The following is a 144,179-nucleotide window of genomic DNA, read 5'->3' as shown; positions in this document are numbered from 1 at the left end:
TGCAGCTGCTCAGGGCACCAGTGGGGCTTGTATCTTATCAGCAATTAACAGAGTCACTACCAGATGGTACAAGCACCTTGGCACTCTGAGCAAGTGCTATATTTAAAATGTTGATACACAGTGCATACTTAAAGGGACAGTCTACACCAGAATTGTTATTGTTTTAAAAAGATAGATAATCCGTTTATTACCCATTCCCTAGATTTGCATAACCAACGCTGTTATATTAATATACTTTTTACCTCTGTGACTACCGTGTATCTAATAGAATAAAAAAAATGGAAAACAGCACACCAATTTACCTCTTCCAGTGGGGCACGGAGTAACAGACTTGCCAAGTCTCACCAAAGTCCAAAATTTCAAGAAACTCCAGCCACCAATTTCTTTTAAAAGACCTTTATTCTTTTGTCATGGGTCCCATTGATATACAACGTTTCAAGCCAGCATTAGGCTCTTAGTCATGTACACCATGACAAAAGAATAAAGGTCTTTTAAAAGAAATTGGTGGCTGGAGTACCGTGTATCTAAGCCTCTGCAGACTGCCCCCTTATTTTAGTTCTTTTGACAGACTTGCATTTTAGCCAATCAGTGCTGACTCCTAGGTAACTTCACATGAGCTCAATATTATCTATATGACACACATGAACTATTTCCCTCTAGTGGTGGAAACTGTCAAAATGCATTTAGATAAGAGGCGGCCTTTAAGGTCTAAGAAATTAGCATATGAGCCTACCTAGATTTAGCTTTCAACTAAAAATACCAAGTGAACAAAGCAAAATTGGTGATAAAAGTAAATTGAAAATTTGTTTAAAATGACATTTCCTATCTGAATCATGAAAGTTTATTTTAGACTAGACTGCCCCTTAGAACAGCTATATTTTTTATTAGAAGCATTTTTGCTAATACATGTGTATTATAAAAATGTTCCGTTTCAAAACTGAAATGCACCCATGTGGATTGCAATTTTGTCTGGAATGTCCCTTTAATGTAACTCAATGGAATAGTAATTATTAAAAAAATCCATATGTCTGAATATCAACCAATGGGAACGCTCTGACTTTGATTGACAGGTCAATCAACCAATCCGCAATCACAAGACTATATAAATTAGCGCAAGAGCATCCACTATTTACCCTTTGCAAAAGCCACAACGCAAGACCCATCAGTGGTGTTGCTGCTAGTTTTCTTTTACTTTTTTTTAACTTGCAATATGTGACTTTAATAATGTATCATTACTATTTAATGGGGGTAATTGACCAATGATTATCCTTAGCATTGACATAATTTCAATAATACCGTTAGCAGAATTTTGAAACATATGAATAATATGATACTGTACTAATCTTATACAGTAGTGCATGGAAGTGATACACAAATAATCGCTCTGTGCTGAGATTATTGTAAAGTAAAAATTTTATACAATCAAATAATAAACATACGGCTAGATTACGAGTTGTGCGTTAGGGTAAAAAAGCAGCATTAAGAGGTCCTAGCGCTGCTTTTTTTACGCCCACTGGTATTACGAGTCTTGAAGGTTTAGGGGCACTGCACACTTCTTTGGCCTTACTGCAAAACGACTTACTTATACTTTGTAAAGTCTTTTTTCTATGGGACTTCCATAGCGCCAGTATTATGAGTCTGTCCTGGGAGGCCAAAAAGTGAGCGGTACACCCTACCCCGTCAAGAGTCCTAACGCATTTAAAAGTCAGTAGTTATGAGTTTTATGGTACAATGCCGAAACATAAAACTCATAACTAAAATGCTACAAAGTACACTAACACCCATAAACTACCTATTAACCCCTAAACTGAGGCCCTCCCGCATTGCAAACACTATAATAACATTTTTAACCCCTAATCTGCTGCTCCGGACACCGCCGCCACCTACATTATATTTATGAACCCCTAATCTGCTGCCCCCAACATCGCCGAAACCTACATACTATTTATTAACCCCTAATCTGCCGCCCCCAACGTCGCCACAACCTATCTACTATTTATTAACCCCTAATCTGCCGCCCCCAACGTCGCCGCCACTATATTAAAGTTATTAACCCCTAAACCTAAGTCTAACCCTAACATCCCCTAACTTAAATATAATTTAAATAAATCTAAATAAATATTACTATCATTAACTAAATTATTCCTATTTAAAATTAAATACTTACCTGTAAAATAAATCCTAAAATAGCTACGATATAACTAATAGTTACATTGTAGCTATCTTAGGTTTTATTTTTATTTTACAGGCAAGTTTGTATTTATTTTAACTAGGTAGAATAGTTATTAAATAGTTATTAACTATTTAATAACTACCTAGCTAAAATAAATACAAAAGTACCTGTAAAATAAAACATAACCTAAGTTACACTAATGCCTAACACTACACTATAATTAAATAAATTAACTAAATTAAATACAATTACCTAAATTAAATTAAATTAGCTAGAGTACAACCCCCCCCACTAAATTACAGAAAATAATAAACAAATTACAGATATTTAAACTAATTACACCTAATCTAATAGCCCTATTAAAATAAAAAAGCCCCCCCAAAATTAAAAAAACCCCTAGTCTAAACTAAACTACCAACAGCCCTTAAAAGCCCTAACCTAAAAATAAAACCCACCAGGTACACCCTTAAAAAAACCTAACACTAACCCCCTGAAGATCGGCTTACCGGGAAAAGTCTTCATCCAAGCCGGGCGAAGTGGTCCTCCAGACGGGTAGAAGTCTTCATCCAGACGGCATCTTCTATCTTCATCCATCCGGCGTGGAGCGGGTCCATCTTCAAGACATACGACGCGGAGCATCCTCTTCATCTGACGACTAAAGCTGAATGAAGGTACCTTTAAGTGACATCATCCAAGATGGCATCCCTTAGATTCTGATTAGCTGATATAATTCTATCAACCAATCGGAATTAAGGTAGAAAAAATCCTATTGGCTGATGCAATCAGCCAATAGGATTGAAGTTCAATCCTATTGACTGATCCAATCAGCCAGTAGGATTGAGCTTGCATTCTATTGGCTGATTGGAACAGCCAATAGAATGCGAGCTCAATCCTATTGGCTGATTGGATCAGCCAATAGGATTGAACTTCAATCCTATTGGCTGATTGGATCAGCCAATAGGATTTTTTCTACCTTAATTCCGATTGGCTGATAGAATTATATCAGTAAATCTGAATCTAAGGGACGCCATCTTGGATGACATCACTTAAAGCAGTGTTTTTCAACCAGTGTGCCGTGGCACACTAGTGTGCCGTGAGAGATCCTCAGGTGTGCCGCGGCAGACTGACAACAGTGTGACATATTTTTTAAACTTTGCTTGTTTTTTACTCCCAGTGCAGGGGTAGTTTGTAGGAGGCATGGCATAACAGCACAATTCATACAGTATGTGTTTGTGTGTATGTATGTGTGTATATATACATATATTAGGCTACAATGTGTGATTTTTTAAAAATTTTAGGATGGTGGTGTGCCACAGGATTTTTTAATGTAAAAAAGTGTGCCACGGCAAAAAAAAGGTTAAAAATCACTGACTTAAAGGTACCTTCATTCAGCTTTAGTCGTCGGATGAAGAGGATGCTCCTCGTCAGATGTCTTGAATATGGACCTGCTCCGCGCCGGATGGATGAAGATAGAAGATGTTGTCTGGATGAAGACTTCTGCCCGTCTGGAGGACCACTTTGCCCGGCTTGGATGAAGACTTCTCCCGGTAAGTCGATCTTCAGGGGGTTAGTGTTAGGTTTTTTTTAAGGGTGTATTCGGTGGGTTTTATTTTTAGGTTAGAGACTTTGGGCTGCAATAGAGCTAACTGCCCTTTTAAGGGCAATGCCCATCCAAATGCCCTTTTCAGGGCAATGGAGAGCTTAGGTTTTTTTAGAAAGTATTTTATTTGGGGGGTTGTTTGTGTGGGTAGTGGGTTTTACTGTTGGGGGGGTTGTTTGTATTTTTTTTTACAGGTAAAAGAGCTGATTACTTTGGGGCAATGCCCCGCAAAAGGCCCTTTTAAGGGCTATTGATAGTTTAGTTTAGGCTAGTGTTTTTTTTTATTTTGGGTGGGCTTTTTTATTTAAATAGGGCTATTAGATTAGTTGTTATTAGTTTAATTATCTGTAATTTATTTATTATTTTCTGTAATTAAGTGTTTTTTTTTTGTACTTTAGCTAATTTAATTTAATTTAGGTAATTGTATTTAATTTAGTTAATTTATTTAATTATAGTGTAGTGTTAGTTGTTAGTGTAACTTAGGTTAGGTTTTATTTTACAGGTACTTTTGTATTTATTTTAGCTAGGTAGTTATTAAATAGTTAATAACTATTTACTAACTATTCTACCTAGTTAAAATAAATACAAACTTGCCTGTGAAATAAAAATAAACCCTAAACTAGCTACAATGTAACTATTAGTTATATTGTAGCTAGCTTAGGGTTTATTTTACAGTTAAGTATTTAGTTTTAAATAGGATTAATTTAGTTAATGATAGTAATATTTATTTAGATTTATTTAAATTATATTTAAGTTAGGAGGTGTTAGGGTTATACTTAGGTTTAGGGGTTAATAACTTTAATATAGTGGTGGCAACGTTGGGGACGGCAGATTAGGGGTTAATAAATAGTATGTAGGTTTCGGCGATGTTGGGGGCAGCAGATTAGGGGTTAATACATATAATGTAGGTGGCGGCGGTGTCCGGAGCGGCAGATTAGGGGTTAATAAATATAATGCAGGTGTCGGCGATGTCAGGGGCGGCAGATTAGGGGTTAATATGTGTAAGGTTAGGGGTGTTTAGACTCAGGGTTCATGTTAGGGTGTTAGGTGTAGACATATTTTATTTCCCCATAAGAATCAATGGGGCTGCGTTAAGGAGTTTTACGCTGCTTTTTTGCAGGTGTTAGACTTTTTTTCAGCCGGCTCTCCCCGTTGATTCCTATGGGGAAATCGTGCACGAGCACGAACGACCATCTGACTTAAGCAGCGCTGGTATTGGAGTGCGGTATTGAGCAAAATTTTGCTCAACGCTCACTTCTTGTCTTTTAATGACGAGTTTCTGAAAACTCGTAATACCAGCGCTCTAGGTAAGTGAGCGGTGAGGGAAAACTGCTTGTTAGCACCGCACAGCCTCTAATGCAAAACGCGTAATCTGGACCATAATCTGGAACATAATCCACCAAGTATTTTAATAAACAGGCAAATATCTTATGCCAGTAAAATCAGAGTCTTACCCTATTGCATGAAATATCTTAAGGCCATTATTGTGCTTTTAATTAAATTTCCTTCTACCCTTTTTCTTTTATATGATTTAAATAAACATAAAGTTTTAATGGCATCATGGTTACATTGCAAAATAAATAACAAACTATCGCCTAGATTTAGAGTTTGGCGTTAGCCGTCAAAACCAGCGTTAGGGGCTCCTAACGCTGGTTTTGGGCTACCGCTGGTATTTAGAGTCAGTCAGGAAAGGGTCTAACGCTCACTTTGCAGCCGCGACTTTTCCATACCTCAAATCCCCCTACGCCATTTGCGTATCCTATCTTTTCAATGGGATCTTTCTAACGCTGGTATTTAGAGTCTTGGCTGAAGTGAGCGTTAGAACTCTAACGACAAAACTCCAGCCGCAGCAAAAAGCCAGGAGTTAAGAGCTTTCTGGGCTAACGCCGGTTCATAAAGCTCTTAACTACTGTGCTCTAAAGTACACTAACACCCATAAACTACCTATGTACCCCTAAACCGAGGTCCCCCCACATCGCCGCCACTCTAATAATTTTTTTAACCCCTAATCTGCCGACCGCACACCGCCGCAACCTATTTTATCCCTATGTACCCCTAATCTGCTGCCCCTAACACTGCCGACACCTACATAATATTTATTAACCCCTAATCTGCTGGCCGCCACCTACCTACAATTATTAACCCCTAATCTGCCGACCGGACCTAATCCGCCTCACTCCCGCCTCAATAACCCTATAATAAATTTTATTAACCCCTAATCTGCCCTCCCTAACATCGCCGACACCTAACTTCAAGTATTAACCCCTAATCTGCCGACCGGACCTCACCGCTACTATAATAAATTTATTAACCCCTAAAGCTAAGTCTAACCCTAACACTAACACCCCCCTAACTTAAATATAATTTTTATCTAACGAAATAAATTAACTCTTATTAAATAAATTAATCCTATTTAATGCTAAATACTTACCTGTAAAATAAACCCTAATATAGCTACAATATAAATAATAATTATATTGTAGCTATTTTAGGATTTATATATATTTTACAGGCAACTTTGTATTTATTTTAACCAGGTACAATAGCTATTAAATAGTTAAGGACTATTTAATAGCTACCTAGTTAAAATAATTACAAAATTACCTGTAAAATAAATCCTAACCTAAGTTACAATTAAACCTAACACTACACTATCAATAAATTAATTAAATAAAATACCTACAATTATCTACAATTAAACCTAACACTACACTATCAATAAGTAAATTAAATACAAATAAATACACTAACTAAAGTACAAAAAAATAAAAAAGAACTAAGTTACAAAAAATAAAAAAATATTTACAAACATTATAAAAATATTACAACAATTTTAAGCTAATTACACCTACTCTAAGCCCCCTAATAAAATAACAAAGCCCCCCAAAATAAAAAAAATGCCCTACCCTATTCTAAAATAAAAATAGAAAAGCTCTTTTACCTTACCAGCCCTTAAAAGGGCCTTTTGCGGGGCATGCCCCAAAGAATTCTGCTCTTTTGCCTGGAAAAAAAAACATACAAAACCCCCCCACCAACATTACAACCCACCACCCACATACCCCTAATCTAACCCAAACCCCCTTAAATAAACCTAACACAAAGCCCCTGAAGATCTTCCTACCTTATCTTCACCACGCCGGGTATCACCGATCGGTCCAGAGGAAGCTCCGAAGTCTTCATCCAAGCCCAAGCGGGGGCTGAAGAGATCCATCATCGGGCTGAAGAGGTGCATCATCGGGCTGAAGTCTTGATCCAAGCGGCAGCTGAAGAAGTCCATCATCGGGCTGAAGTCTTGATCCAAGCGGCATCTTCAATCTTCTTTCTTCTGGATCCATCTTCATCCCGCCGACGCGGAACATCCATCCTGCCCGATGACTTCGCAACGAATGACGGTTCCTTTAAATGACGTCATCCAAGATGGCGTCCCTCGAATTCCGATTGGCTGATAGGATTCTATCAGCCAATCGGAATTAAGGTAGGAAAATTCTGATTGGCTGATGGAATCAGCCAATCAGATTGAGCTCGCATTCTATTGGCTGTTCCGATCAGCCAATAGAATGCGAGCTCAATCTGATTGGCTGATTGGATCAGCCAATCGGATTGAACTTGAATCTGATTGGCTGATTCCATCAGCCAATCAGAATTTTCCTACCTTAACTCCGATTGGCTGATAGAATCCTATCAGCCAATCGGAATTCGAGGGACACCATCTTGGATGACGTCATTTAAAGGAACCGTCATTCGTCGGGAAGTTGTCGAGCAGGATGGATGTTCCGCGTCGGCGGGATGAAGATGGATCCGGAAGAAAGAAGATTGAAGATGCCGCTTGGATCAAGACTTCAGCCCGATGATGGACTTCTTCAGCCGCCGCTTGGATCAAGACTTCAGCCCGATGATGGACTTCTTCAGCCGCCGCTTGGATCAAGACTTCAGCCCGATGATGGACCTCTTCAGCCCGATGATGGATCTCTTCAGCCCCCGCTTGGGCTTGGATTAAGACTTTGGAGCTTCCTCTGGACCGATCGGTGATACCCGGCGTGGTGAAGATAAGGTAGGAAGATCGTCAGGGGCTTAGTGTTAGGTTTATTTAAGGGGGGTTTGGGTTAGATTAGGGGTATGTGGGTTGTAATGTTGGTGGGGGGGTTTTGTATGTTTTTTTTCCAGGCAAAAGAGTAGAATTCTTTGGGGCATGCCCCGCAAAAGGCCCTTTTAAGGGCTGGTAAGGTAAAAGAGCTTTTCTATTTTATTTTAGAATAGGGTAGGGCATTTTTTTATTTTGGGGGGGCTTTGTTATTTTATTAGGGGGTTTAGAGTAGGTGTAATTAGCTTAAAATTTTTGTAATATTTTTATAATGTTTGTAAAAAATTTTTTTATTTTTTGTAACTTAGTTCTTTTTTTATTTTTTGTACTTTAGTTAGTTTATTTAATTGTATTTATTTGTAGGTATTGTATGTAATTAATTTATTGATAGTGTAGTGTTAGGTTTAATTGTAACTTAGGTTAGGATTTATTTTACAGGTAATTTTGTAATTATTTTAACTAGGTAGCTATTAAATAGTAAATAACTATTTAATAACTATTGTACCTGGTTAAAATAAATACAAAGTTACCTGTAAAATAAATATAAATCCTAAAATAGCTACAATATAATTATAATTTATATTGTAGCTATATTAGGGTTTATTTTACAGGTAAGTATTTAGCTTTAAATAGGATTAATTTATTTAATAAAAGTTAATTTATTTCGTTAGATTTAAATTATATTTAACTTAGGGGGGTGTTAGTGTTAGGGTTAGACTTAGCTTTAGGGGTTAATAAATTTATTAGAGTAGCGATGAGGTCCGGTCGGCAGATTAGGGGTTAATACTTGAAGTTAGGTGTCGGTGATGTTAGGGAGGGCAGATTAGGGGTTAATACTATTTATTATAGGGTTATTGAGGCGGGAGTGAGGCGGATTAGGGGTTAATAACTTTATTATAGTAGCGGTGAGGTCCGGTCGGCAGATTAGGGGTTAATAATTGTAGGTAGGTGGAGGCGACGTTGGGGGGGGCAGATTAGAGGTTAATAAATATAATATAGGGGTCAGCGGTGTTAGGGGCAGCAGATTAGGGGTACATAGGGATAACGTAGGTGGCGGCGGGGTACGGAGCAGCAGATTAGGGGTTAAAAAAATATGCAGGTGTCAGCGATAGTGGGGGCGGCAGATTAGGGGTTAATAAGTGTAAGGTTAGGGGTGTTTAGACTCGGGGTACATGTTAGGGTGTTAGGTGCAGACTTAGGAAGTGTTTCCTCATAGGAAACAATGGGGCTGCGTTACGAGCTGAACGCTGCTTTTTTGCAGGTGTTAGGTTTTTTTCAGCTCAAACGGCCCCATTGTTTCCTATGGGGGAATCGTGCACAAGCACGTTTTTGAAGCTGGCCGCGTCCGTAAGCACCGCTGGCATTGAGAGTTGCAGTGGCGGTAAATTATGCTCTACGCTCCCTTTTTGGAGCCTAACACAGCCCTTCTGTGAACTCTAAATACCAGCGGTATTTAAAAGGTGCGGGGGGAAAAAAGCCAGCGTTAGCTACGCGGGTCGTTACCGACAAAACTCTAAATCTAGCCGAATGTGACTAGTGCAATCAATTGTATTCTTTCTCTCTTTTCAGTTTTTACTTACATTCAGAATATAATAAATACTCTGCACCCCAACCCCAAAGATAAAACCTAATCTTTGCAGCTTCACTTTTGTAAGAGGGAGACGTGTACAACTATAGTAGTGCCACTGGTTCAATTGCATACACATCCCATGACCCTGCAAAACTCACAGCTATGGGTGTTCACTAGCACTCACAGACAGCTGCACAGCTTTCAGGGGCTCAGGCAGTTAACCCCACACAAGCATGTGTATGTATGTATGCATGTGTATGTATGTATGCATGTGTGTATATGTATGCATGTGTGTATATGTATGCATATGTATGTATGCATGTGTGTGTGTATGTATGTACATTGTATTTATGAATGTCTGTGTATGTATGTATATGTGTATGTATGCATGTGTGTATGTATGTATGTGTGTATGTATGCATGTGTATGTATGTATACATGTTTGTTTGTATGCATATGTGTGTGTATGTATGTATGCATGTGTGCATGTATGTATGTGTGTATGTATACATGTGTGTATCTATGCATGTGTGTATTTATGCATGTGTGTTTATGTATGCATGTGTGTATGTATGTATGCATGTGTGTGTATGTATGCATGCGTGTATGTATGCATGCGTGTATGTATGTATGCATGTATGTGTATATGTATGCATGTGTATGTATGTATGCATGTGTGTATGTATGTATTCATGTGTGTGTGTATGTATGTATATTGTATTTATGAATGTGTGTGTGTATGTATGTATATTGTATTTATGAATGTCTGTATGTATGTATGTATGTATATGTGTATGTATGCACGTGTGTGTATGTATGTGTGTGTATGTATACATGTGCATGTATGCATGTTTGTATGCATATGTGTGTATGCATGTATGCATGTGTATTTATGCATGTGTATGTATGCATGTGTGTATGTATGTGTGTATGTATGCATGTATGTATGTATGCATGTATGTATGTATGTATGTATGCATGTGTGTGTATGTATGTATATTGTATTTATGAATGTCTGTGTATGTATGTATATGTGTATGTATGCATGTGTGTGTATGTATGTATGCATGTGTATGTATGTATGTATGCATGTGTTTGTATGTGTGTGTATGTATGTATGTATGCATGTGTGTATGTATGCATGTGTTTGTGTATGTATGTATGTATGTATGTATGCGTGTGTGTGTGTATGCATGTATGCGTGTGTATGTATGTATGCATGTGTGCAGGTACTACTGTGTGTGTGAAAATATAAATATATATATATTTAAATATATGTGTATGTGTGTGAGTGTATATATATATATATATATATCCCGTGCTACACAGATAACACTTTTCCCAGTGTGTGTGTGTGTGTGTGTGGGGGGGGGGGGGGGCGTTGTCCCTTTTTCAAATTTTGAAATGTTGGTAGGTATGTGATACTGTGAGATATGCATTTGCAAAAAGAAATCTGTATCTGAGTATAATAGTGACACTGTGAGATGGGTATTGCAAAAAGAAATATCTATCTGTGTAAAATAGTGACACTGTGAGATGGGTATTGCAAAAATAAATATGTATCTGTGTAAAATAGTGATACTGTGAGATTAGTATTGCAAAAAGAAATCTGTATCTGTGTAAAATGTTGATACTGTGAGATGGGTATTGCAAAAATAAATATGTATCTGAGTAAAATAGTGATACTGTGAGATGGGTATTGCAAAAATAAATCTGTATTTGTGTAAAATAGTGATACTGTGAGATGGGTATTGCAAAAATAAATCTGTATTTGTGTAAAATAGTGATACTGTGAGATGGGTATTGCAAAAATAAATATGTATCTGTGTAAAATAGTGATACTGTGAGATTAGTATTGCAAAAAGAAATATGTATCTGTGTAAAATAGTGATACTGTTAGATGGGTATTGCAAAAATAAATCTGTATCTGTGTAAAATAGTGATACTGTGAGATGGATATTGCAAAAATAAATATTTATCTGTGTAAAATAGTGATACTGTGAGATTAGTATTGCAAAATGAAGTCTGTATCTGTGTAAAATAGTGATACTGTGAGATGGATATTGCAAAAATATTTATCTGTGTAAAATAGTGATACTGTGAGATGGGTATTGCAAAAAGAAAACTGTATCTGTGTAAAATAGTGATACTGTGAGATGGGTATTGCAAAAAGAAAACTGTATCTGTGTAAAATAGTGATACTGTGAGATTAGTATTGCAAAAAGAAATATGTATCTGTGTAAAATAGTGATACTGTGAGATGGGTATTGCAAAAAGAAAACTGTATCTGTGTAAAATAGTGATACTGTGAGATTAGTATTGCAAAAAGAAATATGTATCTGTGTAAAATAGTGATACTGTGAGATGGGTATTACAAAAAGAAATATGTATCTGTGTAAAATAGTGATACTGTGAGATGGGTATTGCAAAAATAAATATTTATCTGTGTAAAAAGTAAATTTATGCTTACCTGATAAATTAATTTCTTCTACGATATGACGAGTCCACGGATTTCATCCTTACTTGTGGGATTTATCCACCTGCTAACAGGAAGTGGCAAAGAGCACCACAGCAGAGCTGTATATATAGCTCCTCCCTCCTCTCCACCCCCAGTCATTTGACCGAAGTTAGGAAGAGAAAGGAAAAGTCAAAGGTGCAGAGGTGACTGAAGTTTACAAAAAATAAATATAACCTAAATCTGTCTTAAAATGACAGGGTGGGCCGTGGACTAGTCATATCATAGAAGAAATTAATTTATTAGGTAAGCATAAATTTACTTTTCTTCTACAAGATATGACGAGTCCACGGATTTCATCCTTACTTGTGGGATACAATACCAAAGCTACAGGACACGGATGAAAGGGAGGGAACAAGACAGGAACCTAAATGGAAGGCACCACTGCTTGAAAAACCTTTCTCCCAAAACCAGCCTCAGAAGAAGCAAAAGTATCAAATTTGTAGAATTTGGAAAAAGTGTGAAGAGACAACCAAGTCGCAGCCTTGCATCGTTTTAAAATGCCCATGAGGAAGCCACAGCCCTAGTAGAATGAGCCGTAATTCTTTCAGGAGGCTGCTGTCCAGCAGTCTCATATGCCAGACGGATTAAACTCTTCAGCCAAAAAGAAAGAGAGGTAGCCGTAGCTTTCTGACCACTACGCTTTCCAGAATAAACAATGAATAATGAAGATGATTGATGGAAATCCTTAGTCGCCTGCAAGTAAAACTTCAAGGCACGGACCACGTCCAGGTTATGCAACTTACGCTCCTTCTTAGAAGATGGATTAGGACATAATGAAGGAATAGCAATTTCCTGATTCTAAGGTTGTTTATTAGAAACAACCTTAGGAAGGAAACCAGGTTTGGTATGTAAAACCACCTTATCAGAATGGAAGATAAGATAAGACGAATCACATTGTAATGCTGAAAGCTCAGAAACTCTACGAGCAGAAGAAATAGCAACCAAAAACAAGACTTTCCAAGATAACAGCTTAAAGGGACACTGTACCCAAACATTTTCAGATTGAGCATGAAATTTTAAGCAACTTTCTAATTTACTCCTATTATCAAATGTTCTTCATTCTCTTGGTATCTTTATTTGAAATGCAAGAATGTAAGTTTAGATGCCGGCCCATTTTTGGTGAACAACCTGGGTTGTCCTTGCTGATTGGTGGATACATTCATCCACCAATAAAAAGTGCTGTCCAGAGTACTGAAACCAAAAAAAAGCTTAGATGCCTTCTTTTTCAAATAATGATAGCAAGAGAACGAAGAAAAATTGATAATAGGAGAAAATTAGAAAGTTGCTTAAAATTGCATGCTCTGTCTGAATCACAAAAGAAAATTTTTGGATTCAATGTCCCTTTAATATCTATGGAATGCATAGGTTCAAACAGAACCCCTTGAAGAACATTAAGAACTAAATTCAAACTCCAGGGCGGAGCAATTGGTGTAAACACAGGCTTAATTCTGGTTAAAGCCTGACAAAACATCTGCAAAACGTTTGTGAAGTAAAATTGACAAAGCAGAGATCTGTCCCTTTAAGGAACTCGCTGATAACCCTTTCTCCAATCCTTCTTGGAGAAAAGACAGAATCTTGGGAATCCTAACCTTACTCCATGAGTAGCCCTTGGATTCACACCAAAAAATATATTTACGCCATATCTTATGATATATCTTTCTAGTGACAGGCTTATGTGCCTGAATCAAAGTATCAATGACCGCATCAGAGAATCCCTGCTTAGATAAAATCAAGCTTTCAATCTCCAAGCAGTCAGCTGCAGAGAAATTAGATTTGGATGTTGGAAAGGACCCTGAATGAGAAAGTCCTGTCTCACTGGGAGTTTCCACGGAGGCAGAGAGGACATGTCTACTAGATCTGCATACCAAGTCCTGCGTGGCCACGCAGGTGCGATTAGAATTACCGAAGCTCTCTCCTGTTTGATCCGAGCAATCACCCGGGGAAGGAGAGGAAAAGGTGGAAACACATAAGCTAGGTTGAATGACCAAGGCACTGCAAAGGCATCTACTAGTTCGGCCTAAGGATCCCTCAACCTGGATCCGTATCTTGAGAGCTTGGCATTCTGTTGAGATGCCATCAGATCCAATTCCGGTCTGCCCCATTGGAGAATCAGTGAGGCAAATACCTCCGGATGGAGTTCCCACTCCCCCGGATGAAAAGCCTGGCGGCTTAAATAATCTGCTTCCCAGTTGTCCACTCCTGGGATGTAGATTGCTGACAGATAACAAGAGTGGGTCTCCGCCCATCAAATTATTTTGGATACCTCTATCATCGCTAAGGAACTCCTCGTTCCTCTCTGATGATTGATGTAAGCCACAGTCGTGATGTTGTCCGACTGGAATCTGATGAATTTGGCCGAAACCAACTGAGGCCACGACTGAAGCACATTGAATATTGCTCTCAATTCCAGAATATTAATTGGAAGTAGAGACTCCACCTAAGTCCATACACCCTGAGCCTTCAGGGAATTCCAGACTGCACCCCAGCCCAGTAGACTGGCGTCAGTTGTCACTATCACCCACGAGGGTCTGTGAAAACACGTACCAATGATCCGGCGACAACCACCAAAGAAGAGAGTCTCTGGTCTCTTGATCCAGATTTATCGGAGGAGATAAATTTGCATAGTCCCCATTCCACTGTCTGACATGCACAGTTGCAGTGGTCTGAGATGAAACCGAGCAAAATGGAATGATGTCCATTGCCACCACCATCAATCCGATTACCTCCATACAGTGAGCCACTGATGGCCAAGGATTGGACTGAAGGGCTCGGCATGTATTTCGAATTTTGGACTTTCTGACCTCCATCAGAAATATCTTCATGTCTATAGAATCTATCAGAGTTCCCAAGAAGGGAACCCTTGTCTGTGGAATTAATGAACTCTTTTCTAGATTCACCTTCCACCTGTGAGTTCTCAGAAAAGACAACACTGTGTCTGTATGAGACTTTGTCAGATGATAAGTTGACGCCTGAATCAAAATATCATCCAGATAAGGCGCCACTGCTATGCCCCGTGGCCTGAGAACCACCAGAAGGGACCCTAGAACTTTTGTGAAGATCCTGGGTGCTGTGGCCAACCTGAAGGGAAGGGCCACAAACTGAAAATGCTTGTCCAGGAAGGCAAACCTTAGGAACTGATGATGATCCTTGTGGATAGGAATATGAAGGTATGCATCCTTCAAGTCCACGGTAGTCATATATTGACCCTCCTGGATCATTGGTAAAATTGTTCGGATAGTCTCCATCTTGAACGATGGAACTCTGAAAAACTTGTTTAGACTCTTGAGATCTAAAATGGGTCTGAACGTTCCCTCTTTTCGGGAACCACGAAAAGATTTGAGTAAAATCCCTGTCTCTGTTCTAATCTTGGAATGGGACAAATTACTCCCATGGTAGAGAGGTCTTTTATACAATGTAAGAACGCCTCTCTTTTTATCTGGTCTACAGACAATCTTGAAAGAAGAAATCTCCCCCTTGGGAGAAATCCTTTGAATTCCAGTTGATACCCGTGGGTAACAATATCCAGTGCCCAGGGATCCTGAACATCTCTCGCCCAAGCCTGGGCAAAGAGAGAAAGTCTGCCCCCTACTAAATCCGGTCCCGGATTGGGGGCCGCCCCTTCATGCTGTCTTGGTAGCAGCAGCGGGCTTCTTGGTTTGTTTACCCTTGTTCCAAGCCTGGTTGGGTCTCCAGATGGACTTGGCCTGAGCAAAATTCTCTTCCTGCTTTGTGGAGGAAGAAGAAGAAGAGGGTACTCCTTTAAAGTTCCAAAAGGAATGAAAATTATTTTGTATACCTCTCATCTTAACAGACTTACCTGAGCATTACCTTTACCTCCAGTAATGTCAGAAATTATTTCCTTCAATTCAGGCCTGAATAGGGTCTTACCCTTGAAAGGAATTGCCAAGAGCTTTGACTTAGATGACATCAGCAGACCATGATTTTAACCATAATTCCCTATGAGCTAAAATGGCAAATCCTGCATTCTTAGCCACCAATTTAGCAATTTGAAAGGCAGCATCTGTGATAAAAGAATTAGCTAGCTTGAGAGCCTTAATTATATCTAAAATGTCCTCTAAAGGGGTCTCAACCTTCAGAGACTCTTCTAGAGCATCAAACCAGAAAGCCGCTGCAGTAGTCACTGGAACAATGCAGGCTGTTGGTTGTAAAAGGAAACCCTGATGAATAAATAACTTCTTTAGAAGACCCTCTAATTTTTTATCCATAGGGTCTTTGAAAGCACAACTGTCCTCAATAGGAATAGTAGTACGTTTAGCCAGGGTAGATATAGCTCCCTCCACCCTAGGGACAGTCTGCCAGGAGTCCCGAACGGTGTCTGAAATGGAATACATTTTCTTAAAATTAGGAGGGGGAGAAAACATCGGAAATAGCCAACAAAGCGTCAGAGGACTCAGTATTTACATTAATTCCTGTCCTACTGCGTTTACCCTGTAACACTGGTAACTTAGATAATACCTCTGTAAGGGTAGTTGACATAACTGCAGCCATATCCTGCAGAGTAAAAGAATTAGACGCGTTTGAGGAACTCGGCGTTGCTTGTGTGGGCGTTAATGGTTGTGACACTTGGGGAGAATTAGATGGCATATCCTGATTCTCTTCAGACTGAGAATTATCCTTAGGCACACTTTCTTTACATAAAATATGCTTTTTGCATTGTAAGGCCCTTTCAGTACAAGAGGTACACAAAGTAAGGGGGGTTCCACAATGGCTTCTAAACACATAGAACAAGGAGTTTCCTCAAGTTCAGACATGTTAATAGCTATAGCCACAATAGTCATAAATCACTTTATTTGATTAAAAAAAAATTTGCAAAAAAAAAAAAACGTACTGCGCAACAGTTTTTTCAAATTACCCTAAAAGCGTTCTTATCGCTAAACAATTGTAAATAACAGATTAATTGTTCCAAAAATGATTGCACCCTATGAGCAAAAGTGAAATCACCCTTTAAGGAGACATTTTTATTCAAAATATATACTTAAATTATGAAAACAGCCCCTGCACCTCGCAACAACTCTGCTCTGGCGCCTACCTGCCCTCAGGGTACTAAAATTAGACTCGACAACGATCTGGTGACTGGAAAATAACTTTAGGCCCCACCGGAGCTGATGTCTGCTGCCTTTCTAGTGAGAGGAAACTGCGCGTCTGAGCGTGCGAAATAGGCCCCGCCCATCATGGATGTCACATCTGCAAACTGACTAACCGCATGGGAAGTGGTTTAGAAATAAAGACATGTGGTCCCCTGTACATATGCACTCAAAACATAAAACTGCAGCCCTGAATAATAAAAATACAGACATCAAGCTGCCTCTCCCAGTGTCAAGCCCCAATATAAATATTGCCAAGTAAATACCAATATGTATAGAGACAAATAGGCCTTTCAGTAACACCCTCAGTTTCATATAGGTCTACTGCTTACCCCTTCCCTTGCAGGTAAACAATGTCAGCCAATTCTGATATAACAGGTCTCCTCAGAAATAAAAGACTGAACGTACCTCAATGTTGCTTAAAGCATGACACCGTTCTCCACACTGAAGATTTTTCTTGCACTACCTTCAGAAACTCTATGGGAACCAGAATGGATCTTAGTAACGTCTGCTAAGATCATCAACCTCAGGGCAGAAAATTTCTTCATTCCATATCCATTTCTCCCTGAGGAAAATAGTACTCGCCGGTACCATTTTAAAATAAAAAACTTCTTGATTGAAGTATCTAAAACTAACACCTCACTTTACCTCTTCCTATTACTAACACAGGCAAAGAGAATGACTGGGGGTGGAGAGGAGGTAGGAGCTATATATACAGCTCTGTTGTGGTGCTCTTTGCCACTTCCTGTTAGCAGGAGGATAAATCCCACAAGTAAGGATGAAATCCGTGGACTCATCATATCTTGTAGAAGAAATAGTGATACTGTGAGATGGATATTGCAAAAAAAAATATTTATCTGTGTAAAATAGTGATACTGTGAGATGGGTATTGCAAAAAGAAATATCTATCTGTGTAAAATAGTGATACTCTGAGATGGGTATTGCAAAAAGAAAACTGCATCTGTGTAAAATAGTGATACTGTGAGATGGGTATTGCAAAAATAAATATTTATCTGTGTAAAATGGTGATACTGAAATTAGAATCTCAATGTAAACATATTTTTAATATCTGATTACATAACACAAAAACAGTCAAAGTTAATTGTTAGTGTCTGTATGAGGATTCAATGCTCTCTGGCTGCATAAGACAAAATAAGTCAGTTCATTGTAAGCTCTCACAAAGACCCCGATGAGCGAAAGTGCCACGAAGCAGCAAGATATTCAAAAGGGATGTGTTGCGATGTTGAGAAAGCTGGCAAAATATTCCAAAGGGGTGACAGTACTGTTTAGGGCTTGATTTATCAAGCCATTTGCCCCCCACCACTGGCTCATACAAGTGAAGCAAGTGGTGGTTTGAAAAAAAGTGCAGCAAATACAGTGTTAATTTATTTTAAAAAGGTTTAGAATTGGCTTGTATGTCCTTCTATAGCAATACAACAGAAACGTTGTGCAGTTAACAACCTGTTAACTGTACTTTTTGGCTCTTTGCAAATAGCGACAAAATTCAGCATTAAGCTTTCACAAGGTCCATACTCAAATGTTATGGGTCACTGTCTGTGCTGTAGTAAAAGTTTTACTGAGCTGCAGTCACCACTGGAAGCAAATGGGTTGAAATGTATCAGGTTAAATAATACTTTTAGATGAAATGTCATATTGTTCTGCATTTTTGTAATCACCCTGACATTTTACATCAGTAATTATCAGATTGTTTTGTCTCTGTGGGGATTATGTTCTGTGAAATGACATCCAGATATTCCAAAACATATCCTTTTGCCCCACTGTTGTGATAAAGCGGAGAAGCTCCCCACAGTGACCTGGCTGGTGATAACAATTTGCATATCAATGCTACACTATAAAGCAGTCCTGAGTATGGTGTTTTATTATTATTATTATTATTATTATTATTATTATTATTATTATTATTAGGAGCAGCAGTATTGTAACATATGTTTAGAGAAATTGTCTGAGAAAAGAAACAAGGTTGATTAGAGAGCTGTACTGGGATGGGTGACAGGTAGAGTACTGTAGTACTAGAGAAGTATAGCACTGGGGTGCAGTGGCTAAGCTGTGTATTAGTGAGAAGTAGAATACTGTATTACTCAGTAGTACTAGAGTATTAGAGCATAAAGAGTGCAGTCACTGAGTTTTGTATTAGTGGAAGGTAGACTACTGAATTACTACAGTATTAGAGCATGAGGAGTGCGGTGACTAAGCTGTGTATTAGTGACATGTAGATTACTGTGATACTAGAGTATTAAAGCATGAGGAGTGTTGTGACTGAGCTGTGTATTAGTGGCAGGTAGAGTACTGTAGTACTAGAGTATTATAGCATGAGGAGTGATGTGACTGAGATGTGCATTAGTGGCAGGTAGAATACTGTAGTACTAGAGTATTATAGCATGAGGAGTGATGTGACTGAGATGTGCATTAGTGGCAGGTAGAATACTGTAGTTCTGTAGTATTAGAGCATGAGGAGTGCAGTTACTGAGCTGTTTATTAGTGGCAGGTAGAGTACTGTAGTACTAGAGTATTAGAGCACAGGGAGTGGGGTTACTGAGCTGTGTATTATTGGCAGGTAGAGTACTGTAGTACTAGAGTATTAGAGCATGAGGAGTGTGGTGACTGAGCTGTGTATTAGTTGCAGGTAGAGTTCTGTAGTACTAGAGTATTAGAGGACGAGGAGTGCTGTGACTGAGATGTGCATTAGTGGCAGGTAGAATACTGTAGTACTAGATTATTATAGCATGAGGAGTGCAGTTACTGAGCTGTTTATTAGTGGCAGGTAGAGTACTGTAGTACTAGAGTATTATAGCATGAGGAGTGATGTGACTGAGATGTGTATAAGTGGCAGGTAGAATACTGTAGTACTAGAGTATTATAGCATGAGGAGTGCGGTGACTGAGTTGTGTATTAGTGGTAGGTAGAGTATGGTAGTACTAGAGTATTACAGCATAAGAAGCGTGGTGAAGGAGCTGTGTATTAGTGGCAGGTAGAGTACTGTAGTACTAGAGTATTAGAGCATGAGGAGTGCTGTGACTGAGATGTGTATTAGTGACAAGTAGAATACTGTAGTTCTGTAGTAATAGAGCATGAGAAGTGCGGTGACTGAGATGTTTATTAGTGGCAGGTAGAGTACGGTAGTTCTAGAGTATTAGAACATGAGGAGTGTGGTGACTGAGATGTGTATTAGTGGCAAGTAGAGTACTGTAGTTCTAGAGTATTATAGCATGAGGGGTACAGTGACAGATGTGTATTAGTGGCAGGTAGAGTACGGTAGTACTAGAGTATTACAGCATAAGAAGTGTGGTGAAGGAGCTGTGTATTAGTGGCAGGTAGAATACTGTAGTACTAGAGTATTATAGAATGAGGAGCGCAGGGACTGAGATGTGTATTAGTTGCAGGTAGAGTACTGTAGTACTAGAGTATTATAGCATGAGGAGTGCGGTGACTGAGCTGTGTATTATTGGCAGGTAGAATACTGTAGTACTAGAGTATTATAGCATGAGTAGTGTGGTGACTGAGATGTGTATTAATGGCAGGTAGACTATGGTAGTACTAGAGTATTAGAGCATGAGGAGTGCTGTGACTGAGATGTTTATTAGTGGCAGGTAGAATACTGTAGTACTTGAGTATTAAAGCATCAGGAATGCAGTTACTGAGCTGTTTATTAGTGGCAGGTAGAGTACTGTAGTACTAGAGTATTAGAGCATGAGGAGTGCGGTGACTGAGCTGTGTATTAGTGGCAGGTAGATAGACTTTAGTATGTTAGTATTAGACTAACATGATGGATCAGTACAGGAATATTACTGGTGGGGGCACTCTAAGAGAGTTTAATAACCAGAGAACATGAATAGAGAAGCATGTGCCAAGCTCAGGGACGTCAGGAGGGGAAGTCAAATGTACTTCATCTAATGTTGCTTTATATGTCAAAGCTTAAGCACCTGAGTCATTCTCAGCTCATATGCAAACAACTGTCCCCTGCTGCACAAGTTGCCGCTTATTATATCTCCGAAATTTGATCTTTTCCCCAAAAAAACAAAACATTTTGAGACAGTACTGGTGAAGAAATACTGAAATAGCATGAGATAAATTGTATTGCAGAGCTGCACATAACTGCACATGTGCAGACTACATTAGCTTATTAGGTAGGCAGCAGATGGCTTTAGAGAATTTAGCCCATAGTATACAGCACACCTCTGAACTTGTAAACGTTTAGAAGTAGTTACACTGATAATACACTAGAGGGCACACAGTGCTTGTAAAACAAGGACCATAAGGAATAAATGCATCATGAGCTAGGGAGGAACTGCAGAGTGTTACTAAAAAAAGTATTTAAAAAAAAAGAGCAATAGCAGAAAATGGGTGAAACACATAGCAAGCTGTGGTCAGTAATGCAAAAACAATATGCATCAAAGAGGAATCATCTGCTCCTCTCTGTTCAGTATTTTGTTCCAGTGAATACAGAGTTAACAAGGATGGTTACTAGTTTTCCTTTTGAAGCTGAATTCATGTTATAGTATGTGGTATGTAGTATATAGTATGTAGTATGTAGCATGTATTATTTAATATATAGTGTGTAGTACAAAGTATGTAGTATGAAGTACGTAGTATGCATTATGCAGAATGTAGTAAGTAGTATGTAGTATATAGTATGTAGTACGTAGAATGTAGTATTTAGTAAATAGTATGTAGTATTTAATATATAGTGTGTAGTACAAAGTATGTAGTATGAAGTACGTAGTATGCATTATGCAGAATGTAGTAAGTAGTATGTAGTATATAGTATGTAGTACGTAGAATGTAGTATTTAGTAAATAGTATGTAGTATTTAATATATAGTGTGTAGTACAAAGTATGTAGAATGTAGTACATAGTATGCAGTATGTAGAATGTATTACATAATATGTAGCATGTAGTAAGTCGTACATAGCATGTAGTATGTAATGCATAATATGTAGTATGTAGTACGTAGCATGTTGTATGTAGTACATAATATGTAGTACGTAGTATGTAGTATGTAGTGCATAGCATGTAGTATGTAGTGAATAATATGTAGCATGTAGTACATAGCATGTAGTATGTAGTGCATACTATGTAGTATGTAGCATGTCATATGTAGTACATAATATGTAGTACATAGCATGCAGCATGTAGTGCATAATATGTAGTATGTAGTTCATAATATGTAGTATGTAGCATGTAGCATGTAGTACATAGTATATAGTATGTAGCATGTAGCATGTAGTGCATAATATGCAGTAAGTAGTGCACAATATGTAGTATGTAGCATGAAGTACGTAGTATGCAGTATGCAGAATGTAGTAAGTAGTATGTAGTATATAGTATGTAGTACGTAGCATGTAGTATTTAGTAAATAGTATGTAGTATTTAATATATAGTGTGTAGTACAAAGTATGTAGAATGTAGTACGTAGTATGCAGTATGTAGAATGTATTACATAATATGTAGCATGTAGTAAGTAGTACATAGCATGTAGTATGTAATGCATAATATGTAGTATGTAGTACGTAGCATGTCATATGTAGTACATAATATGTAGTACGTAGTATGTAGTGCATTGCATGTAGTATGTAGTGCATAATATGTAGCATGTAGTATGTAGTGCATACTATGTAGCATGTAGTATGTAGTACATAATATGTAGTGTGTAGTATGTAGTGCATAGCATGTAGCATGTAGTACATAATATGTAGCATGTAGTACATAGCATGTAGTGCATACTATTTAGTATGTAGTACGTAGCATGTCGTATGTAGTACATAATATGTAGTACATAGCATGCAGCATGTAGTGCATAATATGTAGTATGAAGTTCATAATATGTAGTACATAGTATATAGTATGTAGCATGTAGTGCATAATATGTAGTAAGTAGTGCATAATATGTAGTATGTAGCATGTAGTATGTAGTATGTAGTGCATAACATGTAGTATGTAGTGCATAATATGTAGTATGTAGTACGTAGCATGTAGTATGTAGTGGGATCTTCCTCATATCTGTTAACTGTGACTGTGCTGCTAATGACCCACACAGTGAAAATGATGAGTTAATGACGGAAATACATAACTGTCAGGAAAGTAAAAATTAAGCTCTCACTGATTAAATAGAGCTGCAATTTTAAGAGACTTTTCCAATGTTCTTCTGTTATAAAATTTGCTTTGTTCCCTTGGTTTCCATTGTTGAAAAATATACGTAGGTAGGCTCAGGAGCAGCAGTGCACTGCTGGGATCTAACTGCTTATTGGTGGCTGCACATACATAGTATTGGCTCTCTAGATGGGCTCAACTAGCTCCCAGTAGTGTACTGCTGCTCTGGAGCTGACTTTACCTATGTGTTTAACCTCTTTGTAAGCAATAGTCCAATAATAAAATGATCTAACACATTACAGCATTTTCTGTTTGTGTTTTTATGTCCTTTTAATTATAGTTGTTTCATTAAACTTCAGACTGGGAATGTGATGGGTACAGACAAACACCGCTCCAGTAATAACAGTGAGCAGAACTCCGAAATAAATTGTTACAAAGTTTAAAATTTATAAATATAAGTTTTAACCCCAAGAGGCAGCCTAAGGGACTTGAGTGTCACTAATTATTTATAGCCACATGTGACGTGACATTGCTAATGTACCATAGTGATTGTGAGCCTGAGCACGTGCTTAACCTCATATACGTTTTGCTAAAATGGACAATAAACGTGCACATGCTTTATATACACATCAGGAATGAATCAGTACATTGCAATAGATGTGTATACAAAATAACACCTAACTCAGGCTACATCACAACTTGTAAGCTGAGCATTGGCGGATCTAGAGGGGAGCAAGCCGCTTTAAAGCAGCCACAATCTTCTAGTTTGCACCCCCATTGGTCTGAAGAGGAGGGACCAAAATGACTGCTCCTTACCCCTGTGCTTTTAGGCAGCTGACGTCCCACACCTCTAGACCACGTGGCCCAGCCCTCAAAACATATTTAGCTCCCCCTGCTGTGACCCTGCCATTGAACACCTGTAATTAGATGTCTACCCACCCTGGTCACATCTGTAAAACACTTAATGCTAAACCAGGAGTGTTTGCCCACCCCATAAAAACCTTTTCAGAACAGCCACTAAAGCTGAGAACCATCAGATGTACAAGCTCCTTGTACCGTAACAATACAAAGGGTTAAATGGTTTGTTTTTAACATATGTCTGGGATCTTCTGGTGTAATCATCAAAGACAATGCAATGTCCCTCATCAAACGGTAATATACACAGTGCTTCTTATTTTGTAATAACGGTAATATACACAGTGCTTCTTATTTTATAGTAACGGTAATATACACAGTGCTTCTTATTTTATAGTAACGGTACTATACTCAGTGCTTCTTATTTTATATTAACGGTTATATACACAGTGCTTCTTATTTTATAGTAACGGTAATATGCACAGTGCTTCTTATTTTATAATAACGGTAATATACACAGTGCTTCTTATTAGTAATGGTAATATACACAGTGCTTCTTATTTTATAATAACGGTAATATACAGAGTGCTTCTTATTTTATAGTAACGGTAATATACACAGTGCTTCTTATTTTATAATAACGGTAATATACACAGTGCTTCTTATTAGTAATGGTAATATACACAGTGCTTCTTATTTTATAATAACGGTAATATACAGAGTGCTTCTTATTTTATAGTAACGGTAATATACACAGTGCTTCTTATTTTATAGTAACGGTAATATACACAGTGCTTCTTATTTTATAGTAACGGTAATATACAGAGTGCTTCTCACTTTATAGTAACAGTAATATACACAGTGCTTCTTATTTTATAATAACGGTAATATACACAGTGCTTCTTATTTTATAGTAACGGTAATATACACAGTGCTTCTTATTTTATAGTAATGGTAATATACACAGTGCTTCTCATTTTATAGTAACAGTTATATGCACAGTACATCTCACTTTATAGTAACAGTAATATGCACAGTACTTCTCACTTTATAGTAGCAGTAATATGCACAGTACTTCTCACTTTATAGTAACGGTAATATGCACAGTACTTCTCACTTTATAGTAACAGTTATATGCACAGTACTTCTCACTTTATAGTAACGGTAATATACACAGTACTTCTCACTTTATAGTAACGGTAATATGCACAGTGCTTCTCACTTTATAGTAACAGTACTTCTCACTTTATAGTAACAGTAATATGCACAGTGCTTCTTATTTTATAGTAACCGTAATATACACAGTGCTTCTCATTTTATAGTAATGGTAATATGCACAGTACTTCTCACTTTATAGTAATGGTAATATGCACAGTACTTCTCACTTTATAATAATGGTAATATGCACAGTACGTCTTACTTTATAGTAACGGTAATATGCACAGTACTTCTCACTTTATAGTAACGGTAATATGCACAGTACTTCTCACTTTATAGTAATGGTAATATGCACAGTAATTCTCACTTTATAGTTACTGTAATATGCACAGTACTTCTCACTTTATAGTAATGGTAATATGCACAGTACTTCTCACTTTATAGTAATGGTAATATGCACAGTACTTCTCACTTTATAGTAATGGTAATATGCACAGTACTTCTCACTTTATAGTAACGGTAATATGCACAGTACGTCTCACTTTATAGTAATAGTAATATGCACAGTGCTTCTCACTTTATAGTAACAGTTATATGCACAGTACGTCTCACTTTATAGTAACAGTAATATGCACTGTATTTCTCCCTTTATAGTAACAGTTATATGCACAGTTCGTCTATAGTAACAGTATAAACACTTTATAGTAGCAGTAATATGCACAGTGCTTCTCACTTAGTAACCTAGTAACATAGTAACCCTTTATAGTAACGGCAATATACACAGTACTTCTCAAAATAAAAAAATATATATATTTTTGGATTTCATTTAGTTACAGAAAAAGTATACACCGATATGGCTGTAATGTAATGCTAGAGATTTCTGACTTTGTCAGTGCTAATCAAAACCCTGCTCTTCTGAAAATCAGACAATCCATGAAACTGTTTCAAAACAGGAGACTGCAGAGCATTACATCTAGTCAATCCAGATAAGACTCAAGTCCACTTGAGTAAAATCAATTTCCAGACAGTGTCTGAACATCAGCAATTACAAAGTGACACCCAGGTGGTGGGGGAGACCGTAAAAATAACAAAATCCCCTCAGCACAACCTCAGCAGGATCTCCTGGTGCATCTCATCTGTGTATTCACATTGGGACAACAAGACAGGAGCTTGGTGCTATAAAGTGAGACGTCAGTGAGTCACAGCAAGACAATTAGGCACCTGAGCACTGTGATCTGATAAAGGGGTCACTGTGATCTGATACAGGGGTCACTGCTGAGACATTAAGGGAATCAGTAGCTGTAAGTACATTAGATATAGCTGACATAACTCTACAATAAGGCACCTGAGCACTGTGATCTGATACAGGGGTCACTGCTGAGACAGTAAGGGAATCAGTAGCTGTTAGTACATTAGATATAGCTACTGCTGAGACAGTAAGGGAATCAGTAGCTGTTAGTACATTAGATATAGCTGACATAGCTCTGCAACAAGGCACCTGGGCACTGCAATGTGATACAGGGGTCACTGCTGAGACAGTAAGGGAATCAGTAGCTGTTAGTACATTAGATATAGCTGACATAACTCTGCAATAAGGCACCTGGGCACTGCAATGTGATACAGGTGTCACTGCTGAGACAGTAAGGGAATCAGTAGCTGTTACTACATTAGATATAGCTGACATAGCTCTGCAACAAGGCACCTGGGCACTGTGATCTGATACAGGGGTCACTGCTGAGACAGTAAGGGAATCAGTAGTTGTTAGTACATTAGATATAGCTGACATAGCTCTGCAACAAGGCACCTGGGCACTGCTATATGATACAGGGGTCACTGCTGAGACAGTAAGGGAATCAGTAGCTGTTAGTACATTAGATATAGCTGACATAGCTCTGCAACAAGGCACCTGGGCACTGCAATGTGATACAGGGGTCACTGCTGAGACAGTAAGGGAATCAGTAGCTGTTACTACATTAGATATAGCTGACATAGCTCTGCAACAAGGCACCTGGGCACTGTGATCTGATACAGGGGTCACTGCTGAGACAGTGAGGGCATCAGTAGCTGTTACTACATTAGATATAGCTGACATAGCTCTGCAACAAGGCACCTGGGCACTGCGATCTGATACAGGGGTCACTGCTGAGACAGTAAGGAAATCAGTAGCTGTTAGTACACTAGATATAGCTGACATAACTCTGCAACAAGGCACCTGGGCACTGCAATGTGATACAGGGGTCACTGCTGAGACAGTGAGGGAATCAGTATCTGTTAGTACATTAGATATAGCTGACATAGCTCTGCAACAAGGCACCTGGGCACTGTGATCTGATACAGGGGTCACTGCTGAGACAGTGAGGGAATCAGTAGCTGTTACTACATTAGATATAGCTGACATAGCTTTGCAATAAGGCACCTGAGCACTGTGATCTGATACAGGGGTCACTGCTGAGACAGTGAGGGAATAAGTAGCTGTTAGTACACTAGATATAGCTGACATAGCTCTGCAACAAGGCACCTGGGCACTGTGATCTGATACAGGGGTCACTGCTGAGACAGTGAGGGAATCAGTAGCTATTAGTACACTAGATATAGCTGACATAGCTCTGCAACAAGGCACCTGAGCACTAAGATCTGATACAGGGGTCACTGCTGAGACAGTGAGGGAATCAGTAGCTGTTAGTACATTAGATATAGCTGACATAGCTCTGCAACAAGGCACCTGGGCACTGCGATCTGATACAGGGGTCACTGCTGAGACAGTGAGGGAATCAGTAGTTGTTAGTACATTAGATATAGCTGACATAGCTTTGCAATAAGGCACCTGAGACAGGGCCGTCTATAATATTAACTGGACCCTGGGCAAACATTTTCTTGCCCCCTGCATGCAATTTCGCTCTCCACCCCAACATTCCATAAAACAAGTAAATCTATTTATGTTATATATTTTTTTTAAAATATTAGCCCAGCAGTGGATCATCCACTGCTGGGCTAATCATTTTAAGAAAAATAAAATAAATTGCAATATCTGAAACTGGACCTAAGCAGTACTAATAAGTAAATAAATATATAAATTCCTCTACTGTGGATTAATTTAATATGCTTTTGAATATGATTCTGGTGTGAGGTTAGCTGGTTAAAGAGATTTAGGGCAGCCAACAGGAGCAAAGCAAGGTAAAGACTGAGGAGGAAGCATGGAGGTACAGACAAATATAAGTTTACTGACTGGAACAGCAGAACTACTATGGGAAGCTGTAAAATCTGAGACAGAGAAAAAAAAAAACCTATAAAAATAAACCTTACCTTAATGTGTGAAGAATCAGCATGATACTATACATCAGCCACAGCAGCACATGTCACTTCTTTGCTAGGAACAAGTTCCCTCTCACCTTACACTAGACAATGCTGCATGGGGAAGGGGCATGTGTGCACTCACTTATTCTTCCCACTGACACCTTTCTACAAAGCACTGTTCCCCTAACAAACTTCAGTTAGTTGATCTTAGGGCCACAGCAGAAAGAACAGGGCTAAGGGGACAAGCAGACTGGATGCTGTCTGTCCAAGGCTGCATGGATACAGTGTGAGACGAGTCACAGAGCCTCAAGACTGAAGAGAGCAGTGTATGCAGCTGCACAGATGCTCAAAACCTCATGTGCTTTCCACTCCAGCTTTCTGCTGCATGCACCTACAGTCAGCCTTACCCTGAACAATCCCCACCACCAGAGCAGTTACCTGGTAACGGTGGTAACTAGGTTTACCACCTCAGCCATGTTTTCCTGGACACTTATGAGTTACACATGCTGCAGGGTGTGCAGGGAGGAACATGTATTGTGTTTCTGGACAGCACTATTCATATTCCTCCCGGCGCACCCTGCAGCATGTGTAACTTATAAGTGTTCTGTATTTTAAGGGACGAATGGCAAACCTAGTGGTTGTCAAGCCGTGCCGCTCTAGCCATTGCTAGGGGCGCGGCATCTCCTTCCCTGCTCGTTGTCAGGGGCAGTGTCGGCTCCGGATGTGTGCGGCGCTGACGTCATCGCCACACGCTCCGGATGCCGGGCGGACCTCAGTGGCATGAATCTGCAGATATTTAAATCTTTGAAGAACGATCTGTCACTGCCCAAGTATTGGTGTTACTTTGTGTGCTCCTGGGTGTGACAGATCGTTCTTTCTTGTGCTCATATCGTTACTGAACCTGCCTGCCTGACTACTCTACCTGCCTTAACCCTTAAACTGCTGGATTAATTGCTGTTGCTGAACCTGCCTGTCTGACTACTCTACCTGCCTTAACCCATACTCTGCTGGACTACTGTTGCCATACCCTGCCTGTCTGACTATTCTAGTGGTTTATCCTTGGACTGCTTTACTGTTGCCAAAACCTGCCTGCCTGACCATTCTAGTGGTTTATCCTTGGACTGCTTTGCTGTTGCCAGACCCTGCCTGCCTGACCATTCTAGTGGTTCATCCTTGGACTGCTCTGCTGTTGTCGCTGGGGACTGTCCTGCCTGTGGTGAGTGCCGCCTTCCTCATCTCATTAACTTTCTCTGCTCTGGGATATTCCCTATCATTCTGGCTCAACGCCTGGATAACAAGACTACTAGCCGAGTTTGGTCTGATAGAGGAGTATCCCACAAGCATTACATTATGCTTGGGCCATGCAGCCAGATGAGGTGGCACAAGCTGTTTATCTTCAGGGACAGATGTTGGAAACCCATACCACACAGTTGCAGAATATGGATTCCAAGCTAGAGGCTATTACCGCTCAACTCTCCTTACTAGTTGAAGTGAGGGATGCCGCTCCTGTTGCTACACCACCAGCCCCTACTCCTAGTCCTATGACTTCTTCCTCTGCTTCTGGAAGTATACCCCGGATACCCTTGCCTGACAAGTATGAAGGTACTACTGACTGCAGGGGCTTTCTAAACCAATGCAGGCTGCACTTCCGCAATGATCCTCACACCTTCTAGTCTCATCAGTCAAGGGTCACCTTTATCATTTCCTTGCTAAAGGAAAAAGCTCTAGCCTGGGGCTCTCCCCTTCCTTTTGGAACAGAATGCTACACTCCTGCATGATGCTGATGAGTTCATTTCTGCTTTGTCTTCTGTGTTTGGGACTGTTGGCCGTACCTCTGCTGCGTAATATTCTCTCCTGGATCTCCGCCAAGGCAATAAAACTGTGGCACAATTTGGAAACCACTTGGGATGGCAGTGCTCTCAAGGCAGCCTTTAGGATGGGTCTCCATGAACGCATGAAAGATGAACTCACTTATCATGATATTCCTTCTTCTTTGGAAGACTTTATAGTGCTTTGTATCAATCTGGACTCTCGCTTTCAGGAAAGGCAAGCCAAGAGAGATAGAACTAGGAGGGTCCTTCCCTCCCGTCCTCCTGATCGCCCAGTTTCGGCAGCAATTGCTGCCCCTTCAGCTACTCCAGTTACCTCAGTAGAGGAACCCATGGATCTCTCCTCCTTCAAACCTAAAGAGTCTGAAAGACAGAGAAGAAGGAGACTGAGACTATGTTTTTATTGTTTTATTGTGGATCTAACACCCACCAACTAAAGGACTGTGACATTCGGCTGGGAAAAGCCAATGCTTAGGGGATAACACTGGGGTACCTCTAAGCATGGTCTCAACAAAATCCCCTTACTCCTCTCGAATCCTGGTACCTGTTACCTTTACCTTCCTTCAGAATGCTGTCCACACTCAAACCTTCATTGATTCAGGGCCCAGGGCAGCTGGAAACTTTCTGGATCACGTTTTATGATTCAAACTGGTTTGCCTCTTCTGCAGAAAAGACATTGTCTCAAAATAACCACCCTGGATGGCACCTCCCTTGGTTCGGGCATAATCCATTTTAAGTCAGCACCCCTGAACCTGACTGTGGGAGTCCTCCACTCTGAAAAGCTGCACTTTGAGGTCATTCATTCCCCAGCACAGCCTGTCATCCTTGGTCTTTCTTGGCTTCGGGTACACAATCCACAGTTCGACTGGGCTGAGGGACAACTGGCCTCCTGGAGTACCTCCTGTTTCCACTCCTTCCTTGCTAAAGTCATTCCTCTGTCCCATATTCCCATAGCCAGTATACAGACTCCTTTAAACCTTCCTTCAGTATACGCGGACTTTGCGGATGTGTTCGAGAAAAAAGCAGCCGACATGCTGCCACCCCATCGTCCTTATGACTGCAAGATCTACCTCTTTCCCGGAGCCCCACTTCCTAAAGGGAGGACTTATCCACTCTCCAAGGCTGAAACCAAATCCATGGAGGAGTACATCCAAGAGAACCTAGCTAAAGGGTTCATTCGCCCTTCCTCTTCTCCTGCTGAGGCTGGCTTGTTTTTTGTCAGTAAGAAGGATGGTGGGCTCAGACCCTGCATTGACTACAGGGCCTTGAACAACATAGCCATCAAGAATCGCTATCCCATACCATTGATCCCCGAACTGTATGACTCACTCCAGGATGCTCGCTTTTTCACCAAATTGGACTTACGTGGGGCATACAATCTGATTCGCATCTTTCCAGGCCACGAATGGAAAACTGCCTTTAACACAAGATCTGGGCATTATGAATACCTTGTAATGCCCTTTGGGCTGTGTAACGCCCCTGCAGTCTTCCAGGCATTTGTCAACAATGTCTTCCGTGACCTCCTCAACCGCACTGTCTTCGTCTATCTGGATGATATCCTTGGCACGTGAGACAGGTGCTTCTTCGCCTCAGAGAGAATTCCTTGGTAGCCAAGCTAGAAAAGTGTGAGTTTAATCAAGAGCAAATCCAATTCCTTGGTTATGTCATCTCGAAGGAGGGTTTTGCCATGGATCCTGCTAAACTCACCGCAGTACTAGAATGGCCTCAACCTACCTCTTTAAAGGAAATGCAGAGGTTCTTGAGATTCTCCAATTATTACCGCAAGTTTATAAAGAACTTTTCTCAAACAGTAGCTCCTCTCACTGAATCGACAAAATGGAGCAAAGACTGTAAATATTGGCCTCCTGAGGCCATAAACGCCTTCTATTGTCTGAAAAAGGCTTTTGTTCAGCTCCTGTGCTTCGCCATCCTGATCCTGACCTACAGTTCATTCAAGAGGTTGATGCCTCTGAAATAGGGGCTGGAGCAGTTCTTACCCAGAGGAACCCTTTGACTTCCAAGTCACACCCTATAGCTTTTTTCTCTAAATGCTTTACTCCTGTTGAGAGGAACTACAATGTCCTTGACTGAATGGCGTAACTGGTTAGAGGGCACTGCCAATCCTATTCAGATTCTCACTGACCACAAGAATCTGACTTACCTAGAGACTGCTTATCGACTCAATCTTCGACAGGCCAGGTGGGCCTTATTCTTTTCCCATTTTAACTTTGTGGTCTCTTATCTTCCTGGGACCAAGAACAAGAAGGCAAACACCCTTTCCCATCAGTTCCCTCACTCAAATGATTCCTCAGAAGCTCCTATCGAACACATCATACCCCCCTCCTGTGTGGTTGCTCAACTCAATACTACCCTTCTTCAAAGATTGCAATGTGCTCAGTCTAGTAAACTCCTGGTGCCCCCATGGCCTCCAATATCCTCTTTGTACCTATGAACCTACGCATCCCTGTGCTAGCCTGGGCTCATGATAGCAAACTCTCAGGACATCCTGGTTGGATTAAGATTTTCAAGTGTCTTTCCCAACATGTATGATGGGCTACTATGAAGTCTGACGCTCAGGATTATGTGAAAGCCTGCACAATTTGTGCGGTCAACAAGACTGCCCGATCCTTGCCTCCTGGCTTGCTCCAATTATTGTCCATTCCCAAACGACCCTGGACACACATAACAATGGACTTCATTGTGGACCTTTCTTCTTCCAACCACCATACAGTTATCTGGGTTGTGGTGGACCGCTTTTCCAGACTGACTCCGTACCCTTAACCAAACTACCTTCTGCTCAGGAATTGTCGTCCTTTTTTCTCTTGCATGTGGTGCGACTTCATGGCATTCCTGTAAATATTGTTTCCGACAGAGGTTCACAGTTCATCTCTGCCTTCTGGAGAGCCTTTTGTAAGTTGATTGGAACCACTGTTTCCTTGTCATCCGGCTACCATCCTCAGACCAATGGACTAACAGAGAACAAACCAGGATCTTGAAGCCTACCTTAGAGCCTTTGTCAATGCTCGCCATACCAACTGGTCTGAATTGCTACCACTAGCTGAGCTGGCAAGAAACACTCATTGGTATTCTTCTCTTTGATTTTCTCCATTTCAAGCTGCAGCAGGGTAGCAACCTTGTATCTTCCCTCTTTCAGCTCAGTCCACTGGTGCCGCAGACCGACATGTCACTGATCGTCATAGGGCTTCTGTACGTGCCATCCCAGTGGGTGAACGTGTTTGGATCTCTACTCGAAACATTCGTCTATGTCGACCCTGTCACAAATTGGGGCCTAGGTTTATCGGCCCTTACAAGGTCCTGAAAACCCTACGCATACATCCAGTCTTCCAAATCTCACTACTTTAACCTTACATCAAGAATAGATATACCCGGCTCCGAGCTCCTCCTCCTCCTCCGCTCTTGGTTCATGGTGACCCTGAATATGAAGTAGCTAAGATTCTGGACTCCAGATACAGGTGCAGACAACTGGAAGGGTTACTCTGTGGCTGATCGTTCCTGGGTTCCTGCCCGTGATGTGCATGCTCCATCTCTGGTCTCCAGATTCCATGCTGCTCATCCTTTGAGGCCGACTCTGGTTTCTGGAGGGAACCCTTGAGAGGGGGGCTATGTCACGCCGCGCCGCTCTAGCCATTGCTAGGGGCGTGGCATCTCCTTCCCTGCTCGTTGTCAGGGGCAGTGTCGGCTCTGGATGCGTGCGGCGCTGACGTCAATGCCACATGCTCCAGATGCCTGGCAGACCTCAGTGGCGCGAATTTGAAGAATGATCTGTCACTGCCCAAGTATAGGTGTTACTTTGTGTGCTCCTGAGTGTGACAGATCGTTCTTTCTTGTGCCTCATATCGTTACTGAACCTGCCTGCCTGACTACTCTACCTGCCTTAACCCTTAAACTGCTGGATTAATTGCTGTTGCTGAACCTGCCTGTCTGACTATTGTACCTGCCTTAACCCTTACTCTGCTGGACTGCTCTACTGTTGCCAAACCCTGCCTGCCTGACCATTCTAGTGGTGTGCCCTTGGATTGCTTTACTGTTGCCAAACCCTGCCTGCCTGACTATTCTAGTGGTTTATCCTTGGACTGCTTTGCTGTTGCCAGACCCTGCCTGCATGACCATTCTAGTGGTTCATCCTTGGACTGCTCTGCTGTTGCCGCTGGGGACTGTCCTGCCTGTGGTGAGTGCTGCCTTCCTCATCTCATTTACTTTCTCTGCTCTGGGATATTCCCTATTATTCCGGCTCGACACCGGGATAACAAGACTACTGGCCGAGTTTGGTCTGATAGAGGAGTATCCCACGAGCGTTACAGTGGTAACCCCAGCAGGACCTTTTCTGATGCAATGGGATTGGCTGGATGCCGAGTTAGGGCTTAACATTCAGTGCTGCATAGTGCACACCTAAAACAACACATGGCACTGTCAGGGTTTTTTCCCTGTTGTTTTGTTTGCCATGTGCTGCTGGCAGCCATTTTACTCACCTCTCTTCCTGACTATGGTGCATTGTGGGGGATGCTGCTCATTTCCTACACTTCCTTTTATGGCCAGACTGGTTTGCATCATCCGTGTGAGACAGGATGCAGTCTCAGAATTGTGATGTCATCACTTATTATTTAAAGGGCCTCTGTTCAGTATGCTTTGCCTTTGCGTTGTCTCAGACCTGTTTGTGAGAGTTCCTGTGTATTACCTGGCTGCCTGACGTCCTTCCTGGTTCCTGATCCCTGGCTTGTTCCTGACTCTGCTGTTTTCCTTGTTCCTGATTCCGGATCATCTGACTATTTGCTTTGGCTCCTGACTTGGCTCGTCTGACTACCAGCTCTGGTTTTGACTCCTGGCTTGTTATTTGACTTGTGGACTTTTTATTATTTTTTCCTATTAATAAAGGTGTGATTATTTTTGCACTTCTCATCTCAGTCTGATTCCTGGCACCCTGACATTACGCAAAGGCCATGAATCCTGATGGTGCTAATTATCCACCTTTACCTGCCATCATTTCCAGGATGGATGTACAGGATCACCGCTTGGATCAATTTGCACTAGCCCTTCAAACCCTGCTGACTTGCACTGCACATTTGGACCAAAGTGTCCCGCAAATTATGGCTGCTCCTGTTTTCGCTGCTGCACCTATGCCTACCAGGAGCATGTCCGGTTCTGCACCACTACCTCAGCGTTATGGAGGCGATCCTATTCAGTGCAGAGGGTTTTTGAACCAGATGAGCATTTACTTTGTGATGTTACCTCAGGCGTTTCCCTCTGACAGAGCTAAGGTGGGATTTCTCATCTCGTTACTCTCTGACACAGCTCTTGCCTGGGCTATTCCCTTGTGGAAGACTAATAAACCTGTAATTTGAAATTACCCTGAATTTGTGGCCTCCTTTCAAAGGGTATTTGATGTCCCGGCTCACTCCTCCTCTGCTGCTAAACGACTCATGTTCATTCAGCAAGGTACAAGATCTGTTGCTCAGTATGCTATTGAGTTCCGTACGCTTGCCGCAGAGGTAGGTTGAAAGAATGAAGTCCTTGTTGCCGCCTTCTTTCATGGGCTCTCTGATGCGATTAAAGACGAAGTTGCTGCCAGAGATTTACCAGAGGATATCGAGGTATTGGTGTCTTTTTTGATCCTAATTGACATCAGACTCAGAGAGGCCCTCTTTCAAGGAGCGCTTGCGGAAGCCTCCTGTTCCGTTGTCTCCTACGTGTTCATTCCCACCCATGCCTCCCTCTCCTCCCATTCTTCCTGGTCCTGAGTCACCAGGTACTGCTGAGCCAATACAGTTGGGATTCATAAATTACATAGGTCACCAGAGGGCGCTCACTATACACAACATATGGAATAGAGTGAACAATTGGCAACATAAACTTAAACAATTGTGTCTTAAATGCTACTATATGACCAAACAATTTGTACAATGACAATTATTAATAATGAAAAGGGGAACCTCATTAAATGGGGTTAGATTCAATGTCCATAAGTGGTTGGCATGATTTTGAAATGTAGAATCCTTGAAATCTTAAAGCTCCCAATCGGTCCCAAGACTAGGAACACTTTCCCACGGCTGCACTCTCCACAACGATCCCAGGATGGAAAACGTGTTTGCTGAAAAGATGGTGAGAAAAGAAGAGAGGCGCACAAATGTGTGTATCAATCGTTAAAACTCGGCATACACTCCAAATATTGTGTGCACAGGGTACTCACACTTTGGCACAGCACACCAGTGTGCTTGTGGAAGCGGGCTGGCACTCAGAGCTGACCAGCTGGCTCTCTCCGGCTCTTTCCTGGAAATGGCGGCTTTCCTGTATGATAGACTGTCTGGTAGTGGTGTGCTTGTATTGAAACTCCAGGCTCAAGTTATATTAAAACAAATGTAAAACTTTTATTGCACAGGGTTGACAAGCACATAAAAAATGGTACATATAAAATATTGCTACGCGTTTCTCGGCCCTCCTGGCCGTTTCATCAGGCATCAGAGCCAGCTGGTCAGCTCTGAGTGCCAGCCCGCTTCCACAAGCACACTGGTGTGCTGTGCCAAAGTGTGAGTACCCTGTGCACACAATATTTGGAGTGTATGCTGAGTTTTAACGATTGATACACACATTTGTGTGCCTCTCTTCTTTTCTCACCATCTTTTCAGTTGGGATTCATGCATTTCTCCGCAGCGCAGAGGGCCTTTAGGAGGAGGGAGGGGCTCTGCCTCTATTGTGGGTTACAGGGCCACCTTTTGAAGTCTTGTCCTACACGGCCAGGAAACGCTCACACCTAAGGTCCTGTCGGGGGTAGACCTTGGGTGGTTTATCCTCGTCCCCGGAACCGCTTAAGGAGAAACCTTTGGTAATGGTTGTCCTTTCCTGGGTGGACTCCTCCATAGTCACTCAGGCTCTTGTTGACTTGGTGGTGCAGGCTATTTCATTGACAGTGCTGTTGTATCAAAGCACTCCATTCTTGTTTTGCCTCAGTCCATTCCACTTGCTACTGAGGCCATTGATGCCAGGCCCCTTCAGCCCACGCTCGTTACTCACAAAACTGCTCCATTGTCCATGGCTGTTGGGGCCCTCCATTTTGAAAACCCTCCAGTTCCAGTTGATAAACTCTCCGCATTTTCCGGTTGTTCTGGGTTATCCCTGGCTCCAAAAGCACAATCCCAGTCTTGACTGGCGCAGGTCGCAATTTTGTCGTGGTCCCCGCAATGTATTTCCACTTGTCTTTGGAAACCAGTTAAAGTCTTGTGCACTTCTTCGGTATCTCAATTGCCAGAGGAGAACCAAGACTTCCTAGACGTTTTTGACAAGGTGCGTGCTGGTACGTTGCATCCTCACCGGTCTTATGATTGTGCCATAGACCTGCAACCCGGAGCCATTCCTCCTTGGGGCTGGGTGTACCCTCTGTCTGTTGCAGAGAATTGTGCTATGGAGGAGTATGTTGTCGATGCTCTGTTGCGGGGGATCATCCACAAATCCTGCTCTCCTGCAGGGGCTGGCTTCTTTGTGAAGAAAAAGGGTGGCGAGTTAAGACCATGTATCAATTATAGGGGTCTTAATCATCTTACCATTAAGAATGCTTACCCTATTCCGCTCATTACGGAACTCTTTGCCCGCCTCAAGGGAGCTACGGTCTTTACTAAACTTGATTTGAGAGGAGTGTACAATCTCGTTAGGATTAAGGAGGGCCACGAATGGAAAACAGCATTTAACACCAGGAGCGGGCATTATGAGTATCTTGTAATGCCCTTTGGTGTATGTAATGCTCCTGCTGTTTTTCAGGAATTTATTAATGATGTCCTACGAGATATGTTCCAACAGTGTGTTGTGGTGTACTTAGACGACATCCTCATACACTCACCCACACTTGAGGCTCATCGTTCTGATGTTACACGGGTTCTTCAGAGACTACGTGAGAACGGCCTGTTTTGTAAACTCGAGAAATGTGAGTTCCATCAGACTCAAGTAACCTTCTTAGGTTATGTTATCTCCATTCCAGGGTTCTCCATGGATCCTGACAAGTTATCTGCTGTTCTGCAGTGGCCTCGCCCAGTTGGTCTTCGGTCTATTCAACGTTTTTTGGGGTTCGCCAATTACTATAGAAAGTTTATTAAAAACTTTTCTTCCTTGGTCAAACCTATCACAGACATGACCCGTAAAGAGAATGATCCACTCCATTGGTCACCTACTTCCATTAAGGCCTTTGATAGTCTTAAGACTGCCTTTGCTGCCGCTCCAGTTCTGGCTCATCCTAACCCTGTCCTACCTTTCGTTCTTGAGGTTGATGCGTCTGAGACTGGAGTAGGTGCCCTCTTGTCTCAACGTCCTATGCCTGACGGTTCCTTGCATCCGTGTGGTTTCTTCTCTAAGAAATTGTCTCCAGCGGAGTGCAATTATGAAATTGGCGACAGGGAATTACTGGCCATAATTTTGGCACTCAAGGAATGGAGGCATCTTCTCGAGGGTACTAGCGTGCCAGTGCTCATTCTTACTGACCACATGAATTTAATTTATCTATCTGAAGCAAAACGTTTGTCGCCCCGACAGGCCAGATGGGCACTATTTTTGTCTTGGTTTAATTATGTGGTCTCCTACCTGCCTGGTAGTAAGAATGTTAGGGCTGATGCCCTCTCTCGACAATTTTCACCTCTGTCCAAAGAGGAGTCTGTACCTACTCCTGTTATACCTCCTGTCTATATTTTGGCTGCCATACGTACTAATTTGACTTCTTCCTTGGGGGAGGAGATCCTGGCTGCAGAAACCAATGCACCTCCTGAGAAACCTCAACAAAAAGTATGCTTGGTGACAACAATCGTCACCAGGGTACTTGTAAGAGGCGCCAAGGAGCACATAAAAAAAAAACAAAAAAACAAAAAAAACATAGCAGTATGTTTAAGATAACTAAATAATTTGATGAAGTATCAATAGGGCAACAGTATTATAAAGCTCAAATAATATACCCAAATATAGGGCTAACTTTTGCTATACAGGTCCATCTACCATCCCACTCTGGGCATCTTTGGACTCTCCCTGGTGAGACGAGGATCTCCATTGTTGACTTCTTCCTCTGGTCTACTGGACAACGTGTGGTTCCGGACTGCTGGTATTGCACTTCAGTGCTTTACATTGTGTGAGTAGGATTCTTTAGCTCCTATCGCTACCTATTCCAAGTTGTTTATGATCTGCACTATGTGGTGCCCTCTATTCTGTTCTCCCTAGATTCCTGAGAAACCTAGTGGTAAGCGTTTTGTTCCTGAGAATCTTCAAACCCAGGCAAGAACCAAATGATTTGGTCTGTCACTCGACAATTCTGGTGGCCAGGTCTTCGTTCTGATGTTGCTGCGTATGTTGCCTCCTGCTCAGTTTGTGCACAGAATAAGACTCCTCGACGTCTTCCTGTGGGTCTTCTTCAACCTATTGCTAATGGTGAGCGTCCTTGGACACATCATTCCATGGACTTCATTGTCGAGCTCCCTGTTTCCAATGGCAATACTGTTATCCTTATGGTGGTTGACCATTTTTCTAAAATGTCACATTGCATTCCCTTGATGAAGCTGCCTACCGCGCAGGAGCTTGCTTCAATATTTGCCCGGGAGGTCTTCCATTTACATGGGTTACTCAAGGAGATAGTGTCGGACTGGGGTAGCCAGTTTGTCTCCAGATTTTGGCGTTCCTTTTTTGCTCAAATGGGGATCCACCTTTCCTTCTCCTCGGCATATCACCCTCAATCCAATGGGGCTGCAGAACGGTCTAATCAAGCTCTGGAACAGTTCCTCCATTGCTATGTCTCAGATCACCTTAATAATTGGTCTGAACTGTTACCTTGGGCAGAGTTTGCTCGTAATAGTGCTATTAATGCTTCTTCAAAGTTATCCCCCTTCATGGCGAATTATGGGTTTCAACCATCCTTGTTGCCCAATTCATTCATGTCTCAGGGTATTCTGGCTTTGGAGGAGCATCTCCGGCAACTCCGTTCCACGTGGGTGCAGATTCAGGATTGCCTTCATTGTTCTATGCAGCACCATAAGTTCCAGGCTGATTGTAGGCGTCTGCCCGCACCTTCCTACCAGGTTGGTGAGAGAGTTTGACTGTCCTCCTGCAACTTGAACCTCCGTGTGCCTTTCAATAAATTGGCTCCCCGTTATGTTGGTCCTTTCGAATACTACGACGGGTTAATCCTGTGGCCTACGCTCTAGACCTTCCTCCTGCTATGCGCATCTCAAATGTTTTTCATGTCTCCCTCTTGAAACCATTGGTTTGTAATCAGTTTACCATTGTGTTGCCTCGTCCCTGTCCTATCTTTGTTGACAACCATGAGGAGTATGAGGTCAGCAGCTTTATTGACTCTTGTATGTCCAGGGGCCGAGTACAGTATTTGGTTCACTGGAGGGGCTACGGTCCGGAGGAGTGTTCTTGGGTTCCCTCCTCTGATGTTCATGCTCCCGCCCTCCTCCGTGCCTTCCATGCCCATTTCCCCAATAAGCCTTTTGTCCTCCCACGGGGGAGGGGTCGTTGAGGGGGAGGGTACTGTCAGGGTTTTTTCTCTGTTGTTTTGTTTGCCATGTGCTGCTGGCAGCCATTTTACTCACCTCTCTTCCTGACTATGGTGCATTGTGGGGGATGCTGCTCATTTCCTGCACTTCCTTTTATGGCCAGATTGGTGTGCTTCATCCGTGTGAGACAGGATGCAGTCTCAGAATTGTGATACAGGGGTCACTGCTGAGACAGTGAGGGAATCAGTAGCTGTTAGCACATAGCTCTGCATTAAGGTACCCAGCATTCAAGTTGCATGACAGTTAAATGTCTGAGTCCATCTCTCTCCCATGTAAAACCTCTCATACCTAGGCTGTAAGCTTGTGAAACTCCCATGTAAAACCTCTTTTACTTAGGCTGTAAGCTTGTGAATCTCTCTCCCATATAAAAGCTCTTTTACTTAGGCTGTAAGCTTGTGAAACTCTCTCCCATGTAAAACCTCTTGTACTTAGGCTGTAACCTCTTGTACTTGGGCTGTAAGCTTGTGAAACTCTCTCTCATGCTAGATGTGTCCAGCTAGCTTCCAGTATAGTGCATTTCTGCTCCTTCAACAAAGGATAACCAGAGAATAAAGCATAATTTATAAAAGTAAATAGGAAAGTTGTTAAATATTGTATGTTCTATCTGAATCATAAATGTTTTTTTGTTTTGTTTCATGCACCTTTAAAGCACATTATTCTAGCATTGGTGACAATCACTAACTGTTTACTGAGCAACACTTCCATTTCAAATTGTATTCCAGACCTATATGGTACAAATTGTATTCTAGACCTACATGGTACAAATTGTATTCCATACATATGTGATGCAAATTGTATTCCAGACTTATATGGTGCAAATTGTATTCTAGACCTATATGGTGCAAATTGTATTCCAGACCTACATGGTGCAAATTGTTTTCCAGACCTATATGGTGTAAATTGTATTCCAGACCTATATGGTACAAATTGTATTCCAGAATCCAGACCTATATGGTACAAATTGTATTCCAGACCTATATGGTACAAATTGTATTCCAGACCTATATGGTACAAATTGTATTCCAGACCTATATGGTGCAAATTGTATTCCAGACCTATATGGTACAAATTGTATTCCAAACCTATATGGTACAAATTGTATTCCAGGCCTATATGGTACAAATTGTATTCCAGACCTATATGGTACAAATTGCATTCCAGACCTATAAGTTACAAATTGTATTCTAGACCTAAATGGTGCAAATTGTATTCCAAACCTATATGGTACAAATTGTATTCCAGACCTATATGGTACAAATTGTATTCCAGACCTACAGTATATGGTACAAATTGCATTCTAGAGTTATATGGTACAAATTGTATTCCAGACCTATATGGTACAAATTGTATTCTAGACCTATATGGTGCAAATTGTATTCCAGACCTACATGGTGCAAATTGTATTCCAGACCTACATGGTGCAAATTGTTTTCCAGACCTATATGGTGTAAATTGTATTCCAGACCTATATGGTACAAATTGTATTCCAGAATCCAGACCTATATGGTACAAATTGTATTCCAGACCTATATGGTACAAATTGTATTCTAGACCTATATGGTGCAAATTGTATTCCAGACCTACATGGTGCAAATTGTTTTCCAGACCTATATGGTGTAAATTGTATTCCAGACCTATATGGTACAAATTGTATTCCAGAATCCAGACCTATATGGTACAAATTGTATTCCAGACCTATATGGTACAAATTGTTTTCCATACATATGTGATGCAAATTGTATTCCAGACTTATATGGTGCAAATTGTATTCTAGACCTATATGGTGCAAATTGTATTCCAGACCTACATGGTGCAAATTGTTTTCCAGACCTATATGGTGTAAATTGTATTCCAGACCTATATGGTACAAATTGTATTCCAGAATCCAGACCTATATGGTACAAATTGTATTCCAGACCTATATGGTACAAATTGTATTCCAGACCTATATGGTACAAATTGTATTCCAGACCTATATGGTGCAAATTGTATTCCAGACCTATATGGTACAAATTGTATTCCAAACCTATATGGTACAAATTGTATTCCAGGCCTATATGGTACAAATTGTATTCCAGACCTATATGGTACAAATTGCATTCCAGACCTATAAGTTACAAATTGTATTCTAGACCTAAATGGTGCAAATTGTATTCCAAACCTATATGGTACAAATTGTATTCCAGACCTATATGGTACAAATTGTATTCCAGACCTACAGTATATGGTACAAATTGCATTCTAGAGTTATATGGTACAAATTGTATCCCAGACCTATATGGTACAAATTGTATTCCAGACCTATATGGTACAAATTGTATTCCAGACCAATATGGTACAAATTGTATTCCAGACCTATATGGTGCAAATTGTATTCCAGACCTATATGGTACAAATTGCATTCCAGACCTATAAGGTACAAATTGTATTCTAGACCTATATGGTGCAAATTGTATTCCAGACCTATATGGTACAAATTTTATTCCAGACCTATATGGTAGAAAATGTATTCTAGACCTTTATGGTACAAATTGTATTCCAGACTTATATGGTGCAAATTGTATTCCAGACCTATATGGTACAAATTGTATTCCAGACCCATATGGTATAAATTGTATTCCAGACCTACATGGTGCAAATTATATTCCAGACCTACATGGTACAAATTGTATTCTAGACCTATATGGTGCAAATTGTATTCCAGACCTATATGGTGCAAATTGTATTCCAGACCTACATGGTGCAAATTGTATTCCAGACCTACATGGTACAAATTGTATTCTAGACCTATATGGTACAAATTGTATTCCAGACCTATATGGTACAAATTGTATTCCAGACCTACATGGTACAAATTGTATTCTAGACCTATATGGTACAAATTGTATTCCAGACCTATATGGTGCAAATTGTATTCCAGACCTATATGGTACAAATTGCATTCCAGGGGGGGTAGTTATCAACGCGTCTACTTTCCTGCCTTCGCCGGCCCAATACGCCCACCTAAGCTCGCCTACCTTCGCCACCGCCGACCTGAAAAATTTCGCCTAAGTTATCAAATAAAGCTGTCAAAAAGTCGCGCACCAAGTACGGGGCGATGAGCAGCGGACTGTGAGAGTTATCACTCATCCGATCTCGCTGCTCTTCGGCTTTTTCCCAGCTTTATTGCTAGCCTGTCACTAAGCACTCACACTAAACTGCACTGTTCTACCCCTATACCGGCGCCCCCGGAGCCCCCCGCAACTAAATAAAGTTACTAACCCCTAAACCGCCGCTCCTAGACCCTGCCGCAACTCTGATAAATGTATTAACCCCTAAACTGCCGCTCCCGGACACCGCTGCCACCTACATTATACCTAGTAACCCCTATACTGCCCCCCCCCATACCGTCGCCCTCTATAATAAAATTATTAACCCCTATCCTGCTGATCCCGCACCTCGCCGCAACTAAATAAATAGTTTAACCCCTAAAACGCCGCTCCCTGAACCCGCCGCAACCTATATTAAATTTATTAACCCCTATCCTGCCCCCCTACACCGTCGCCACCTATATTAAATTTATTAACCCCTATCCTGCCCCCCTTACAACGTCGCCACCTATAATAAATTTATTAACCCCTATCCTGCCCCCCACTACACCGCCGCCACTGTAATAAAATTATTAACCCCTAAACCTAAGTCTAACACTTACCCTAACACCCCCCTAACTTAAATATCAATTAAATAAATCTAAATAATATTTCTCTTATTAACTAAGTTAATCCTATTTAAAACTAAATACTTACCTGTAAAATAAACCCTAATATAGCTACAATATAAATAATAATTATATTGTAGCTATCTTAGGATTTATTTTTATTTTACAGGTAACTTTCAATTTATTTTAACTAGGTACAATAGCTATTAAATAGTTATTAACTATTTAATAGCTTACCTAGCTAAAATAAAGAGAAATGTACCTGTAAACTAAAAACTAAACTAAGTTACAATTACACCTAACACTACACTATACTTTAATAAATTATTTAAATTATTTAAAACTAAATACTTACCTGTAAAATAAACCCTAAGATAGCTACAATATAATTAATAATTACATTGTAGCTATCTTAGGATTTATATTTATTTTACAGGTAACTTTGTATTTATTTTAGCTAGGTAGAATAGTTATTAAATAGTTATTAACTATTTAATAACTACCTAGCTAAAAGAAATACAAAATTACCTGTAAAATAAATCCTAACCTAAGTTACAATTAAACCTAACGCTACACTATCATTAAATACATTAAATAAACTACCTACAAATAACTACAATTAAATACAATTACATAAATTAACTAAAGTACAAAAAAATAAAAAAAGCTAAGTTACAAAAAATAAAAAAAATAAGTTACAAACATTTTAAAATTATTACAACAATTTTTTTTTTTTTATATCACTTTTTTTACATCCAGCAATGAGTACAATTCCATAATCACATGAAAACATAATATTGAAATTTACTAGAACAAAGTAACAACAAGAAAATAATAAGAAAAAGAAGACAGTAACAGTCAATCAAAAGTAAAGTATATGTTACATATCATATACCCAATTGGCTGTACTAAGCAGTCTGTCTATCTTTCAATAACTCATTGTTGGAATATAGGTTTTTTCTATATTTTTTTCCCTTCCCCCCTTTCTTTTGAACCAAGGCAAAACAACCAAAAAAAAAAAAAAAAAAAAAAAAAAAAACCCCGGGGGAGGGGGGGGGGGGAGAAGAAAAGAAGGAGGGGGAAAGGTAGGGATTGGACAAGAAGGGAGAAGAGAAGAAAGGAAGGGGAGGAATCCCTAAGTTACTCTAACCCTCCGCGGGTCACCAAATATCTAGTAATACTAATTCCGAGTTCTTAAATGGAGCGATCAAATAATCGATTTCTCTTTCAGGGAAAATCTTAATAAATGGCGCCCATTTATGGAAAAATTTCTTTACATCAAGTTCATTGTCTATATTAGTGTTTTTTTGTTCTAAGACACATTGTTTCTTTAAGTGATTCCTAATTTCTGAAATGGTTGGTATTGCCCTCTGTTTCCATTTCATACATATCAGATATCTGGTAGCTAAGATAGATAAATTTACTAATTTTTCATTAGGCTGACGTCCCTCTTGAGGTTTTAGACAGAATATAATCTGAAATAATGAGAGGGCTATCAGCTCAATTTTCCAGCTTACTCCATACATTCCTCAATCTAGGGCAATACCAAAACATGTGTATTAGGTCCTCAGCTAAGTAAGAACATTTAGGACATTTATTAAATTCAGGGTTTCGGACTCTGAGGCCTCTTTCCGGAGTGAAGTATGCCCTGTGCAAAAGTTTCAGGTGAGCATCTCGCCAATTAGAAGAAAGAGTTGTTTTTATTACTTTGTTCAGTGAAAGTTGAATAATTTTAGGTTCTATGTTACTATGTGGAATTAAATTATTCCAGATCAGAGCCAGGTTCTCCACTAGCGGGCCAGCCTTACTGAAGCTCAGCATATAATAACACGGAGCGATGGACATAGAGGAATTTTTAGTTATTGTTAACCACGTTTCTAAGGTGCCCAAAGTCCAACTCCAGCCAATCTTCTGTATAAGATCAGCTGTATAATGTCTTATCTGTAGGTATGCGAAAAAATCTTTATTTAGCAAATTAAATTCGTTCTTCAACTCTTCAAAGGATTTGATACACTTTCTGTACCGATCAATTAGATATATAACTCTATCCAGACCATTGTTGTGCCATCTGTTAAAAACAGTTGAGTCTAAGCCTGGTTGGAAATTCGGGTTTCTGATTATGGGAAGGTATTTTGATGCTTTAGGACATATTGAGAGAAGTTTAGTTAGTCTAGACCATGCTTTGAGCAGATTCAAAATAAATTTAAATTCCTTAATACTTGTTGGGAGATCCCTAGGTTCCAAATGTGCCAAGGCTAATAATGAATACGGAACGCAAATATTGGACTCAAGATCATTATTTAGGACATAGTTCTTGTTGTAAAACCAATCTGCTACTACGCGGACTAAGAAGCAAAGATTATAAAATCTTAAATTTGGTAATGCTAAGCCTCCCATCTCTCTTGGTGATGTTAATTTAGAGAGGGCTATCTTAGATCTTTTTCCCTGCCAAATAAATTGTCGAATTGATGAATTTAACAATCGTATATCTTTCTCAAATAGAATTAATGGGACGTTCTGTAAAATGTATAGCAATTTTGGAAGGAGAACCATTTTAAATAGTGCTATGCGGCCGGATATTGAGAGAGATAGGCTTTGCCAAGTTTTAAGCCTTCCTTTGATATATGCTAAAATTGGGGTTATGTTTTCTTTATAAAGGTCTTTTAAATTAATTGGAATTTTAATTCCTAGGTATTTCATTGATTCCGTTACTACTTTATAAGATACATTTGCAATACTGGTCCTATTTTTCCTGAGCCAAATTAGTTCAGATTTCATAGCATTTACTTTGTATCCTGAGAATGCCCCATAATGATCAGTAATCTGCTGGAGTTTAGGGATGTTTTCTGCTGTGTTGGAAAGATATATAAGCAGGTCATCCGCATATAATCCAATTTTTATTTCATGGTTTCGAATTTTTATACCTTCCAGCGAGCGCCTAATTTCCATTGCTAAGGGTTCAATGGCCAAATCGAAAAGGAGCGGGGAGAGAGGACAGTCCTGGCGAGTGCCCCTCTTCAATATAATTGGAGGAGAAATATCATTGTTAATAATCAGGCATGTAGAAGAATGATTGTATAAGTTCTCCACAAACTTAGGGAAATTACCCTCAATCCCAAACCTTGATAAAGAAAAAATTATGTGTTTATGGATTACTAAATCGAAAGCTTTTTCCGCATCAATTGATAAAATGGCCATATCAGGGAAGTCCTCCCTCCCCACCCCTTGAGCAGATGTTCCTTGAATATATTCCATAGTAACCAGCAATTCTCTAATTTTTGCTGAGGAGTTACGATTATTGATAAAGCCGGCTTGGTCCGAATGGATTACCGTAGATAAGATAGACTGAAGCCTTCTTGCTAAAATTGAGGAAAGTATTTTATAGTCTGAATTTAACAATGCAATAGGTCTATAAGACTCTTTGCTTGCAGGATCCTTCCCCTCTTTTAAGATCAGAGCGGTAAGTGAAGATGCGAAGGAAGACGAAGTCTGTTTATGATTGATAAAAATATCATTGTAAAGATTGCCCAGGTAGGGAGCTATCTCTGATGATAAGATTTTATAAAACTCGTTAGGCAATCCATCCGGGCCAGCCGCCTTATTTAGAGGAAGTTTGGTAATTATTATTCCAATTTCTTCCTGTGTAATAGGTGCATTAAGTCCGGCAATCTCCTCAGGGGTAGCCGTGGGAAAAATAATTTTACTACAAAATTCTAACGCTTTATCTATATCGAACTCCTTACTAGTGTAGAGTTGTTGGAAATACTGATGGAACACACTTGAGATTTCTTCCGATTTAGTTAAAAGTTTCCCATTCTGCTGGATTTTATCAATATTAGGTTTTTTATTCTCATGCTTAATTAGTTTAGTTAACATTTTGCCAGATTTGTTGCCAAATTTGTGCAGTTTGGCTTGCAGTCTAACGGCTAGATTTGGAGTTTGGCGGTAAAAGGGCTGTTAACGCTCCGCGGGTTTTTTTCTGGCCGCACCATAAATTTAACTCTGGTATCGAGAGTTCAAACAAATGCTGCGTTAGGCTCCAAAAAAGGAGCGTAGAGCATTTTTACCGCAAATACAACTCTCGATACCAGAGTTGCTTACGGACGCGGCCGGCCTCAAAAACGTGCTCGTGCACGATTCTCCCATAGGAAACAATGGGGCTGTTTGAGCTGAAAAAAAACCTAACACCTGCAAAAAAGCAGCGTTCAGCTCCTAACGCAGCCCCATTGTTTCCTATGGGGAAACACTTCCTACGTCTGCACCTAACACTCTAACATGTACCCCGAGTCTAAACACCCCTAGCCTTACACTTATTAACCCCTAATCTGCCGCCCCCGCTATCGCTGACCCCTGCATTACACTTTTAACCCCTAATCTGCCGCTCCGTAAACCGCCGCCACCTACGTTATCCCTATGTACCCCTAATCTGCTGCCCTAACATCGCCGACCCCTAGGTTATATTTATTAACCCCTAATCTGCCCCCCACAACGTCGCCGACACCTACCTACACTTATTAACCCCTAATCTGCCGACCGGACCTGAGCGCTACTATAATAAAGTTATTAACCCCTAATCCGCCTCACTAACCCTATCATAAATAGTATTAACCCCTAATCTGCCCTCCCTAACATCGCCGACACCTACCTTCAATTATTAACCCCTAATCTGCCGACCGGAGCTCACCGCTATTCTAATAAATGTATTAACCCCTAAAGCTAAGTCTAACCCTAACACTAACACCCCCCTAAGTTAAATATAATTTTTATCTAACGAAATAAATTAACTCTTATTAAATAAATGATTCCTATTTAAAGCTAAATACTTACCTGTAAAATAAATCCTAATATAGCTACAATATAAATTACATTTATATTATAGCTATTTTAGGATTAATATTTATTTTACAGGTAACTTTGTATTTATTTTAACCAGGTACAATAGCTATTAAATAGTTAAGAACTATTTAATAGTTACCTAGTTAAAATAATTACAAATTTACCTGTAAAATAAATCCTAACCTAAGTTGTAATTAAACCTAACACTACCCTATCAATAAAATAATTAAATAAACTACCTACAATTACCTACAATTAACCTAACACTACACTATCAATAAATTAATTAAACACAATTGCTACAAATAAATACAATTAAATAAACTATCTAAAGTACAAAAAATAAAAAAGAACTAAGTTACAGAAATCAATCAGAAAATTCCTACCTTAATTCCGATTGGCTGATAGAATCCTATCAGCCAATCGGAATTCGAGGGACGCCATCTTGGATGACGTCCCTTAAAGGAACCGTCATTCGTCGTCTAGTCGTCGGAAGAAGAGGATGGATCCGCGCTGGAGGTCTTCAAGATGGAGCCGGTCGTCATCGGATGGAAGAACATAGAAGATGCCGCTTGGAGAAGATGTTTGCCGGTCCGGATGTCCTCTTCTTGCCGGATAGGAGGAAGACTTTGGACCCTCTTCTGGACTTCTTCAGTGGATGTCTAGCCCCCGCTTGGGTTGGATGAAGATCTTGGAGCCAGGACGGATCGGTGAACCTGGCATGGTGAAGACAAGGTAGGAAGATCATCAGGGGCTTAGTGTTAGGTTTATTTAAGGGGGGTTTGGGTTAGATTAGGGGTATGTGGGTGGTGGGTTGTAATGTTGGGGGGGGGGGTATTGTATGTTTTCTTTTACAGGCAAAAGAGCTGAACTTCTTGGGGCATGCCCCGCAAAGGGCCCTGTTCAGGGCTGGTAAGGTAAAAGAGCTTGTAACTTTTTAAATTTAGAATAGGGTAGGGAATTTTTTATTTTGGGGGTCTTTGTTATTTTATTAGGGGGCTTAGAGTAGGTGTAATTAGTTTAAAATTGTTGTAATATTTTTCTTATGTTTGTAAATATTTTTTTATTTTCTGTAACTTAGTTCTTTTTTATTTTTTGTACTTTAGATAGTTTATTTAATTGTATTTATTTGTAGCAATTGTGTTTAATTAATTTATTGATAGTGTAGTGTTAGGTTAATTGTAGGTAATTGTAGGTAGTTTATTTAATTATTTTATTGATAGGGTAGTGTTAGGTTTAATTATATCTTAGGTTAGGATTTATTTTACAGGTAAATTTGTAATTATTTTAACTAGGTAACTATTAAATAGTTCTTAACTATTTAATAGCTATTGTACCTGGTTAAAATAAATACAAAGTTACCTGTAAAATAAATATTAATCCTAAAATAGCTATAATATAAATGTAATTTATATTGTAGCTATATTAGGATTTATTTTACAGGTAAGTATTTAGCTTTAAATAGGAATAATTTATTTAATAAGAGTTAATTTATTTCGTTAGATAAAAATTATATTTAACTTAGGGGGGTGTTAGTGTTAGGGTTAGACTTAGCTTTAGGGGTTAATACATTTATTAGAATAGCGGTGAGCTCCGGTCGTCAGATTAGGGGTTAATAATTGAAGGTAGGTGTCGGCGATGTTAGGGAGGGCAGATTAGGGGTTAATACTATTTATGATAGGGTTAGTGAGGCGGATTAGGGGTTAATAACTTTATTATAGTAGCGCTCAGGTCCGCTCAGCAGATTAGGGGTTAATAAGTGTAGGTAGGTGTCGGCGACGTTGTGGGGGGCAGATTAGGGGTTAATAAATATAACATAGGGGTCGGCGATGTTAGGGGCAGAAGATTAGGGGTACATAGGGATAACGTAGGTGGCGGCGATTTGCGGTCGGAAGATTAGGGGTTAATTATTTTAAGTAGCTTGCGGCGACGTTGTGTGGGGCAAGTTAGGGGTTAATAAATATAATATAGGGGTCGGCGGGGTTAGGGGCAGCAGATTAGGGGTACATAAGTATAACGTAGGTGGCGGTCGGCAGATTAGGGGTTAAAAATTTTAATCGAGTGGCGGCGATGTGGGGGGACCTCGGTTTAGGGGTACATAGGTAGTTTATGGGTGTTAGTGTAGTTTAGGGTACAGTAGTTAAGAGCTTTATAAACCGGCGTTAGCCAGAAAGCTCTTAACTCCTGCTTTTTTCAGGCGGCTGGAATCTTGTCGTTAGAGCTCTAACGCTCACTGCAGAAACGACTCTAAATACCAGCGTTAGAAAGATCCCATTGAAAAGATAGGCTACGCAAATGGCGTAGGGGGATCTGCGGTATGGAAAAGTCGCGGCTGTAAAGTGAGCGTTAGACCCTTTAATCACTGACTCCAAATACCAGCGGGCGGCCAAAACCAGCGTTAGGAGCCTCTAACGCTGGTTTTGACGGCTACCGCCGAACTCTAAATCTAGGCCTAAGCGCGCTATATGTTTCCTGCGTTAAGTAAAAAGTATCTCTCGCTGCCTTAGCTCGCATGTATTTTGCCCAATTGAGGGGTGTTCTTTCCAGTAAATAAAGATTATAGGAATTAATCAATGAATTGCTCACTTCCTTTTCTCTTGCCTTTCTTCTCTTATTTTGAATGGCGGAATATGCCATAATTTCCCCTCTGAGGACTGCCTTAGCAGTTTCCCAGAAGATATCTGTATGTTCCACATAATTACTGCTAAATGGGCCCGTGGTCCGAGAGAAAAATAGGCATTATCTCAGCTCTAACCATTGTAGAGCTTAAATGATCCCCAATTAAAAACAAGTCGATCCTAGATAATGTTTTGTGGGCCTTAGATAAACAAGTGAAATCCTGAATATCAGGATTCTGATGTCTCCAGATGTCACGCACCGAGAGGATCTGTTTAATGTTATTAATTATTTTAGAGTCAAGATTATCTTTTTTCTGTTTCAGACGCTTATTATTTCTTCTGAGTCTATCTATAGGACATTGGGGGGTCATATTAAAATCCCCCCCCCAAAATTAAATGTCCTTCAGTACTTAGAAGGAGCTTTGCTTGTAGTGCGTCCCAAAATTCAGGATCGTTTTTATTTGGACCATAGACATTGCAGATTGTGTATTTTGTCTGACCTATTTTCAATTTAACCAGGACATACCTCCCTCCGGGGTCAGCCTCAGAGTCTAGAATCTCCACTTGAAGTCTCTTTCCTATAAGTATTGCAACTCCCCTTTTCTTCCCTACACTCGGGGCTACAAGAACTTCCTTTACCCAGGATGATTTCAGTTTTAATGATTCCTCTAAATTTAAATGGGTTTCCTGTATTAAACCAATATCGGTCTGGGCTTTCCGTAGATGTGATAGAATTGCTTTACGTTTAATAGGAGAAGAAATTCCCCCCACATTCCATGATACAATTTTAAATTTTTCAGATTTATATGTCATATTTCTCTAAAATGTAAAGGAAAAAGAAAGAGAATTAGAGAAATGTAGGGGGGGGGGGGAAAGCCAGGAAGATATTGGAGGGAGGGCAGGAGAGGGGAGAGGGAGAAAAAAAAAAAAAAAAAATTTCCCCACAGGGAAGGGGGAGGGAGGGGAGGGGGTTACATTTTCCCCCATAACTGCCATCGTCATACATTTGCCTTCATAATTGACGCAATAAGAAAGAAACAAAAATACAAGATAGATCCACATAATTAAAGTCATTAGCCATAAAATTATCATCAATGTTTATGTATCTAGAGTCTTATAAAGATTTTCAGCAGTTTGGACATCTTCAGTAATATGTGTTATTCCATTTAGAACCACTTTCAGTTTTGAGGGATAGATCAGAACCGCCCTATACCCTTGTTGTATGAATTTGGAGCAAATCGGGGCTAATTCCCGTCTCTTTAAGGCAGTATCCGCCGAAAAGTCCTGAAAAATCATAATTTTATTACCCTCTATCATGATTGGCTGGTTCTTTCGAGAGTACTGTAACAGTAGTTCTTTATCCTTATAATTGAGTAGCCTAGCAATTACTGGTCTATTTCTGCTGCTACTGTTACCCTCTAGACGTGGGGGGCCTATCCTATGGGCTCTCTCAACTATAATCGGAGGATATGTGGAAGGGATTTTTAACGCTTTAGTGAGAGTGTCGGATATAAAAAAAGTCAAGTTTTTCAAATTGTTTACTTTCAGGGAGGCCAATTATTCTTAAATTATTCCATCTTGAACGGTTTTCAAGGTCCTCTAACCTGTCCATGATTTTTTGTACCCTTTTTGCTGAGATCTCAATCTTAGTGCTATGTGTACCTGCTTGATCTTCTAGGTCCGAGACCCTCTGTTCTACTTCTTGCAGTCTATTTGAAAACTGCCTCACTTCTTGAGTTAAAGAGGAAATATCATGTTTAATGTCAGTTTTAAGTGTTTCAAATTTAGGGGCTAATGCCTCCGCGATATTGGTCACTAATGTCTGCATATTAAGATTTTCTGGTATTGCTGGTACTTGTTCAACGACTGGTTCTAATGTATTCTTGAGTTTCCTATCTCTGTGCCTTGAAAGGTATTTATCCATGTACCACGTGAATGTGAATTACAAAAGTGCCGCAAGAAAGGGAAGAAAAAAAAAAAAAAAAAAAGGGAGGGGAGGGAGGGGAATTTGTGTGTGGTATAAGTGGTGATATGTTTATACAATTAAGAAAAAGTGAGGTTGTGCCAGTGAGAAGAGGTGAAAGCTTAGTGTCTAGGGGCTACAGGAGCCCTGGGGATAAAAAGTCAAAAAATTCAAAATTAATGTGTTTTCTAGTGAGTGAAGGGTAGTTAACCAATTAGATAGTGTATGCAAGAAAATTAGAAATTTATTGTGAGTGGTGATAAAGTGAGATTATTGCGGTAACAAGGAAATATTCCTCCCAACTCCTTAAATTTAATTTCCTCCCAATTTAGTTTGCGTTAAAATTCATCCTCTATTGAAGTTAACTAATTGTCTGATTATTTATTTTATTTTTAAGAGTAGGCAAAACTATAGGATACTATCTTTCCCCCCTTGGAGACTCGATATTTCTATTCTTAAGGATTTAGCAGAAAAGTTGTGTTTTCATTAATGAGTGACCTTCCAGACATTAAAGTTTCTGTCTGAGCCAGCCTTGTTATAAGTCTCACTTTTATATTTTCTTCCCTTCTCTCCTTTATTATTACAACAAAGTGAAGAATTAAAGCTTGATATGTGTTAGTTTGAGATTATATACAAATGCAGAGCTTAAAGAAATAAGTCAAAAAACAGATAATATCAGTAAATACAGAGAGTTGTATAACTCAAATATCAACAGAGCAGTCTAGACTTTTCCCACCTGTTCATAAAATTTTATAGGCAAACTACATTTGTAAGTGTGGGAAATAAAGGTATGTAGATTCAGCTCAGGTCTCTTCAATAATCTTATATGTGTATAATGCCCTCTCTCCTCTCTTTTCAGAGTGAAAGAAAGAAAAAAAACTCCAATAAATTGAGTAAATCACTTAAGCGTGAGTACTCAGAGCTTTGATATCTAAGTATGCTTCCTTTATAGAAAAGATTCTTGTAAAGTGCAAGGATTTTAATATTAATAATGGAGAGCCATAACCGGTTAGAGTTTGGCCCCCAGTACCAATAGTTATTATTGCTGTTTTTAAATCACTTTAACAGTTTTACTTTACTAAATCAGTAAACAAGAGTACATAAAGTACTAAGCAAAAGAGAACTTAAGCTTAAAATACCATTTGTAATTTAGTTAAACCACAAAGAACAAAAAACAAAGAAAGAGAAGCTCTTTGAGTAAATGTCCCTCTGAATCATAAGACCTTTAGCATTTCAAGGATAGGAAGAGGGCTTAATTTGTCTCAGGTCCCAATTTTTCAGTATATGTCCCTTGAGAAAAGCAGCCTGAATGTTGCACTGCAGGTTTATTTCACTCTCCACTGTATTCGTTTAGTAAGGAAAAAAGGGGAGATATTCAGTCAAAGGGAAAAAAACAGAGAAAGTCTTTTCCTCCCTTTCCCCTCTTCTTCCTCACTATCCTTCTCCCTTACTTCTATATGTCCCAGTCTAGAGTTATGTGGGCTGAAGAGTAATTACTTCTCAATTATTTTTGTTTCTCCTCTGTTTCCAGTCTAAAATCACCTTTCCTTGTTCCGCTTATTTTCGTTTTTAGGAATGCGATACTTTTCTTCCTCAACCTGTCTATTTGTCCCAGGTATCCTCTTTTCAATTGAGGTATCGAGACCTCTACCCAAAAAGACTCACCTTCTCCTCCGCTACCCGATCTTCCTACTTGTCTGAAAGTGCCTAGTGGGCCAAGGCGAGTGCCGTAGCTGCGGCAGAGAGAGAGCCGTGAATAGGTCGCCTGTCAGAGAGTTCGGTGTCTGAAGATTCTTTGGCCGATAGGCAGATCCCTCACCCCCTCTCACGCAGCACCGGTGGGAGAGGGGGGGGGGAGTACAAACAGGAGACCCTCTGTAACAAGTTTCCAGATCACACTGCTCGCGGCGTCCAGCAAGATTCTCAATGTCTCCTCCCACGCAGCATCGGTGGGGGGGGGGGAGAGCGTGAGCACAGTTGATCCCGTGGGAGCAGCGGTATCTTTTCCGGCAGTCTCTCTCTTCTTCCCGGAGTCCAGGTAAGTATATCCAGTACAGTTTGATCACGAAGCGGGAGCGGAGGAACAGGGAGTTTCAGATTGCGGCCAAATAGCACAATGTAGTTTAGACTGGAGCCAGGAGGATTTCAAGCGTATAAGTCCATTATTCTCGGTATGTTTCTTATTTTTTCATAGCAACCCCAAAGGGAGTATGACTACTTATAATGATATTGAAAGTTTGTTTTAATGTAGTCTGAGAGCAAGTTATGGGTTCTTTTCTGCAGCTAAGCAGTGGGTTGGATTTCCACTGCACGGCACCAGGGAAGTTGTCTCAAAGTGTCCAGGTAGCAGCCCCAGGTAGTGGGGAGGCGCGAAATTCCTACCGCCAGGTGCTGTAGGACTGGAGGGGAGAGCTCAGCAATCAAAACCTTGCTATTACAACAATTTTAAGCTACTTACACCTAATCTAAGCCCCCTAATAAAATAACAAACCCCCCCAAAATAAAAAAAATGCCCTACCCTATTCTAAATTAAAAAAGTTCAAAGCTCTTTTACCTTACCAGCCCTTAAAAGGACCTTTTGTGGGGCATGCCCCAAAGAAAACTGCTCTTTTGCCTGTAAAAGAAAAATACAACCCCCCCAACATTAAAACCCACCACCCACATACCCCTAATCTAACCCAAACCCCCCTTAAAATAACCTAACACTAATTCCCTGAAGATCATCCTACCTTGAGTCGTCTTCACTCAGCCGAGCAGCAATGGAACCGAAGTGGACATCCGGAGCGGAAGAAGTTATCCTCCAAGCGGCGCTGAAGAAATCTTCCATCCGATGAAGTGATCCTCCAAGCGGCGCTGAAGAAGTCTTCGATCCGGGTGATGTCATCTTCCAAGAGGCGCTGAAGAAGTCTTCTATCCGGGCGATGTCATCTTCCAAGCCGGGTCTTGAATCTTCATCCCGCTGATGCGGAACATCCTTCTTTACCGACGGACTACCGACGAATGAAGGCTCCTTTAAGGGACGTCATCCAAGATGGCGTCCCTTCAATTCCGATTGGCTGATAGGATTCTATCAGCCAATCGGAATTAAGGTAGGAAAAATCTGATTGGCTGATTGAATCAGCCAATCAGATTCAAGTTCAATCCGATTGGCTGATCCAATCAGCTAATCAGATTGAGCTCGCATTCTATTGGCTGTTCCGATCAGCCAATAGAATGCGAGCTCAATCTGATTGGCTGATTGGATCAGCCAATCGGATTGAACTTGAATCTGATTGGCTGATTCAATCAGCCAATCAAATTTTTCCTACCTTAATATCGATTGGCTGATAGAATCCTATCAGCCAATCGGAATTGAAGGGACGCCATCTTGGATGACGTCCCTTAAAGGAGCCTTCATTCGTCGGTAGTCCGTCGGTAAAGAAGGATGTTCCGCGTCGGCGGGATGAAGATTCAAGACCCGGCTTGGAAGATGACATCGCCCGGATAGAAGACTTCTTCAGCGCCTCTTGGAAGATGACATCGCACGGATCGAAGACTTCTTCAGCGCCGCTTGGAGGATCACTTCATCGGATGGAAGATTTCTTCAGCGCCGCTTAGAGGATAACTTCTTCCGCTCCGGATGTCCACTTTGGTTCCATCGCTGCTCGGCTGAGTGAAGACGACTCAAGGTAGGATGATCTTCAGGGGATTAGTGTTAAGTTATTTTAAGGGGGGTTTGGGTTAGATTAGGGGTATGTGGGTGGTGGGTTTTAATGTTGGGGGGGTTGTATTTTTCTTTTACAGGCAAAAGAGCTGAATTCTTTGGGGCATGCCCCACAAAAGGTCCTTTTAAGGGCTGGTAAGGTAAAAGAGCTTTGAACTTTTTAATTTAGAATAGGGTAGGGCATTTTTTTTATTTTGGGGGGGTTTGTTATTTTATTAGGGGGCTTAGATTAGGTGTAAGTAGCTTAAAATTGTTGTAATATTTTTAAAATGTTTGTAACTTATTTTTTTATTTTTTGTAACTTAGCTTTTTTTTATTTTTTGTACTTTAGTTAGTTTATGTAATTGTATTTAATTGTAGTTATTTGTAGGTAGTTTATTTAATTTATTTAATGATAGTGTAGTGTTAGGTTTAATTGTAACTTAGGTTATGATTTATTTTACAGGTAATTTTGTATTTCTTTTAGCTAGGTATTTATTAAATAGTTAATAACTATTTAATAACTATTCTAACTAGCTAAAATAAATACAAAGTTACCTGTAAAATAAATATAAATCCTAAGATAGCTACAATGTAATTATTAGGTAAGTATTTAGTTTTAAATAGGAATAATTTTAATAATTTATTAAAGTATAGTGTAGTGTTAGGTGTAATTGTAACTTAGGTTAGTTTTTAGTTTACAGGTACATTTCTCTTTATTTTGCTAGGTAAGCTATTAAATAGTTAATAAATATTTAATAGCTATTGTACCTAGTTAAAATAAATTGAAAGTTACCTGTAAAATAAAAATAAATCCTAAGATAGCTACAATATAATTATTATTTATATTGTAGCTATATTAGGGTTTATTTTAAAGGTAAGTATTTAGTTTTAAATAGGATTAATTTAGTTCATAATAGAAATATTATTTAGATTTATTTAATTAATATTTAAGTTAGGGGGGTGTTAGGGTTAGTGTTAGACTTAGGTTTAGGGGTTAATAAATTTATTACAGTGGCGGCAGTGTAGTGGGGGGCAGGATAGGGGTTAATAAATTTATTATAGGTGGCGACGGTGTAGGGGGGGCAGATTAGGGGTTAATAAATTTAATATAGGTTGCGGCAGGGTCAGGGAGCGGCGGTTTAGGGGTTAAACTATTTATTTAGTTGCGGCGAGGTGCGGGATCGGCAGGATAGGGGTTAATAACTTTATTACAGAGGGCAGCGGTATAGGGGGGGCAGGATAGGGGTTACTAGGTATAATGTAGGTGGCAGCGGGCTCCGGGAGCGGCGGTTTAGTGGTTAATACATATATTATAGTTGCGGTGGGCTCCGGGAGCGGCGGTTTAGGGGTTAATATGTATAGAGTAGCTTGCGGTGGGCTCCGGGAGCGGCGGTTTAGGGGTTAATATGTATAGAGTAGCTTGCGGTGGGCTCCGGGAGCGGCGGTTTAGGGGTTAATATGTATAGAGTAGCTTGCGGTGGGCTCCGGGAGCGGCGGTTTAGGGGGTTAGTAACTTTATTTAGTTGCGGCCGTGTAGGGGGGACAGATTAGTGGTGTTTAGACTCGGGGTACATGTTAGGGTGTTAGGTGTAGAAATCTCCCATAGAAATCAATGGGATGTCTGGCAGCAGCGAACTTGTACTTCGCTATGGTCAGACTCCTATTGATTCCTATGGGATCCGCCGCCTCCAGGGGTGGCGGTTTGAAAACCAGGTACGCTGGGCCGTAAAAGTGCCGAGCGTACCTGCTAGTTATTTGATAACTAGCAAAAGTAGTCAGATTGTGCCGCACTTGTGTGCGGAACATCTGGAGTGACGTAAGAATCGATCTGTGTCGGACTGAGTCCGGCGGATCGAAGTTTACGTCACAAAATTCTACTTTTGCCGGTCTCTAGCCTTTGATAACTAAGGCGAATCAGCCTCGCCACAAATACGCTGCGGAATTCCAGCGTATTTGAGGTTGACGGCTTGATAACTAGAGGCCCAGACCTATAAGGTACAAATTGTATTCTAGACCTATATGGTGCAAATTGTATTCCAGACCTATATGGTACAAATTGTATTCTAGACCTACAGTATATGGTACAAATTGTATTCTAGAGTTATATGGTGCAAATTGTATTCCAGATCTATATGGTACAAATTGTATTCCAGACCTATATGGTACAAATTGTATTCCATACATATATGATGCAAATTGTATTCTAGACCTATATGGTGCAAATTGTATTCCAGACCTATATGGTACAAATTTTATTCCAGACCTATATGGTACAAATTGTATTCTAGACCTACAGTATATGGTACAAATTGTATTCTAGAGTTATATGTTACAAATTGTATTCCAGACCTATATGGTACAAATTGTATTCCAGACCTATATGGTACAAATTGTATTCTAGACCTTTATAGTACAAATTGTATTCCAGACTTATATGGTGCAAATTGTATTCCAGACCTATATGGTACAAATTGTATTCCAGACCCATATGGTACAAATTGTATTCTAGACCTATATGGTACAAATTGTATTCTAGACCTATATGGTGCAAATTGTATTCTAGATCTATATGGTACAAATTGTATTCCAGACCTATATGGTACAAATTGTATTGCAGACCTATTTGGTGCAAATTGTATTCTAGACCTATATGGTGCAAATTGTATTTTAGACCTATATAGTGTAAATTGTATTCCATACATATATGATGGAAATTGTATTCTAGACCTATATGATGCAAATTGTATTCCAGACCTATATGGTGCAAATTGTATTCTAGACCTATATGGTACAAATTGTATTCCAGACCTACATGGTACAAATTGTATTCTGGACCTATATGGTACAAATTGTATTCTAGACCTATATGGTGCAAATTGTATTCTAGACCTATATGGTACAAATTTGATTCCAGACCTATATGGTGCAAATTGTATTTTAGACCTATATAGTGCAAATTGTATTCCATACATATATGATGGAAATTGTATTCTAGACCTATATGGTGCAAATTGTATTCCAGACCTACATGGTGCAAATTGTATTCCAGACCTACATGGTACAAATTGTATTCTAGACCTATATGGTACAAATTGTATTCCAGACCTATATGGTACAAATTGCATTCCAGACCTATATGGTACAAATTGTATTCCAGACCTATATGGTACAAATTGTATTCCAGACCTATATGGTGCAAATTGTATTCCAGACCTATATGGTACAAATTGCATTCCAGACCTATAAGGTACAAATTGTATTCTAGATCTATATGCTGCAAATTGTATTCCAGACCTATATGGTACAAATTTTATTCCAGACCTATATGGTACAAATTGTATTCTAAACCTACAGTATATGGTACAAATTGTATTCTAGAGTTATATGGTACAAATTGTATTCCAGACCTATATTTTACAAATTGTATTCCTGACCTATATGGTACAAATTGTATTCCAGACCTATATGGTACAAATTGTATTCTGGACCTATATGGTACAAATTGTATTCTAGACCTATATGGTGCAAATTGTATTCTAGACCTATATGGTACAAATTTTATTCCAGACCTATATGGTGCAAATTGTATTTTAGACCTATATAGTGCAAATTGTATTCCATACATATATGATGGAAATTGTATTCTAGACCTATATGGTGCAAATTGTATTCCAGACCTACATGGTGCAAATTGTATTCCAGACCTACATGGTACAAATTGTATTCCAGACCTATAAGGTACAAATTGCATTCCAGACCTATATGGTACAAATTGTATTCCAGACCTATATGGTACAAATTGTATTCCAAACCTATATGGTGCAAATTGTATTCCAGACCTATATGGTACAAATTGCATTCCAGACCTATAAGGTACAAATTGTATTCTAGATCTATATGCTGCAAATTGTATTCTAGACCTATATGGTACAAATTTTATTCCAGACCTATATGGTACAAATTGTATTCTAAACCTACAGTATATGGTACAAATTGTATTCTAGAGTTATATGGTACAAATTGTATTCCAGACCTATATTTTACAAATTGTATTCCTGACCTATATGGTACAAATTGTATGCCAGACCTATATGGTACAAATTGTATTACATACATATATGATGCAAATTGTATTCTAGACCTACATGGTGCAAATTGTATTCCAGACCTATATGGTACAAATTTTATTCCAGACCTATATGGTACAAATTGTATTCCAGACCTTTATGGTACAAATTGTATTCCAGACCTATATGGTGCAAATTGTATTCCAGACCTATATGGTACAAATTGCATTCCAGACCTATAAGGTACAAATTGTTTTCTAGACCTATATGGTGCAAATTGTATTCCAGACCTATATGGTACACATTTTATTCCAGACCTATATGGTACAAATTGTATTCCAGACCTATATGGTACAAATTGTATTCTAGACCTATATGGTACAAATTGTATTCTAGACCTATATGGTACAAATTGTATTCCAGACTTATATGGTGCAAATTGGATTCCAGACCTATATGGTACAAATTGTATTCCAGACCCATATGGTACAAATTGTATTCTAGACCCATATGGTACAAATTGTATTCTAGACCTATATGGTGCAAATTGTATTCTAGACCTATATGGTACAAATTGTATTCCAGACCTATATGGTACAAATTGTATTCTGGACCTATTTGGTGCAAATTGTATTCCAGACCTACATGGTGCAAATTGTATTCCAGACCTATATGGTACAAATTGTATTCTAGACCTATATGGTGCAAATTGTATTCTAGACCTATATGGTACAAATTGAATTCCAGACCTATATAGTGCAAATTGTATTCCATACATATATGATGGAAATTGTATTCTAGACCTATATGGTGCAAATTGTATTCCAGACCTATATGGTGTAAATTGTATTCCAGACCTACATGGCGCAAATTGTATTCCAGACCTATATGGTACAAATTGTATTCTAGACCTATATGGTACAAATTGTATTCCAGACCTATATGGTACAAATTGCATTCCAGACCTATATGGTACAAATTGTATTCCAGACCTATATGGTGCAAATTGTATTTTAGACCTATATGGTGCAATGTGTATTCCATACATGTATGATGCAAATTGTATTCTAGACCTATATGGTGCAAATTGTATTGTATTGGCCTGTAAGCTTGTGAAACTCTCTCCCATGTAAAACCTCTTGTACTTAGGCTGTAAGCTTGTGAAACTCTCTCCCATGTTAATCCTCTTGTACTTAGGCTGTAAGCTTGTGAAACGCTCAAACATGTATAATGTTCTGTAAATAATAATAATCACACATGTAAGAGAAATGGTTTACGCAATAAGGCACTCAGTAACTAGATCCCCATGATATGTTATTGCAAGCAAGTAGCATGTTGCTGTATACAGGGATGGCTACACATGAACCGATATATATATCAATCATCTCCACACTTACCCCCCCCCCCTCCCCATTAATATAGCAAACCAGTTTAAAGGGACATAAACCTTAAAATTTTGACACATAATGTTTCAGACAAATCATGCAATTTTAACTTTCAAAAATACATCTATGATAAAATTTGCTTCAGTCTTGTGTTATTCTTTGTTGAAAGAGCAGCAATGCACTACTAGGAGCTAGCTGAAAATATCTGGTAAGCAAATTACAAGAAATATATATAGCCACCATTCACCAAAATGGTAGATGAGCCTATGACAAGGGGCATATATGTGCAGCCACCTTCAGCAGCTAGCTCCCAGTATTGAATTGCAGCACAAGAGCCTACCTATTATTTTTAACAAAGGATAACAAGAGTACAAAGTAAAATGCAAGGTTGTTTAAAATTGAATGCTTTGTCTGATCATTAGCTTAATTTTAACTGTACTATCCTTCTACGGTTATGGATAGGGTATTATATTAATGAATGGGGTGCTACAGTAATTGCTGAGGCGCTATGTTAATTAATAGGGTGCTCAAAAACTGATATTTATTTTTGAGGAAATTTTATTAACGTAAAGTGATGTTTGTAAACAAATAATTAGTACATTCATTAAAGGGACAGTAAATTAAAAAATAAACTGTTATGATTTAGATAGAACATACCATTTTAAACAACTTTCCAATTTACTTCTGTTATCTATTTAGCTTTGTTTTCTTTGTTTCCTTTGTTGCAAAGCATTGTTAGGTAGGCTCAGGAGCAGCATTGCATTACTGCTGATTGGTAGCTGCACATATATGCCTCTTGTCATTGGGTCACCAGATGTGTCCAGCTAGCTTCTAGTATAGCGCATTTCTGCTCCTTCAACAAAGGATAACCAGAGAATAAAGCATAATTTATAGAAGTAAATAGGAAAGTTGTTTAATATTGTATGTTCTATCTGAATCATAAATGGTTTTTTTTTTGTTTCATGCACCTTTAAAGCGCATTATTCTAGCATTGGTGACAATCACTAACTGTTTACTGAGCAACACTTCCATTTCAAATTGTATTCCAGACCTATATGGTACAAATTGTATTCCAGACCCATATGGTACAAATTGTATTCCAGACCTATATGGTACAAATTGTATTCTAGACCCATATGGTACAAATTGTATTCCAGACTTATATGGTGCAAATTGGATTCCAGACCTATATGGTACAAATTGTATTCCAGACCCATATGGTACAAATTGTATTCTAGACCCATATGGTACAAATTGTATTCTAGACCTATATGGTGCAAATTGTATTCTAGACCTATATGGTACAAATTGTATTCCAGACCTATATGGTACAAATTGTATTCTGGACCTATTTGGTGCAAATTGTATTCTAGACCTATATGGTGCAAATTGTATTCCAGACCTATATGGTACAAATTGTATTCTAGACCTATATGGTGCAAATTGTATTCTAGACCTATATGGTACAAATTGTATTCCAGACCTATATGGTACAAATTGTATTCTAGACCTATATGGTACAAATTGTATTCTAGACCTATATGGTACAAATTGTATTCCAGACCTATATGGTACAAATTGTATTCCAGACCCATATGGTACAAATTGTATTCTAGACCTATATGGTACAAATTGTATTCTAGACCTATATGGTGCAAATTGTATTCTAGATCTATATGGTACAAATTGTATTCCAGACCTATATGGTACAAATTGTATTCCAGACCTATATGGTACAAATTGTATTCCAGACCTATATGGTACAAATTGTATTCTAGACCTATATGGTACAAATTGTATTCCAGACCTATATGGTACAAATTGTATTCCAGACCTATATGGTACAAATTGTATTCTAGACCTATATGGTACAAATTGTATTCCAGACCTATATGGTGCAAGTTGTATTCCAGACCTATATGGTGCAAATTGTATTCCAGACCTATATGGTGCAAATTGTATTCCAGACCTATATGGTACAAATTGTATTCTAGACCTATATGGTGCAAATTGTATTCTAGACCTATATGGTGCAAATTGTATTCTAGACCTATATGGTGCAAATTGTATTCCAGACCTAAATGGTGCAAATTGTATTCCAGACCTATATGGTACAAATTGTATTCTAGACCTATATGGTGCAAATTGTATTCTAGACCTATATGGTACAAATTGTATTCCAGACCTATATGGTGCAAATTGTATTCCATACATATATGTTGCAAATTGTATTCTAGACCTATATGGTGCAAATTGTATTCCAGACCTATATGGTGCAAATTGTATTCCATACATATATGATGCAAATTGTATTCTAGACCTATATGGTGCAAATTGTATTCTAGACCTATATGGTGCAAATTGTATTCCAGACCTACATGGTGCAAATTGTATTCCAGACCCATATGGTGCAAATTGTATTCCAGACCTACATGGTGCAAATTGTATTCTAGACCTATATGGTGCTAATTGTATTCCAGACCTACATGGTGCAAATTGTATTCCAGACCTATATGGTGCTAATTGTATTCCAGACATATATGATGCAAATGGGAAAGCTATTGGCATAAAAGGATTTCAAGAGTTAAATGTGCAAAGGATTTTCTCTTTTTCTGTGCCCTTCGGCACGTAAACTTTGCAGATAGAGAGGTACTTGGGATCAGAAGGCTACAGAATGACAAGGTACAGAGGGGTCATATGTGTATGTGACATCCAGTGACAACGATAATGTTACACCAGACCAGGGGGCAGGACACGCTACCTCAGGCAGTTTGTGTGCCGGATGCTCAGATGTCCTTGCTTATAATGACACATAGCAGGGACAGGTACTGAAACCACTTAACTGCAGACAAGAGAACAGCCTGGGGCACACAGCAGAGATAGAGAAGGATAAAAAAGCGCTTTAAAGCTAAAATTATCCTTTCAAATGAGCTTATTTAACTGTATTACTGCTGGAAATCTTTGTAACTACAGAAATCTAAAGTAATATTGAGACAGACTATGGTGTTTGACTGTCGTGTAAACTGAGCATCAACGGTTCTAAAGTTAGTGAAACCGCTATCACTATTCCGTACATTTCTCCATGTCAGTGCTTACTGCGTACATTAGCAGACGATAGGAAAGTAAAAATTAAACTTGCGTGATTCAGATAGAGCATGTCATTTTAATACACTTTTAAATTCACTTCTATTTACAAATTTGCTTTGTTTCTTGGTATTGCTTGTTCAAAAAGAATACGCACATATCCTACACTAGTGTGAGCTAGCTGTTGATTGGTGCCTAGACACACTTGTCTCTTGTGATTGGCTAACTAGTAGCTACCAGTAATGCAATACTGTTCCTCCAGCATCGGATAACAAGAGAATGAAGCAAATTTGATAATACAGTATAAGTAAACTGGAAAGTTGTTTAACCCCTTAATGCCGTTAGGATGATCCATGCCGTCCTAAAAGCGCTGGGCTGTGACACCGTTAGGACGGCATGGAACGTCCTACCATATAAGGCGTCTTGCAGCTTCCCCCTTTGAGGAAGGCAAGGATTGGCCTGGGGGGGCGTGCCTAGTGATACATCTTATTCTCAGACTTCTCTTTTCTTTGAATGCATCATTCTACTTAGCATTTATTCAGTGTTTGAAGGGATATGAAACCCACATTGTTTCTTTCATGATTCAGATAGAGCACTGGTTTTTTAAACATACCCACCAATCAGCAAGTGCTACCCAGGGTCTGAACCAAAAATTGTTCGGCTCCTAAGCTTTACATTCCTGTAGATACCAAGAAGATAAATTAACAATAGGAGTAAATTAGAAAGTTGCTTAAAATTGTTGTTCTATCTGAATCATGAAATAAAAAAATGTGGGTTTAATATCCTTTTAATGTTCCTTTAAGGATAATCAGTGTCTGTACAGGCTTTCCTGGGTCTTGCCATGATTTATATATTTTGTGACAGTCTGCTCTATACAGAAAGTTCAATTATGTTGATTTGCTATGAAACTGTTGTGGAATTCTGCAATTATGTTGTCTGTTTAATTATATCTTGACAAATGATAACACTTCTACATGGTTATGCCAGACCAATTCATTATTTATATGTATGGTTAATTGTGCTAATTTATCAGCATATTGCTTTATATCGCTCTGAACTTGAGATGATCAATGTTTTCTATGATAAATGCAAGCATCCCTGATCATGAACGTTACTACCGATATTCACCAGTTTGTATCCTATGGCGCATGGGACCCTAAGTGTTTCTGAATCTGTGGATACTGTTCCGGAACAGGGAATCAGTCAGGAAGGCTGCAAACGCGCATGGTCAGTATTGTTTTTTGTGCTTACACTTCTGACATATTTGTTTGGTGGTTACAAGAGTTAGACGTATTGCACCAAGGAAGGGCCCGGGCACTTTCTATCTTATTGTTTTACAATTCTGACTTTGTTACATACATGGGGACTAATTCCTGTGAATGGAGAAGCTGTTTGGAAGCAAATGGGAAGAATGACTTGTTTGGGACCTTAATACATTGCTTTTGTACTATTCTTTTATACCGTTTGGTTTTCCCAATGTGCACAACCTTCCCAAACCCACTGCCATTAAAAGGGATATAAAACCTAAAAGTTGTTTTTGTGATCCAGACAAAGCCTACAATTTCAAAAAAGTTTCCAATTTACTTATGCAAAACCACCATGCAGGGTCTTCCCCATCTAAAGTGCAGCTCTTGCAAGAGTGCTGAGAGCTCTGACCAATATCTCTTTACCAGGGATCAAGTCCAGCGGTACTGCATGGGAACGGAGTTCCTGCACTATTTTTGCAGGTGGAACTAAGTTCCCCCTGGACAGAGAACAGGAACGCTTCAGTAAACACTGCTGTTGCTGGTGGGAGGAGCTGGAGCACAGTCTGGTTAGAGGGATAGTGAGATCCTCTAGTAATTGGTAGTAACTCTTCCTACAATACACTAAATTCAAACCTGTCAGTGGTCCTGCTGTGTTATTACCCTGCACTATGTGGAACACGTGTGGCTTGCTCTGGGGCTATTTAGCTCCCCTCAGCAGAAATAGGACTATTGCACCTCAAGTGGTTGAGACTCTGTGACAGAGGTCTCAGCTTGCCCTGGAAAGGAAGGAAAGGGGAGGAAGGAGGGTGTGAGGAACTGAAGCTAAGTTGGCTATGCTCCAGGTGAGTTAAAAACAAAGTATGGACACCCTGGATCTTTACATTCACACATGGGCAGAAGCTGTCAATCTCCCTGGTCGGAAGAGACTGGGGAGATTGAAATTCTCCCCCTAAGAGGTGGAGAACAGGGCAGGGAAGCAGCTGTCTGATGACCGCTTGTTGATAAATCCTGACTGCAGGTTTGTTTGTTTCACAAAAACCTTTAATTACATTTAATTTGCCTTACATATTACTGGACATTGAGCACCCCCCACAACTATTTATACTACCTATATTATTTATATCAGTGGGGGTATTGATGGATTTTTTCCCCCTACTTTACATTTTTTTATTTAATTACAAGGACTATATAGAGAGTTCCCACACTTTTATTGTAGGACTTGACCCCCTGCTCTTCACCCAAATCATCTTATAAACACCCTAAATGAACCCAAACCGCTTATGAATACCCTGAATGGGGAGAATTCCAGCTGGCTTCACATGCGAAGTGTACAAAGCAGTGACCAACAATTTATACACCAAAAATCAACACCCAGGTACCAGAACTACACAGAGGTCCAAGCTTCCCCTCCACAGAGGTCCAAGCTTCCCCTCCACAGAGGTCCAAGCTTCCCCTCCATAGAGGTCCAAGCTTCCCCTCCACAGAGGTCCAAGCTTCCCCTCCACAGAGGTCCAAGATTCCCCTCCACAGAGGTCCAAGCTTCCCCTCCACAGAGGTCCAAGCTTCCCCTCCACAGAGGTCCAAGCTTCCCCTCCACAGAGGTCCAAGATTCCCCTCCACAGAGGTCCAAGCTTCCCCTCCACAGAGGTCCAAGCTTCCCCTCCACAGAGGTCCAAGCTTCCCCTCCACAGAGGTCCAAGCTTCCCCTCCACAGAGGTCCAAGCTTCCCCTCCACAGAGGCCCAAGCTTCCCCTCCACAGAGGCCCAAGCTTCCCCTCCACAGAGGTCCAAGCTTCCCCTCCACAGAGGTCCAAGCTTCCCCTCCACAGAGGTCCAAGCTTCCCCTCCACAGAGGTCCAAGCTTCCCCTCCACAGAGGTCCAAGATTCCCCTCCACAGAGGTCCAAGCTTCCCCTCCACAGAGGTCCAAGCTTCCCCTCCACAGAGGTCCAAGTTTCCCCTCCACAGAGGTCCAAGCTTCCCCTCCACAGAGGTCCAAGCTTCCCCTCCACAGAGGTCCAAGCTTCCCCTCCACAGAGGTCCAAGCTTCTTTCAGCTTGATCACATGCTCTTAAAGGGACATACAACCCAAAATGTTTCTATCATTACTTAGATAGATCATACAATTTTAAACAACTATCCAATTAATGTCTACTAAAATGTTTGCTTTATTCTATTGGTATCCTTTATTGAAGGAGCAGCACTGCCCTAATGGGAGGTATCTGAACACATCGGTCAACCAAAAACAAGAGGCATATATGTGCAGCCAACAATCAACAGCTAGCTCCGTGCTCCTAAGCCTACCTAGGTATCATTTTCAACAAAGGATACCAAAGAGAATAAAGCAAAATAGATAATAGAAGTAAATTGAAAGCTGTTTAAAATTGTATGCTGTACCTAAATCATGAAAGAAAAGTTTTGGGTTTCATGTCCCTTTAAGCTATTTTTGACGGAGTAAATAACTCTCCAAACCTTTGAGCCCAATAAAATATTAGGTGAAAATACAGCCCTAAAAAATGAAACTTTACATAGCGATAAGGAAACATATTATAAGCATGCAGGAGGCAGATCAGTTCCCTGAGGTAAGTTTTCTAAACTCTCTCCCAAACCAACCAACTAACCACCAACCAAAACAAAAACATTATGGAGGGGTCTGGTTAACACGTTTATCAACAACAAAGATTTATTTCCATAGTTCCAAAGCTAACATCAGATGCCAGCTTGTGTTTGAATTCTATGTTCTTCCAGGCTTCTAAAACACAAAAAGAGCAAACTCTGAACAGTGAAAGTCCGTAAATACAGACTAGACAATAAACGGAGTGTAGGCCCATACACAGATAGTCACTATAGATAAGGGCATCCCACGGCTGTTAAATACACCCCACTCACTCTGCAGCCTAATCTTACCGGACTCTTACAGCGGGCATCGATATCTCCTTGTACCTGTAGAAATGCTTTTGCTTCTTCACCGGTTAGGCTTAGCGTCCTCATAGGGGAAACCACGCCGCTCCAGGTCACGCCCAGTGACGTCCTCAATTCCTCTGATCCAATGACAGCGCCACTCCTGCTCACACCTCCTCCAGCACCAAAGTCAGTGATGAATAAACCGGCATAAGCAGGTATATATACAGATGAACGATTCACCACGGAATGGGTAAAATAAAATCCAAACTTTATTACGTCTTCAAATAAGACAGCATTACGATAAAATCCAAAATCTTGGTAATGGCAAAAAACATCAAACTTTAATACAGCAAATGGTGTGGCACTAATGGCTTACGCGTTTCAGCCCGAAAGCCGTAATCATAGCCTTCCAGGCTTCTACCCTATGCCTAGTGTCACCCCAATCCATATAAACATTACCTGATTGGGCCAACGCTCTAGATACCACAAGGCAAGCACCTGAAAACACTCCCCTCATATGTATCTGCCCACTTTACTCTCTAAATGCCTGTACCATTCTCAGCCATCCACTTAAAGGATACTAAACCCATATTTCTTTTTTTCATGAGATAGAACAGCAATTTTAAGCAACTTTCTAATTTACTCTTATTATTAATTTTCCTTCATTCTATTTGTATTTTTATTTGAAAAAGCAAGAATGGAAGCTTAGGAGCCGGCCCATTTTTAGTTCAGCACCTGGGTAGCGCTTGCTGATTGGTGGCTTTATTTAGTAAGTAAATTTGCTTAGAGGATATTAACAAAGAGGATCTCAGATTCTCTTGCAGACTGAAAATCTATAAGCAAAACAAGAATTAACCCCTTCCCGCTTAGACTTCTCTGTCTACATTGGAACAAGAGTGCTAAAACCCAATTAGGATGTCATTGAACGTCCATGGTGGGAAAGGGTTAAGCAAGTATACTTCACGGAATAAAATAAATAATAAACAAAATAACTGACAAAAAGGTGCAACTTCAGAACACCACTTGGGTTGGAGGGGTATGCAACTGACTTGCTATTACATGGCTTGTGCACAGTATATGATTTGAGATGCACTGAGGTAAGTGTCCTTGTCTAATCTATGTAAAATAGGGTGAGGATGTGTACCTAGTCTAATCTGCATTAGCTAGGGTACGAGTTATGAGTTTTCTTTTACTGTCAGCTGACTTGCTATTACAAGGCTTGTGCACAGTATTGAGCTGCACTGAGAGGTGTGAGCTTATTTTACTGTCGACTGACTTGCTATTACAAGACTTGTGCACAGTACTGATCTGCACTGTGAGGTTATATTACTGTCAGCTGACTTGCTATTACATGGCTTGTGCACAGTATTGAGCTGCACTGAGAGGTGTGAGGTTATATTACTGTCGATTGAATTGCTATTACATGGCTTGTGCACAGTATTGAGCTGCACTTAGAGGTGTGAGTGTATTTTACTGTCGGCTTACTTGCTATTACATTGCTTGTGCACAATATTGAGCTGCACTGAAAAGTGTGAGTGTATTTTACTGTCGGCTTACTTGCTATTACATTGCTTGTGCACAATATTGAGCTGCACTGAAAAATGTGAGTTTATTTTACTGTCGGCTGACTTGCTATTACATGGCTTGTGCACAGTATTGAGCTGCACTGAAAGGTGTAAGTTTATTTTACTTGGCTGGTTTGCTATTACATGGCTTGTGTCACGGATGCCAGGCTGCCAGGCCAACCCCTTCCCCTAATTGAATTGTTTTGCTTTCCACCCGTTCCCCTTTGTTTGTTACAATGATTGAACTTTGCCCTGAATGAGCTGATCGCTACCCTGCTTTGCCCCTTTCCGGCCTTGCTGAGTCCCATCCGGATGCTTATGGAACTCTTTGCTGGTTGGGATCGCTAGAAATTCCCGCTGGACTTTAACCTAGGTCGCTCCAGAAACCCTTTGCCCCAGTGTATGTATATATGTGTGTATGGGGGACGAAGGTATGACAAGTCTGGGGACTTGTCATACCTTCATCCCCACCGACTCAACCCCGTTCTTCTGGCTCCATTCCACCCCGGAGGGCGGGAATCCGGTTCTTCGGGTGTGATCAGGTGGGCCATGTACGGAAAAATACAGGTGTTTTAGTGTAGCGCTAGTTGAAACCCTTGCTACATATACTTCCCTGTTCTAACAACAGAAAAAAAAGTGATTTTTTTGGATGGAAAATAGTGTATATGTGCGCTAGAAGAAAGCTATAGGGTTAATTGTAATTTCAAATATTTGATGTATATCAAATGATCATAAGTGAAATTAAAATGTTTGCAAAAATGTGTGCAAAGTGTGTTTGCAAATTATTTGCTGATACAAAATAGATAATAAAATAGAAAATAATTTAAAAATGTATTATTTGTGCTTGCATGTAACAAAATCATCAACAAAGAATAACTATGTTATCAAAAAATTGCATTTTCAACAAAGGATAACTATGATATCAAAAAATAGTTGAAAAAAAAAGGTGTTATTTGTGGTTTCATAAAACAAAATCTTCAACAAAGGATAACTATAATTTGTTATTTTGTGCTTGCATGAAAAAAATCTTTAACAAAGGATAACTATGAAAAATATTAGAATTTTCAACAAAGGATGACTATAATATCAAAAAAATAAAAAAAATAGTTGAATTAAAATGTGCTCTATGTACTTACATAAAACAAAATCTTCAACAAAGGATATAGAAATACCAAAAAAAACAGTTTAATAAATATTTATAACAATCTTATGATTGTATTGCTCATAAAAATTATCTTTAAAATTTACATAATATGACCAGTCATTTCTTTAGTTTGATTGTACTATTCAATCAAATAAAAAAAAAAATATATATAAAAATACGAAATATTGCAAATACAATCAGTCTCAAAGCGCTTGAAAAGTCTCCTTTTGCAAAATGGAACCACCTGTATCAGTTAAATCGTTGGAATAGTAACTGAATAACAATGTTTTTAATTAAAAAGTCCAGCACTTAGGATTTTATCCTTTTTCATAGAAAGTTTAAAAGTGTCCCTTTAGTAATTGTGGTACTTTTAACTCTTTAAAGGGACACTGAACCCAAATTTTTTTCTTTTGTACTTCAGAAAGAGCATGCAATTTTAAGCAACTTTCTAATTTACTACTATTATCAATTTTTCTTCTTGAAAAAGAAGGCATCTAAGTTTTTTTTGGTTTCAGTACTCTGGACGTCAGGCCCAAGGGTTATGGGACAGCGGGGCCACCATTACTCTTGTCCAACCACACCTGGTCACCAATTCGGACTAGACAGGAAAGTCAGTTGCGGTTCGTGTGGCTGAGGGTAAGGTGCTCTGGATCCCCACAGCACAGGTCCACTTGGATTGGGGTACCGGTTCCCGTGCTGTGGAGGTGGGTGTCATGGGCCATTTGCTGGCTGAAGTTCTCCTAGGGAATGACTTGGGTCATCTTGCATCCTCCTTCCTGCAACTGTTTCAGTTTCCTCCTGGCTTTTTCATCCAGTTTGGAGCAACGTCCTGATCCTGGCCGCTCCTAACCCATCCAAACACTTTTGTGTCCATACAGTTGCCTCCATGTTTGGGTTCGGAACAGTGCTGAGCCAGGTGGATGAGGAGTGCCGGAAGCTACTGTCTACTGTGCCGGAAGCTACTGTCTACTGTGGGCTCTCAAGAAACTACAACCTTATTTGTACGGGAGATTGTTTACAGTGCTCACGGACCACAACCCTCTGATAAGGCTTAATATGGTTGCCTGGGACGATTGACGCCTGCTGTGGTGGAGCCATGCAGCCATTTAACTTCACCATTTAGTTTCGTCCAGGTAAGAGTAATGACAAATCAGATGGCCTCTCCCAGGCAAACTTAATTGGAATAACATCCCCGGACAGCTCCAAGCCGACCCGTCAGGATCTAGCCGGGTCTGCCGGACTATGAGGGGGGGAGCAATGTCACGGATAGCAGGCTTGTGCACAGTATTGAAAGGTGTGAATTTATTTGAAAGGTGTGAATTTATTTTACTGTCGGCTGACTTGATATTACAAGGCTTGTGCACAGTATCGAGCTGCATTTAGAGGTGTGAGTTTATTTTACTGTCTGCTGACTTGCTATTACATGGCTTGTGCACAGTATTAAGCAGCACTTAGAGGTGTTGGCTGACTTGCTATCACATGGCTTGTGCACAGTACTGACCTGCACTTAGAGGTGTGCGCGCTGATGACCATGCAGGAGAGGATGTTTTGCATGTGTCACTCAGGCAGATGGAGGTAATGACAGAGCTGGTGACACAAGATAATTGGCGGCTGATTGCTTGGCTGTTGTTAAGAGCCCGGATGACTAAGAGCAATTAAAAGATGAGCAAAACAAGAAAGCAGCAGCGGAGAGGGGGGCAATGGGCATGTGTTTTATATAGAGGGGACAGATAGCTGCCTAGTGCTATATGACTGGTATGTGTTTTATATAGAGGGGGCAGATAGCTGCCTGGTGCTATATGACTGGTATGTGTTTTATATAGAGGGGGCAGATAGCTGCCTGGTGCTATATGATTGGTATGTGTTTTATATAGAGGGGACAGATAGCTGCCTGGTGCTATATGATTGGTATGTGTTTTATATAGAGGGGGCAGAGGGCTGCCTGGTGCTATATGATTGGTATGTGTTTTATATAGAGGGGACAGATAGCTGCCTGGTGCTATATGACTGGTATGTGTTTTATATAGAGGGGGCAGATAGCTGCCTGGTGCTATATGATTGGTATGTGTTTTATATAGAGGGGGCAGAGGGCTGCCTGGTGCTATATGACTGGTATGTGTTTTACATAGAGGGGGCAGATAGCTGCCTGGTGCTATATGATTGGTATGTGTTTTATATAGAGGGGACAGATAGCTGCCTGGTGCTATATGACTGGTATGTGTTTTATATAGAGGGGACAGATAGCTGCCTGGTGCTATATGATTGGTATGTGTTTTATATAGAGGGGACAGATAGCTGCCTGGTGCTATATGATTGGTATGTGTTTTATATAGAGGGGACAGATAGCTGCCTGGTGCTATATGACTGGTATGTGTTTTATATAGAGGGGACAGATAGCTGCCTGGTGCTATATGACTGGTATGTGTTTTATATAGAGGGGACAGAGGGCTGCCTGGTGCTATATGATTGGTATGTGTTTTATATAGAGGGGGCAGATAGCTGCCTGGTGCTATATGATTGGTATGTGTTTTATATAGAGGGGACAGATAGCTGCCTGGTGCTATATGATTGGTATGTGTTTTATATAGAGGGGGGCAGATAGCTGTCTGGTGCTATATGACTGGTATGTGTTTTATATAGAGGGGACAGATAGCTGCCTGGTGCTATATGACTGGTATGTGTTTTATATAGAGGGGGCAGATAGCTGCCTGGTGCTATATGATTGGTATGTGTTTTATATAGAGGGGACAGATAGCTGCCTGGTGCTATATGATTGGTATGTGTTTTATATAGAGGGGGGCAGATAGCTGCCTGGTGCTATATGATTGGTATGTGTTTTATATAGAGGGGACAGATAGCTGCCTGGTGCTATATGATTGGTATGTGTTTTATATAGAGGGGACAGATAGCTGCCTGGTGCTATATGATTGGTATGTGTTTTATATAGAGGGGACAGATAGCTGCCTGGTGCTATATGACTGGTATGTGTTTTATATAGAGGGGGCAGATAGCTGCCTGGTGCTATATGACTGGTATGTGTTTTATATAGAGGGGGGCAGATAGCTGCCTGGTGCTATATGACTGGTATGTGTTTTATATAGAGGGGACAGATAGCTGTCTGGTGCTATATGATTGGTATGTGTTTTATATAGAGGGGACAGAGGGCTGCCTGGTGCTATATGACTGGTATGTGTTTTATATAGAGAGGGTACAGATAGCAGCCTGGTGCTATATGATTGGTGTGTGTTTTATATAGAGGGGGCAGAGGGCTGCCTGGTGCTATATGACTGTTATGTGTTTTATATAGAGGGGGGCAGATAGCTGCCTGGTGCTATGTGACTGGTATGTGTTTTATATACCAATATCATGTGTGAATACAGCACCACTGAAATGTGCACGGTGTAGAGGAAAAACTGCAACTCCTCTCAGTCACTGGAAAAATCATGTATATCACCAGCACTTATGGGTATAAAAAGTTAATCTTTTATTGAAGGATAAAGTTAACAATAAGCAACGTTTCGTGACCTTATGTCACTTAATCATGCTTCGCAGAAGTGCTGGTGATATACATGATTTTTCCATGTGTTTTATATAGAGGGGACAGATAGCTGCCTGGTGCTATATGACTGGTATGTGTTGTATATAGAGGGGACAGATAGCTGCCTGGTGTTATATGACTGGTATGTGTTTTATATAGAGGGGACAGAGGGCTGCCTGGTGCTATATGACTGATATGTGTTGTATATAGAGGGGGCAGATAGCTGTCTGGTGCTATATGATTGGTATGTGTTTTTTATAGAGGGGACAGAGGCTGGCTGGTGCTATATGACTGGTATGTGTTTTATATAGAGGGGACAGAGGGCTGCCTGGTGCTTTATGACTGGTATGTGTTGTATAGAGAGGGGACAGAGGCTGTCTGGTGCTATATGACTGGTATGTGTTGTATATAGAGGGGACAGATAGCTGCCTGGTGCTATATGACTGGTATGTGTTGTATATAGAGGGGACAGATAGCTGCCTGGTGTTATATGACTGGTATGTGTTTTATATAGAGGGGACAGAGGGCTGCCTGGTGCTATATGACTGATATGTGTTGTATATAGAGGGGGCAGATAGCTGTCTGGTGCTATATGATTGGTATGTGTTTTTTATAGAGGGGACAGAGGCTGGCTGGTGCTATATGACTGGTATGTGTTTTATATAGAGGGGACAGAGGGCTGCCTGGTGCTTTATGACTGGTATGTGTTCTATAGAGAGGGGACAGAGGCTGTCTGGTGCTATATGACTGGTATGTGTTGTATATAGAGGGGACAGATAGCTGCCTGGTGCTATATGACTGGTATGTGTTTTATATAGAGGGGACAGATAGCTGCCTGGTGCTATATGACTGGTATGTGTTTTATATAGAGGGGACAGAGGGCTGCCTGGTGCTTTATGACTGGTATGTGTTTTATATAGAGGGGACAGATAGCTGCCTGGTGCTATATGACTGGTATGTGTTTTATATAGAGGGGACAGAGGGCTGCCTGGTGCTTTATGACTGGTATGTGTTGTATATAGAGGGGGCAGATAGCTGTCTGGTGCTATATGACTGGTATGTGTTTTATATAGAGGGGACAGAGGGCTGCCGGGTGCTATATGACTGGTATGTGTTGTATAGAGAGGTAGCAGTCGCAATAGACGCAATAGACGCTGGAGAAATAGTAGACAGGTTACATTCAGTGATAGTGAGGGAGATTCAGGAGGCGATGACTCTCAGACATACAATAGAGACACTGCTCAACACACTGCTCCTATAGTTCCCCAAGGTATTCTGAAACAACCAAATAATACGCAAGTATCTTCATACAGAAGTATCAATGACATACCTAATGACAATCAAACTAGACTTAGACCTTATGATGATCGTGCACACATGACAATGCCCTCAGGTACTACATCTTTTCAACAGCCAGGACCATCACAATACGATTACATACAACAAAATACAGCATCAAACACTTATCACAGTGGACAGTCATATCAAAACTACCATATTCCTCCACCTATTGTCAATACACATATGGGTATGGGCTCCATGAGTTCAGACAATAGGACAGTACAGGATTCCAGAGCTATTGAACAGGTTTTTTCAATCCCTCCACAAGTCCTAGGGAGGGGAAGAGGGGCAACAGGTACCTCAGAACCCAGGTACCCTCAGAGAGCAAACAGATCCCAACGGAGACGTTAAATTTTCAAGTTATTAATCTATCAGATGTTGCATTAACCCCTATACAAATTAAAGTCTTGAGCCACGGTTTAGGTTTTGCTCCAACTAATGACTTCAACCTTTTTAATACCATCTTAGATCTCAATAAACTAATAAGGAATTTAACTCTGCGCAAGCACTTCCAGGACTCTGACAATTCTACTCCATCATCAGATGGGAGAGTGGATGATCAGAGTCAGCCCCTATCTTTCTCAGAACAATGTGATGTTATCAATCTCAATAGTCTTTTGAATGAGGGCTCTCTGTCCCCCAGTCAAATAGTGGATAAACAAGTCAGATTTAGAAACAAGTCTAAATTTTATCCAATTCATTCACGTGGCAATGTCTTAGAAACCTTTTATAAAAGGGTAGAGCAGGATCTTGTTAGCTTGAAAAATACGCATATATGTACTACTAACAATTTGACTAAACAGGAGAAAACAGCCCTAAAATCTATTCAGAACAACAAAGCGTTGGTGGTGAAAGGAGCTGACAAAGGTGGCTCGGTGGTTGTCATGAATAGGTCTGATTACATACTGGAAGCCAACAGGCAACTGTTAGACACAGAGAGTTATATAAAACTTGACCACAACCCCATATGGTTTTTCCAAAAGGAACTCAATGATCTTTTGGATGATGGCCTGGAGAGTGGCTTCCTAGACAGAAACACCTATGACTATCTTTTGGTCGACCACCCTGTCACTCCTATCTTTCATCACCTTCCGAAGGTTCATAAATCTTTGGAGGGTGTGAAGGGTAGACCCATTGTCAGCGGGATTGGGTCATACACGGAAAATGTATCCCAATGGTTGGATGCGATATTACAGCCATTGGTCACCCAGTTACCCAGTCATTTGAAAGACACCACACATGTGTTACAATTACTTGAGTCTGAGAAATGGAGTACTGACAGCATGTGGGTCACAGTGGATGTAACATCGTTATATTCCATGATCCCACATGATAAGGGGATACAAGCTTTGAGATATTTTTTGGCAGAACAAACCAATTTTTCCATACCATATCAGGATTTTATATTGAGGGTCACTCTATTTTTGTTGACCCACAATTATTTCGAATTTGAGGGTGAGTTTTTCTTGCAGAGACGTGGGACAGCTATGGGTGCCAAATTTGCACCTTCATACGCCAACCTATACTTAGGTTGGTGGGAGCTGTCCCACGTCTATACACAAATCAACCCATACATCAATGAAATTGCTTTTTATAAGCGTTTCATTGATGACCTTCTATTTATTTGGAAGGGGGACAGGTGCAGCATCACTGAGTTTATGACTTGGATCAATGATAATGATCTCAATCTTGGGTTCACTTTTGAGATAGAACCCTATGAAATAAACTTCCTTGATATCACGATGAGGGGCATGTCTGATGGCAGGATTGTAACTAGTAGTTACAGGAAACCGATCTCGGGCAATACTTTGTTACATGGCCGGAGCTGCCATCCTAAGCATGTCCCTTATGCGATAGCAAAGGGACAGCTGATTAGACTTAAACGAAACTGTTCTGATCCACAAACATATGAAAAACAGTCGGAAGATCTAGTGAGTCGCCTCAAAGAGAGGGGCTACAAAAATTCAGACATAACCAAGGCTATAAATGAGGTTAAACACCTAGATAGAAGATCTTTGCTCACCCCTAAAAGTGGTGATATCGCCTCATCCGAACATAAGGGAGTCACATTTGTTACCACATTTAGTGCTCAATACCAACAAATTTGTGGTATAGTTCGGAAACATTATGGCATGTTAAGGGCGGATGATAAATTAATTGACACTGTTGATAATGGTCTGAGATGCTCATACAGAAGGGCCTGTACACTTGGCAACATACTCTCCCCTTCCAAACTAAAACCTACTAAACAACCAACTAGTTCATGGCTACAACATAGGGGCATGTTTAGATGTGGACACACCAGGTGTAAACCATGTGATTATATGGATATAACAACTACCTTTTCCTCTACAGTCACAGGCAAAACATATGACATTGAAAGATGTCTTAACTGTTCATCTAGCAATGTCATTTATATCTTGGAGTGTACACAATGTCAGGTCCAATATATAGGACTTACGACTAGAGACGTAAGATCCCGTATGCGGGAACATTTTAGTACCATCAAAGTGGGTAAAGCAACCACTCCAATTGTGCAGCACTTTGTCACAAAACATCGCAATAGTATTGCTTCACTAAGATGGAAGGCCATTGAACAAGTGATTACCCCCCAGAGGGGGGGTGACAAAGAAAAACTGTTAGAAAAACGAGAAATGTTCTGGATTTTCCAGCTGGAAACCAGATACCCCAAAGGCTTAAATTCCCAATATGATCTAATTAATTATTGGGAATAATTCAGACAGATATCCCTTAGCTCTTTTGGATTCAAAGGAGTATATTAAAATTAAATTAAAATTTCATTCTGATTTATGTATTTGTTCCATCCTTAGGCATTAAGTCATACTCATTGACATATGTATTTTGATACACCTAACAACATTTAATCCATAGATTTATAGATTGGGTTTGCTGTACACTTATTGACATTTTTTCACTTACAGCTTTAGGATAGTCATTTATATATACATAGAGTATTACATATTTGAGACTGGTATAACTTTTATTAGTAACAGGTCAGTTTCAATTTATAAACACTGCAATATGATACATTAGGATAACTCTAAAGGTTAGGTTTTACATTAGAGAAAGCCGATATACAGTGTTTGCAGTTCTATTCTTTTATATATATTTGTCTGTGAAATGCCTTATAATCATTGCTTTATTATGCTGGTTTGACTTGTAGTTGACACTTGTTAAGTTTCACAGGAAACTAATCAAAGTTCAAACACGCCTATTGTTTTTGAACCAATCACAGCCCAGGGGGGCCTTTTTTAAACTGAATTGATTAGCAATGTGATATTGGCTATGAGTAAGGCTACGGCCGAAACACGTAAGCCACAGTTCTAGGTGTTTTGGACTTTCTGTGTTCTGTCCCCATGTTTGGATTTTAAATTGTTACAATAAAGTTTTTGATTTTTTAAATCTGACCCCGGACCTGTTCTATCATTTTTGGATTCATTTTGCCGTTTCACCGAGGATCGGATTAAAGGAGTGAGTGCTGGTACTTATTGTCCAATGGGAGGAAGGAAGGTGTGCAACGGTTAACCAATCAGGATTGTTAACGTCAGCAGTGAGTCACGCCAAGGCCTGTGTGTGTTTGGATCTACCTGTTGGAGAGGAGTTTGTTTGGCGAGCGGTGTTAGGCATATCCGCAAGTAAACCCAGAGGAAGGAACCGCGAGACAGCCCAGGATCACCGGAGTCGCCAGTCTCCCTCAGAATTGACTGTGAGTACACGGATAACACTGTGGCAGGGCGGTGATTGCTATATATTGCTGTATAATTGGCTAAGTAATTCACTACACAATATTAAGCTCTGTTACCCAGTGTCTTACACGGATTGTACCGTATGAAGCGGTGTATGCATCAACTCACTATTCAACAACTATATTGCTCTAAACACACAGGCTGAACTGTATCAAGGAATTAATTGACAACAACTTTGTTGTGTATCACATACGTGTTTTATCACATGTGCCATTACACTCCCTAAGTACCAGCACCTTTTCCCAACATAGTATACATAATTTTGGGGACTGTATGAATAGGTGATCTTGTCAGCCAAATTGTTTTTTCTTGGTTGTATAGAGAGGGGACAGATAGCTGTCTGGTGCTATATGACTGGTATGTGTTGTATATAGCGGGGACAGATAGCTGCCTGGTGCTATATGACTGGTATGTGTTTTATAAAGAGGGGACAGAGGGCTGCCTGGTGCTAAATGACTGGTATGTGTTTTATATAGAGGGGACAGATAGCTGTCTGGTGCTATATGACTGGTATGTGTTTTATATAGAGGGGACAGAGGGCTGCCTGGTACTATATGACTCGTATGTGTTTTATATAGAGGGTACAGATAGCTGCCTGGTGCTATATGACTGGTATGTGTTTTATATAGAGGGGACAAAGGGCTGCCTGGTGCTATATGATTGGTATGTGTTTTATATAGAGGGTACATATACCTGCCTGGTGCTATATGACTGGTATGTGTTTTATATAGAGGGGGCAGAGGGCTGCCTGGTGCTATATGACTGGTATGTGTTTTATATAGAGGGGGCAGAGGGCTGCCTGGTGCTATATGACTGGTATGTGTTGTATATAGAGGGTACAGATAGCTGTCTGGTGCTATATGACTGGTATGTGTTTTATATAGAGGGGGCAGATAGCTGCCTGGTGCTATATGACTGCTATGTGTTTTATATAGAGGGGGCAGAGGGCTGCCTGGTGCTATATGACTGGTATGTGTTGTATATAGAGGGTACAGAGGGCTGTCTGGTGCTATATTACTGGTATGTGTTTTATATAGAGGGGGCAGATAGCTGCCTAGTGCTATATGACTGGTATGTGTTTTATATAGAGGGGGCAGATAGCTGTCTGGTGCTATATGACTGGTATGTGTTTTATATAGAGAGGACAGATAGCTGTCTGGTGCTATATGACTGGTATGTGTTTTATATAGAGGGGACAGATAGCTGCCTGGTGCTATATGACTGTTATGTGTTTTATATAGAGGGGACAGATGGCTGCCTGGTGCTTTTTGACTGGTATGTGTTTTATATAGAGGGGTCAGAGGGCTGCCTGGTGCTATATGATTGGTATGTGTTTTATATAGAGGGGACAGATAGCTGCCTGGTGCTATATGACTGGTATGTGTTGTATATAGAGGGGACAGATAGCTGCCTGGTGCTATATGACTGGAATGTGTTTTATATAGAGGGAACAGATAGCTGTGTTATAAGCTGCTTATTCTATTTTCATTATTTTATATGTTTAACCAAACTTTTCCTTTTCTTTTACTGAACTCTTCTCTGAAACTGCAGATATATTACTTCTGTATTTTCCAGCAATTCACTCCTGACCTAATAAGTGATGTATCTTTAACAACTTACTTTTAGCATAAAAAGTATATATCAGTACATATTAAAGTTATGGCTTCTCCCATACAAAGTTTTCTAAATATCTGAAACTCAAGGTAAAATCCAAGGCTTCTCTGTACAGTATCAACTTCTCAATCCAATTAGCCAACTAGCCTCTGTAGCCTACTGTAATAGTATAAAAATGCATGTATATGAAAATGTGTTAGTTTTTGCGTTGCTTTTTTATGTTCTGGGACACTGTTGCAACAGTGTAATAAAGATTACCTCTCCTGAGGTGAGCCCTTGTTTGATAAATATCTGGTCTGGACCTCTTTATTACTGCACCTGAGACGAGCTCACTCACGACAGTAACTTGGCGACCCAGATGGGACATGCTTCAGGTCGACCTTTCCGTGCCTCCCTGGCTGGGAACCAACATCTGCGCGCACCCATCTGATTCAGGTCTATAGCTTACCTGTGGGAGGTTTTGTCTTGTTGGCCAGGAAGTCCCGGGGGGCGATAAGGGAGTACGTCCTGAGGAACAGACCACAAACAACGGACACAATCTACCCCTTGGACCAGTCTGTGAGTGTCTTCTTGTCTTTTGTGTTCATGTACGTGTAATATATGTTGTGGGTCTTTTACCCTGTTTTTTTTTTATATACTGGATCACTAATAAATTCAGTGGGACATCTGTCTGGCAGTTAAACACCATTAGGGTGCCAGCCCACTATAAAATAAAGTTTCAGGTGATAGGGATTTTACAGAGGCAGAAATAGTGATCCAAGACATATTGTGACTTGAGACTATAGTGCTAATCTCTCCCGCTAAGCAGGGACGTTGAGGAAGTGTCCGTCCGGTAACTGCAGGGACTTGATTGACTATAGTGCTAATCTCTCCCGCTAGGCAGGGACGTTGAGGAAGTGTCCGTCCGGTAACTGCAGGGACTTGATTAGGGATTAAAGTGAGGTGTGGATTTTGAGGAGTTAAAGTGCCCCTGTTTTTGGTCTAATTTTTGTAGACTGGGCACTTTGTCATCAAAATTTACATTCACTTTAAGGAACAGGGATATAATAATGGGATCCCGGTTGTCTAAAGTAGACAAAGACTCTCCCCTTGTTAAAGTATATGCAAATTAGGGAAAACTCAGTACTGCTTGGTTATAAAAAAAATAGAATTTATACTTTGTGCACAGAGCTCTGAGTTTCCTATACTCTCAGCCTTGATCCTGAATTAAGGTGGCCGAGATTTGGGTCCTTTGAGCTCCCTAAATTAATTGCCCTCCGCAATCTTCTGGTTGATATATGCCCTGACCAGATGGACTACTATTATCTGTTTGAGAATAGTAGGATTGCGGACGTCAAAACCCAAATGAAAATGTGTTTTCTGTATTACTAAAAGTTTCATGTATGTTAACATTGCTTTAGAATAAATGCTGGGAGTGAAATATTTGAGGTATGCGAGTTGATAAGAATTTTTGTGTACAATCGCTGCAAAAGAAAGCTGGCCTTGATGTTTGATGCAGGCTGGAGCTGTGTGTGTGTATCAGGGATTCTTAGCTAAGAAATTTGATGACGTAATGATTTGCTTGTAATTGCTGTAACTTGGTTTTAAAGTCATATGTATGTTCTTAATTTTGTGCGCCAATAATAGCATTTTTTTTTAGTTTTAAGTGATATTTGTTTTATGTATGGGCTGATAAGAGATTTAATGTGTTTATATCTGTTTGAGGCATATAAAATATATTCAAGTGAAGTAACTAAGAACTTTGAAAGTGCGATGGTGTGTGTGATTTTTGTCACGCTCTAGTAAATATGAGAGTTTTACTGGTATATGATAAATGGGTTAAGTATGTTTGTGGAAAAGATAAAATAAGGTAAAAAAACTTGTCTTGTTTGCCATTGGAGTTCTGCTTCTTTGCTGTATTATGGACTGTGTGTCATTAGATGTATGTATTTGGGTCTGTTTCTTTTGCAATAAATATTTAAGTATATGCAGGTTGCGATGCAGTGGGGAGGTGGAGTTTTGATGGTAAATAAGACAATAAGGTTGAATATGTAATACACATGATAAATGATCAGCCCTTATGGGGACAGTACACTGTAAAATTGTTTTTATATTAATGTATTTTCAATGACTTGTTATACAAGCTGCATAGTATAAAAAATAATCGGCAGCTAACAATATAAATTTAAATATCACTCCCCACACTTTACATTTAAAGGGACACTCAGGTTTTATAAAATTTTCATGATTCAGATACAGCATGTAATTTTAAATAACTTTCCAATTTACTTCCATTAAAAATAATGTGCACAGTCTTTTATATTTACACTTTTTTTTGAGTCACCAGCTCCTACTGAGCATGTGCAAGAACTCAGACTATACTTATATGCATTTGTGATTGGCTGATTGCTATCACATAGTACAGGGGGAGTGGAAATATACATAACTTAGAAATGTGTTAGAAAAGAATCTACTACCCATTTGAAATTCAGACTAAATGCTATTGTATTGTCTTGTTATCTTGCATTTGTTGATTATGCAAATCTGCTGTGTTTACTGGTCCTGTCTCTGAGAGCATAATAATTGCATAAGACCTGGATGATTTTCTATATTTTTACTTTAGTTTGTTTTACAATAGTTTGCTTACATAATCACCTTGTGCAGACCTTTCCTTGTATATATATTCAGTATAATATAAAATCCGTGAGACTAGCAGTGAAAAAAAAGAGTTACATTTGCTTTCCAGCTGATTGAGGCTTCATGCCGATGTGGATTTGACTTCTGAGTTGAATACATACAGGTCTGTGTAAAAGTCTGTTCTAATACAGGAGTGGAATTGCATGTTGCAAACGTTTTCTTTTTCTCTTCAAATACGTTGCAAACTGAGAGATATCACTGACCTGAATGTATTCAAGCTCTAAAAAAAACTGCTCACTGCTCAACACGGAGTCAGGGGGTGGAGCAAGTGCTATGCACAGAAGGCAGGAAAAAAAAATATTTAAAGGGGTATAGGCAAACTGATATAAAATCTGAGATTTCAAAAAATATTTACAGAGAAAGAAAATGAAGTTTATTGTATGCTCAGCACTAGTATATTTAACTATGTCAAGCAGTTTCAATTAAAAATTATTCTTAATTTGGGTAAACTGTCCCTTTAACTATCCTGCACCCCTGTGAGTGTGGTTTCTTATTACTGGCTTGTTTACTTAGGCTGATTGATAGATGAGACTCCAGTATAAAACTTTTACTATAGGTGGGTATACCACAGACTAAATCAGCTATTTCAAATGCCAAAATAGAGGAAAGGAGCTTGTACAGGGACATTCTTTACACATTTATGTGCCACACGCAGTACACCTCTTACTCAGTCAGACAAATACACAACATTTTTTTTAAAACCAACGTCTCACTAGGTATGAGACATTGCTTCTTGTACCTTCTAATATCACTATCATCTACTGTACCTCTCTCAACCCAGCAACTTTGTTACCTCTACCTGATGATGGTACCCCACACTATGACTGTTTATCTGTATCTCTCTTTTAATCCAAACCAAGGGATGACCTCTCTGATGTGCCTCTACCTAACCTGGATTGGACACTGTTCTCTGATGGAAGTTTGAGGATGGTGAATGTTTCTGCTGTAGTCATGACAGATTCTGTTATAGAGGCCGAGCCCCTCCCATCTCACTACAGTGCCCAAGCGGCTGAGCTACATGCACTCACACTTGCTTGTCAGCTCTCAAAGGACAGGTCAGTAAACATTTACACTGATAGTAAATATGCTTTAGGGATTGTATATGCCACTGGTCAATTATGGAAATTAAGGGGTTTTCTAACTTCTGCTGGTACCCAAATTGCCAATGCACCACAAGCTTCTGCATTCCTTGACTCAATCCATTTACCCACTTCCATCTCTGTCATGCATTGCAAAGCACACACCCACTCACAGGAACCCATTTCACTTTGTAATAGTTATGCTGATCAAATTGCTTAGCATGCAGCTTCTCTGCCATTTACACTACATTGTCTCTCTTTACACTTCTCTTCCTGAACAAACTGTTCACCTCTGGACTATTCTTGGTGTTACCTGTGACTTTTGGTATCTGGTCCACTCCAGATGGATGCCCTGCTCTACCTCAACCACACCTCTCTCTTATGCTATCCTTTCTGCATAACCAAACACACTGAGGTACCACACAACTTTGCCCCCCCCCCATCAAGCTGCAAAATGGGTTGTATTGAATTGTGAGACATGCTCAATTCAATCCAAGGGGGGAACCTAAAGGCCCACCAGGCGGATGCCCATGGGCATTTGAAACTTTTGAATGTTTACAAATTGACTTTTCTGACATACCTCCCTGTAGGGGTTTCAAACATTTACTTGTGATAGTGGACCAACTTACTGGATGGGTCGAGGCCTTTCCTACAAGAACTGTGAAAGTCCAAGAAGTTGCCAAGTGAATGCTAAAAGAACTCATACCCAGGTTTGGCCTCCCAGAGTAATTGAATCTAACAGAGGAACACATTTCACAAGTAATATTATTCAGCAACTGACATTAGCCTTAGGCTTTCCTTGGCATCTCCATACCCCTTGGCATCCAGAAAAGCTCAGGCCAAGTGGAAAGAAAGAACCAGACCCTAAAACAGACTATTGCAAACATTTGTTCTCAAGTAAGCCTTAAATGGGTAGATGCTTTGCCCCAGCACTGTTTGGGACTCACACAAACCATAGGGGGACCCTCAAGCTCTCACCATATGAACTATTGTTTGGTAGGCCACCTCCTTTGTATAGTGCCAACACCTTACACCTGCCTGACCTTGCAGTAGGTGATGTATAACTAACTGCTTATCTTTTGCAACTGCAGACATTCTCTCCACAGACATGTCTCTCTCTCTCAGTCTTTGCCATTGGACATGACTGCACATCCCTTCCAGTCAGGTGACTTCATTTTAGTCCAGACCTATCAAAAAAAGCCACTGCAGCCTCTCTGGAAAGGTCCCTTCCTGGTTTTGGTGACTACTCCAACAGCTATTAAAGTTGCTGAGGTCGACTCTTGGATCCACTACTCCATGTGTAAAAGATACAGCCCAGACAAAGAAGCAGCCTGCAACAAGCCAAAGAAAGAAGAAGCTGGGGCAACCAAGGCCTCTGAAGAAGGGGTAACCAAGACCCCTGACGACGATTGGTTAATTCAGACCCTTCTGGGTTTGAAACTCAGACTAACCAGAAATAGTGAAATCTCACTAGCTGAATGAGTGAAACTGAAAGATCTGTCTTTCTCTTATTTTCATTGTCTCACTCCTCTGTTGATATCTTGAGTAACATCCCTCAATATGTCTCCTTTGTTTTGTGTCACACTTTTGACCATGCTCTCTTCCCAATATGTGTCTTCTGGTCAGTGTGTTTGTCCTAACCCCTTTACTAAATACTCTTGTTCTGGTAACCTTGTATCTGTGGCAGTTTTTCCTCCTACTACTAGCTGCACTCAACAAGTAATTATACTCAAAGTTCGTATTTAAAGGCCCTAAGGGGTTTGTTATCCAGTCTATTTGCATAGCCCCACTAGTGAATGTGGTTTGAAAATTATGAAGTGGGTAGCTGAGAAATGAAAGTCACCCCTTCTTGCTTGACGTTCCCCTGTAACTGCAATTGCCACAACCCCTATTTACCCCCACAATTCTTTCCCCCATAATGTTAATTTACCTAATGCCCAATTGTCCACAGAGAACTATTTTTTAGGTGAATGGGGACTAAACTCACACGTTGTCCTACTCCAAACTATAGCCAATCACACAGAGGGCAATTGTTATATTTGTGCTCGCATTCCCACTCATCATAAGAGGGGTATTCCTCTTATGGGTATTAATGTTGATTTGTTTACCTTTGATTTGTCTACTTTTATTCCTCCAGGTACACCATTGTTCAACCCATCAGGTAATTTTATCTCTTTGGGAGGCACCTCATATGGTACTATCTGCAGGGAAATTGGCCAAGGTACGGTGCGGTTGGGTGCCTCCCTATGTGAGTATGTAATCTCCAGTAATGGCACTCATTTCCAGCTGGTAAATTTCTCTGGAATGATCCTGACTGTGAATCAAAATCTCACTGCACTTTTTTTGTTTCCTCCAGGGCCCCAATTGTACTTTTGTTTCCCCATCCCTTTTACAATCTTTCCTCAGCAGACCACCCCCTGGGTTGTATTGATATGTGGACAGACAGCGGTGTCAGTCCTCCCTGGTAACTCTACAGCCATCTGCTTCCTGGGTGTGGTAACCCCAGCCATCCGTGTTGTCCCCACGCTGCCCTTGGGCCCAATTCGCAATAAACGTGAATCTGAAAGCTTGCTGCCCCCCCTTGTCCAACAGTATGCTGGAGATTCAACTGGTCGAGCTATCCTCCCGGCCGTTGGTGTCTACCTGAATCATCAGGACATCATCATGTTATCTGTGACACTACAGACCTTCATGAATGAGAGTGCAGGAGTTGTTCAGAGTGTGGCCCAAGAGTTGAAGCAGCTTAGACAACTAGCATTGCAGAATAGGATGGCCCTTGATTACCTCCTGGCATCCCAAGGAGGGGAGGGGGGTGTAGTCTTGTGAGCAAAGAATGTTGTACCTATGTTACTGATCAATCACTTAATTTGAGTCACCATCTCACAGTTATTAGGTCCCTATCCCAGGATGTCCAAGATGTGATTGATGACAAATTTGGCCTTGGAGGTATTTTTAACCATCTCTTTGATTGGCTACCTAATTTGGGATGGTTACACTCCCTTTTTCTGTATGGCATTGTTATTATAGTATGCCTTATCCTGATGTGTTGCTGTATACAATGTGTACCTGGTCTAATCTCTACATGCAAGAATGTTTTCACTGTGTCTCATTCTTCTCCCAAATACTTGTTTCCCTCTATCTGTTTTGAATCTCCCCACCATGTTGAGATCTCTCTTGACCCTGATTTCTTCTGAGTTCACCTACTTCTCTCCTACTCTATGTCTCTTTTGACCTCTTGATCTTACAATGTTATTGTCTATCCACCAGCTGTGCCCTAAAACTTTCCTACATTGGGAAACTGGCCACGGAGAGACCATGGACCATCATCTACCTTGATGGCCACCCCGGTCGTAGCCTGTATACCCATAACCCACTCCTTTTTCCCTCCCTGGTGGTTTCTATTTCTTCATTGTCTTTCTGTATTGTTTTATTTTGATTTCATATTGCATTACCTTATACTTACACTCTCTATATTTCCTTCACAGGTGCAGAATTCCTTCACCTGCCAAACATGCCATGATACTGCCTGATAACCCACTATTCGCCATCAACTCTGCAAGAATGATGGGGATTGTTAATTGTTGTTAATAAATCTGGGAGGGGATGTTTCTGCACTATGTCATGCCACACACATATGTCATGCCACACACACATTTACAGCATAGGAATGTTTAGGTAGTTGTCTACTCCACCCGATGGCGACTAGCGTCCGGTAATAGCGGAGTTGCCTACTACCTAATAACTTCACTCCTACCTTGTTTTTGCTTACCCTCTTGTAGTCCTGTGAACCATCTTGGACGCGAGCACCCATGTACTAATAGCATTGTGATTGTAATTGTCAAACCGCCATGAGTCACATTAAGTTTTTGTGATCGCAGCACTTTGACGTTTGCGATCAAAGGGGGGAATGTTATGAGCTGCTTATTCTATTTTCATTATTTTATATGTTTAACCAAACTTTTCCTTTTCTTTTACTGAACTCTTCTCTGAAACTGCAGATATATTACTTCTGTATTTTCCAGCAATTCACTCCTGACCTAATAAGTGATGTATCTTTAACAACTTACTTTTAGCATAAAAAGTATATATCAGTACATATTAAAGTTATGGCTTCTCCCATACAAAGTTTTCTAAATATCTGAAACTCAAGGTAAAATCCAAGGCTTCTCTGTACAGTATCAACTTCTCAATCCAATTAGCCAACTAGCCTCTGGTCACATTCCAAGAAAACATATCTCCCAAATTTTAACATAGAGGACCTGTTTTTTTTTCTTCCTTTCCTAGTAACCACTAATCATGTGAGATTTATTGGCCAATCATTATCAGCCAATTAGCTCTCTGCTTTGTAAGTTACTGTAATAGTATAAAAATGCATGTATATGAAAATGTGTTAGTTTTTGCGTTGCTTTTTTATGTTCTGGGACACTGTTGCAACAGTGTAATAAAGATTACCTCTCCTGAGGTGAGCCCTTGTTTGATAAATATCTGGTGTGGACCTCTTTATTACTGCACCTGAGACGAGCTCACTCACGACAGCTGCCTGGTGTTATATGATTGGTATGTGTTTTATATAGAGGGGGCAGATAGCTGTCTGGTGCTATATGACTGGTATGTGTTTTATATAGAGGGGACAGAGGGCTGCTGGGTGCTATATGACTGCTATGTGTTTTATATAGAGGGGACAGAGGGCTGCCGGGTGATATATGACTGCTATGTGTTTTATATAGAGGGGACAGAGGGCTGCCTGGGGCTATATGACTGGTATGTGTTTTATATAGAGGGGACAGATAGCTGTCTGGTACTATATGACTGGTTTGTGTTTTATATAGAGGGGGCAGAGGGCTGCCTGGTACTATATAATTGGTATGTGTTTTATATAGAGGGGACAGATAGCTGTCTGGTGCTATATGACTGGTATGTGTTTTATATAGAGGGGACAGAGGGCTGCTTGGTGCTATATGATTGGTATGTGTTTTATATAGAGGGGACAGATAGCTGCCTGGTGCTATATGACTGGTATGTGTTTTATATAGAGGGGACAGAGGGCTGCTTGGTACTATATGATTGGTATGTGTTTTATATAGAGGGGACAGATAGCTGCCTGGTGCTATATGACTGGTATGTGTTTTATATAGAGGGGACAGATAGCTGTCTGGTGCTATATGACTGGTATGTGTTTTATATAGAGGGGACAGATAGCTACCTGGTGCTATATGATTGGTATGTGTTTTATATAGAGGGGACAGAGGGCTGCCTGGTGCTATATGACTGGTATGTGTTTTATATAGAGGGGACAGATAGCTGCCTGGTGCTATATGACTGGTATGTGTTTTATATAGAGGGGACAGATAGCTGTCTGGTGCTATATGACTGGTTTGTGTTTTATATAGAGGGGGCAGAGGGCTGCCTGGTACTATATAATTGGTATGTGTTTTATATAGAGGGGACAGATAGCTGCCTGGTGCTATATGACTGGTATGTGTTTTATATAGAGGGGACAGAGGGCTGCTTGGTGCTATATGATTGGTATGTGTTTTATATAGAGGGGACAGATAGCTGCCTAGTGCTATATGACAGGTATGTGTTTTATATAGAGGGGACAGATAGCTGCCTGGTGCTATATGACTGGTATGTGTTTTATATAGAGGGGACAGATAGCTGCCTGGTGCTATATGACTGGTATGTGTTTTATATAGAGGGGACAGAGGGCTGCCTGGTGCTATATGACAGGTATGTGTTTTATATAGAGGGGACAGATAGCTGCCTGGTGCTATATGACTGGTATGTGTTTTATATAGAGGGGACAGATAGCTGCCTGGTGCTATATGACTGGTATGTGTTTTATAGAGGGGAGAGAGGGCTGCCTGGTGCTATATGACTGGTATGTGTTTTATATAGAGGGGACAGAGGGCTGCCTGGTGCTATATGACAGGTATGTGTTTTATATAGAGGGGACAGATAGCTGCCTGGTGCTATATGACTGGTATGTGTTTTATATAGAGGGGACAGATAGCTGCTTGGTGCTATATGATTGGTATGTGTTTTATATAGAGGGGACAGAGGGCTGCCTGGTGCTATATAATTGGTGTGTGTTTTATATAGAGGGAACAGATAGCTGCCTAGTGCTATATGACTGGTATGTGTTGTATATAGAGGGGACAGATAGCTGCCTGGTGCTATATGACTGGTATGTGTTTTATAGAGGGGACAGAGGGCTGCCTGGTGCTATATGATTGGTATGTGTTTTATATAGAGGGGACATATAGCTGCCTGGTGCTATATGACTGGTATGTGTTTTATATAGAGGGGGCAGATAGCTGTCTGGTGCTATATGACTGGTATGTGTTTTATATAGAGGGGACAGATAGCTGCCTGGTGCTATATGACTGGTATGTGTTTTATATAGAGGGGACAGATAGCTGCCTGGTGCTATATGACTGGTATGTGTTTTATATAGAGGGGACAGAGAGCTGCCTGGTGCTATATGATTGGTATGTGTTTTATATAGAGGGGACAGATAGCTGCCTGGTGCTTTTTGACTGGTATGTGTTTTATATAGAGGGGACAGAGAGCTGCCTGGTGCTATATGATTGGTATGTGTTTTATATAGAGGGGACAGATAGCTGCCTGGTGCTTTTTGACTGGTATGTGTTTTATATAGAGGGGACAGATAGCTGCCTGGTGCTATATGATTGGTATGTGTTTTATATAGAGGGGACAGATAGCTGCCTGGTGCTATATGATTGGTATGTGTTTTATATAGAGGGGACAGAGGGCTGCCTGGTGCTATATGATTGGTATGTGTTTTATATAGAGGGGCAGATAGCTGCCTGGTGCTATATGATTGGTATGTGTTTTATATAGAGGGGCAGATAGCTGCCTGGTGCTATATGATTGGTATGTTTTTTATATAGAGGGGACAGATAGCTGCCTGGTGCTATATGATTGGTATGTGTTTTATATAGAGGGTACAGATAGCTGGCTGGTGCTATATGACTGGTATGTGTTTTATATAGAGGGTACAGATAGCTGGCTGGTGCTATATGACAGGTAAGTGTTTTATATAGAGGGGACAGAGGGCTGCCTGGTGCTTTATGACTGGTTTGTGTTTTATATAGAGAGGGTACAGATAGCTGGCTGGTGCTATATGACTGGTATGTGTTTTATATAGAGGGGGCAGATAGCTACCTGGTGCTATATGACTGGTATGTGTTTTATATAGAGGGGACAGATAGCTGCCTGGTGCTATATGACTGGTATGTGTTTTATATAGAGGGGACAGATAGCTGTCTGGTGCTATATGATTGGTATGTGTTTTATATAGAGGGGACAGATAGCTGTCTGGTGCTATATGACTGGTATGTGTTTTATATAGAGGGGACAGATAGCTACCTGGTGCTATATGACTGGTATGTGTTTTATATAGAGGGGACAGATAGCTGCCTGGTGCTATATGATTGGTATGTGTTTTATATAGAGGGGACAGATAGCTGCCTGGTGCTATATGATTGGTATGTGTTTTATATAGAGGGGGCAGATAGCTGCCTGGTGCTATATGATTGGTATGTGTTTTATATAGAGGGGACAGATAGCTGCCTGGTGCTATATGATTGGTATGTGTTTTATATAGAGGGGACAGATAGCTACCTGGTGCTATATGATTGGTATGTGTTTTATATAGAGGGGACAGATAGCTGCCTGGTGCTATATGACTGGTATGTGTTTTATATAGAGGGGACAGATAGCTACCTGGTGCTATATGATTGGTATGTGCTTTATATAGAGGGGACAGAGGGCTGCCTGGTACTTTATGACTGGTTTGTGTTTTATATAGAGAGGGTACAGATAGCTGGCTGGTGCTATATGACTGGTATGTGTTTTATATAGAGGGGGCAGATAGCTGCCTGGTGCTATATGAATGGTATGTGTTTTATATAGAGGGGGCAGATAGCTGCCTGGTGCTATATGATTGGTATGTGCTTTATATAGAGGGGACAGAGGGCTGCCTGGTGCTTTATGACTGGTTTGTGTTTTATATAGAGAGGGTACAGATAGCTGGCTGGTGCTATATGACTGGTATGTGTTTTATATAGAGGGGGCAGATAGCTGCCTGGTGCTATATGAATGGTATGTGTTTTATATAGAGGGGGCAGATAGCTGCCTGGTGCTATATGATTGGTATGTGTTTTATATAGAGGGGACAGATAGCTGCCTGGTGCTATATGACTGGTATGTGTTTTATATAGAGGGGACAGATAGCTGTCTGGTGCTATATGATTGGTATGTGTTTTATATAGAGGGGGCAGAGGGCTGCCTGGTGCTATATGATTGGTATGTGTTTTATATAGAGGGGACAGATAGCTGCCTGGTGCTATATGATTGGTATGTGTTTTATATAGAGGGGACAGATAGCTGCCTGGTGCTATATGATTGGTATGTGTTTTATATAGAGGGGACAGATAGCTACCTGGTGCTATATGATTGGTATGTGTTTTATATAGAGGGGACAGATAGCTGCCTGGTGCTATATGACTGGTATGTGTTTTATATAGAGGGGACAGATAGCTACCTGGTGCTATATGATTGGTATGTGCTTTATATAGAGGGGACAGAGGGCTGCCTGGTACTTTATGACTGGTTTGTGTTTTATATAGAGAGGGTACAGATAGCTGGCTGGTGCTATATGACTGGTATGTGTTTTATATAGAGGGGGCAGATAGCTGCCTGGTGCTATATGAATGGTATGTGTTTTATATAGAGGGGGCAGATAGCTGCCTGGTGCTATATGATTGGTATGTGCTTTATATAGAGGGGACAGAGGGCTGCCTGGTGCTTTATGACTGGTTTGTGTTTTATATAGAGAGGGTACAGATAGCTGGCTGGTGCTATATGACTGGTATGTGTTTTATATAGAGGGGGCAGATAGCTACCTGGTGCTATATGACTGGTATGTGTTTTATATAGAGGGGACAGATAGCTGCCTGGTGCTATATGACTGGTATGTGTTTTATATAGAGGGGACAGATAGCTGTCTGGTGCTATATGATTGGTATGTGTTTTATATAGAGGGGACAGATAGCTGCCTGGTGCTATATGATTGGTATGTGTTTTATATAGAGGGGACAGATAGCTACCTGGTGCTATATGATTGGTATGTGCTTTATATAGAGGGGACAGAGGGCTGCCTGGTGCTTTATGACTGGTTTGTGTTTTATATAGAGAGGGTACAGATAGCAGCCTGGTGCTATATGATTGGTATGTGTTTTATATAGAGGGGACAGATAGCTGTCTGGTGCTATATGATTGGTATGTGTTTTATATAGAGGGGACAGATAGCTGCCTGGTGCTATATGATTGGTATGTGTTTTATATAGAGGGGACAGATAGCTGTCTGGTGCTATATGATTGGTATGTGTTTTATATAGAGGGGACAGATAGCTACCTGGTGCTATATGATTGGTATGTGTTTTATATAGAGGGGACAGAGGGCTGCCTGGTACTTTATGACTGGTTTGTGTTTTATATAGAGAGGGGACAGATAGCTGCCTGGTGCTATATGATTGGTATGTGTTTTATATAGAGGGGACAGATAGCTGCCTGGTGCTATTTGATTGGTATGTGTTTTATATAGAGGGGGCAGATAGCTGTCTGGTGCTATATGATTGGTATGTGTTTTATATAGAGGGGGCAGATAGCTGCCTGGTGCTATATGATTGGTATGTGTTTTATATAGAGGGGGCAGATAGCTGTCTGGTGCTATATGATTGGTATGTGTTTTATATAGAGGGGGCAGATAGCTGCCTGGTGCTATTTGATTGGTATGTGTTTTATATAGAGGGGACAGATAGCTGCCTGGTGCTATATGATTGGTATGTGTTTTATATAGAGGGGCAGATAGCTGCCTGGTGCTATATGATTGATATGTTGTACATAGGACTTCTGGCTGCATTGTTCTATCAATAGGACAGTTCTGAAGCAGTAAACTAATTTAAATGACTATTATATAAACAGGTTTTATCTGGTCTGACATGCATATTGCTGGGCTATAAAAGCAGGAGTGTGAAGGGCTCATTAGTATTTTATTATTTAAGCACTGCACAGATTTTCTGTGACTTCTGTTTGTTGATTGAGCAATTTAAGGATAATAATAATTTTAGGGTAAAAAAAACAATTTTTGAAGCTAAGTGTAAATTTTGATTGTGTGTAATTTTAAGAACAAATCATTTGAAGCAGCTCAGTGTTATTTGTGAGGTAAGTGACAATTTTATCCAATTTTATCCTCCGTAACCACAGATGAAACATCTAGACAAGATGTGATAATCATCCTCTCGCTCTATAGCTGAGACCTTAAAGGGACATGAAACACACATTTTATTATTTTAAACACCTTTTTAATTTAACTCAGTTATCAATTTTGCTTCCGCCTCATTATATATCCTTTATTGAAGGAGCGGCAATGCACTACTGGGAGCTAGCTGAACACATCTGCAAGCCAATGACAAGAGGCATATATGTGCAGCCACCAATTAGCAGCCAGCTCCAAGCTCATGAGCCTACCTAGGTATGCTTCTCAACAAAGGATAAGAAGAAAACAAAGCAAGTTAGATAATAGAAGTAAATTGGAAATGCTATCTGGATCATGATAGAAAAAATTGAGGTTTCATGACCCTTTAAACAGTTAAATATCAAGAGCCAACTGATGTCATGTTCTATTTGTTGTGCATTGTATTTCAAATAATGCAACACAATTACTATATGTGCAATGAGTAGTGTTATATGCAGGTCACACCAATCCACCCTCAAGTATTTAGTTGGTATTTTTTATCAAATTTGTGTTAACTGTTAAAAATGTGAAATATAATTATAAGTGAAGATGTTTACAGGTTAACCACAATGTTATTAGTGCTAATTACAGGCATCTGGGGCCCGATCCCATATGCAGCGTCGCCCGCAAAAGCAGGCGACGCCAATATAGAAGTTACGCTCGTATATTTCTGTCTTGGTCCATAGACAGGTATACGAAACCCGCGCAGTTTGGTATCCAATATACAGCGTAAGGACTTACGTGGCGAAAATGGAGAAATCTTACTCCATTTTCACCTCGCCACAAATTGCAGGCATAGTAAGCCTTACGCTGAGTATTGGAGCCCCTAAACTGCCTGCAAAATAAAACCTAACACCTAACGCATGCGCAATGTCTATCTACCTGTCAACCGCAATCCCCCGCCGCAATCCCTAATAAAGTGTTTAATCCCTAAACCGCCGCTCCCGGACCCCACCGCCACCTACATTAAATGTCTAACCCCCTAATGTGATCCCCCTACACCGCCGCCACCTACATTAAAATTATTAACCCCTAATGTAATCCCCCTACACCGCCGCCATCTATATTAAAATTATTACCCCCTAATGTGAGCCCCCTACCCCACCGCCACCTATTTTAACTACATTACCCCCTAATCTAATCCCCCTACACCGCCGCCACCTATTTTAACTATATTACCCCCTAATGTGAGCCCCCTACCCCGCCGCCACCTACATTAACTATATTACCCCCTAATATGATCCCCCTACACTGCCGCCACCTATATTAAATGTATTAACCCCTAATCTAATCCCCCTACACCGCCGCCACCTATAATAAATGTATTACCCCCTAAAATACTAAAATGTCCCTACCCTAAACTAAATTACAAATAGCCCTGACAAGGGCCTTTTGCGTGGCATTGCCCCAAAGTAACCAGCTCTATTACCAGCCCTTAAAAGGGCCTTTTGCAGGGCATTGCCCCAAAGTAACCAGCTCTATTAAAAGCCCTTAAAAGGGCCTTTTGCGGGGCATTGTCACAAAGTAATCAGCTCTTTTATCTGTAATCTGACCCCCCTACACCGCCGCCACCACCTATATTAAATATATTAACCCCTAATCTGACCCCCCTACACCGCCGCCACCTATATTAACTATATTAACCCTAATTATATTAGGGTTAATATAGTTAATATAGTTGTTATATTATGTATATTATTAATATAGTTAATAATTAATATAGTTATTATATTATATATATATTAACTATATTAACTCTATCTAACCCTAATACCCCCAACTTAATTATTATTGCAATAAATCTAAATAATATTAATCTTAGTAACTAAAATATTCCTATTTAAAACTAAATACTTACCTATAAAATAAACCTTAAGATAGCTACAATATAATTAATAATTGCATTGTAGCTATTTTAGGGTTTATTTTTATTTTACAGGTAACTTGGTATTTATTTTAACTAGGTACAATAGCTATTAAATAGTTAATAACTATTTAATAGCTACCTAGTTAAAATAATTACAAAATTACACTATCAATAAATTAATTAAATAAACTACAATTATCTAAACTAAAATATAATTAAATACACTAAACTAAATTACAAAAACAAACACTAAATTACAAAAACTAAAAAAATACTACAAGAATTTTAAGCTAATTACACCTAATCTAAGCCCCCTAATAAAATAACAAAGCCCCCCAAAATAAAAAAAATGTCCCTACCCTAAACTAAATTACAAAAAGTAAATCAGCTCTATTATCAGCCCTTAAAAGGGCCTTTTGTGGGGCATTGCCCCAAAGTAATCAGCTCTTTTACCTGTGAAAAAAAAGAACAACCCCCCATTACAACCCACCACCCACACACCCCTACTCTAAAACCCACCCTATCCCCCCTTAAAAAAACCTAGGTCTAACCCCCAAGTGCTCCTTAATTGTACTGAAGACCGGCGGAGAAGGTCCTGTTCCAGGAGTCTTCTTCCAGGCGGCGACCTCGTCTGTTATTTTATTAAGGGGCTTAGATTAGGTGTAATTAGCTTAAAATTCTTGTAATCTTTTTTTATTTTTTGTAATTTAGTGGGGTTTTTTGTAATTTAGTTTAGTGTATTTAATTATATTTTAGTTTAGATAATTGTAGTTTAATTAATTTATTGATAGTGTAGGTGTATTTGTAACTTAGGTTAGGATTTATTTTACAGGTAAATTGGTAATTATTTTAACTAGGTAGCTATTAAATAGTTATTAACTATTTAATAGCTATTGTACCTAGTTAAAATAAATACCAAGTTACCTGTAAAATAAATATAAACCCTAAAATAGCTACAATGTAATTATTAATTATATTGTAGCTATCTTAAGGTTTATTTTATAGGTAAGTATTTAGTTTTAAATAGGAATATTTTAGTTAATAAGATTAATATTATTTAGATTTATTGCAATAATAATTAAGTTAGGGGTGTTAGGGTTAGATAGGGTTAATATAGTTAATATATATATAATATAATATCTATATTAATTATTAACTATATTAATAATATACATAATATAATAACTATATTAACTATATTAACCCTAATATAATTAGGGTTAATATAGTTAATATAGATGGCGGCGGTGTAGGGGGATTAGATTAGGAGTTAATATATTTATTATAGGTGGCGGCGGTGTAGGGGGATTAGATTAGGGGGTAATGTAGTTAAAATAGGTGGCGGCGGGGTAGGGGGCTCACATTAGGGGGTAATAATTTTAATATAGATGGCGGCGGTGTAGGGAGATTGCATTAAGGGTTAATAAAAAATTTTTTTTAAAACCAAGCTTTATTGAAGACAAGTTGAGTTATACATTACATATTAAATCATTAACAGGCATAAAGGCTTTAACATATTAATAAAGTGCTGTAACTGGTTCCTCTTATATGTCTACAGTTATTTATACAATATAGTGGTCATAGAGAGGATGTTGTCCAATATGCATTAAGATCTCAACCTTGTCCGTTACTTCTATCTTATTAAGCATGACCATTGAGCTTGTTATTTCTATGCAAGATTACATTATCCTAAGAAACATTAACTGATAAACTGAATATTAACATTTTGAAAGATGCATCAGGCAAATTTTTATACACTGCTTAGGTTTCCAGCTTTTCAGGGTCACACTGCTGGAAATTTCTAGATACCTGATGTTTACTCATTGACATGAGCGGAAACAAAGTCTTGGAAAAGAAAAGTTTAGGAGGAAGGTAGTGCTAGGCAAGTATATGTTGAGGGGAAGAGAGAGGAAGGGGGAGGAAGAGGAAGAGAAAAGAAAAAAAAAAAAAAGGGGGAGGGAGGAGAATGGTAGGGAGGAGGAGAGGGCTGGGGGAGAAGGATCAGGGCACCGAGTGTTTGTCAGAGGGTTCTCTCCTCGAAAACCCACAGGGTCTATATGAAATGGGCTAGAATTCTCTACCCTCCCAAATCAAAGTCATCATTTCATGTGTTGCAAGTTTGTCAATTTTTAGAAAGTGATAGCGTTCCAGTCTCAACAGTTCCCCCACTCTATCCTCCCACTCCATCCTGCTAGGGGTCTGTGTACTTTTCCAGTGGGCTCTGAATGAGCCCCTTGGCGCTGCTTATCATCAAAAGGAAGAGAAGGTATTTGTCCTCTCCAATTATCTTGGGGTAACCATGGGAGATCAAGTATGTTGGCTTTGGGGGAATTATGATCTTAAGGCGTTTACTCATCTCACCCAGCACCTCCTCCCAGAACGGCTGAATACGCGGGCAGTCCCACCATATGTGTAGTATAGTTCCTTCACCTCCACATCCCCTCCAGCATTCCCTCCCCGCCTGGGTATAGATCCTGTGAAGCCTCGAAGGGGTGAGGTACCACCGGCTCAGCAGCTTATATTGCATTTCCTGCAGTCGTGCCGAAACCGAGGCCCTTTTGGTTTTCATAAAGATTTTGTCCCAGTCTTTGGGTGATATTTCTATATTTAGTTCGTTTTGCCATGCTATAGTGTATGATGGGAGTTCCGATCCACCCCTCATCAGGAGCATCCTATATAGGCTTGAGATCAAGTGAGTTGGGGTCTGCTGCATTGCGCACATTGACTCAAACTGAGTCCTGTGCCTGCTCAGGGCAGTGCGTTCCTTGTGCATAGCATAATAATGCCTGATCTGCGCATACCTGTACCATGATGAGAACATGTTTCCATCCCATTCCATGAGTTCTGAGAGCGGTTTGAGTTTCCCCTGGTGCAAAATGTTAGAGATTGCTGTCTCTCCCAGAGTGTAGCTGCCTCTCCGGGTTAGTGGTTCAGTTTCTATACCTAGATCCGGATTGTCATGGACTGGTATATTGGGCGATGTCCTGGAGGAAATAGAGGGTTCCCTTGCCAGGATTTTGTCCCAGATCTTAAGGGTATCAGATACCAACGGGTATGATGAGACCTCCAGGGGGCGTTTCCCCTCTGTGATCCAAGCCAGTGCTCCAGTGTTTCGCCTCCCAAGGATCTCACTGTCCACCTGGATCCATCTCTTGTTTGGGGAGTTTCTGCACCACTCAACAATATGCTGAAGAAAGATGGATCTCTGATACTCCCTCAACAATGGTACCCCCAGTCCCCCCTTTTCCCTAGGGAGGTAGATGGTGCGTTTCTTGATCCTGGGCCTGATCTCATTCCATATGTATGATTCCATAGCAGTTTGGATACGGTTAAGATAACCAGTTGCTGCCAGGGCCGGGACTGTCTGCATTATGCACAGAACTCTTGGGAGGATGTTCATTTTAACCACCCCGATGCGACCAAGCCACGAGATAGTTTTCTTTTTCCAGTTGTTAAGGTCTTTTATGACCTCAACACTGATATTTTTGTAATTCAGCTCAATAATCTCTGTCAGATCCCGAGTAATCGTGATACCCAGGTAAGTAATGTTATGATCAGCTACCTTTATTGGGCAGCTTGATTTACCGTCAGCAAAGGCATCCGCAGGGACCGTGATATTCAGTATTTCTGACTTAGATGGGTTGAGGAGAAAATTCGAGACCCGTCCGTAGGACCCGAGCTCCTCCAAAGCTGCCCTCAATGATTCCACGGAGTCTGAGAGGGTGAGAAGTATGTCGTCAGCATACATTGATAATTTGTGTTCCGTTTTTCCTACAACAAAACCCCTCACCTCCCGGTTGACTCTAATTCTGCTCGCCAGCACCTCAATAGAGAGGGCAAAGAGGAGGGGGGACAGAGGACACCCCTGCCTTGTCCCATTCCTTATTTGAAAGGTGTTTGAGAGAGTACCATTCACTCTCACCCTGGCATTTGGGGCTGAATATAAGGACATAGCCTTGTTGATGAAGCCAGGCCCAAATCCAAATTTTAGCAAGGTATTCCGAATGAACTGCCAACTGACCCGATCAAACGCCTTTTCAGCGTCGGTTGTGACCAGGGCCAGTGGCATATTGTTCACATGGGCGTGGGTTATCAGTTGCAGTACTTTGAGGGTATTGTCTCTTGCCTCCCGAAAGGGAACAAACCCCACTTGGTCGGTGGAGATGAGGTCCGGCAGGAATCTGTTTAGGCGAGTTACCAAGATCTTTGCCAGTATTTTGACGTCTGCATTGAGCAGCGAGATCGGTCTATAGCTCTCAGGCTTATCTTGAGGCTTTCCTGGCTTGGGGATCACCGCTATGTGTGCCTCAAGTATGGAGTTCGGAGTGGGGTAATCTGTGAGTGTGTTAAACAAGTTTGCTAGTTTTGGGACCAGAAGGTCTGCGTAGAGTTTATAATATTTGAGTCCGTAGCCATCTGGCCCCGGGGACTTACCCGTTGGTAGATCTTTTATAGCTTTGTGGACTTCCTCGTTAGAAAACGGGAGGTCCAGAGACTCAAAGTCTGGCTTAGATAGGGATGGGAGCTCAGTGTTTTCGAGATATGTCAGGATGCGTTCTTCGTCACCCTCAGCTGCTGGGGGTGCTTGTTCGTTCTGGCTAGGGGAGGGCAGGTTATATAAGGACTCGTAATAGGTCCGAAAGCTTTCTGCTATTGAATTGCCGTCGGAACACACTATTCCTTGTGCGTCAGTTATATGGTGCACATAAGCTTTTGTTCTCTTTCTCGCAATTGCCCTGGCTAGAAGCTTGCCAGGTTTGTCGCCCTGCTCAAAATAAAGCTGTTTGAGTATAAGAGCTTGTTTTTGATAGCCTTCCTGGAGGAATTGCAATAAAGTTTTCCTGGTGGAAAGCAGATGAGCCAACCGTGCTTCATCTTGGGGGTGGGCCTTATGGGCCAATTCAGCCCTTTCGACCTGAGAGAGGAGGCTATTGTATCGTTCTCAACTAAGTCTTTTGAGCTTCGCCTTGTGCTTAATCAACAGGCCTCTGATGGTGCACTTGTGTGCTTCCCAGATGGTAGTGGCTTTTAGTTGCTCAGAGGCATTGATTTGGAAGAATTCAGTCAGGGCTTTTCGAATTTCTAATTGAAATATTGGATCTGCCAGAAGCGTATCATCCAGCTTCCACACAAAGGGGGTGATCGGAACCGTGGGCCATTGTATAGAGCAACTCACCGGCGCATGATCCGACCAGGTGATCGCAAAGATATTGCTACTCCTAGTGATTATGAGTCCTGTGGAGTCAGTGAACAGGTAATCAATCCTAGAGTATTTCCGGTGCGGGTGGGAGTAAAAGGTATAATTTTTCAGCTGTGGCTGGTGTGTGCGCCAAATATCGTGCAGCGCTAATTCTGCTAAGATAGCGGTTATGCGCCTCCGTACTTTCTGAGGGGCGCTTGAGATGCCGTTCGAAGTGTCTAGCAAGGGGTCTAGTGCCGCGCTTAGGTCCCCACCGAGGAAGAGGACGCCGGTCCGAAGTTCCATTATTTTACTAGAGACCTTCTGCAAGAAGAGATGCTGGGATGCGTTAGGGCAGTAGACATTGACCAGTGTTATGGGCCTACCATATAGAGTGCCAGTTAAGAGCAAATACCTGCCCTCTGGGTCTCTGTGAATCTGTGCCATTTGGAAGGGTATTCCTTCGCGAAAGAGGATTCCTACCCCGTTCCTTTTGTGTGGGCTCGAAGCGAAGTATGCAGTCAGGTAATGTCGACTGAACCACTGAGGCTCATGTGCATTCGAGAAGTGGGTTTCTTGCAGATATACTATGTCTCCCCCCATTCTCTGTAAGTCCCTAAACACTATGGAATGCTTGTTAGGGCTGTTCAGTCCTTTCGTGTTTATGGAGATAAGTTCCAATGGGTGGGCTTTACAGGGTCGTTGCATCTTGTTGTGGGGTAGACCCCGGCTAATAGTAGGGAGAAAGGGGGTAATGCCAGAGGCAACACCCCAAGGAGGTGCGTGCACGTGGGAGGGGAGCGTAGCAGGGCGCACAGCAAGAGGAGTGGGTGGGCACAGGGAGGGGAGCTGACAGGGAGTGGGAAGAGGGGGGAGGAGAGGAAGAGGAAAAAAAAAAAAAAGGGGGGGGAGGGAAAGGTGAAGAAGGGTGAAAAGTGGCGAGGAGAGTATGTGTAAAAGGGTTAGTTCAGTTACAGAAGAGGGTCCTTCTTAAGATGGGTATGGGTTGCTCTACTAAAAGTTTGCAACCTAGGTAACAGTTCAAGAGTAAGAGGAAGATGAGGTGGGGGAACTAGAAGAAGAAGGAAGAGAGAGGAAGGAATAAAGAGAGAAAAAGGTTTTTGCAATAAACAACAATATAATCAAGTTTTGTATTTTACAGTGCAATATCTATATCAACTACTAAACCAAACAGGGGTAGTTGTCCCTGTATACTTTGCCTGAATCATAAACATATAAATAACTTTGTAACTAGGAATGATCTAAGTGTATTAACAGTAAGTACTTGCGGTAGGGGAGCCCTGGGGGCATCATTAACTAGATTACCTATCTATTCTATTGTCCCCTACCACCCTTAGTTTAGGCGTGTGCATTTCTGTGTGATAGTCTAATAATGTTTGTCCAACCCTTCCTATGTCGGATCCTCTTCATGGGCATCAGACAGAGGAAGCATGTGCCATATAATCTAGTGGGTTGAAATGTTCTTAAAGCGTGAAGTAGCTAATTATGTATTGTGCTGGAGCTTCCGCCTTCTTAGAGATACTCCATATGAGGCTTATTTAGCTGTTGTGCTATTCTATGTGTACAACCCTGTATTCTTAAGATATTATAATAAAACTCCCTGACAGTTAAACAAGTTGTTGATGCTTTGTGGCTCCTACTTCTCTGCTTATCGTTTTATTATATTTCTAAAGTTAGATGCCCCTGAAGAGAGCTACCTGACTATGTCCACCGACAAGGGGACTCTGGCAATGTTCCCTACTCAAATGGATATGTCACATTCCGTCCCAACTAAAGGTTATAACTTTTCATACATAACAAATATCAGATACATAGTTAGAGTAAAATGCAACGTTGCTTCCTATAACATTATTCTAACATGAGGCTGAGTGGTAGATTAAGACTAAACATTAGCACAAAGTTCCACCCTGAAGGCAAAATATCTCTACAAGGCCTGTTGTCCAAATGTCCTGTGTGATTTAAAGAGTCTTTAGCATGGCATATATTATAATTACAACTGTACAAATAAACATACGACCTGAATGCTCTTCAACATCAGTCCAGGGATCAAGGTCCTTGTGTGGGATGGTTAGCTCACTGATGTCAGTGACAAGAGGTGGAATTATTTCAGGGCAGTAGGGGTATGGATACCATACCAAGGTCACCTGTGGAAAGAGTGGGCTCTTCTGCTCATATTTGGTGAGCGTCTTCCTGATTTCTGTGGTTTGGGGCAGCCTCCTCCACTCTAGGTGGCCTGATATCAAGCCCCAGTGCTTGCGCAAAGCCTGGAATATCCTCCGGGGTTTTCAGAGTGTGGGTGGTGTTGTTCTTGGTTGCTATAATACTGGTGGGAAAACCCCATCTGTACGGGATCCGTTTTTCACGAAGAGCTGAGGTAATGTGCCTTAAGTCCCTTCTTTTTTGTAGGGTTGCGGGACATAGGTCTGAAAACACCTGGATTTCCGTTCCCCTGAACCTTAGCGGGTGTGGATGCTTGGCTTTTGCAAGCTTAAGCACTTCCTCTTTTTCTTTGAACGAAAGGAATTTCATTATGACATCTCTTGGTGGGGCTCTATTAGGGGGTTTAGGACGCAGCGCCCTGTGGGCCCTTTCAATTTGTATATCTGGAACAGTGGGGTCAGCTTTGAGATATTTGACAAAGTCTTGTATATACTGCTGCAGAGCAGGGGGGTCCACAGTCTCTGGGATGCCTCTCAGTCTTAGGTTGCTCCTCCTACTCCTATTCTCAAGGTCTTCTATTCTCTCCATGAGGCCTTGTACAGTGCCCTCCTGGGCCTGTAAGTAACTAGCTTGCTGCTGCATATCCGAACTGAGAGTCTCCTGCTTTTCTTCGATCTGTGTGACCCGCCTGCTTACTGCTCCCATGTCTCTCCTGAGTTCACCAAACATATTCTTAAAGTCTAACATTGCGTTTTTAATGTCATCCTTTGAGGAAAGATGCAAAATGTCGTTTTTTGTGAGATATCCGTGTGATTGCATAATGTGTGCTTGGTCATTTGCTTGTGCTAAGTTCTGCTGACCTGTACTATCTTGTGCAGGCTTATTAGAGGGATCTGCAGCTATCAAGAAGTTCTCCATTACTGATGAGTGCGTTCCCTTTTGGGGTTTGTTAGTCTTTTTACTTGTCATGTTGCTGTAAAGCAATGTTATTGCAGAGTGCTTTCTGTGTGACCCTGTTCTCCAACCAGCGTGTCTGGCTGACTACTATGTTAGTTTATGCTGGGCACAAAAAGTCTCTCTTCTGCTCAGGTTAGGGGTGAGACGATAAATCCCTTCTGCTATATTGCAGGACCAGTGCTTATACGGGGTTGCTTTAATGGATATTAGACAGTTCTGTCCTGTATTCCCCTAATGCAGTGTGTATGGTGCGTGCCCGGCTCACCCGAGTTTCTGCGGTCCCCAGCGTGTATTGATCTTACCCCTATTGAAGGTCAGTGTGATCCAGGTAAAAGGCTCTCCTCGGTGGGGTCAGAAGGGATCTCCGTCCATGAGAGCAGCGCATGCCGCGCCAGTCCTCCGCTAAGGCCCACCTCTCCAATTTCTCCGGTCGGCCACGTGAATGCGGCCCTCTGCGTGTGGCAATCCCTGATCGAGGTCAGCGGGAGTCAGGTAATGTGTTTTCTTCTGTGGAGTCAGAAGGGGAGCTCCGTCCAAGATGTTCTCATTCGCTTCGCGATCTCCCCGTACAGGCCTACCCATCCAGGATCACCGGGTAACCACGTGGGTGCGGCCCGTCGGCTCTCGGCCAGATCGCGGTGAGCTGTATCTGTCGTCAGGAGTGCAGGTATGCTGCCGTTAGTGGTCTCGGCTAAGCAGGCGGGTCCCGGGGGATGCCCCGCAAGTGAGATGCCTCCTAGTTTACTGCAGGGCCCAGTCTGTTTGAGGGTAGTTGGCGTGCTGCTCGGCTTGTATTGCTGCCTTTTTGTGTCGGCACCTCCGCTCTGCTAATCGCTGCCTTCCAGGACCTGACCAGTAGTGAGCTTTGGGTCAGGGGAGCTTTCCAGAGTACTTTTAGTTTGAGTTAAGCTAAATGATCATCCCTAGTTTTGGCAAAGTATACTCAGGACCACGGAGCACTAACAGATTGCAGCCATTCCGTTCAGTGGCTAGGCTCCGCCCCCAAGGGTTAATAATTTTAATGTAGGTGGCGGCGGTGTAGGGGGATCACATTAGGGGGTTAGACATTTAATATAGGTGACGGCAGTGTAGGGGGATTAGATTAGGGGTTAATAACTTTAATATAGGTGGCGGTGGTATAAGGGGGTCAGATTAGGGGGTAGTACATATAATGTAGGTGGCGGCGGGGTAGGGGGCTCACATTAGGGGGTAATATAGTTAAAATAGGTGGCAGCGGTGTAGGGGGATCATATTAGGGGGTAATATAGTTAATGTAGCTGGCGGTGGGGTCCGGGAGCGGTGGTTTAGGGGTTAATATATTTATTGTTAGGAGTGAGAGGGGGGATTGCGGATAGAGGGGTATACGTGTCGGGCTATGTTTGGGAGGCGTGTTAGACAGTTACGGGAGATTTTATAATTTAGTCAGTTTTTGTAGGCGGCGGCAGTTTCTAAAGTGCCGTAAGTCACTGGCGACTCCAGAAATTTGTACTTACGCAGATTTCTGGACATCCCTAGTTTGTCAGACTTACGGCACTTTAGCATCTTACGGCGCCATATATGGGATAGCTCAAGTTGCGAGCTGAAACTACGGGTGGCGCAGGTTTCCAAGCTTGCGCGCGAAACCTGCGCCGTATATCGGATCGCGCCCCTGATGTACAAGATTAGAAAGATTTGATTACTTTCATCTGGAAGCATCTCCAGGTTAAAGGGACAGGAAACCTTAGCTGTTTCTTTTATGATTTAGATAGAGCATGCAGTTTAAACAACTTTCCAATGTACTTTATTGATCTAATTTGCTTCGTTCTCTTGCCATCCTTTATTGAAAAGAATGCCAGGTAGGATCAGCAAAGCACTAGTGGGAGCTAGCCGCTGATTGGTGGCTGCACATATCTTGTCATTGGCTCTCCTGATGTGTTCAGCTAGCACCTTGGAGTGCATTACTGATCTATCAACAAAGGACACCAAGGGAACAAAGCAAATTTGATGATAGAAATAATTTGTAAAGTCATTACAAATTGTATGATTTATCTGAATTTTTGTTATGGTCTACAGAAAGGAGCACAGTTACAGCAAATCTTTTTTTTAGCAGTGTTTAAAATGACATCCTAAAGAATCAGATTCTTATTTATCTATAGATACAAATGCAAATGTTAACAACTGAGCTCTCTCTGCAAAGGATCTTCCCTAGAGATGTGTTTAAAACATGCTCTCAAATCCTCTACACGTTCTCAAATATAAATACGTTTATGGCCATACAAGCAAGCAAGGCTGTTTTTTACTATTGCATTACTGTTCAATCTGGGCAAGCTATGCCAGTCTTAAAAACACAAGACACGTGAAAAAATGTACAGTAATTAGTAGATCACTGACTTGCAAATTTATCAAAAATCATAAACCAAATTTGTTCTCTCCTAGGTCATGATGATATCTGTCAATACGTTGAGGTCCCTCAAAAAATGTAAAAAAAACAAATTTTACCATGACAGATGTTTATTTAACTATGCAGGATTTTGTGTGGATAGAATACTACATTACCATATAAGGTCTAAAAAAAAAAATCATAAATATTTTCTTTCCATGCCGACGAGTTTGTGGTCCTCTGGTTACGAGACCGCTATAACTATTTAAAATAACTAAATCCTAAAGTTTTATTCAAATGTTGGTCCAGTAATGATAAACCCATTTGCCTTAAAGTTATGGTAAACTCTCCTCATTATAAAATCAGATCCAGATTTTTTAGTCATATTTTAGGTGGAGTTTTATTCATCCGTTGTAATGAAAATGCGCTATAACTTACTTTTTAATATAGTTATGAAATTCTAATATCCTGCGCTCCGCCGCCCACTTCAAAAGTCAATTTTTCAGTGAGCTAACGGTTTGTATTGTTGTCCAATCAGCGCTCTCCCCATATGGCACTTTTGTTGTAGCTAGAGCGCTGTTTGGAGAATTCAAACCGTTAGATTACAGAAAAATTTACTTTTGAAGTGGCTGGCGGAGTGCAGGGTATTAGAATTTCATAACTATATTTAAAAGTAAGTTATAGCGCATCTTCATTACAACTGATGAATTAAACTCTATCTAAAATATCACTAACATTCCTTATCTGATTTTTTAAAGGGGAGAGATTACCATCACTTTAAGTGTGTTAAGAAATTTGCTGTGCTGTACATTTTCACATGCATATTTAAATTTCTTTTGTTGCAATATGTTTCTAAATGTAAATTTTATAATACACTATTGTCTTCAGGGGCATAAGCTATACTTTTTTAAACGTATACTGTCTTAAAGGGACACTAAACCCAATTTATTTCTTTCATGATTCAGATAGAGCAGCAATTTTAGGCAACTTTCTAGTTTACTCCTATTATCAATTTTTCTTTGTTCTTTTGGTATCTTTATTTGACAAAGCAGGAATGAAAGTTTAGGAGCCGGCCCATTTTTCGTTCAGTACCCTTGATAGCGCTAGCTGATTGGTGGCACCAATCAGCAAGCAGTACCCAGGTGCAGAACCTAAAATGGGCCGGCTCCTAAACAAGTTTTTAAGACTATTCTGGCAATCTATCTTTTCTGTTTTGTTTGTAAAATAATTATAATTAGAAAGTAAAACAAAATGTATTATTTGTCCTTTGCATTAAATGTTACGATAGGCCCCTGAGATTTTTAATTGTTGACAATTTATCATCAAAATGGACATAAACTATCACAAAAGTTCAGCACCTAAGAAAGATTTACAGGAACTAAAACCAGCCAATCCTTTGCTAAAACGTATATATTACCAGCCCTGGTCCCAACCATAGAAATACCAGACAGGTGGAAGCCCTATAGAATAGACATATTACATGAACTAGGGTGACTTATAAACAAGGTTATATGAATGGGGTGTTCTGTATACAGTTTGTCAGGTATTGCAGCTGTACAATAGACAAGACAACGCTTGCGTCACTGCTGTGCCAGACCTTTATCAGCTCTTGCACACAGCCAGTGATATTTGTTCTACGAGACTGAGGGTCTTTGATAGATAATGAGCACATACAGGAGAGGTGAAGATGGCACACAGCTGTGCATATTCTGAATATATCTAAAGAGACAACATGCAGAGAATTGTATAAATAGAAATTAAATAGCATTAAAAAAGCTGTGCATGTGTTGTGCATGTGAGATGCGTATATGCTAATGAATATATACTGTGCATGTGAATAGTCTGTGTGCAGCAATATATGTGAAGAAACAGGACGCATATGTACATATATTTATTTATTTATAAACTGTTTTACCAGGAGAAAATACATTGAGATTTGTCTAATTTTCAAGTATGTTCTGGGATTTGACAGTAATACATTACTTAACAGAAGCTTTTAAAAGATAGAAAAACATAATTTATGTAAGAACATAGCTGATAAATTCATTTCTTTCATATTGGCAAGAGTCCATGAGCTAGTGACGTATGGGATATACATTCCTACCAGGAGAGGCAAAGTTTCCCAAACCTCAAAATGCCTATAAATACACCCCTCACCACACCCACAATTCAGTTTAACGAATAGCCAAGTAGTGGGGTGATAAAGAAAGGAGTAAAAAGCAATTTGGAAATAATTGTGCTTTATACAAAAAAATCATAACCACCATAAAAAGGGTGGGTCTCATGGACTCTTGCCAATATTAAAGAAATGAATTTATCAGTTAAGTTCTTACATAAATTATGTTTTCTTTCATGTAATTGGCAAGAGTCCATGAGCTAGTGACGTATGGGATAGTAATACCCAAGATATGGAACTCCACAGAAGAGTCACTAGAGAGGGAGGGATAAAAATAATAACAGCCATTTTCCGCTGAAAAAAAATGAATCCACAACCCAAAATATAAGTTTATTCTCATAAATGAAAAGAAAAAACTTAAACATAAGCAGAGGAATCAAACAAACAGCTGCCTGAAAACCTTCTCTAAGACTCCAAGGAAGAGAGACTGATTTAATGACAGGCTTGATACTGACCAAAGCCTGTACAAAACAGTGAATATCAGAAATCTTAGCAATCTTTCTGTGAAATAAAACAGAAAGAACAGAGATTTGTCCCTTCAAGGAACTTGCAGACAAACCTTTATCCAAACCATCCTGAAGAAACTGTAAAATTCTAGGAATTCTAAAAGAATGCCAGGAGAATTTATGAGAAGAACACCATGAAATATAAGTCTTCCAAACTCAATAATAAATCTTCCTAGAAACAGATTTACCAGCCTGTAACATAGTATTAATGACTGAGTGAGAGAAACCTCTATGACTAAGCGTTCAATTTCCATACCTTCAAATTTAATGATTTGAGATCCTGATGGAAAAATGGACCTTCAGACAGAAATTCTGGTCTTAAAGGAAGTGACCTAGGTTGGCAACTGGACATCCGAACAAGATCTGCATACCAAAACCTGTGAGGCCATGCTGGAGCTACCAGCAACACAAACAATTGTTCCATGATGATCTTGGAGATGACTCTTGGAAGAAGAACTAGAGGCGGGAAGATATAAGCAGGTTGGTAACACCAAGGAACTGCTAACGCATCCACCTGAGGATCCCTGGACCTAGACAGGTACCTGGGAAGTTTCTTGTTTAGATGGGAAGCCATCAGATCTATTTCTGGAAGACCCCACATCTGAACAATCTGAGAAAACACATCTGGATGGAGCGACCACTCCCCCGGATGTAAAGTCTGATGGCTGAGATAACCCACTTCCCAATTGTCTACACCTGAGATATGAACCACAGAAATTAGACAGGAGCTGGATTCCACCCAAAAAAGTATCCAAGATACTTCTTTCATAGCTTGGGGACTGTGAGTCCCACCCTGATGATTGACATATGCCACAGTTGTGATATTGTCTGTCTTCAACAGAGGCCAAACCTGAAGAGCCCTGAAAATAGCACAGAGTTCTAAAATATTGATTGGTAACCTCGCCTCTTGAGATTTCCAAACCCCTTGTGCTATCAGACAGCTCCCCAACCTGAAAGACTTGAATCTGTTGTAATCACAATGCAGGTTGGACGAACAAAAGAGGCCCCTTGAACTATACAATGGTGATCTAACCACCAAGTCAGAGAGAGTCAAACATTGGGATTTAAGGATATTAATTGTGATATCTTTGTATAATCCCTGCACCATTGATTCAGCATACAAAGCTTAAGAGGTCTCATTTGAAAATGAGCAAAGGGAATAGCGTCCGATGCTGCAGGCATGAGACCTAAAACTTCCATGCACATAGCTACCGAAGGGAATGATTGAGACTGAAGGTTTAGACAAGCTAAAACCTAACTAATTTTATTAGTCTCTTATCTGTTAGAGACAGAGTCATGGACACTGAATCTATTTGGAAACCTAAAAAGGTGACCCTTGTCTGAGGAATCAAGGAACTTTTTGGTAAATTGATCTTCCAACCATGTCTTTAAAGAAACAACACTAGTTGGTTCATGTGAGATTCTGCAGAATGTAAAGACTGAGCTAGTACCAAGATATCGTCCAAATAAGGAAACATTGCAATACCCCGTTCTCTGATTACAGAGAGTAGGGCACTGAGAACCTTTGAAAAGATTCTTAGAGCTGTCGCTAGGCCAAATGGAAGAGCGACAAATTGGTAATGCTTGTCTAGAAAAGAGAATCTCAGAAACTAATAGTGGTCTGGATGAATCGGAATATGAAGATATGCATCCTGTAAGTCTATCATGGACATATAATGCCCTTGCTGAACAAAAGGCAGAATAGTCCTTATAGTCACCATTTTGAAATTTGGCACTCTTACAAAACGATTCAACATTTTCAGATCCAGAACTGGCCTGAATGAATTTTCTTTCTTTGGGACAATTAATAGATTTGAATAAAACCCCAAACCCTGTTCCTGTAACGGAACTGGTATGATTACCCCTGAAAGCTCCAGGTCTAAAACACACTTCAGAAAAGCCTGAGCATTTACTGGATTTGCTGGGATGTGTGAGAGAAAAAATCTTCTCACAGGAGGTCTTACTCTTAATCCTATTCGATACCGTTGAGAGACAATACTCTGAATCCATTGATTTTGGACAGAATCTGCCCAAATGCTTTGGAAGAATCTTAATCTGCCCCCTACCAGCTGAGCTGGAATGAGGGCTGCACCTTCATGCAGACTTGGGGACTGACTTTGGTTTCTTAAATGGCTTGGATTTACTCCAACTTGAAGAAGGTTTCCAATTGGAACCAGATTCTTTGGGGGAAGGATTGGGTTTCTGTTCCTTATTTTATCGAAAGGAACGAAAATGGTTAGAAACTTTAGATTTACCCTTAGATCTTTTATCCCGAGGCAAAAAACTTCCATCCCCCCAGTGACAGTTGAAATAATCGAATCCAACTGAGAACCAAATAAATATTACCTTGGAAAGAAAAAGATAGTAATCTAGATTTAGATACCATGTGAGCATTCCAATATTTGAGCAACAAAGCTCTTCTAGCTAAACTAGCTAAAGACATAGATTTAACATCAATTTTGATGATATCAAAAATGGCATCACAGATAAAATGATTAGCATGTTGAAGCAAGCAAACAATGCTAGACAAATCAGGATCCATTTCCTGTTGCGCTAAACTTTCCAACCATAAAGTTGATGCAGCTGCAACATCAGCCATAGAAATGGCAGGCCTGAGAATAAAGCCAGAATATAAATAAGCTTTCCTTAGATAAGATTGAAGTTTCCTATCTAAAGGGTCCTTAAAGGAAGTACTATCTTCCATAGGAATAGTAGTACGTTTGGCAAGAGTAGAAATAGCCCCATTAACTTTGGGGATCTTTCCCCAAAACTCCAATCTAATTGCTGGCAAGGGATACCATTTTTTTAAACCTTGAAGAAGGAATAAAAGAAGTACCAGGCCTATTCCATTCCTTAGAAATCATATCAGAAATAGCAGCAGGAACTGGAAAAACCTCTGTATTAACCACAGGAGGTTTATAAACAGAATTTAAACGTTAACTAGTTTTAGTATCAAGAGAACTAGTTTCCTCAATATCCAATATAATCAACACCTCTTTTAACAAGGAACGAATATACTCAATTTTAAATAAGTAGATTTGTCAGTGTCAATATATGAGGAAGGATCTTCTGAATCAGATAGATCCTCATCAGAGGAGGATAATTTAGTATGTTGTCGGTCATTTGAAATTTTATCAACTTTATGAGAAGTTTTAAAAAACCTTTTATGTTTATTAGAAGGCGGGATAGCAGACAAAGCCTTCTGAATCGCATCAGTAATTAAAAAAAATTATATTCACAGGGATATCATATACATTAGATGTTGAAGGAACAACAGGCATTGTACTATTATTGATGGATACATTCTCTGCATGTAAAAGTTTATCATGACAACTATTACATACCACAGCTGGAGATATAATCTCCACAAATTTAAAACAGATACATTTAGCTTTGGTAGAACTGTTATCAGACAGCAGGGTTCCAACAGTGGTTTCTGAGACAGGATCAGATTGAGACATCTTGCAAATGTAAGAGAAAAAGCAACATATAAAGCAAAATTATCAATTTCCTTATATGGCAGTTTCAGGAATGAGAAAAAATACATGGCCCTCTGACATATAAAAAGGCAAGAGGCAAATAGGAATGGGGTTTTAAATAATGAAATTATTTGGCGCTAAGTATGACGCACAACGCAAAATGAAATTTTTTGACGCTAACAACATCCAGAAATGACACACTCATGTCATTGCAGACACAACCTTGTGCAAGGAAACTCAGCGTCAACTAAGACGCCAGAAATGATAAATTTGCGTCGCAGGACGAACCTTCGCACCAAAAAAATTCTTGCACCAAAAATGACGCAATAAACATCAGCATTTTGTGACCTCACAAGGCTAATTTTGCCGGTGAAAATTTAATGAAAAAGCAGTTAATTTGAGAAAAGACTATACCCCAGGTAAGAAAAATATTTTCCTAAATATGTTTTTTCTTAAATATGAAACTGATAGTCTGCAAAAGGAAATATACATAAACCTGACTCATGGCAAATATAAGTACAATACATATATTTAAAACTTTATATAAATACATATAGTACCAAACCATAGCTGAGAGTGTCTTAAAAACATACTTACCGAAAGACACCCATCCACATATAGCAGATAGCCAAACCATTACTGAAACGGTTATCAGTAGAGGTAATGGAATATGAGAGTATATCGTCGATCTGAAAAGGGAGGTAGGAGATTAATCTCTACGACCGATAACAGAGAACTAGGGATGGGCGAATGTGTAAATTTTCGAATTTCGAATGTAGAACAAATGTTATTACCGAAATTCGAATTCTAAATTTGAATGTCGATAAGAACGAATATTCTTAAAAATTCGAAAATTGAATGTTATTTACAGTTTTCGAATGTCACTTTCGAATTTGAATGTTTATAATTATATCGAATGTCCACATTCGAAATTTCGAATTTAACATTCTATTTAACAAATACTATTCAGAAGTTCAATAGTTCAGTAGGGTGGGAATTTAGTAAATTGATACATAATAGATACAAATATATCATTTCGAATGTTTCCATATAGAATATTGCATAATTTGAATATTACATTTAAAGAAAGCATTACAAATACTATTACAAACATAAATTCGAATTTTTCGAATTCAAATTTTTCAAATTCGAATATTGCATAATTTGAATATTACATTTAAAAGCATTAGAAATACTATTACAATCTAAATTCAAATTTTTCGAATTCGAATACACATATTGCATAATTTGAATATTACATTTAAAGAAAAAGCATTAGAAATACTATTACAATCTAAATTCAAATTTTTCGAATTCGAATATTGCATAATTCGAATATTACATTTAAAGAAAAAGCATTAGAAATACTATTACAATCTAAATACGAATTTTTCGAATTCAAATATTTTCTAATGTAATCGTAAAATTCAAAACCGAACATTCGAAAATCGAATGTTAGAATGTTATGTAAACATTCGAAATTCGATTCGAACGAACGAATGTGTTAAAATTTGTGCCGTTTTTCGAATGTTGCGAAACATTCGCCCATCCCTACGGAGAACCTATGAAATAGAGGAGGAAAACCATTGCATTCAATAAGTGATACTCCCTTCACATCCCTCTGACATTCACTGTACTCTGAGAGGAATCGGGCTTCAAAAGCGCATATCAACGCAGAAATCTTAGCACAAACTTACTTCACCACCTCCATAGTTGGCAAAGTTTGTAAAACTGAATTGAGGGCGTGGTGGGAGGTGTATTTATAGGCATTTTGAGGTTTGGGAAACTTTGCCCCTCCTGGTAGGATTGTATATCCCATACGTCACTAGCTCATGGACTCTTGCCAATTACATGAAATAAATTAATTTAAATCTAATAAACAAGCTGTGACTGACACTCAGGGCTGAAGCCCAGAGCTTTGACAGTGTCACTGAGCACATGAATAGCATTAAAGGGATATGAAGCTAAAAAAAAATATTTTGTAATTTAGAGCATACTAGTTTAAAAAAAATATATATTCCAATTTAATTCTCTTATCATATTGGCTTCGATTACATGGTATTCTTTGCTGAATAGAAACCTAGATAGGTATCTGGTGCACTGCATGGCAGAAAATAGTGCTGCCACCTATTGCAAATAGATAACATGCTAGCAAAACTGCTGCCATATATTGCCCCAGACACAAGCACACTCCAGAGCTTATGTCCCTTCTTTTCAACAAAAGATATCAAAATAACTAAGAAAATTTGATAATAAAAGTAAATTAGAAAGTTGTTTAAAATGGTATCTATCTGAATCATGAAAGAGTTTTTGTTTTGTTTCACGTCCCTTTAACCCCTTGGGGACCGAGGACGTGTCAGACACGTCCTACATTGGGTGTCAGTTAATGACCAAGGACGTGCCTTGCACATCCTCTGGGGTTTCAAGCACTGGAAGCAATCATGATCGCTTCCAGATGCTTTCAGGGTATTGCAGCAATGCCACGATGTTGAGGAATGGTGCAATACCCTTTTTTTAGGTAACCGATGCAGAAGGGGCCATTCTGTGGCCCTCTCTGCATCGCCCCGCGATGGTGCCGATCGTTGGTGACGTGGGAGGGATATGAGGGAGGTGGGTGGGTGGCCCATTGCTGCAGATGAGTTCCGGATCCGGAAGTGCCGACAGAGGGCCACCACTGTGATACATTTTCATGGAGGGTGAGGGAAGGAGGGTGAGGGAGGGGGGGGGAAATAGGTGTTTGGGAAATGGATCTAGGAGTGGGGGTGGGGAGTTTATTAAGGTGGGCAGCTACATTACAGAAAAATGTTTTTTTTTTTTTTTTTTTTTTAAATAACATTTTGTAGCAAACTGGGTACTGACAGACGGCTGCCAGTACCCAAGATAGCAACAAATAGGTAGAGGGGGTAGAGTTAGAGAACTGTTTGGGGGGGATCAGGGAGGTGGGGGGCTTAGGGGGATCCTACACTGCAGAATATATATGAAAAAAAGCCTTTTATTTTAGTACTGGCAGAGTTTCTGTCAGTAAGTAAGATGGCGGTGACAATTGTGGGGTGGGGGAGGAAAGGCAGCTGTTTGAGGGGGGTCAAGGAGGGATCAGAGGGTTTGATGTGTCAGGTGGTAGGCTGATCTCTACACTAAAGCTAAAATTAACCCTACAAGCTACCTAATTAACCCCTTCACTGCTGTGCATAATACAAGTGTGGTGCATAGCTTCATTTATCAGACTTCTAATTACCAAAAAGCAACGCCAAAGCCATATATGTCTGCTATTTCTGAACAAAGGGGATCCCAGAGAAGCATTTACAACCATTTGTGCCATAACAAGCTGTTTGTAAATAATTTCAGTGAGAAACCTGATTTTTTTTTATTTGATTGCATTTGGCGGTGAAATGGTGGCATGAAATATCCCAAAATGGGCCTAGATCAATACTTTGGGTTGTCCACTAAGAAAAAAAAAATATACATTTGAAGGGATTTTCAGTGATTCCTGACAGATATCAGTGTTACAATGTAACTAGCTCTAATTTTTTTTTTAAATGATTTGGAAATAGCAAAGTGCTACTTGTATTTATTGCAAAGAACATGTAAATTGGGTATTTCTTAGCTCAGGACAAATTTTAGAAACTATTTAGCGTGGTGTTTTTCGGTGGTTGTAGATGTGTAACAGATTTTGGGGGTCATTGGTCAAAGTCAGAGAAAGTGTGTTTTTTCCATTTTTTCATCATATTTTATCATTTTGTTTTATAGTAAATTATAAGATATGATGAAAATAATGGTATCTTTAGAAAGTCCATTTAATGGCGATAAAAACAGTATATAAAATGTGTGGGTACAGTAAATGAGTAAGAGGAAAATTACAGCTAAACACAAACACTTCAGCAATGTAAAAATAGCCCTGGTCCCAAATGATAAGAAAATTGAAAAGTGCTGTTGTCACTAAGGGGTTACGTTAGTTTTGTTCCCTTATTCTCCCTGCTGTGCCCACAATTTGCAGTCATCACCAGTTGTTGCCCATAGCAGAGAATATGATTATTTTTGCTCTTTCAAACCCTCATCCTTTCTATTTAACATAGATCTGAACAGAATATATACACAGTATATACACTGGACATGTCAAGAGAGAATAAAGAGAAATAATTGGTATTGACTGCATCAACGTAGAACATACAGAAGAATATCTGTATGTAGTAGTAACGTGAGCAGAGTGATGGGTACCTGGGCATGTGCATGTACAGAGAATTGTTTATATGTTGATAGTGCGATTTGTGTTATAAGGCTCCAAAGAAAAGGAGCACCCTAGAAGCAACACACAATGAAATGGGTATATAATGCTCAGGCATATGCTGGGTACGGGAAAAGACATCTTACTGAGAGATGGGCATATATTGGGCATGGGACAACAATTAGATGTAATGGGCATAGATTTATGTACACACACAATGCTGAATGCTAATTCTGTGATTTACTGTCACAGCACTGGGATATTTAATGCTGCGCTATTCATCTATATTGCTCATAGATTGCTCTATGGAGAAGTCTTGTGAATTCCTGAACAGGTATCACTGCATTCATGTATACTCTATGGGAAAACTTCCCTCCTCCATAGGATACTGACATTAGTGCCCACTCTAAGGTGTCTGTCACCCTGGTAAGCAGACTCTATAACAATGTCCTGTCCCCTGTGCATGGTAATGCCTCTATTTGCGCCTAAATGAAGAGCCAGCTGCAGGCTTTGGGTAATTGGTTAGGAATTGACTTTAGGCACAGCCGCTGACACTTCACGGGCTATGCTATAATTACACAATCTCCTGTTTGTAATCCACCTGACTTAACTCCTCTCCTGCCGTACAAGCAAGCGACGCCCTGCAGATCCACTTGCAGTGCCTAGGTTCAACTATTTAATGAACTCTTCAGTGATAACATTCCTGCAGTTCAAATGTGAGTCTATAGATTTGATTCACAGAGATCAGAGAGATTCCTCTCACTTTAGTGGATCTGCTCCTAAGGAATATATATACATTAGAGAGTCTTTTACTGGGGAAACAGAAGATTTTTTCTTCATTGTTTAAAAATGAAACAAAATTTCCTTCATTTTTTTAATTGCCCATAAATAAGTACAATTGAATAAGAAGTAGATTATAAAAAAGGCCATTATAGACACTGTCTAAGTATACATTGCTGGCATTAATAATTTCCAGCTGGCTGTTAGCCGTTAAAATTGTTGCTGTAAAAGTTAACATAATACACTAAACAGTTAAACATTTCACAGTTGGTAATATTAGTTGTAAAGGGTATTTTCAGCCTTTACACCTAGTAGAGCTGTCCTTTATCTTGAAGCTATAAATTTCAGTATTCCGCAAGCAAAAAGTGGTTAATAGGATTATTGTAAACTGAGCAAAATGTATTGTTTTTGTGTTCTGATCGATTTCAGTCAGCGTAAAAAAAAAATCTTCTGTTATAATTATGCAAGTGAGAAACAGAAACAAGACAGCTTTGAAAACTGCGATCCATACGGAGCTTGATAAATATGCCCCATAGTGCTATATTTACTGGCAGCTGTTGTAAAGGTAAGTAATGCAATTACTGTGCCACTCCATGTATAGCAGCTGTGAGTTCAGGGCTAATATAGGAGTATATCTCTATACTATGCACAAGCAGTGACACACAGTCAGTGTCTACGTATAGTTATGTGCGTGTGTGTGTGCATGTAGTTGTGTGCATGTGTGTGTATATGCATGTGTGTTTGTGTGTGTGTACATGTAGTTGTGTGCATGTGTGTGTATATGCATGTGTGTTTGTGTGTACATGTAGTTGTGTGCATGTGTGTGTATATGTATGTGTGTGTGTGCGCATGTGTGTATATGTATGGGTGTTTTCGTGTGTGTGTATCTATGTAGCTGTGTGCGTATAAGTATGTTTCTTTTTGTGTGTGTGCAAGTTTGTGCATATGTTTGTGTGTGTGCATGTTTGTGTATACTGTATGCATGTGTGTATGTTTGTGCATATGTATGTGTATGTGTATGTTTGTGTGTGTGTTTGATTGTGAGTGTGTGTACATGTAGTAGTGTGCATGTGTTTGTATATGTATGTTTGTTTATGTGTATGTGTGTGGGCAAATGTGTGTAAATGTGTGTGAATATTTATGACTATGTGTGTGTGCATGTTTATGTATATGTATGACTTTATGTGTGTGCATATGTTTGTGTGCCCATGTAGATGTGTGCATGTTTGTGTATGTGTGCTTGTAGTTGTGTGTGCATGTTTAATTGTGTGCACGTGTGCATGTGTGTGTATATGTATGTTTGTTTATGTGTATGTGCAAATGTGTGTGTATATTTATGACTATGTGTGCATGTTTATGTATATGTATGACTTTATCTGTGTGCATATGTATGTATGTATGTTTGTGTGCGCATGTAGTTGGGTGCATGTTTGTGTATGTGTTTATATGTATGTGTATGTGTGCATTTTTGTGTGTATGTGTGTGTGTATATGTGTGTGTATGTGTGTATATGTGTATGTTTGTGTATATGTGTGCATGTTTGTGTGCATGTGTGTGTATGTGCATGTTTGTGTATATGTGTGCATGTTTGTGTGTGTGTATATGTATGTGTGTGTGCATGTTTGTGTGTATGTGTGTGCATGTATGTGTGCATGTTTGTGTGTGTATGTTTGTGTGTGTGTGCATGTTTGTGTGTGAATGTTTGTGTGTGTATGTGTGTGTGCATGTTTGTGTGTATGTGTGCATGTTTGTGTGTTTATGTATGTGTGTGTGTGTGTGTGCACATGTTTGTATGTGTGTGTGTGTGTGTGTGTGCGCGCATGTTTGTGTGTATGTGTGTGCATGTTTGTGTGTATGTGTGCATGTATGTGTGTATGTGTGTGTATGTGTGTGCATGTTTGTGTGTATGTGTGCATGTGTGTATGTATGTGTGTGCATGTATGTGTGCATGTTTGTGTGTATGTGTGTGCACGTTTGTGTGTTTGTGTGTATGTGTGCATGTTTATGTGCATGTGTGCATGCTTGTGTGCATGTGTGTGTGTATGTGTGTGCATGTTTGTGTGTATGTGTGTGTATATGTATGTGTGCATGTGTGTGTATATCTATGTGTATGTGTGCATGTTTGTGTGTATGTGTATGTATCTGTATGTATGTGTATGTGTGCATGTTTGTGTGTATGTGCGTGTATATGTATGTGTGCATGTTTGTGTGTATATGTGTATGTATATGTATGTGTGCATGTTTGTGTGTGTGTGCATGTTTGTGTGTATGTGTGCATGTTTGTGTGTATATGTGTATGTATATGTGCATGTTTGTGTGTGTGTGTGTGTGTGTGTGTGTTTGTGTATATGTGTATGTATATGTATGTGTGCATGTTGGTGTGTGTTTGTGTGTGTTTATGTGTATGTATATGTATGTGTGCATGTTTGTGTGTATGTGTGCATGTTTGTGTGTGTGTATGTGTGCATGTTTGTGAGTGTGTATGTGTGTGTATGTGTGCATGTTTGTGTGTGTATGTTTGTGTGTGTGTGTGCATGTTTGTGTGTGTGTATATGTGTATGTGTGCATGTTTGTGTGTGTGTGTGTGTGTATGTGTATATGTGTGTATGTGTGTATGTTTGATAATATGAATGTGTGATGCTTTTTGCAGGCATAAGGTTAATCTTTTTTCTTCAACTTGTAATACAAGCACTACCTGACGCGTGCAGAAACCTTACTTCTAGTGGAGTTAGCACGCCTGCGGGAGCTTTAAATAACGCTGTACTTTACTTTGGCCCTAAATGTATAGAAGTAACAAATGCCTATAATTTTGTGTAATTTCATTATTAATATTTTTTTAACCACTTACACCTTAAATTGCAGTCACAGGTGAACATTCTGCAGCACTAATATAAGGTAAAGTGATGCCAGTGGCACAGGGAAAGCTTGGTTTCACCTCTGTTAGATTCACTAAGAATTCTCTACACTGAGAAAACAAACATCCAGTTCCTTTCTTTTGTAGTCTGGTGAATCAGCTTGTTAGGGTAACAGAGGAATGAGAACCATAACCCACAGTGTATATTGACCTCTGCTAATCTCATAAAATAATGCTTTTGGTCAGCATCTCTGTGCCTTATTGTACAATGACAAGATCCTTTAATGAATGGTGCTTCCGCCTGTCCTCAGTTCAGGTAATGGTTAAACTGTAAGCTCTACTGGATGCTGAGCGATTAAAGGGGAAGCGTTTGATAATCCTGAGCAAATATCAGAGATGCGGGAGACGGAACACGCAAATGTCAGCATCAGATACTCGCTTCTTTCATTGCCCTCACCCCCTCCCCTATATAAACTGAGCTATCGGCTGTACGCTTGTCTATTGTGTGTGTCCTACAGCCTCTGGCAATCTCTCTACGTGCCTGTCTGACCCTGCAACTATATCTGTTCTACTCCCTCAATCCTCTCAGTAGTTCTACCTATGTAGCCCCCTCTATCTGCTGTACCCTCTCTACATAGCACCTCTGTCTGCTGTACCCTCTTTATGTAGCCCCCTCTATCTGCTGTATCCTCTCTACCTAGCCCCTCTGTCTGCTGTACCCTCTCTATGTAGCCCCCTCTGTCTGCTGTATCATCTCTATGTAGCCCCCCTCTATCTGCTGTATCCTCGCTACCTAGCCCCTCTGTCTGCTGTACCCTCTCTATGTAGCCCCCTCTGTCTGCTGTATCATCTCTATGTAGCCCCCCTCTATCTGCTGTATCCTCTCTATGTAGCCACCTCTGTCTGTTGTACCCTTTCTATGTAGCCCCCTCTGTCTGCTGTATCCTCTCTATGTAGCCCCTCTCTATCTGCAGTATCCTCTCTATGTAGCCCCCTCTGTCTGCTGTACCCTTTCTCTGTAGCCCCCTCTGTCTGCTGTATCCTCTCTCTGTAGCCCCCCTCTTTCTGCAGTATCTTCTCTATGTAGCCCCCCTCTGTCTGATGTACCCTCTCTATGTAGCCCCCTCTGTCGGCTGTATCCTTTCTATGTACCCCCCTCTATCTGCTGTATCCTCTCTATGTATCCCCTCTGTCTGCTCTACCCTCTCTATGTAGCCCCCTCTGTCTGCTGTATCCTCTCTATGTATCCCCTCTGTCTGCTGTATCCTCTCAATGTAGCCCCCTGTGTCTGCTGCATCCTCTCTATGTATCCCCCCTCTATCTGCTGTTTCCATTCTATGTAGCCCACTCTGTCTACTGTATCCTCTCTATGTAGACCCTCTCTCTCTGCTGTATCCTCTCTATGTCTCTCCCTCTGTCTGCTGTACCCTCTCTGTGTAGACCCCTCTGTCTGCTTTATCCTCTCTATGTAGCCCCCTGTGTCTGCTGCATCTTCTCTATGTAGCCCCCCTCTGTCTGCTGTGTCCCCTCTATGTAGCCCCCCTCTGTCTGCTGTATCTGCTCTATGTAGCCCCCTCTATCTACTGTATTCTAACTATGTAGCCCCCCTCTGTCTGCTGTATCCTCTCTATGTAGCCCCCTCTCTTTAAAGTATCCTCTCTATGTAGCCCCCTCTATCTACTGTATGCTAACTATGTAACCCCCTTTGTCTGTTGTATCCTCTCTATGTAGCCCCTCTGTCTGCTGTATCATCTCTATGTACCCCCTCTGTCTGCTGTACCCTCTGTATGTAGCCCCTCTGTCTGCTGTACCCTCTGTATGTAGCCCCCTTCTGTCTGCTGTGTCCTCTCTTTGTAGCCCCATCTGACTGTTGTACCCTCTGTATGTAGCCCCCTCTGTCTAATGTATCCTCTCTATGTAGCCCCCTCTGTTTGCTGTATCCTCTCTATGTAGTCCCCCTCTGTCTGCTATACCCTCTCTATGTAGCCCCCTCTGCCTGCTTTACCCTCTCTATGTAGCCCCTCTGTCTGCTGTATCATCTCTATGTACCCCCCTCTGTCTGCTGTATCATCTCTATGTACCCCCCTCTGTCTGCTGTGTCCTCTCTTTGTAGCCCCATCTGACTGTTGTACCCTCTGTATGTAGCCCCCTCTGTCTAATGTATCCTCTCTATGTAGCCCCCTCTGTTTGCTGTATCCTCTCTATGTAGTCCCACTCTGTCTGCTATACCCTCTCTATGTAGCCCCCTCTGCCTGCTTTACCCTCTCTATGTACCCCCCTCTGTCTGCTGTATCCTCTCTATGTAGCCCCTCTGTCTGCTGTACCCTCTCTATGTAGCCCCTCTGTCTGCTGTATCATCTCTATGTAGAACCCCTCTGTCTGCTGTACCCTCTCTATGTAGCCCCCTCTGCCTGCTTTACCCTCTCTATGTAGCCCCCTATGTCATCTGTACCCTCTCTATGTAGCCCCTCTGTCTGCTGTATCATCTCTATGTACCCCCCTCTGTCTGCTGTACCCTCTCTATGTAGCCCCTCTGCCTGCTTTACCCTCTCTATGTAGCCCCCTCTGTCAGATGTACTCTCTCTATGTAGCCCCTCTGTCTGCTGTATCATCTCTATGTACCCCCCTCTGTCTGCTGTATCATCTCTATGTACCCCCCTCTGTCTGCTGTATCCTCTCTATGTAGCCCCCTTGTCTGCTGTATCCTCTCTATGTAGAACCCCTCTGTCTGCTGTACCCTCTGCATGTAGCCCCCTTCTGTCTGCTGTACCCTCTCTATGTAGCCCCTCTGTCTGCTGTACCCTCTCTATGTAGCCCCGACTGTCAGCTGTATCCCCTCTACGTAGCCCCCTCTGTTTGCTGTATCCTCTCTATGTAGTCCCCCTCTGTCTGCTGTACCCTCTGTATGTAGCCCCCTCTGCCTGCTTTACCCTCTCTATGTAGCCCCCTCTGTCAGCTGTACCCTCTCTATGTAGCCCCCTCTGTCAGCTGTACCCTCTCTATGTAGCCCCCTCTGTCTGCTGTACCTTCTGTATGCAGCCCCCTCTTTCTGCTGTATCCACTCTATGTAGCCCCCTCTCTCTGCTGTATATTCTCTATGTAGCCCCCTCTGTCTGCTGTATCCTCTCTATGTAGCCCCTCTCTCTGCTGTACCCACTCTATGTAGCCCCCTCTGTCTGCTGTATCCTCTCTATGTAGCCCCCTCTTTCTGCTGTATCCTCTCTATGTAGCCCCCTCTGTTTGCTGTGTCCCCTCTATGTAGCCCCCTCTATCTGCTGTATCCTCTCTATGTAGCCCCCTCTGTCTGTTGTATCCTCCCTATGTATCCCTCCTGTCTGCTGTACCCTCTCTATGTAGCCCCCTCTTTAAGCTGTACCCTCTCTTTGTAGCCCCCTATGTCTGCTGTATATTCTCTATGTAGCCCCCCGTCAGCTGTACCCTCTCTATGTAGCCCCATCTTTCTGCTGTACCATCTCTATGTAGCTCCCTCTGTCTGCTGTATCCTCTCTATGTAGCCCCTCTCTCTGCTGTATATTCTCGTTGTAGCCCCCTCTGTCTGCTGTATCCTCTCTATGTATCCCCCTGTCTGCTGTACCCTCTCTATGTAGCTCCCTCTTTCTGCTGTACCTCTATGTAGCACCCTCTGTCTGCTGTATACTCTTTATGTAGCACCCTCGGCTGTGTTATCTCTATGTAGCCCCCTCTATCTGCTGTATCTTCTCTATGTAGCCCCCTCTTTCTGCTGTACCCTCTCTTTGTAGCACCCTTTGTCTGCTGTATACTCTTTATGTAGCACCCTCGGCTGTGTTATCTCTATGTAGCCCCCTCTATCTGCTGCATCTTCTCTATGTAGCCCCCTCTGCTGTGTTGTCTCTATGTAGCCCCCTCTGTCTGCTGTGTCATTTATGTACCCCCCCTCTGTCTACTGTATCCTCTCTATGTAGCTCCTAACTTTCTATGTAGTTCTATGTAGCCCCTAACTTTCTGCAGTGTCATCTCCTCCTTCTATCCAGTGAGACTTCCTCCTTCTATCCAGTGAGACTTCCTCATTTTATTTAGCAAGACTTACTCCTATCTATTGAGACTACCTCCTTCTATCCAACCAACCTACCTCCTTCTGTCTATGGAGACTTCCTCCTTCTGTCTATGGATACTTCCTCCTTCTATCAAGTGATTCTATCTCCTTCTATCCAGTGAGACTGCCTCCTTCTATCCAGTGAGACTGCCTCCTTCTATCCAGTGAGACTGCCTCCTTCTATCCAGCGAGACTGCCTCCTTCTATTCAGCGAGACAGCCTCCTTCTATTCAGCGAGACTGCCTCCTTCTGTCCAGGGAGACTACCTTCATCTATCCAGAGAGACTTCCTCTTTCTATTAAGCGAGACTACCTCCTTCTATCCAGCGAGACTGCCTCCTTCTATCCAGCGAGACTGCCTCCTTCTAACCAATGAGACTGCCTCCTAACCAACCAGACTGCCTCCTTCTATGAAGGGAGAGTACCTTCTTCTATCCAGTGAGACTACCTCCTTCTATTCAGTGAGACTTCTCCTATCCAGTGAGACAGCCAATCCAAAATAATCTCCAGCCGATCCAAAATATTAGGGTTTCCGCCAGTCCCATGAACAGGTCTGCTACCGAGATTATGGGAGAGGGATGGGGGGCAATTAGTTGGTGGTGTCGAACCTTGTTCCAGACAGACAAGCATTCTAGAATAATCATATTACGGATGCCCAGAGTTCTGCGACTGTGTGGTGGGGTCCAAATTACATCTTTAAGAAGAACGTTAGAGGGTAAAGCGGCCTGCTCAATTTCTCTCCATCTGTTACAAGATTGGATTACTCCCCATTGGGAAAGGTGTGTGAGCATAGCACCCTCGTATTTTACAACTGAAGGAGAGGCTAGTCCTCCCAGTTGAATGGGGAGCTGCATTTTTTTGGGGCAATTTGGGGAGTCTTGCCCTGTCAAATGAACTTTGTTATCTCGCTCTGAAATTGTGACAGGAGATGCATGGGGACTCTGATCAGAAGACAACGGAAAAGATAGGTGAGTTTAGGGAGAAAGGACATTTTAAGGGAAGCTATTCGTCCCATCCAGGAAATAGACTTGTGATCCCATGTATTTTTTAGATTGCGTAATTCTGATAGTAGGGGGAGATAGTTATCTTTTACCATTTGTGCTACACTATTGGATATCCTCACGCCTAAGTGGGTAACCTGCTCATTTGTCCACTTAAAGTTAAATTGATCCTTCAGTTTAAGGATGTAGTCTTGTGGGTCTCCCCACCAATATATTTCAGTCTTGAGCACATTGAGCTTATAATAGAAGGAGAGGTCCCCAAATGCCTTTAGGATGTCCAAGAGTCTAGGTATGGCTCTAACGGGGTCAGCTGTGAATATAGTAATGTCATCTCCGAACAGTGCGATTTTCTGCATAGTGCCTGACAACCTAATACCTGGCAATGACGCGCCTGCTCGGATTTGTGCAGCCAAAGGTTCAACCACCAGACTGAACAGCAAGGGGGAAAGTGGGCACCCCTGCCTGGTATCATTCGAGATGCGAAAGGGAGATGACTGAAAGCCTAACCCCCTGACAGTAGCAGTCGGGGCGGAATATAAAACTTGGATGGTCATGCAGGTTGCGTTGGGAAAATTAAAAGCTCTAAAGGTTTCCCATAGATAGGCCCAATAAACCCGATTGAACGCCTTCTCGGCATCCAAAGAAATTACCAAGAAAGGCTTGTTCATCCTAGTGTACTCGCACACAATGTTGATGAGATGCCTTGTATTGTCCGGTCCCTAGCGGTTATGAATGAATCCCACCTGATCACTGGCTGGTACTGTCTTCTGTACTGTAATGTGTGTGCCGACAGGTCAGGCAACAACTGGATATCTTGGAATTTCTCTGCCAATTGTGGTTTACGAAAGGCAGCCTGCATGAGCTTGTCCTTAAAGAGAAAGCTGTGGAAACAAACTATGATGTTTCTTGGTTTCTCCTGTGAAACTGATCTTGGGCGCAGAGCTCTATGGGCTCTTTCCATAGTGGTAGTCATTCCCTCAGTAGGGCCCAGCAGATCTCCAAAGAGCTCTGTTAGGTAGCTCTGCAGTTCTGTGGGTGCAATGTCCTCTGGTATACCTCGGAATCTGATATTGTTCCTTCGTTCACGGTCTTCGACATCGGCAAGTTTAAAGGGACACTCAAGTTAAATTAAATTTTCATGATTCAGAGACAGCATGTCATTTTAAACAACTTTCCAATTTACTTCCATTAAAAAAAATGTGCACAGTCTTTTATATTCACAATTTTCACCAGATCCTACTGAGCATGTGCAAGAATTCAGACTATACGTATATGCCTTTGTGATTGGCTGATTGCTATCACATGGTACAAGGGGAGTGGAAAATATACATAACTTTGAAATTTGTTATTAAAAAATCTACTACTCATTTGAAGTTCAGACTAAGTGCTATTGCATTGTCTTGTTATCTTGCATTTGTTTATTATGCAAATCTAATGTGTTGACTGGTCCTTTAAATTCAAGTTGGCTCAATTGGTCTGATAATGTTTCAGAGTATGCCAAGAGGTTCGACTGATCTGTAGTGATGTCATCTTGCTTTCTCTTGAGGGAGTCCACCCTGTCTCCTATTTCTGAGATATCCTTTTTGAGCTCAGCATGACTCCTTTGGATTTCTTTAGTGATGGATTGTGTTTGACAAGCAAACATTTTATTAAAAGAAGTTTTAGGATGCCGTCTGGAAGTATGAGGCATTTTCAGTTACGGTAAAGGAGTAAGAAGGCAATTAGATGGAAATGCAGGATAAATAGGACAGTTAAGGCACCACATGATTATATCTCAGGTGAGTACATTAAATACACTAAAAGAGGATAATGGTCATTAGCCTATAGAGTAGGGCCGAGAGGTCCTCCCCGACCCCTACCCCTCCATGACGGCGGTCAAACTGAAGACCAGAAGTCCTCTTACTTAAAATGTGACAAAGGAGGCCACCACAGAGGAGCAAGGACCAGCAAGACCCCCCCCCCCCCGGGCACAGGTTAATAAAATTGACCCTTATACCCCATGTTAGGGTAGAACCTGTCACTGAGGAGATTCCCCGCAGACCCCCACCCGGCCCGGGAACAGAGGATATGACCCGAAGGAAGGAGAAAGGGAAAGGGGAGGTGACCAACACAGACAAGCTGAGTCGGAAAGGGAGAGCCGGCTAGGGGTCCCGGTCAGCAAACCACAAGAAAAAATTAAACTAGGCAGTATAATCAATATATATGATAACACTATGTTGGTTTACAATAGGTAGAGCTCATAAACCAAGGTAGCTTTGTGAGTGAGCTGATACGGTTCTGGAAAAACTATACTGCCAAGGACTCAGTACGCCAGTCAGAACGCAACAATCATCACTCAGTAAGGGCCAGAAGACCCCCTCCTAACTCAGGGAACAGGGGATATGACCCAAAGGAAGGAGAAAGGGAAGGGGGATGTGACCAGTACAGACTAGCTGAGCCAGAAAGGAAGAGTCTTGAGGGGGTCTCACAAGTCACAGTGCAAAAAAGGAAATTTTAGCTTATAACACAACGTGAGCAAAGCATATGAAAACCAGCAGAGATGATGTGCATAATATAAAACAGGAGCCCTGTGGAAGCAAGGTGTTAGATTGAATAGCAAGATGACACTACACCTTGGGTTAATGTCCCAAAGACACATAAGCTGGCGCAGCAGCTATTGTAGTATGAAAGTAACTCAGGGAAACAATATTGAGTCCAGGAAAACCTATGTGAGAGTTACTTCTAATGGCTCCATGGGGAGGAATTAACACCACTGACCAAATGTGGATGACCGCTTTAAAAGCCACCTCCAGAATTTCCAAGGAAAGGAGTACCATATATGAGGCCTTTTAGGTGACCCATGTATGAGCAGAGAAAGTCTAGGTTGGGGATAGAAGTAAGGTTATAGCTCTCCTCACTATGGGAGAGGATATAAGGTTCCCCGGGACTTAGATTGGTTAACTAGGAAGGAGAAGTGATGTTCCTAATGGGGCCATAGAGTTATGATGGATGGATTAAGGAGCCTTCAAGCAGGTACCATGCAGCTTAGAGTACAGTGTTCGCAGAAGGGTTATGGTACAAACTATGATATGTACATTGCAAAAGAACCGATGAGCTTGGGTGAAGCAGGGGGTAGGGGGGTAGGCCCGGGCACAAGTAAACCCCAGCAGGTGGTTGTATAGTACTGTACTGATAGTGGCAGCAGTCATACTGTAGCGGAACTTAAACACATAAATGAGGGACCGCCTCTGAGGGCAAGCTAAACAGTGATAGTATGAGGGAACAATTTAATTAGTAAAGGCACAGATCTCACCTGGGTCCTCTAGGATGTCAGTGTCTCCGGAACAGCCCTCGTAGTAAATATATACGCCCAAACAGGCCACACCAGACCTACTCAGGTGGCAAACGGCACCACTGGATCCTCTGTGGTCTCCAAGCCCCTCTCCAGAAGCTTATTAGGGGCCTCAAGGATAGCCAGCCGCCAAATATTAATGGGGATGGAAGGTTACCTCCTTCTCTGGAAACTCTGTGAACACTACTGATGCTGGCCCCTTCTCTCTCTCTCTCTCAGGAGGCCACAAGATGGCCGTGGTTTGCGCCAAAAAGGCTGCTGGTAAGTGCCGGGACCTCCATCTACAGTCTGCATTCTCAGGTCTCCTCTGTCAGCCCCCTTTTGCCTCTGACTCTCCTCTGGTGCTCCGCTTGACGCCACTTGGCCTCCCTAACCTCCAACCAGTGCCGGTGTATAACTAGGCCATTCAAATTAAAGGGCTTTGTGACCTCACCGGGCATGCAGGTGCCTGTGGTCCCCTCCGCTTCAGCTATACTTCAGGTATGGCTTGATTCTTCAGCTCCGGAGCGGATCTCCAACCCTCCGGAGCCTGGCGGGTGGTGTCCCCATGATATGAGCAGCTGCGAAACTGTCCACGTAATGGTTAAGTATAATATTCTCAGTTGGGCTCAGCAGATTTCACCTTCCAGGCACAGGTGGTGGTTAGGTGAGTTGTGGGCAGGATATGTACCCCACTTCAGGTAAGGTTTGCCTAATTTAAGGGGTTTCTGTGAAGCTTTTATGAGGTGAAAGCCCAGAGCTCTGTGAGAGTGCTTCTGCTCAGCACGGAAGTTAGCTCCGCCCCCGACAGCCTGATTTTTTTTTTTTTCAAATAATTTTTATTGAAGGTTTCAAAGATACAGTAAAAAATGAACATTATAAAACTTCAAAAGAAAGAAAAGTAAGTACACTGTCTCACAGTCAAAATTGGCAAAAACATCAAGCATATTTCTTTTACAGATATAAGATTTTAGATCAATGACAGGATCCAAGATTGATGAAACATAACTGTCTAAGCCCAAAGTGAGCTGTGATATAGTGGACGTGTGTAGAGACAACCGTGGTCGATGCGTAAAAGAACTTATATATCCTGTCTCATGGAAACAGTGTATGTTTTTCTGAGAAGGTAGAGAATAAGAAAAGAAATAGAGAGAAAAGAAGTAAGAAGTAGGAGGAGTGGGTAGGGAAGAGAAGGGGAGAAGGGGGGAGGGTAAGAGGGGGAGGAGGGAGGGGAAGGGGAGGGAAATAGGAAGAAAAAAAAAGGGGGGGGAAGAGGGGGAGGGAAAAAATGAATAGAGTACAGGGCCACACTTATACGATTATATGTATTAACATTTCTGCCACCAGTGCGCTTCCTTTATGGGTCTTATCTATTAATTAAAAAAAACAAAAAAAAACTTGTGAGCCATGTCACTACACTCGGTCGGGGGAGCGCCACAGGGGTGAACACAGTCTGCTTATGTGTTACCAGTCAGAGGGAGCACAGCCGGCCGGACAGGCGAGCTGTATTTCTCCCATGTCTCGGTCAGCAAGCAATGCAGATCTAGTTTGTTCGCTTTCATGAAGTGAAAACGCTCTAGCATGATTAAGTCTGTCACCTGTGTACACCAGGCATTCAGCGTCGGAGGAGCCACTGATTTCCAGTTTTTTGGGATAAGCTTTTTTGCCCCATTAATCATTATCAGGAGTAATGCCCTTGTGGCTGTGTTTTGAATTTTGGGGATACCCAGAAACATTAGGGAGTGTATATGGGGTGGTAAGGTAGTTTCTATTATTTCTGAGACTGCAGAGAACACTGCCTCCCAATATGGTGCTATCACTGGGCAGGTCCACCATATGTGGTACATTGTTCCGCTCAGGCCACAGCCTCTCCAGCACATGTCAGTGATCTGTGGGTTAGTTTTATGTAGTCTGGCAGGGGTTAGGTACCATCTGCTCAAAAGTTTAAAATGCATTTCCTGTATGTTAGCAGAAGAGGATGCCTTAGCAGCAATCTGGAACGCCCGGCTCCAATCAGTAGGCTGGGTGTCTGTGTTGGTCTCTCTGTCCCATGCTTGTGTGTATGTGGGTAGTGCCTGGTCATCACTCACCAGCAACAGCTTATATATAAGGGATATAGTATGTCTTGGGGGGTTCTGCTGTACACACAGAAGTTCAAAAGGGGTGAGTTCCCTGTTTAACTTGCTCTTGTGTCTATGTGTGATAATGAAATGTTTAATTTGGGAACGCGCAAACCAAGACGAAAACAAAGTCTCGTCCCATTGTTGGAGGGTTTCCAATGAGGCTATATCCCCCTGTCTAGTGCAAAATGTAAGGCCCCATCTCTCAGCTTATATGGTTGTCTATGTGCCAGTCTTTGGTGTGCCAACGGGATCCCAGGATGTTCTCTCAGGGGCAAGAGCGGGGAATATGGTGTAGAGATATTACCAGGGACTGAAATGGTTTTATCCCATTCTCTAAATGTCTCCCGTGTGATTGGGTAAGATTTCAAGGTCAAAGGTCTATAACGTGGTTCGATCCAAGCCATGGTGGCCATGTTACCTTTAGAAAAGATCTGATTATCCATCTGCACCCACGCCTTCTGTGTGTTATTGTGGCTCCAGTCTACTATGTGCTGTAATAATATCGCCCTACGGTATAACTTGAGATTGGGGAAACCCATACCTCCTCTATGCTTTGGCATGTATAGTGTTTGCCTACTTATCCTGCTCTTCTTTCCCTGCCAAATATAGTTGTCGATATTTTTTTGTAGTTGGGTAAGGTAGGTAGGGGGCAGTGGGACAGGTAGGGCTTGAAAAATATACAGGATCCGTGGCAGGATGTTCATTTTTATTATGCCCATCCTGCCCAACCAGGAGATGGGCTTGTTGTCCCAAAGTTGGAGTATAAATGTATTTTCTATAAGAAAAAACTAAGGGGACGCGCTGTGGTGTTGATAAAAAAATGTGATGATATAAATGAAACTCCCTCTAGTAAAGTGTGAGTTGAACCGTGACAGGTAGGTATGTGAGAGTAGAGGTGTATATGTGTATATAATTGGGTGTAATCTCATTCTTAAGCTTTTGATAATTGTACAGTATAATGTCGTTGTCTTTGCTTGCTAAATTAATACCTAGGTACTTCATGTGTTTTTTGGCTATTTGTATGTGAAGGGTATCTTCCATTTGGGTGATGGTTTGTGGTGTGGCAGAAATATTTAGTAGTTCAGATTTTGTAACATTAAGGTGGAAATTGGAAATCTGGCCGTATCTATGTAGTTCCGCTAAGATGTTTGGGAGAGTAGTTTCCGTGTTGGAAATGGTAAATAGTATGTCATCAGCATACATAATCATTTTATGTTCCTTGTCCCCCACCACAATGCCCGTTATACTGTGATTGAGCCATATCAAGACAGCTAAGGCCTCGATTGACAGCACAAACAAAAGTGGGGAGAGGGGACACCCCTGCCGTGTACCATTCGTAATGACAAATGGGTGCGACAACGTGCCATTGGACCTTATTCTAGCGCTGGGGTTGGAATATAGAGAGAACACCATATTAAGGAAGGGAATACCGAAATTCATTTTGAGCAATACTTCTTTGAGAAAGCGCCAATCTACTCTGTCGAACGCCTTTTCGGCATCCGATGAGAACAGTGTCAGCGGGACGGATTGTTGTTTGGCATACAACAACATACATAACATACATAGGGTGTTGTCCCTGGCTTCACGTCCTGGGACAAAACCTGCCTGGTCAGTGGATATTAGATCGGGGAGGAACTTATTAAGTCTAGTTGCTAGCACTTTTGCCAATATTTTGACATCAGTGTTCAAAAGGGATATGGGCCTAAAGTTCCCTGGTTTATCTGGCTTCTTACTGGGCTTTGGCAAGACTGTTATATGGGCCTCGAGCATGGAGGAAGGGAGTGTTTTAGTTTCTGCTAGGTTATTGAACAATGCCTGTAGGTGGGGAACAAGGGTATCTTTAAACGTTTTATAGTATTTAGGTGTAAGGCCATCAGGGCCCGGGCTTTTCCCCGTTGGGAGGTTTTTTATCGCTTCACATATTTCTTCTGAAGTAATAGGTGCATCTAGGGACCCAGAGTCCTCTGTTGTCAGTCTGGTTAATGGCAAGTTTAGTAGGTAGTCTTTAGTTAGTAGGTCCTTTGTGTTTATGTTGTCCTGCACGTTAGGTGCTGGCGCTGGGGGGTTTAAATTGTAAAGGCTATTGTAAAAATGTCTCAGGGTATTTGCTATCCCCTTACTGTCTTGTACTGCCACTCCCCTCCCATCTGTGAGTGTGTGAATAAAGGTTTTAAGTCGTTTACGTTTTATTGACCTGGCCAAGAGTTTGCCTGGCTTGTTCCCTTGATCAAAATACAGCTGTCTTAAGTATAGGGCTTGTTGCTGAGATTCAGCTGTTAGTAGGTCTCTAAGTATCCTGCTTTGTGTGTTGTCTCTAACTTAGAAATTGTAGAATGTATTTGGTCGTACCTAATCCATCTTTCCTTCATTTTTTTAGCTCTCAGCTTTAAAAATTTGCCTCTAATGACGCACTTGTGCGCCTCCCAGTTTGTGGTGAGAGAGGTATCAATATGATTATTAAATGAGAAATACTCTGTTAAGGCAGTGTCAAGTGAGGTCACTACAATCGAATTTGATAAATATTTTTAGCCTGATGAAACAGCTTGTTATAGCTGAGAAACGCGTCGCATTTTTAATAAAGATTTTTTAGATTTACACTTGCTTTCTTCAATGGAGTATTTTGTACCACTTGTATGTTGCTAATACATTTATTGGCACCTGAGAGATATCCTGTATCTACCTGGAGGTATCAGTCTACTGGGCGACTGTTTGGTTCCAGTTTGCTGCTTATGCACCTGCAGGTGCTTTGGATCCTGTAAGTAAGATTGCTCAGTTCACCATTCTGTTGTTCAAACGTTACTTGGCTATGGTATGCACATTTTGTGTCCATCTAGGAATCTGCTAACAACCACTACCTAGGACTACATTTGACTCTTGATGTGCACCAGTGAGCTGGACCACTGAGAGGCTCCAGTCTGCCCCATTAGCACCAAAGGGTGCGTCTCTTTTGTGAGTATTCAATTGTTACTTGTGTGGATTGCATATTTTTGATAGCTGGCTGTACTAGGCCATGTTTGGCGCCTCTGTGTTTTCTCTTTTCTCACTACAATCGGATCTGATAGTAAGTGATTGTCCAGGCGCCAAATGTAGTCAGTCAAGGGGGCTTCCGGCCATACAATATTGCATACTCCCGTGCATGATCTGTCCATGTGATTGTTCCTATATGGCATGAGTGTATTATAGAGAGACTAATTGAATCTGTAAACCAGTAGTCAATGCGAGAATATTTGTGAAAGACATTGGAAATGTAAGTGTAATAATGTCCCTAGGGGGTGCCTTGGGTGGAGGCTTAGCCCTGAGTGCTCTGTGGGCTCTTTCAATAGGAACGTCTGGGGCCCCAGGCGTCCCCCTAATGGTCCGGAAAAGATCTTGTAAGTATCCCATAATCGCAGTGGGGGTGTAATGTCAGGGAAAAAAGACATATGTTAGAGTGGACCACAGCTACTGATAAGACAGTATATATATAAATATGTTGTGTAGCTAAGTGTGTAGCAGGGTGTCAAACAGATATTATCCATAAGTAATATGTGGCAACCTAGCACACACACAAGTAGCAGTTAATATGTGAAGAAAAGCAGGAAAAATTAGATAAGCAGCTGCAAAACACTATAGCTGAAAATACAGGAATATACAAATAAGCAGTGTAACTAGATGCTTAAACCTCAATATGGAGTTGTTGGTAAAGTTATACTCTGACTATATAGATGTTTGTGCACAAAACAGGGAATGGTAGATGCTAATGCTAATATAGAAGTAATGGGAAAAATGGATGCTACTTAAATAACATGAGCTCTTGTAGATGGTGCACATACAAAATAGCGCAAATGTGTACAGCATAAACATACTGACAAAAATAAGCAAAAGAACCCCCCTAAATGTTGGTACCTGAATACCTAAGTTGGAGACTGGATATGAGAGGAACCGCAAGTAAGGTAAGTTGCTGTAAGCGGTTAGGAGGCAGCCGGAGTCGGCAGGAGAGTGGCGTGTGACGTCACAGAGGCCGCAGTTCCGGTTAGCGGAGCAGGTCACAGCACAGGATTGCAGCGTAAAGGAGAACAGAGCTCAGAGAGCGGTTGCTGCAGGGATTGCAGGTAAGGTGTGGAGCTCAGGACTGGTCCTAGTAGAAACAATACCAAGCAATGAGTGAGTGAGGATTGCTGGTATTTATGGTAGTTGCAGGAGTTTAAAGGGGCAGTGCAATGTCACTATACGGAAAGGAATAAGCATGACAGAACACCCCCCTCCAGGAGCAGCACCGATGCTCAGAGTCTTGGACGTTCTGGGTGTCTTTGATGGAATCTGGAAAGTAATCTGGGAGCTGAGATATTGGTGGATGGTTCCCAAGAGTTGTGTTCACTGGAATAGCCCTTCCATTTGATAAGATATTGAAGGCCACCCCTGAGACGTCTAGCATCCAAAATATCCTCGACCTCGTATTCCATGTTGGGGTCTATGGAAACAGGAGGTAGTGCTGCATCTATGGATTGGTTACGTAAGGTACGGTAAGGTTTAAGCAATGATACATGGAAGGTGGGATGTATCCTGAGTGAAGTAGGTAAGGTAAGACGAACAGCATTGCAGTTGATAATCCGCTGTATAGGGAATGGTCCGATGAAGAGAGGTGAAAGCTTCCTGGATGGAGTTGATAAGCGTAGATTTTTTGTGGAGAGCCAGACGAGATCTCCTAGTTTGTATGTAGGTGGTGGAGTGCGCCGACGGTCGTAATATTTTTTTTGTATAATCTTTGAATCTTCAATTGCTTGTTTGACGGTTATGAAATTAGAACTGATGGTGGAAGTTAAGTCTGAAATGTGGGAATGATCTGAAACCAGTTCAGGCAAGTATTGGAACGTAGGATGGAAACCATAGTTGACATAGAAGGGTGTCTGTTTAGTTGTAGAATGCAGAGTATTATTAAAAACGAATTCAGCGAAATGTAGTTGTTGGGACCAGGAATGTTGATTTGTATGACAATAAGTTCGTAGGAACTGTTCCACCCATTGATTACATCGTTCCGTCTGTCCGTTCGTCTGGGGATGATAGGAGGAAGAAAGGGACTTGTCAATGGAAAACTGTTTACAGAAGGCAGACCACAGAGCACTGGTGAATTGGGACCCTCAATCGGTTAGGATTTTCTTAGGCAACCCATGTAGCCTGATAACATGTTTTTAAAGTAGCTGTATGGTTTCTGCTGCTGTGGGGAGCTTGTGGTAAGGTATCAGATGGATCATTTTGCTGAAAAGATCCACTACTACAACAATAGTGGTGTTTTTTTCAGATATGGGTAAATCCACAATGTAATCCAGAGCAATTTCCTGCCAGGGTTTTTCGGGGGTAGGAATTGATAGAAGAAGACCATAAGGTGGTCTTTTGTTCCTTTTCGATATGGTACAAGTGGGGCAAGAGTTTATGAACTGTGTTACATCAGTTAATAAGGTTGGCCACCAGTAAGATCTCTGTACCAATTCCCTAGTTTTAGTTAGTCCACAATGTCCCCCAAGAGATGAGTCATGAGCGGATCTGAATAACTGGTCACGTAGAGATGGAGGAAGGTACAGTTTATTCCCATAACAGTAGAGTCCATCATTATTCATTGTTAAAAGATGTTCAGGTTTTGAAGAATATTTTATTTGTTCAGTTCTTAACAAGGGACCGGAATCAACCATGAACAGAAGAAAGTTTTCTTCAGGAATAACATTTTGGGTTGTGGTCGTTTCTAATGATGTTTGTGGAAGACGGGATAGGGCGTCTGCCTTCCCATTCTTGCTGGCTGGTCTGTAGGTAATGAGAAAATTAAAGCGTGAAAAGAATAAATTCCAGCGAACTTGACGGGCAGAGAGCATTCTTGTGGACTTCAGAAATTGTAAGTTCCGATGGTCAGTGTAAACTATGGTTGGTTTTGTAACTCCTTCCAGTAGGTGTCTCCATTGCTCGAATGCGGCCTTGATGGCCAGGAGTTCCTTTTCGCCAATTGGATAATTTCTTTCTGCTGTTGTTAAGGTACTAGAATAATAAGCTACAGGATGTAATGGTTGTTGTAGAGATTGTCGTTGTGAGAGGATGGCTCCAAGTGCAAAATCAGAAGCGTCTACTTCAAGTGTATAAGGGAGTTCTGGGTTTGGGTAGCGCAAAATGGGAGCAGAGGTAAATCGTGATTTCAATAAATCAAAGGCATCTTGAGTGACAGTAGTCCAGAAGAATTTTATATTTTGTTTTGTAAGATCTATAAGAGGTTTAGCGAGAGAGGAGTAGTTTTTTATAAATTTCCTGTAGATGTTGGCGAATCCCAGAAAACTTTGAACTTGTTTTCTGGAAGTAGGGACAGGCCAATCTACTACAGTTTTTATTTTAGTGTCATCCATACGTATACCCTTATCAGATATTATGTATCCAAGGAATGGTATACTGCTGGCATGAAAGGTGCATTTTTCAGCTTTTACATATAAAGAATTACTTCTTAGTCTAGTCAATACCTGACGGACATGGATTTTGTGGTCTGATAGAGATTTGGAGTATATGAGAATATCGTCAAGGTAAATGACCACGTAGGTATCCAGGATATCCTTGAAAATATCATTTATTAGATGCTGGAAGGTGGCAGGAGCATTACAGAGACCGAATGGCATGACTACATATTCGTATAACCCATAACGAGTACAAAATGCAGTCAGCCATTCGTCTCCTGCCCTCATCCTGATCAAGTTGTAGGCGCCCCTAAGGTCCAGCTTGGTGAAGATCTTGGAGCCTTCTAGACGCTCAATTAATTCGCTGATAAGTGGTAAGGGGTAACGTTTTTTTATAGTAACTTTGTTTAACTGCCTATAATCTACTATAGGTCTTAGGGAGGCATCTTTGTTTTTTACGAAGAAAATCCCTGCTGCTGCAGGAGAGGTTGATGGTCTTATAAAACCTTTTTTAAGGTTTTCTTCAATGTAGGTTCTAAGATGTAGCAGTTCTGGTTTAGACAGAGGAAAGATGTGCCCACAGGGAATAGCTGCCCCTGGGAGCAGATCGATTGGGCAGTCATATGGCCTGTGTGGTGGAAGATTTTCTGATTGTTTCTTGCTGAACACATCAAAAAAATCTTCATAATCAGGGGGCACATTTGTTTGTACACCTTCGGGTGAAGGTTGAAGTAGTAATTGAGGGTAACAGGTTACCTTGCAATAATCGGAACTAAACTGTAAAGAAAGAGATGACCAAGAGATGGAAGGATCATGTTGCCTAAGCCACTGTAGCCCTAGAATTAGAGGAAAATCAGGTGAGGTAATGACATCGAATTTGATATACTCCCTATGGTGACACTCTGTTGACATTAAAATAGGAGTTGTCTCAAACAAAACAGGTCCTGTGGACAAGACCTCACCATCTATCCCTCTCAAATGAATAGGAGACAATTTCTTATGCAGGGGTATTTTATTAGTTTCACAAAAACTTATGTCAATGTAAGAAAGGGAGGCTCCGGAGTCAATAATCCCTTGGACGGTCACCCGAGTTTGATCCCACTGTAAAACAAGATTGGTTTTACAATACTGATTGCATTTGAGAACAGTCTTAATTGAAGGAGAGGGAGTAAACAGCTTACCCTTTCTTTGGCGAGTGAGGTTAGGGCACTCTCTTATCCCATGCTCTTCAGAGGCACAGTACATGCACAGGTTATGAGTGCGACGTCTTGTCTTTTCCTGGGAACTTAGGGGTCCTCTTAGGAAGGCGATATCCATAGGCTCTGGAGGGGGTTTTGAGTGTGTACTGGGTGGATTGTTTGAGAGCCTGGGTCTAGAGGATGAGTCATGGCTAGTTCTTTCGTGATGTCTTTCCCTAAGCCTTCTGTCTATGCAGATACAGAGATCTATAAGTTGTTCCAGAGTGGGAGGTATTTGGGTGCGAGATAGCTCATCCTTAACCGCATCTGACAACCCCAACCGAAATTGATTTCGGAGAGACAAGTTGTTCCATTGGGTGTCGGGAGCCCACCGCTTGAATTCTGCTATATATTCCTCTACGTCTCTTTTCCTCTGCCTTAAGGACCTCATGGCATTTTCAGCCGTTTGCTGCTTAAAGGGGTCCTCATAAATTTGTGATAAGGCAGAGAAAAAAGAGTCCAAGGAATTGAGAATGTCATCATTGTGCTCCAGAAAACTATTTGCCCATGCCCTTGGCTCTGCCCTTAGGTAGGAGATGGTTGTCATAACTTTTACCCTATCATTAGGATAGGTATAGGGTTTGAGAGTAAATAGTAAATAGCATGAATTTTTAAATTCCCTAAAAATCTTTCTATCTCCTGAGAAAGGTTCAGGGGTACTAATATGGGGTTCTAAGGGAGGGGGCTTCCTATCAACAACCTCCTTGATATAAGTTTTCAAATTATCATTTTCGAGTTTTAAAGCAGTAAGACCCTCAGTTAGTAAGTCTACTTTGTTACTTAGTGTTTGTATGTGTGTATTCATATCAGTTGGGTCCATTTTAAAGTGCTTGGTATTTCTGTAATGTCAGGGAAAAAAGACATATGTTAGAGTGGACCACAGCTACTGATAAGACAGTATATATATAAATATGTTGTGTAGCTAAGTGTGTAGCAGGGTGTCACACAGATATTACCCATAAGTAATATGTGGCAACCTAGCACACACACAAGTAGCAGTTAATATGTGAAGAAAAGCAGGAAAAATTAGATAAGCAGCTGCAAAACACTATAGCTGAAAATACAGGAATATACAAATCAGCAGTGTAACTAGATGCTTAAACCTCAATATGGAGTTGTTGGTAAAGTTATACTCTGACTATATAGATGTTTGTGCACAAAACAGGGAATGGTAGATGCTAATGCTAATATAGAAGTAATGGGAAAAATGGATGCTACTTAAATAACATGAGCTCTTGTAGATGGTGCACATACAAAATAGTGCAAATGTGTACAGCATAAACACACTGACAAAAATAAGCAAAAGAACCCCCCTAAATGTTGGTACCTGAATACCTAAGTTGGAGACTGGATATGAGAGGAACCGCAAGTAAGGTAAGTTGCTGTAAGCGGTTAGGAGGCAGCCGGAGTCGGCAGGAGAGTGGCGTGTGACGTCACAGAGGCTGCAGTTCCGGTTAGCGGAGCAGGTCACAGCACAGGATTGCAGCGTAAAGGAGAACAGAGCTCAGAGAGCGGTTGCTGCAGGGATTGCAGGTAAGGTGTGGAGCTCAGGACTGGTCCTAGTAGAAACAATACCAAGCAATGAGTGAGTGAGGATTGCTGGTATTTATGGTAGTTGCAGGAGTTTAAAGGGGCAGTGCAATGTCACTATACGGAAAGGAATAAGCATGACAGGGGGCTACAGACTCCGGTGTCCCCCTAATTCGAAGTTGTTACGGCGACTGCGATTTTCTAAGTCCTCTATTTTCTCATGTAATGCATCAATAGAGTTATCTTGTGCTGTGACCTTGTTTGTGAGTTACTTGAGTCCAGCTGAAACTGTGGAGCTTTGCTCCTCTAGTGTTGTAACTCTGCCTTTAAGGGTAGATATGCCCCTATGAAGGTCTTTGTACAGGGTTCTAACCTCATGCCACCCTTATGTCTTCTTTAGAGAATAATAGACTCAAATCAGCTTTAGTGACATAGCCTGTAGGTAGTGCATCTATTATGGGTTCCTGAGCTGGTGTTATGGATTGTCTGTCCTCTGATGCATCAGGCTGTGAGGATATAGAATGTTCAATTGATTTCAGGTATTGCCCTATCGTTTTATTACTGGTGCCCTTTTCCA

The sequence above is a fragment of the Bombina bombina genome, chromosome 7 (assembly GCF_027579735.1).
Source record: "Bombina bombina isolate aBomBom1 chromosome 7, aBomBom1.pri, whole genome shotgun sequence".
In the NCBI taxonomy this organism is placed as follows: domain Eukaryota; kingdom Metazoa; phylum Chordata; class Amphibia; order Anura; family Bombinatoridae; genus Bombina; species Bombina bombina.
Note: the sequence above shows the minus strand (reverse complement) of the source record.